Here is a 144,179-nt window from a genome sequence, read left to right as displayed (position 1 = left end):
CGCTGTCATCCCTGCACTCACTTTTTGCAGCAGCTGCACTACCACCTTTCAGCGTTGGCATCGCTCGCTTATTCTGTATCCCTGGCACAGACCATAAAGGCAGAGATTGCCACCGCCAAAGTAAAATGATGGTTCTGGAGGAACGCGGTGGCAGAGGGACCAGAGGTAATGCCCAGATGTGTACTGGCCATCCTACAGCATGCTAGCAAGAAAGGCTGCCCAGTGGGGGGTTTTCTGGGGAAAATAAATAGGGGAAGGGAGCACCCTCCGCCCACGAGCAGATTTAGCACACAGTCCGTATCCCATGGCCACAGTCTGTAGCACACGGCAGAGAGAGGATGCGCAGCCACAGTGTGTCTGGCTGAACTGTACTCTCATGTCCTCAGTTCACCGGAAAAAAGAAGCATTCAAAAGAATACAGTAGCATTTGAGCAGAAAACTTATGGAAAAATTAAGCACCCAGAAAAAGCCACGATTAAGTTTGACCCCAAAAGCATCCTCTTGCGTGCCATTGCATATAAATATGTGGTCGCACGCTCTTCTCCACCCAGCACATTTTTAAATATAGTCATCTAATTATAGACTATATCATAAAGCACTCACAAAGGGATAGAAATAAGGATGCCTGGGCAATCTTTACTCCTCCTTCCCTGAGCATCTGGTGGTTTTATTTGCAACCCACAGAACGCTTTTTCTATGTAGGATTGGTGTTGCTCAAATTACAAATAGGTGAAACAGAATATAACTTGCCGAGCTAACTTTCAGTCTGCTGTAAACTCGCTGGAGTCACTAGACTAGCACAAGTTGCAAACGTGGCTTGCATATAAACAAAGAATGTTTTTTTCTGGACTCATGTATATTCCAGTTGGGCACCGAGACAGACCAGCTCTGTGGAAGAAACTTAACTTACCTTCCTTTAAAAGTAAAGCGGTGAGGGTAACTATCTAGCTGCTTGATTAATGAAAACACTCTTGAGTGTGAAGCCAATGACTAACATGTTCAATAGGTTTCTCTTTATTGATAAATTACCATATATCTCCAAGCATGCTATAATTAGGTAATAGGGTAAAGCTGTAAACCTAATTCAATTTTTATTGATGCATCTCAGCTCTGCATCCCATCCTGTGGGACCGTTAGAAAACCAAAGGGTTGTTTTTATACCTTTCTAATTTCAGAGAAATACATCTGCCGCACTCATAGAAATCTTGCAGCTACAAGCTATTGCTGAGCGCATTAAACAGGGAACTCATTACTCTTGCACCATTTTTTGTTACTTCTTCACCTCTCTCTGTTTGTTCCTGCCTTCTGAGCTCACATGAAGAGAGACAAAATGGGAAGGTACTTTCTCACTGCTTAGATGTTGCTGCCTGAGCTTCTGTTTCCCATTTTATTTGCGCTTGGATTCAGCTCACCTATAAATTCATTGATATGTTGAATCTGCCTGAAACAGAGAGAGAAGTGCCTGTGGGAGAACGGGCCATCTCAACTTACCGGGTCTTAAACAAAAAGGCATCAACCTCCTTGTTCCAGCTGGAAGGACTGAGTCTCCTTTTTTGTTTTGGGTTATTCGCCCTTGGTTTATAAGAAGTGCTGCAGTTTGCTCATGTGCTCAGCAAAGTAACCTGAAAAGAATTAAAATTCACCACTGGGATCTAATTATCTCATCCTGCATGTCATTTTGCACAGTTCAGGAGGAGAAAAAAAATAAAATAAATAAAGATTATAAAAATTTGCACATTGGAATAGAAAAGTTACTGATCCAGATGCCCCTCAATTTAATTCACATGGAAGGAATAATGACCTGAATCATTTTAAAGGTGAAATTCAAAGATGAAGCAAACTTTTGACTAATCCTAGCTTTACATATTGCCCCAACCCATGAACTTAAGTGTGTTTCCCATTCAGGTTCCCCCTCCCAATGGCAGAGTTTCAACTAACAAACGTTTCCTTCGTTACCCTCCACGGTTCTTTTGCCTTTTTCTGTGCTTGCCTCTACCCACAGTCTAATCATCTCCCCAGGTTGCTCTGCAGCTAATTAGGGTCAGCAGACACTTAGGTAATGTAAAGCGATTTATTCTGCAGGCTTAGAAGAAGCCAAGCCAATACCACACACCTACCAGCTGAGAACCTGGGCACTCTGTACATCTCTTTTTCTTAAGCACTGGGCTCCCGTAGCACACCAGGATTCTTGGGTAACAAGTTCCAAGGGAAACATCAAAAAGGTACTTTGACTGAATTGGCTTCTCAAATGTTACGATACATTGATATTTCCTTACAAAGGCAGATTAAAAATTTAATTTGTGAATGTCTAAGTTCCCTCTGAGAATTGGATGGAAATTATTTTCATCTCTTGTAAGAGTGCAGAGAGGTGATTCTAGCAAAGTTTATAACACTAAATATTTAACTATTCCTTCGTATGACAATGAGCAAGCTAAAGACTCCTTGATAAAACTCTGGATTTCTTTAACAATCTATGGTTAGTCTGCTACTATTTCATTTCAAATTTTGATTTATTTTTCTGAGTTGTCTGTTGCTTTTCTGTTATTCCTTGCCCATTTCTCTTTGGCAGTCTTCAATATTTTTTCCACCAATCGGTTAAGTTTAAGGGCTGATTTACAGATAAGTCAGACTCTTCAAAAGCTGTGGCTGTTCGCCGTCAAACTGTCTTCCTCAGGGCCACAAAAACTGTGTGCCTTTCTGTTGCTACGTCTAACTCCTTGTGCACAGAAATATACGCTCCTTATTTTATGAGATGTCGAAAGGCATCAAAGAAAAGGATTATAGGTATTAATAAGAAGCTGCTGACAAGACGGCCATTGGCAGAAAAAAAAATCACCCTTTCATATAAGACATAGCGAGCTGGGATTTTACTTGCTGGATAGAAAGACGTACTATGGGTAGGAAATAATTTTTATTTGCCGTTTTATGATCTGGATTCTATTATTTCAAGACTTGCAAACTGATAAACAATAGCAATAAGACAGGACTGGGCATTTTGAATATTACTGTAGGGCTTATGTTATGGCTTTCTTACTTTGCAGGAACGTACACTATACTTTCATCATGAGGTAAATCTCAGCCTTTTCCTAATTTATGGAAATATAAAAACATCACTGGTTAGAACCAACAAGCTTTTTCAGAGGGAAACATGATAAATCCACCAAATCCCATACTTTTCAATTGACAATACTAGATCATTTGAAAAAAAAATAAATTGCTGTTTCCATCTGGTCAGCATCTGTTATGCTCCATGTCACTACAGAACGCGCAAGATTTTTTTTTCTCTAGCGTCTGCTAAATTTGACCCAATTTAATTTCAAAAATCAAGCAGATGCACATCTTAGAGAGATGAGAGAGACGATCTTCTGTATAGCTGCCCTCGGAGATACCTGTACTGATGATCTCTTGTATTAAATGCAGCTGAATTACTCAGCCCCTTCTACATGCTGATCCCAACTCTCTTTATTTCAGTTCTCGAGGACACTGTCCTTCCATGAAAACTGCTACGGAATAGAAGATATTTTATATCCTTTACTTACTATTAGCTGATTTCCTTGGCCAGTGACTGTGCAAAACACATTTCAATTTCTTTCGTCAAGGAGAGCTTCCTAAACTTATGAGGCAAACAATAGAGGACATGGGAGAATGGGCATGCCCAGGAACCCACGCTAGGTCAGGAGCAGCGCTGACTCAGCCTGTCCCAGCTCAGTCCTCTGTCCCATCGCCCAGGACCTCTGCTCGTGGTGAGGTACAAGCAAGTGGCCAGCTTAAAAGCTGCAGTTACTGATCTTATATCTCTCACAACAACCACAAAGCCTTTTTGTAATTTACTTGATTCTCCTCACATCAAAGCTAATCACAGCAGTGAACAATGCCAGTTTTACCCATTAGCATCATCTGATTTTCATATTTGTCAAACATCCAGCTTAATCTTTTGCCACTTTGAATATTGTAAAATTTCCCCTTTGATAAAATACAGGTGACAGAGATAGATGTGAGATATATGTCTGCTGTATTAGCAGACATCGCATATTTTTTGGCATCAGTGGGTTCCCAGCATGGCGAAGCAGTAAATCCTTTGTTTATACGAAATGTATTTTCATCCAAAATGCCTTATTATCCTGCTTATTGGGTCACTTTCACCTATTTTATACCATTGTTATTCCAGTTTCCCCAGGGAATCACTACTGATTTGAAGCAATATTAGATAAAGATGAGGCCATACCACACCTCAGAATGACTTTGTTCCCTTTATTTTGTGAAAGGTTGATTTAACATTAGATCAAGCATCTCTTGAGGTCTTTTCATAAAATTGAAGTTCTACTAAAATATCATGTTTTGAGATAAGCACATGCCTTAGAAGTCGTGGATTATGTGTATCATGTAAGATATTAAACCTGTCAAGATGTTGTTTTTAATACGTCTTTTAGTTAAGACCATATCTTGACATGAATTATTCCTAGCATAGTTTCTCACACACTGGTTCAGCAAGCAATCATCCACTACATCCATCATTTCTGTTGCTGTCTCACCATATGTCTCAGAGGGGGTAGAGGGGGGAAGTTTCCAGTTAATCATTTTTTTGCATTTGGTATGCAAATCACTTAAAATTGAATGATGTGGCAATTTCAAACAGCATTGTCCTAAGAAAGACTGAAGTTTTAGTTCTGAGTTAAGTTTGATAAGTTTACTGAGTGGGTTTTTTCCTTTGCTTGCATCTTAACAAAATTTTACAGCAAGAAAAAAATTCTTATGATAATCTCTAGCCTATTTCCTCCTCAAGAGATATGTTTGCGAAAATTGGTTTTATATTATCTTAGTGAGCGGCTTCTGCTTGTAATATTTCAAACCTTCATCTGTCCTTGGCTGCCATGATATTCATCCACCTAGCAAAATGGGGGGAAAAATGCCAGCCAAGGAGTGAATGCTCCTTTAAGTAAATTTGCTAGCCAGGCATAAAGGGTACTGTGCTCACTGAGGCTACGTTGGCAGCCGCATCCTCGAAGGTCTTGTGACTCCTAGAGGCAGTGAGTGACGCAGGGCAGCAGGACTCACGGCGGGACAGCCAAACAATAGAGCTTTTGCTTTGAAGAACAATCTGTTTCCATCAGCCATGAATTAATCCACAGAACAGTGGCACTGCGTAGGTTGCTCTTGGCTCTCTGAAGATGCACATAATGAGATAAACAATGGTTTGTTAAGTTTCGGATTCATTTTCCAACCTCATGAAAAGCTCTGCAGACTGTTTCTCAATATTGGGAATTGTCCAGCCGTAAATGCACATCAGTAAAACACAGAAGCCTCAAATTCAGGAAACAGAGCAGAGCCTGAATAAAATCTTTGCACAAAACCATAAAAGCACTGAGTCCTCAATTTCTTGTCTGCATAAGCCAGGATGTCTGTGCAGTCAGGCTTCAGCTGGACACAGAACGAGACAGAGATGGGGAGAAGGTACATCATGAATTTTTATCCTTCTGTATTTTTTCTGAGGTGTGTGTGCTGTGCATAGACTAGCAGGTAGTGTCTTGGGCTGCCTGCACTTTCTTTCTCTGTAGATAGTTGCAGGGATCCATGGAAGCTATCACCACCAACAGCAACTGGTTTTGATTTCATATTTTCTCTGCAATTAAGACATATTTTATAAGCAGCTCTTTGTTTTGCGGGATCATCAGGTCAGCTTGGGGCTTAGCTCATGAGACAGAGACAGCAGCTTACTGAGCATGTTTTCATCTTTCCATTCAGCAAGAAAAGCTTCATATTTCTGATAAGGGTTCCTCCTACGCAGAGCACTTACACGCAATCCAATTAAACAAAAAGTGGAAACAAAGAACATGGGGTCAGATAGGTTTCTTTTAATGTTAGCCAATGATTTTTCCATATAAAAGCACACAGATATGTGTAGGAGCAAGGCTGGTAGGCAGATTTCCTTCTGCCAGGTGACTGTAGAAACTGCTAGATGATACAGTCATATTTCCTCCTGGTCCCTCTTTGATCTACTGAATTTTGAAGTTTTTTTGCACGGTCAAACAGCTTCAGTCAGAGAGACAACAGATGCTCTCTGCCCCCTTATATCCCACTCCAGCTCCTGTACCAGCATCGTAGTGGTTAGGCCTCTCATATGGGGGAGAGGTGAGAGATTTGGGTTTGAACCACCTCCAGTGGGGCAGGAAACTGAGATGGAGCCTCCAAGGCTCTTCACAAGTGATACAGCTTTCACCGCAAAATTAAAAAAAAAAAACCCAAACACATAATATCAGGCAGCTGTGGAGTTTAGTTTCTTTCATATGAAAGTGAGAGCTGAGAAAACAACTCTAAAATTACAGTTTTCAGTATATGCACTTTAGTTTTGCCCATTTTAGGCACCTACATCATTTTTGCAGGAGATCCTTGTACTATGTCCTAGAGAGCAGTACCATTAATTCCCGAGCAGAAGAGCTACAAATGCTACATTCCCCACTATTGACAGAGAAGTGGTTGTTTCTCAAGCTGCCTGGATATTACCAGTGACCAAATTTCTCAGCTGAGAGTATTTCTGTTATTCAGAAACAGGAGGTCTTGTGGTTTAGTGCTTGTGAGGGCAATTTTGTCCAGCATAAAGTAGTTCTTTGGAGCCGAGCTGTGCCTCTGCGCCCGGTAATTATTAAGGCATTTCCCTTGCACACCGATACTTTGAAGCTGGGCCTGAATGCCCCTGAGTTAGCTTCGGTTTCACATGAAGAATATTTGGCTGTTGAGTGGGCAGTCGATTCCGCCCCCCCAGATACCTGCCCGGGTCCTCCCACCCGCAGTGACTGAGCCACTAACAGTCCCGTTAGTGAACCGCAGCTCAAAAACCACCGACCAAAACCCCTGCAGGTCATGCTGGTATTTGGGTCTCAATGTATTTTACCTCTCAGGTGTAGAGCAGGCAGGAGCAGACCAGCCTGGGGACAGAGGGTTCTTATCCTACAGCATCCCTGTGCTATATGCAGGAGGAAGATGTACCATCTTTGTCCTAGACCAGTTGGAAAATTACTATCTTGCTTCCCTAAAAAATACGGTTCTTTTTTGTTTTACTGTTAGAGTAGGGCTTGCAGATGTGACCCAAAACTTGATTCATCCCTTACAAAAGGAACAAAGAACCAGATGTGGATGGAAAAGGTAGAATGGTCTTTGGAAGGAACCTCAGCTGAGCAAAGCCTACGAAGGGCTTCATTTCACACCGCTCCTAAGGGGAAAGGACACTTCTTTAGCTGAAAAAATAATGACCAGTCTCTGAAAACCATATATTTTATTTTCCCTAGGTAACTCACAGACGTTTTACAATGGCAATAAAGTTTTAATTTAAAGCATCAATGATGCAATCTTTCAAGAGGTAATGCTTGGTTTAGTCTCTGGCAGCTCTTTGGTCCAAACCTCTTGGTCTTCACTTTTCATGGGCCATTAATGAAGAGATGTACTGCAGAAGAGAAACTTGATCCATTAAATCCTTGCCATTAGTTCGTTTGTCCTCTTTATCAATCGTATCCAGATCCAAGTAGTGACTGGAATTTTCCACAGATACCTATCCCTTGTTCCATTTTTCTTTCCTATTTGAGCAGTTGTTATTTTAGTCTAAGCATAACTTTTGCCTACAAGATATCTTGCACAGAGAAGAAACTTGCTGTGAATACTGATATTTTATTGACTCATTTTATTTCTCAAAAAAATGCTATGACTTTGCATAACTCTTGATCTGGAATGTATTGTTTTGTTGTCTAAAGAAACATTAATCATAAATTCAAGAAAGACAGGGGAACAGAAATAACAAAGACGAAACTGGAACAAGAAATGCATAAAACATTGGAAAGATGTAAATAAATTCGCCAAACATGCCTGTTAAATCCTAAGAATATCAATGATTTTATAGAAATAATTGGTTACATGCTAAAGCAAAATGTTTCTGATCGTGACTGTTGTAGTCTCTTTTGATAGCCCAAGATATTCCACTGTCTGAAGCATCTGAAGCATTGAAGTAATTTTCCTTTCAAAGTAAAAAGAAATATCAGATACGTAAATAGAACTAACAATAAAGGGTTTTTCCTACCAAAAAAGAAAAGGTAGAACAATTTTTAGTAACTTATTTTAAAGAAAGATAATGAAAACAGATTTTCTTTTATCCTGAAAAAAATGCTATGAACATTTTTAACATAAATAGATATTAACTTTAAAATCTCTTTACTTGACAAGCTGTTCTCTTTTAAATATGATCCCAGAAAATTCTCAACCATTTCAGTATCTGAGATCCTAAAAGGCAATAACTTTTGCTTGGTGGCAATTTCTCTGTGAGAGCCATTTTGCTATGTATAATACTGTGTGAGTTTCTTATGCTTGCTTATCACCTTAGAATTTGAAAGTTATTTAACAGTATTAAAAATAAGACAAAAATTGTCTTCTAAATACAATGGGGGACACTAAAACGGACAGACATGACCAAACCAAACCTTCAAAAACATCTACTCTATTTCGGAATTTCAGTTTGAATTCCTTCAAGCTAAGCACAGAAAAGACAGAGGATCTGAAATTAATAGGCCTGTGTTAATGACTTAATCAAGGACACTCTGAGGAAGAAACTGCAGAAATGTACATGAATTCACTCCATGCAATACTGTTCCCCACCCGAGGCTGCCGCCTCCTTCCCATCACAGTGTGGTGGGAAGGCCAGCCAAAACTGGCACTTGTCCTTCTTCACCGCCCTGACAGAGGGTAATTTACCCACATCAATGGCAGGAGGAATCAACAGCTGTTATAAGGGACCGGTAAAATGTCTCTGATCTTGTGAAAACTGGCCAGTCAAGGAATTTCTGTCTAACCACGTGGAGACATGATTTGTGTTGAAGTATCGCTCAGAGGTTGGAACCATGTTCCTTCTTGTGAGGCTCCTCTTCTTTCCCTTCTGGGGCAGGAGGTCCTGGGCATAGGGCTAGGAGAAGCAGGACAGATGACTTGTCATGTCTGACCACACTGGCATCCTGCTCTGTTGCCAGAGTCGCCAGCGGGGATGAGTGTGATGGAAGGAAGGAAGAGCAGGGGCCATTTGCTCTTCTGGTGCCTCTTCTGTATTTACACATGGACAGGAGTTCTGGCACCAGCTCCTTAAGTCCATCAGGTCTGTCACTTAACTCCAGGGGGTCTAGCACTGTTACCCAGCATGGAGGAGTTCAGAAAATGCACACCAGGAAAAAAAAAAAAAATGCTTTCAATGTTAAGAAAAAGAAAGAGAAAAGGATTACAAGAGGAGTGAAAATGCTCTACGAAGGATTTACCTATTCTCTGCCTGTGTCACTTGTGGAGGATTTGGATGGATTTTAGCTACAGGGAGTCAACTACTCTGACTTTGTATACAGTAAGGACTGCCCAAAGAGGTGTAGTCTCCATTCAGGTAATACAATCAACCTCTTATTTCCTTACATTACACAGCAGCCCCAGAGGCACACGGTGTCTCAGTTTCCCACACAGCCTTCCTGCTTCCATGCTTCATCCAACACTCTTCCTCTGTAGGAAATTGAGCCCACAATCATCTTCAGTATATGGATTTTCTCTCAGGGGCTGCTAACATTTCATCAGTTAAGTCAGGATACCAACCAAAAAGCAATACATTTTTTTCTGAAGCTAAAGGGAAAAAAAAAAAAAACACAGCAGCAATGAAACTTAAATTATGCATGTCATCCTGTTTATGAATTGCTAAATTTCATTGTAAAGAAGCTTTTACTGTTTATCACTGTTTCTCTGTCTTTTCTGTCTTTCCTACAAAGACATGCAAAACTCACATCCATCTAATGTGGCACTGACCTGTGAAAAACACCGTGAGCATGCTTAACAGAAAGGAGAGAAACACGAAATAAATGTATATTTATTTTGTTTGCCTCTCAGGATACATACACACACAAAGAGACACACACAGAGTTTTCAACGCTGTTTTACTAAAACAAATCTTCAGACCCCCAGCAACAAACAGCCAGTCACTTATTAGTAAGAATCCAAATGGATATTACAGAGCCTGGCTACTTGCGCTTTTGAGATGTAAATATCAAAATTGCTTTTTGAAGAAGTAAAATGTAAAAGCAGTTAAAGTTCAGGATTCAATTTTTTCCTCTTCTTTTGATAAATGCATTTACATTTTAATTTTCAGTGTTTTCAATTTTCATCAGTGAAAGGCTGTATTTCTGGATGAAAAGCACAATAATAAAATGTTCTCCAGTCCATAATTTTCTTGTAATTCACAGAAATGATCTGAGGGCATATAGCTCACGACAATATATATTACAGTGTTCAGTGCAGAGAACTCAATTGTTAGGGCTGCAATTTCAAACATATGTATATTAATGAACTGGCTGTGGCTTCATTAGGAATTCCTATAGAGTTTTTTGCTGACACAGTATCACCACTGCTGTAATCCTACAAATCTGAAAAGATTGTCAGAACCGAGCGCGCTATTTCATTTATTCAATCAATATAAGTGTCAATGCCAATTACACTGCAGAAATCCATATAATAGTCCTATTTTTTTAAGTCCATATGGCACCATAGATTATGAAAGGAACAGAACAATGCAACATGCCATGTCTTACATAATTTGGCAAAGCAGCGTGGCTTTATTTATAAGAAGAACACACTATAAATCCTTTTCTGCTTTTATTGCAATCAGTTCCCTTCCTGTGCTCGAAATGATAAAGCAGATTTTGCTAATGTAAAAAAAAAAAAAAAAAGAAGGTCCAAATAAACACTGGAAACACTATCTGTCTTTATCCATAGCACGGGATAGATTTTAGGTGCACACCTTAGTCACCCTGGCTACTAGAAACTGAAGAAAAAATTATTGTAACTTGCCAAACAGACAATGGCATCTACAGTTAACAACTGCTCAATGCGGTACCCGTTATAAAATGTAAGATTGGAGTGCAGAGCTATAAAAAAACATACAGGCTCTATTCTCAAAAAAACCAAAACCAACCTGGTACATCAATAAATAATGTAAGTCGAGAAACCAGATACGGCAAAATACGTAGGTCAACAAAAGTCTGGTAGATAAAGCTCAGAAGCGAGGCTGAAAACCAGCCCAGGATGGAGACTGCATTCAGCACACTGCCGAAGAATAGAGACAGGCTGGAAGCAATAACAGGCTTCCTCGGGGAGCCTGCGATTTCATCTCAGCACGGAGAGCTCGCCGCCGGGGGGTACGTGTCCCTCTGCCCGTGCGAGGGAAGGCCAGGGAGCCGTTTGACGGCTTTGCTCTTTGGGGAGGCTGCATTCTTCTTTATTGTGGATACTGCAATGGGAGGGTTTTTTTCTGCTTGCAGCAGGCACCTTGCCCTGCTCACATTCGTTTCTCTTTCCCTCTCTAAAGCTTCATTTCCCCCTTCCGAGGTTTATGAAAGCTCCTTGCGCCTAACTTAGGTCTTCTGACCAAGTTTCATTTATCAGGTTTGCTCAGCACTCTCCTCTCCACACAGCTGTCTGGTTTGTTACCCTCCTCCAGTGCAGAGAGATGGGACTAAGATGCATCCGTAGCCCTCCCTCTTTCAGCTCTGGTGCCGTTGAAGGCACTTCCCTAAGCATCCTCCTCCGCCTCCACATCATCCCATCTTCTCTGGGGAGAAGAAAGTCTCTTTCAGAAGAGGAGGTGAAAAAGCCTGACTTTAGCAAGGCAGTGACTGAGAGCTGGGTGCTTGCTGGAAATACATCTAAGGGTAAGAATCAGGAAGGTCTATTTAAGGTAGAAGTTAGAATTAATTGGTACTAACATCATGATTGTAAAGGAGGCATGAACCACATCATACTGGGAACAAACAAAAAAACACACACACAAAAAAGGTCATTCTAGGAGTCTAACTTCTTCTAAGAGAAAAGTCAATAAACATAAGAGTAAGATGATGTAACACAACGCCTGCTTGCTCGAATCTGGAGTGTCTCCAGCCCTGATACAACTGATACAATTTCAAACATGAATGTCATATGAACAGTAAAGTACTCCTCATTATATTTACATAACTATACCTATTATTCTAAACAAAATATACGTGTATTTATTGACAGATTGATGTTGTCAATGCTTTTTTCCTGAGAAAGTGTCTACTGAACCAATGCTGAAATCTGAGTATTTCAGTGGAATTGAATACGTTGCACTTGTTCTCTCCCAAGATCACGTCCTTCACATTTTTGGGAACTTAGTCAAGATTGTTGTGTTCACTCATCCTAAATTTATTTGACCTTAATCCATGCTTGATGATGCACTGAGAAAGCCAAAAGGGACATAGCAAACATAATAAGAGATGTGCCTTACAGCAGGGAGCAGTTTATTCTAACGATCATTTATAAACCACTTCAGTTCCCCAAGATGTGCTTTAGCCGTTGACTGTAGGTTTTTTTCAGCATCTTTGAAGCCGTTCTTAATAATATGGCCGATTTTTCTAGCTGTTGGAATTGTTTAAGTTTCTGATTAATTTTGTATCAGATGTGATACAAAGAGGAGATACTTGCCCCTACTCACAGCCCATACAGCCAAAAAATGGAATTTTGCTGCTGAAATTCCCTAGTACAAGCAGGTAGTCGGGAGGATCTCTAAGATAAAACTCCCTTTGATTTCTCTAGATACTTTTTTTTCTCCAAGTTAAGGCTGCAGGACTTGGCCGTGAGTTTGCAAGTGCCAAGGAGCTGAACTGAGTTTTACTACTCCATTACTCATGTGTCTCTATTTTTCCCCAAACTCTTTATATAGCTGCCACAGCTCCTCTGCACCTTGCAAGAGATGGATGAGCCAAGAAACACCTCTTTAGCAATACCTGTAGCACTTGCCAAGTGCCAGGTCATCTATTTTAGGTAGGATACGAGCAGTAGCTCTGCGTGCTAGACTGCAGGCCAACTGTCCTGTGAATAAATCCTGGTCTTTCCAAGCTGACCCTCTGCGCACATTTAAACACCTCATCCCGTGGGACTCGGGGCTGCACCGTGATGCACAGCAGACACAAGAAGGACTCTGCAGCCACAGATGGCCCTGCAGTAACCTACCGGGGACATCAGCAGAGATGGCTTCCCAGAAAAGTTAATTACCAAAGTCAGGATTAGAATTTGACCACTTCTGCCTCCAGCCAGGAGGTCGCTGCTCTCTCCCCCTGCCCCAGGTATGACTCTGGGATTACAGGAGCTGAGGTTTCCCTCGCTGTCCTTCCTGGCAGCTGCAACAGACAGTGAGTCTGTGGTGGGGTAGAGAGGACGAGGGAAATAAAGAGCAGGATAAGCCAAGGTTTGCTGTTACCTGTATATTGTATTCTCCACTACAGATGTTTGGCAGAGACGTTTGTTTCTTAGGAACCACTGAAGCTATTTGCATGCTGCTTGTACCGCAAAACGACTGACTGTTCCTATTCATAGGCAGGGCTAATTTACCTTTCTGCCAAAGCACTTTTCATGGAAAACAGAGTTTTAGACAAAAACTGAAAGAAATACCTTCTTTATAGAAAGACACAGCCAACAAGCAGTAACCTTCTTCACACCTGTCCGAAAATGTAGCTTTTATGCAGGAGTCTGAAAAAATCTATGATGGATGAGGAGACAGAAATCACTGCATCCTTTCAGGATTACTTTTTGCTCTTCTTGCACGTACTTCTCCAAGGGGCTGGATCCTGCAGGATGACAGCAATTGCTGTGGTCTCTGTGCATGCTGCGATGTCACCGCTGGCCCCACAAGGTGGGATAAACTACACTGTGGTCCCACACAAAGGCTGCGACCATTGCACGTGGACATGGGCAAGGGACACACGCACAAGGACACCGAGCATTCGACTTGCAAAATCCTGGGGGATTTTATAATGTTGCTTCGTTATTGGCCGTGCAGTGATTTTCTTCCAAGATCAGGTTCTCCCACACTTGGGCAAAGCTACGCCACAGCAAGGGGCAGGAATGGGCTTATAGCACGGAAATAGCTCCCACGGTCAAAGTACAGTCCTGCTCCCACTGCAGCCGACTGCAAAACTGCCTGACTTGAGCAGGATGGGGACATGTGGCAACGAATTCAGCCCCCTTCCTCTTCTGCAGCACAGTCACTTCCCCTGTATCCCCCCTTCCCGTTCTAGCGCAGGCACAGGAGCTTCTTGCTCAGCTAAGGACCATCTCCTCCACCCACCGCCTCTGCAGAACATCTCAGCACATCCCAGCTGTGAATGCCTGCCCTCCCTGCGACCTTCTGCAGCCCACAGTACCGTGTCCTGGCTTATCCCAGGTACAAAGTGGGGGGAAAAAAATTACTTAGAGTGGGCTTTGGTTTTCTTAGTCTGTAGCTGCTGGATTTGGTGGGCTTTTCTGCCTGCAGTTGAGCTGACTTTCACAGCAAATAGCATAGATTAAGTTCTGTGCTCTGAGCAGGGATTTCTCATTTCATACATCATTTATAACTTTCTGCAGTGATTCCACAAAGTCAGTATCTCTCCATAACACAAAGATGAGAAGGATGGAAAATATAGCTGAAAAAGTGACAAACCTGCAAATTGCATTTATGTAGAGTTCTGGTGCCACAAAGCTTCTACAGCAATTTTATGGAAACCTAGCAAATTCAGTATAAATAAATTTGCAGTTTAGGAAAGTTATGCATTTATGGATTTCAGCACAGTGCCATATTACAGCTTAGCAGAGATGCTAAATATCTCTCGCACAAAAATGGAAATTAAATCTGCTGTTCTATTTTGTCAGATCAGGTCTTTGCCTATGGTACACTGGGCATAGATTTCATTACTCTTCCCTCACAGAAGTTGCAGTAGCGGTGAAAAATCACACAAACAAAACCCACTTTTGCAAAGGTTGCAAACACTAAGTACATCAGATTGCTCTGTAACTGGCAAGTGGTGTCTTTTTTCATTTTCTGTTTCTCTGGGATGTCCCATCCATCACTCATCACCAGAGAGCGAACAGAGGTTACTACGGAAGAGCCCCAGTACATTTTGGTGACATCCTGATTCCAGTGAAGCAAGCAGCAAAAAATCCCACAGGTTTCATTAGAGCCACAAACTGTTCCTTTGTACTGAATCCTTGTTTTTATAGTGAGAGCCAGTTGCCAAAATGCTGGTCCTGATCCTGCTTTCGTAGCTGGATAATCAGGATTTACTATGACCTAAATTAGTGAAGTCAGAATGGTGTAAATGAGAGGAGAACTGAGGCCATCTGCTGTGAATTTCCAGACACCAAAAAGGAACAGAAGTGAGAGATTTTCTTACCAGACTTCAATTCCTAATGGGCAAAGGTTTAAAAAGAAAACTCCTGTCGTGCCTGTCACCCATATTTAACTATATCTTAAGTCAATAGGAAATAGCGTCAGTAGCATACACACACTCACAAACACACACATACGAAAACATAAAATTGAGTTCAGGTTGAAATGCTTTTCATTTCAGTACAGCATATTGCCATCAGATAAAGAAAAAAATATATATTATTCTCTGTCTAGCTCTTCCAAAGGAAATAATACCAAAGGTTTAAGAACATGCATTGGCTTCCTTCCTGATAGGATTTAAAATGTTCTTTTCCAATGTAAGTGCAAAACCAAACATTACGGTTGAAAATCAAGCACACTAGTCACGCACATTCAAAGCTGATGTGAAAAACCTGGACCCGCTGAAGCCAGTGGCACAACTCCCATTGACTTCCATGGGGCCAAGATTCCATCCAGTGTTCCTAGGAGAACATTAAATTGGTCACATTATGTCTCGTTTAATGGACTGCACTAACAGGCATGATTTGTTAAAATTTACATTCAACAAAGAAATCAACTGAATTGTGGAAAGTATTTAAATTAATGTTTCTGTAACAATAGGACCTCTAAATTAAGGTAACATTCAAAAGGGTTTGGTACTGCCTGACTTCTTGCTTTCCCAAGAAGCAGTAAGGAAATTTTGAACTTGATTTCCCACTTTCCCCACAATAGAATAGCAAAGGTATCACCTAACATAGCTTTTTTATCAAAAGCTTCCTTAAAAACCAAATGAAAAAACCTTCAAATCAGAATATATTAAGGCACAAAATGCACAGAGACATGAGTAAATGAGTTTGTTCTTATTTTTCTCAAACCAATTCCCTGCTTATTTTTAACCCGATTACGAGTCTACTGGCTGCCAGTAAAATTTAGATCCAAATTTTTCTGCTAACCAAGTGAAATTGTTTGGATAGTAAAGTCAGATTTTCTAACATCTTAGTCATGTTGCTTTCAGACTTTTTAATAACAAAAGTAATTGAGCACATTAAAACTGCAATTCTTTAAAGTCTAAGACAAACATCATAATAAAATATCCATTTCTTTAGGGAAAATTCTAGTATAAGAATGAAACCAATAGGATTCTATCGAAATTGCTTCAAAAACCTATAGCAGTTAACAGATTAATCTACTTTCTGTAAGTTTTGCTGCATTTTAGGTAGTTCTACAGGAGGACTGGAATTACATATTCTGTTACACAGCCACTGCACCTCTTAAAAGGTTATGAATTTCTTGTCACTTCACTGTGGCCAGAACAGAAAAATAGATCATTTCATTTGCTTTCCTGTATTGCAAAGCTGAAACTTTTTACTCATTTTGCTTTGTCCAGTACCTTCGTTTGGCCCCAGGCATCCCAGTTAGCGAGACACCAAGCCGTCCTGCCCCATCAGTCACCCCAGGCTGGCCAAGGGCGGGGTGCAAGGGCAAAGCATTGATGGGCAAAGGGTGGGCAGGTGATAACAGCACCCTTCGTCCTACAGACTGTGGGAGAAAACAGCTGAGACCACACCAACCCTACGGAACCCCAGCGGGGGCAGCCCCGGCAGGAGCCAGGGGCGATGCTTCGGGATGCAGCCAGGGGCTGGTGCCGGAGCGGATCAGCCCTCAGCGCCGAGGCACGGCGCAGGACACAGGGCACCACGGCACCCAGGTGGGGCAGGAACTCCTCTGGGACCCCAAAACCAGCCATCAGGCAGACCCCTGAGCACGTGGAAAGCACACACAATCTGACCGCTGAGAACAAGTTTAATTTCCCAGAGCAAATAATTGCCATCCCCGCCCAGCCCCAAACCAAGTATTTCCAGACAAATCTGTACTGAAAGGGAGTAAACTCTGACCACTGCAGGCAACTGTCAGAAACTCTAAATAATGAGATTTGGTTATAGGCATTTCTTAATGTGGAACAGCAGCAGCAATGAATATGCTGGGACAATGCAGGGTTTTTTATTCTCTTTCTGTGGAAGAAAATAAATGGGGAACTTCATATATTTACTGGCTCCAAAGCCAAGAAAAAATAATCACAGCCACCCAGCATAACCCATTGCACAAGCAAGTTGTATAACTTCTTCTGAGTGCTTGATTAAACACTCTTCTAAAAGATGTGCTTTACGTTTGCCATAAACACATCAAGAGATGCTGAATTTACCACAATCCTTGATAAATTATTCCTTTTCTCCCTGCTAAGAAACCACATCTTCTTTCAGGATTCATTTTATCTAACTTCAATTTGCAGCCATCTTGTTATGCCTCTCTCAGCAAGATTGAAAAACCCTCAGCAAGAGCCTTGCTGAGGAACCGTGCTGCATTTTTGTTATGCGCTAAAGCACCCTTCCTTCAAGCCATCTCTCAGCCTTCCCTTTGATAAGGAGTTCAATCTGTTCGCAGCTTCTCACGTCACAACACTTCACGTTCAGCCGCTGGATCTTGTTTGCAGCCCCTCTTTGCTTTATAGCCCTTGCTGTCCTGCCCTTTAAATAATATTCCTGTTTTGTCTTGCGTTAAGCTCTCTCATTTGTGCTGCCACCTTCGCAAACCAGGGGCCTCCCAGACACACTGTCAGTATCCTTTCTCCAGCAAAACTCTCACGGAAACCCAGATCTTAACCTCCGAAACGTGATCTTCTGCTGCATCTCCCCCTGCCCTCTGAAACGGCAGCATAACAATAAAGTTTTCCAGCAATTTCAGCGCTGGGACTATTTTAAAGAACATCGACTTGTTTCAAACCTCATCCTATGAACACACCCTGCCCTGGACCTCCCCTTGAAGCATCATGGGAAGTACAGACCATCGCCATAATTACTTAGATTGCCTTCTCCTTTCCTTCCTGTGGCTTTTCCCAGCCGTGACAGCTTCCCACCACCACGGTGCGAGGGGAGGTCTGTCCTCGGGGCTGGACAGGTACTGCCCTTCCTTCCTTGCCCACCTTCTCCCACCCCCCACAGCTTCACCTTGGCCACAAATATTTAATACCATGCCTCGCACCGTAATTTTTCTTCATCTGGGATTTATTTATTTATTTTCACAGTGGAAAGAGAATACAGTTTATTAGCTGGATCCTGTGGGTTTTTCTCAATATTACTAGAAGAAGCCAATATTTTACTGACTAAAGGAAATTTATAAACAGCCAATTTCTAAATGAAACAGATGGCTTATTAAAAATGAGCAGTCGCTTCTTTGGCACACAAAAACAGTTTTAATTCTTTTTGTATTATAATATTACTGGCTTTGTGTATGTTACAAGAAGAGTGACAGTTATCATAGACCCACCGTGTTAAGCAACAAATAAAAAAAAAATCAGTTTTGCATTTTTGTTACAAATTGCAAAGATCCTATTACCTTCACTTCTATGTATGTAACAGAACTAAGTAAAAAATCAAGCTAGTATTGAATTCGTGAACAACTGTGGCTTCAGTTATTGCCAAACATTTGCAAAACTGATCCAGACCTGTTGGACAGGAAAATCACCGCACTGGACTTCTGAAGTGACTGCTGATGGAATGATGCCCCTCCTTCAACTAACTCAGGGTTAGATCACTCGCCCAGGATCCGGGTGATCTAAGTTAGACATAGGGACATTTTTCTTCTTAGAAAGTGAACAAAAACCTCAATAATTCAGACAGCCCAAACATGTAGCCTAAACAATCGCATATGAGACAGTCTTAACTTCATAATTGCAAAAGAAAATAGAGATGCATTTTCTTGCAGCACTGAACAAAAATCTGGAGGACTTTCTTTCATGTTTCATCAAAACTCTCCAAGAAAAGCTTAATACAAGCTTCATACATATTCATATGGACATATATGTATTAGAAAGCCGTAGATGTGACATTAGAATACAGCTTTAATTTCTAAGTTGGGGAACTTGGTTTCTCTCCACTTATCACATCTTATCAGAAGACTGGAAACGGCACATTAGTCTGAGTCAAAACCTCACATGCCCAATATTTCCTAAGAGATGAAAACAAATTAAAAGAAGACAACCTTGCTTATTCCTCACGCAAGGACTGTGGCTGTTCCTCTGAACCAAAGCCCTGAGCTAAATGCCAAAACTTGTGAGTTTTCCTTTTCTTCATCAGTGTACTGTATGAAACAAGCAGCTTTGAATATATTTGTTTGAAACTGAAGAATATCACTCCTTCGGAATATTAATAAACCTAAAGAATATCAACACATCTATATCTAGGTAAGAATTATGATAATTCATCATCTGAAATCACTATTTGGAATTTCTTAACAGATACAGAACAAGCAAGCATTGGCCCCTAAATTATGTTCGGCAGAAAAAGGGAGGTCATTGCAAAACCTACACGCATGCCAGCAAGCTAGTATTTTTTATGGCCGAAACCAATTTGCATGTTTATTGATTACCTAGTGTGTGCAGCTTCCAAAACTTTAATCAAGAACTCACCGTGGCAGAGAAAAAAGTTATCACTTTAGCCACAAATGTATTTCCGTAACGGAAAGCTTCCCCCATCTTCCCAAGTTAGCCTGCACTGTACTTTTCTAGAGTGATGTTACTGACACTATCATGAGATATTGGTATATTTAAGCTAAGTCTGAGGATTTCAAAAGACTTTCAAAGAAAGAAACCTCATGACTTTCTACAACCAGGTCTCTGTCTTGATGCTATGAATAATGAATTTGCAGTAATTTCATTTAGAGAGAAGCAGAGGGAAAGGTCACTTCAAACATGGGAAATTAGGCGATGTGATTCTATCAGAAATCGTGTTGAAAGGATTCATTTCTTCAAAAATAAAATAAAAAAGCAGATAAAAATATTAATTTTGTTCCACAGACGTTTGATAGAAAAGAACTCAGGAAAGGAGCCCCCAGCCTGCAACAGATAGGCTGCCACATGCAGTCTCTGACTCGGTTAGACAAAGAAAACACATCTACGTAGGCTGGTTTTTTCTGCAGTTGTTGCCTCCCTTCGGTAGGATGGTCCGTGTTGGAAATGCTGCAGCTGCTCAGTGCCACCCCGAAGGAAAGAGCGTGGGCTCCCGCCGCTGCAGGATTTTGTCCAGAGGAGCTGGAGGCACTGTGGCGTTATCGTGCCACTTTTTCCAGGCATTAGCAGAATAGCAGAGGGAAACAGAGTACCAGAAGTCCTGACACATCACACATACGGTGATTTGATTTTTGAAATGCCTTGAGCCAGCAGGACAGCAACTGAGGGCATTTCTAATATCCATGTTTTATCAGATCATCCTCTTTAACCAGTGGTAGTTTTAGACCCTGATGTGTGTCTGCACGTCCTTTCGTAGCCGGCCTCTCCTGTGATAAAACATGGTATTTTCTATCTTGTGGTTTCTCTCTACCCTGAAAAGGTTGTCATTTCTGCATTGGCAATACTGGATAACATTTATCCAGAGTAACAGTGATTGATATTTTCAAGTCTTAAAATATTAGCAATGTGGCAAGCATCTAATTGCTGTACTTGGTCTAAAACCAGAAATAATATCCAGTCTGCGCTGAATTAAAAGCCAGACAGTGACAAAACCAAGAGGATTTGTGTGTGTGACAGTGCACTTGATTTATTGCCTCAGATTGCAAGCAGTAAAAGGCAGTGTCAGTACTCATTTTCAGGTGACAAAAGATATAAAGAGGTTATTATAAGGACTCCAACAAGTTTCTACAGGCCTGATCTGGGAGAAGATAGTAATGTTAGGTGTTACACGGGGACGGAGCAGAAACACAAGAGACTGAGAATAACTGGCCGTGGAGGAGCTTCCCAGAAAGCAGATGAGGGCTTCAACGCCCAAAATGCAGATTTTCAAAGCTTTTATCTAGTCCTGAGGCACTGTTAGCTGCTAACAAATAGTAAAGTCCCCAAGGCATGTAATATTTTGCTTCTAGGCAAAAAAAACCTACGCTCAGAGATGAAGAGCTCAGCACTGTGCTCATGCCGAATTCCCAGCAGGACTGGCGCAGTAAGGTCCCTCGTCTCTCTCCCTGGTGAAGCCCCACAAGGTCACGCACCCCAGCAATGTGCACCCCCAGCAGAGCAGACAGTGTACCCTCTGGATCATCCACGAGGGTGCCAAGGGAAACACGCTCAAATCCCTGGCGCTTACGCAACCCATTTCTCAGGGAAGGACGCCCAGGATCCAGCTCCAGGATACTCAGAGGTGAGCCACTGGCAATGAAAATCCATGGCAAAATCTCAGCAGAGTCACACGTTTCACACTTGTCTCTGTTGTGCTTTCCGTGAGCCACTGAAAAAACACAGTCAGGGTGGGTTTCACCTTGTCTGATTTCAGCTGCCTGAAAGCTCAGTGCCTGTTCAAGGGGACATAGTCAACACCAGGAGAGAGACACTTGCAGGGGGCGATTTATCCCACGCATCTCAGACACCAACCTTCGGATCAGACACCTCGCTCTCTGGAGGGGTCCCTCCCTTTTAGCGGTTTGGAGCATGTCTGTACTGCAGGACGGTCCAATCCATGGTGCGTCCTGTAGTCCTGGTCACTCTGCCATCAGCCTGGAGAAATCCTGGGGCTCCCCCCCTCCTAGCCCACGGGCTCAGATTTTCCTGCAGAAACAGCCAGGACATGCAAAGGGACAGCAGAAACTGCAGTTTCACCTTAAGATGCAGTTGGGTTGCAGCTGGACCAGACACCCGAGGATGAAGACCATGGAAGGTACTGCAGTGCTGTATACTGTAATATAAACACAGCCTGGGTTCATAGCTTAGGTGAAGACCCTTTTAGTCAGATAATTAGGGGAGATAAATCCAGAATTTAATGATGCATACCTCAAAGATACTTTTAATGGCACAAACAACACTAGAATAAACCTTGAACACGCTCTCACTATATTTCAGACTGAACTCATGTTAATGTCAAATAGATTTTAACGCTGATTGCATTTTTTTTTTTTAAATTTAACATATTACAGTAGATTCTATACAAGTACAGTGCTGGATTTGAAATAACTGTGTTGCAAAGAGAAAAATAGAGATATACTAGACATTTTCCAGCATCCAAAATACTTCTCAGATTTCAGCATATTTATTATGACACCATATTTTTTTATTTCAATTCAAGTTCCTAATTCATATTCATTGAAATTTCACTTAGAGGGAACTTTACACAAATAAGAAGAAAGCTGGTCATACTTGTTCTAACTTTTCCTTTTTTTCAACTAGAATTGGCCAAATCAGAGATGAAAAGAAGCTTTTTCCCCATTCTGCTTTACTCTCTCATAAAAATAAGGTCTGAGCTGCTGTTACTTTTCAGAACTATTATATGAAATTATGTCAAAACTAGAATAAGCACGTGCTGTCTTCAGATACATATCATTAAAATGGTAACGTTCAACGTTATAGTGTTGAAGTACCTTTAGTAGTGCTTTGTTTGCCATCATTAAGCCTTTAACACTATGCTATATTAACGTTTTCGGGATCCTACACAAAATGTATCGTATTTTGCATATTATATCCTTTACTGAGCATCACAAAGAGGTGGACTAGATGAAGACTGGTCTATTAACCAAGTACACTTATTCTCAGGTTGGTACAGGTTTCTTTTGAATTGTCTCAAGTTTCTGCAGGATTTATGAGCTTAGGCACGGATCTATCTGCACGACACAGGGTAGATGAAAGAGGAGACACGCACCATCAAAAAGCATTATTTTCACTTACAAGTGCTTGGTAAAGAAAATGCTTCAAAAGGCACTAGAATAGCTACTCTGTTGCAAACTAATATTAACTAATAAGCTTTGTTTTATAAGCATATAAAATAAAACTAATGGATGTCTGACATGCAACAAACAATAAAATATGGGCTGAAACCCAACTATTCTGAGCAAACAATAAACATTCTCCTGGAGCTGTCTTCTGTAATCCAAATTTATCTCAGCAAAGTGAGTTAGGACCTTTCTGGCCTCTTAGAGAACTGAAGTACTTGTGCAGCTCCCTCATCCAGCCCGTTTCACAGGTAGGGTGCTGTCACTGAGCTCTTGATCTCAGGTAACATCCACGTCTGTACCACCAACCCCCTATCCTAGCAGCCTGTTGCCCTACAGCCACAGGAGTTTCATACCAGGTTAGCCAAGAGAATGAGCGAGCTTGGAGATCTTCAGTTTTCAGTTACTACCAAAGTTTGCCATTTGAAGGAAGTTGGGCAGCACTGGGAGACTCCCACACTTCTGCCCTTTATTATTTGGGGGCTGTCCATTTGGTGATACTTTTGGACTTGATGGTCTCCTCCTCTCCAGAGATGCCTGGCCACCAATAAATAGGACTGCACCTAAACTTGACAAAAAAGAAAAAAAAAAAAAAAAAAAGAGTTTGACAAAGTACCTGGCAAATTCAGCCAGTACTGGTAATTGCAGCTATCTGGGAATCCTGGAAAAAAGCAAATTTCTGCTACATGGGGTGACTCTACTGTGCTAGCACAGAAAGCTTGACACTTTTTTGGCTTTGTTGCTCATTTCCACTGTCTTTGCTGCACTGGACGTTCTGCGCACATACCTGGTTACTGTTCTCAACATATGGACAGAAACAAAACCTTTTTCATTTGCAATAATCACTGCGTGCATGCTACATGGCACGTACACACACAGGCTTGCGCAGGAGAAAAACAGAAGCCCGGCTTCTACGGAGCTGAGCCCCTTAGAAAATACTGACTATGAAACAATCAGGTAGGCAGGCAACTGGTTCCAGGGCTTAAGGAAAGAAGCAAAACAGCTGCACGTGCTGCCATCACGGCTTTAAGAGAACATTTTCTCTTCTGGGGATGCAAAGAGTACGTACGGAGCCCTCCAGGCCTGCACCTGGACTGGCCCCGCTATCGGTTCATCTCTTTGAGCCTTTGTCTGGCAGATGCCGTATGAAAAAACAGAAAGAAAAAATAGGCTTGTACCATCTACCTACAGCCTGTGCCGTCGTGGGTTCACTAGAGCAGTTCTGATTTACCGTGTCTGGTCAGTGAACGGTACACTGAGCCGGGCAAGTCTTTGCAGCCAGGCGAGAAGCAGGACAGACAGGAACCTGGTGAGGCAGATCATTCTCAACAATAGTCCCTAATGCAGAATGAAGTGGCAGAAACAGTACATTATGGATATTATCATCATTATCTCTTGCTACCTCTAATAGGTTTTTATATCATTTTGCTCATTTTTATAGCTTGCTGGCTCAGAACAGACATTCTTCGTAATTCATTGGAAGAAATGCTTGATTTCAGCTCCCCTTGTTCTAACTATCCACAGAATGGATAAAATAGGGATGTGACCGCTGGGGTAGAACAACCCTTTCTTGCATGATTCAAACTAAGACATTTCTAAAACATGGTATTTTTTATACACAAAGGGATAAAGGAAGCTTCCTTTTACATTTCTTTTGGGCTAGAAATTTTTTTTTCGTTTCTTTTCGCTGATGAAAAAACTACAGAAAGGCACAAACTGGGTGAAGCACGGTCTTCCTCAGGCTGTAAGGAGGGATTCAGCATGGAAAAATCTCAGAAGACTATGTAAAATGGTTACACAACCCCCTGAACCAATATCTGTAGGATTTTCCCAGCAGAGAATTGATAGTCTGCCTCTTTCAAACTGCCTCAGGACGTGGAACAGAATGATACCTCATTATGGAAATATCATAAGTTGTTCCAGCATTTTTTATCATCTGAAAATGAAACCTCTTCTATGCTAAGGCTAACAACAGGTTTGCAATCCGTGTTATGCTAGAAACCCCACTGTAAATACAAAATAATTTAAAATCACCACTGTCCTGGGGCTGGGTCAAGAGCCCGCATCAGGGCAGCTCCGGGGAGCAGGTAATGTGGGCTACTTTCTACCTCTTCCTTCAACAGTTTATTGTTCTTCTCCTGTATTTGCTGATATAAGCAATGCCCTGGGTTTCTGCGGGCTCTGCAGGGACAGGCGCCCCCCAAGGAGGGGACACGGGGAGAGCAGGAGGGTTCCAGTTTAGGGAGGCAGAGGGAATGAGGGCCAAGAGGGTATTGTGGAGGATGGAGGGGGAAGCAGAAGCGCTGGGGCTGCAGAGTGAGAGCCAGACTGGGAGGAAGATGACAGCAGAGGGAGGCATGAGTGTGGGGTCCCGGGGGGAGGAAAGCCGAGCCTGGAAACACGGAGCTGTGCAAACATGGGAGTTCAGTGGGAAAAAGGGATTGTGCAGGAAGCATCTGAGAGGTAGGAGGTCTGGGATGAAAGAGAAGGAATCTGCCACGGGAACGGGAGAGAGCGGGGATGCAGCCTCCAGCAGCACACTGCAACACTAATGGACACCTGCAGCGTGGGGATTAGCTGCTTGCAAAATAAAATAAAATTTAGCTACCGAGTGTCATTACTGAAAGAGGCAGTTCCAGGTGTCACATCCACTGCTGTTTCACACTGGTAAGTCTCGATTAACCTGCCCACACATTTGCCTTGTATGCCCCGCTCACACTGTTATTTCTGAGTATTCTGCTGGCCCTGCTCTTATTACATTCCATAAGCATTTCTCAAAATGGTGGGTGTTTGGTCTGCTGTGGGAAAGGAACAAGAACTCACTGGGGAATGCAGGTGAGTTTTCTGCCTCACTTGCTCTGTATTCTTCTCTAGACCATGCATTATTCTCTTAATGTCTTTTCTTATTATTTTTTTTTAAGGTAAGTACAGTCAATTCCTACAGTCTCTCTTCTTTAGACATTTTTCTTATGCTGTTTATTGCTCACAGTGCTCTTTGCTAACCCCCTCTAGTCCTACCTCCAGCGGGGCTGGGCCAGTATTGCTTCAGCTGTTCTAGATAAGGTCCAACCAGAAGTGCCTGGGTGACATGAGAGACAAGCACAAAGACTTGCGCTTGAGGAGGAAGACAGTAGGTTTGGGATTATCCTCATCTCCTGTGGGTGTTTGGTCTAATCTTAGACAGGCTGTCAAGAAATTGCTATTCCAAACGCAGTCAAATGTAACCTTTATCTGTAGGAAGTTCTGTTGTGACGGAGACATAGAAACCTTGAGCATAGTCTTTATCACAAAGCTTTAGCTAACGCTATACATAAACTGAACCCCAGCCATCGGAGGTCTGAAGCACGAGGTCCAAAGCCTTTAATTTTCTTTGGGGCTCTGCAGCTTGGTTTGGGGAAGAGAAAAGATATAGGTTGTATGGGCTCACTTTGTCGTTTTCTGGAGTGCCAAGCCTTTCCACGCAGGTTTAGGGGATTGCCACTGCCTGCAGGAAAACTGAGTCACAGGAATGGGTTGAAGTGTCTGAGGCTGAGGTAGGGTCCTCAGGATAGTTGGAGATGGTAGGAAGCATTGTATACCGCTACACTGCTATGCAAGAGCTTGTTTGAAATCTCTTTGATTTGAATGTTTGGCTGGCACTTGGGTGCCTATTGTGTAACCTCTTGTCTACCGGTTACAAATGTAAGTTAAATAAGGCAGAAAAAAAGAATTAATCCTCCAGGAGCTCTACACGTGAAAGAGTGTAATAGGGTACACTGACAGGTCCCAGATATAGTCCTCAGGGCTTATGCTGTTAAATTTTCTACACAATACATGCTCACACGCTGCGTTTTTTTAAGGAGGACTGAAACTTATACAGTTTATTATCCCGTTTTGGCAATTGGTGTCACTATAATGCTTCCACCATATTTCTCAGCGATAACATCCTGCTACACAGTGCTGCATTTATTCTGGAGTGCCTGTATGTAAACGAAACCATCAGCACCACGGAATATATCAGCCAAATTGTGTTTTCTTCTTCAAGTTCTGGAAAATGTTGTATTTGATGAACAAATATTGATATGATTATTACTTTATTTCATTTGCGAGCTGCAAGCTTACATGAGAGTGTATTTAAGATCCTTTTTTGACTCTACTTTTTTTTCTGCATGCAACCATGTTTTGCCAAAAGAGACAACGAGTACCTCATCTTTTCCTTTAAGTTTTCCCTATTAAAGTGAATGTTGAAGGCTTGGTTTCATCTGTTGAAAATGCTATTGACACTACGTTAAGGCCACACACCACTGGTAGTGTTTTCATGAACACCACAAAAACAGGAGAAGCACATTTTTATGCTGGTGGCTTCTTACAACACTGGCTTTTGTCTTCTAAAACTGGGACTAAATTCTGATGAAAGGGATGTATATATGCAATTGCTAGACAAGAGCTCACACATGTACAAAGCAATGGACCTGTGCCCATAGATTTCTTCAATACCAGTAAATGCACCAGTATATGTGTATTTTTCTTAGAGTTGCTGCTATAGTATTTTTCATAAATGATAATACCTACGAAACCTGTCCGTAAATCAATCAGCTATAATTTTCAGCCTCAATAGTGGTATGGTGTGATAGATACAATATCTTGCCAATCCAATTTCTTGATCACAGTTGACTGTCTTGGACAATGCTGTGAGTAGTAAGAAAACAAAGCATTTCTATTTCATAGTAATGCCATGGTACTTGAATGACAGTGAAAATTGTTGCTGAGAATCCTGCTTATAAAACTGACTTCATACAGCTCCATCCTAGGATACGTTTTTCAAGTTATAATTATCTAATCATGCATTCATTCAACATGAACTTTGTCTTCACATGAAAAGATACAATATTATACGGTTTAAAATAAGAAGTGGAACTGCAACCATGTATTTCAGTTTTGCTTACAATGCTAGAGTACACACAGTCATGCTAGCTTTTGAGAGGAAGCATGAATTAAAAATGCATGTTATGAAATGCATTTCACGTGAATAAATGTGAAAATGGTACACAGTTTCACCCCTTGACTAAGCTAAGGAACTCATCCAATATATTAAAATGAAACTATATAGATTACAACAGAGAAAATATTAGCAGAGTATCAAATTCATATTATTATTACCTGTTATCCTACAGAGACTGTCTAAAAATGAAGGCTTCGATTTTCTTGTTTGTTTCTACTTCAACCCACCAGCCACCCTGTTCACTTTTAGAAACCACATAGTTTGAGAAAGCTCTGCTGGGGTGGCAGATATAGCCCGCACGTGCCTATGGGTGAGCTAGTAATGCAGGGTTGTTAAATCAAGCGAGCAGATCTTAGGAGCAACACTGCGCATTACAACCTCTGCATCGCACAGCCCCGCGCCGTGACTGCAGGGATGCTGCAGGCTGAGAGCATACCAAAGGTACAGCCCCGTTTACGAGCCCCTTCACAGTACTCGGCGAATAAAAATTACAGTTAGATGAAAAGGAAAAAGAAAATAGAGGTTACCCTGTGCCATATTAACAACATATCCAACAGCAGTGTGTTTTTTCAAGGCTAAGCAGAATCTGAAATGTGCTGTGCTTTTTAAAGACAAGGAGAAAGAGCTACGGCACCTGCACAAGTACAGCAGGTAGCTAATTTGGGAGCCCTTTTCCCTGCCTGTACCTGGGAAAGGCAAACATAAGGGCTCACAGTAGAATCCCCATTTTGGAAACTTTTTCCACCAGAAGGATGGGTGTCACAATGCTATCTGACGGACACTAAACGCATATATGAGATGTGAAGAAGCTAGAGAAAATAGTTCAGCGAGTTAGCAAAGCATACTGAGTTTAGCCGTTCCCTGCATGACCCTGAATCCTGTTCAGTCCATTAGGCAAGAGCACAAATAGTTAAACAATAGCACTTACTGAAGCCTCAGGTGCTCAGCTTGCTCGAGGGTGATGTGGGAGACACCATCTAGCCAAGGGCCATTTATGCCTTCCTCCTGATCTGCCACATACTGAAATGTTTTTCCCCACTGATAAAGGCAGTTAGGCATCATTTTCCACGCACCTGCTTTGGGGACTTGCACAGCTCTGTACCCAGTTCAGCTGCACAGGGGGAAGGATGTAAGAAACTTGGGTTTCCTTGTTTAAATTTTTAAAGCATTCATTAGGGTAGGTGGGATCACATCTCATCCTAAGAGAGAACGAGACCAAACAATGGTTGCTAAAAGATATGTGTGTTTAGCAATAATAGACTTCTTCCTTACAAAGACAGAAACTGCTTTCTGCTGGAAAAAAAACGCACCACATATGCAAAATTGGAAGATGCCTAAGGGAAAAGACAAAGTTGATATCAGTGTGAGTGGCATCTTGGGGAAAACCCCAGCTGACAGAAGGAGGCTGCATAGAGGGAAGAGTGCTGGGAACTACTAGACGACTGACTGGCACATATGTGGTTCCTGGTGATTAAAATAAGCCATTTAAAACCAGACCTGCTTGAAAAGCAAAAAAAAAGTAAATGACATTATACTGGATGGAACAGCTACCAGATGGTCCAGTTACCAGCAGCTACTAGATTTTGGTTGTGTTTTTTTTAATACGCACATGCACTCACACGAGCAAACGCTCATGGGCCAAACTGGACTGTAAAAAACCATCTGGCACTGCCTGTGTAAGTTTACTACACTGCAAAACCTCGTTCTCTCTGACATTATTTGTGGTTAGAGGACTCATTCCAGTTACAGCCAGGGAACTAGGCTGCAATCTGGAGCAGGAGAATCAGAGGGCATGGAAACAAAGCAGGCAGCCATAGGGTGGATTCTCAGCTGTGAAGACACAGCTTCCAAAAGGAAAATGAACTTTACTTTCTCTGTTCCTAACATGAGTAATGGGATAGTAAAAAGAAAATTCCCCTCATTCTTTGCTATAAATCAAGACCTGTAAAAGCCTCCCCCCACCCTTTACACACAGCAGAGCTCCACAATCCTTTTCCAACTAGGGTTTTTTTCCTACAGTCACTCACTGCTTTCTTCTGTCTCCTACAACTCCTGTCCATTAGGACATCACAGCATTTGAAGAGTTTCTATTCTCCATTCACTTGTCTAGTCCCAGTTCAATTCTACTTCCCTGTTCAGGCACGTGAAGGGGATTGTGATCATCTCCAGGTGTATCCTAAAAATGAAGGAGACAGTATCTGCCACCATGGACAAATGACATTTGATATGTCATCACAAAGCACTTATAAAATATACTCATAGTGCTCATCATATTAACATCTCCTGTACATCTTTCTCTTAACTTTTAAGGAAGACAGTTAATGTGGATTTCTGAAGGAGCTCATTCTGGTGGATACTGGGAATTATTTCTGTAAAACAATCAAGGCATTAAAAAAAAATTGGAAACCTATGTGTCATTGTACTAGAGAGAATGTCCTTGCCCTGTGGTCTAATCTGGCGAGTGACTCAATACAGTCAGTATTCAGTTCAGCTTCATTAAATACTCTCCTTGGCTGCAATGCAGAATTGTTTTTTTGATGTAAAGAAAAAAGAAACAAAAGCAAACAAAAAATTTCATATCTATAAATGTGCATCAACAGTCAGCACAGAACTAGTTTTCTAGCATATAAAAAGCTACCTCTGCATCATATAAGTTAGGTACCTATTCCCTGCCAGCTGAGGCCTGTATCTGAGGATGTTAGTGCTTCGATGCTGTTGCTGGACCAAAGTCCAGGGCCCAGACTGAGCTTAAAGACATGGTACAAACATAGCCCAAAGTAAGTGCTTGGACCATGTTTAGCCTACAGCCCTGAAATTCAACAGCAAAGCTTTGAATTGTGTGAACATAAATTAGCTCTGACTTACAGAGCATCCTGACAAAGCTTAAAGCACTGCAATCGATGCCCAGGCTACTAACATTGCCACGTAGCCCACCTGTGAGGGCAGAGAGCCTCAGGTTTATTGAATTTATCCATATAGACTTGCCCTTGCTGCACTTCGCCAAGAAAATTCAAGTCACTTAAATTGTGGCTGAGGGCAGTTACGCAGGGACTGGATATGGTTCAGTTTGTTTTCAATATTCCAAGATGGCAATTTAGAACCCTGAATTAGGAGGTTATAAAATTTACGAGTCTTCAATGTAACAAGAAAAACACTTGTGAGGGAGATAGTGGAAGCTGCAAGCTCCCCTCTGTAAGGCTGCTAACACTTTGTAACCCAATTCAACCCAAAATGCTCCTAGGAGAGTAGCAAGTCAGGGAAAACATTATAAAGGGACAATTATCGCTATGTAACCCATTCTAAAATTAATTCAAGTTACAGATAAAACGCAGAAATGCTCTGGGCACAGAAGATGACACCTGGAGTGCTTCTTAGCCATTTTTCCCACAGAAACACTCAGGAAGAGTAAACCAAACAAACTAATGTGAAAGCGAGGATGGCTCACTGGGATTTTCATAATCCCTTTTCCTCTCTTCCCCATCTTAAATGCGTTGTTTTCATGCTTGAAGACATCTGTTGAGGAGGCTGATCCACAGAGCTTCAGCCCAATTCTCTCCAGAGGTCAAGGACAACTGCTCAGCCGCACCTCTGATTACTGGCTATCTATTTTAGACTAACTTCTAAAAGCAGGTATCAGTATTTTGATAATAGTCATTTGAATGATTATAATCGGGCTGCCGGCTTTTCATTTTACAGTAGTGGAAGCACTAAGCTTTTATTATGATAATTCTGTGGAATTCACAGAGAAAGATCCCCAAGGACCTGTGTATCTCTCCACCAAACGTTAGAGCAGACCTCTGAACTCTACAGGACAATCTGAAACCCACAAAGCCTTCACACTAACTTACAATGCCCTTAACGGAATTTCACTGATGGAAGACAGCTCTTCAAAACTTGTTGTTGGGCTAGAGAATGACAAATGTATTTCTTCGCCTTAATTTCCAAGAAGCTGTATACAAAAATGTTCATGAGTCAGACTGGAAATTCTCAGCCCTTTCCCAATTCCATTGCAAAAAAGGCCGGAGGTCTCACTTCTTCAACTTGTAATAAACATTCTATTTTAAAACAGTGGCACTAAAAAAAAATACATTTTGTATCAAATCTGGTATAATTTAATGATTTCTGGTTCATTTGGACTCAGATGGAAAATGCAACTTTGCTGATGGTACTGTTGCATAAAGCTGGTCACACAAACAGACATGGATTTTTAAGTTTTGGACAAAACTAACCGTTGGGTGCATTACTAGACACATATCATTGGCAAACCCTACTGAAAGATGAGATCTGTGAGGCTCTTCCCAAGGAGGACATAATCAGATGTGCCACAGCACTGCATGCCCTGTTCCTCTGCTCCTGGAATCCCAGGTTACTCGATATGTCACCTCCTATTTACAACCAAATGTTCCCACTAAAAAGAAAATACACACATGCACAGTTATCCCCACCCTTCTGCAGGCACCCGCCTTGCCTTTTCTGTTGCAGTCACAGGGCATTTTCTAGAGGGGGAAGAAAGGGTTAAAAGAAAAACAGCCTAATCTCCATTCACACATTTGTCACCTTCCCTAAAATAGCTGCAGAATTTGAGCAGAGTATGCCATTTTCCTCCCTGACAGGTTAATCCGTTTATTATTCATCCATTTAATGAAAATACTGTGTCTCCATGCTAGAACAAAACAAAACCTCCAACAACACTGATTCTCCTTAAATCACATTCATAATCTTGCTCAATTTGATTTGTCTTTGAATTCAGCTTTATTTTTTAACTATAAGTTAGAAGCAGGAAACCTATTTCTTTGGATTTCGCATTGTTGCCTCTAGCCACATTTGTGGAATGTTTTCTGGGTTTTGCAAAATTATCAGCATTTCATTACCTGCTTCTGCAACAGCCATGTATCTCCTGTGAAAAGGTCACCCAAAAGTTAACGAACCTCATGCTTAGCCAAACTGCTCCTCTCCTGTGGGACGGAAATTTTCATGAAATTCTGCAAGGCTCATCTTGCAAAGTTTCCTGAACTTGCTCCAAAAAAAGAATAGTTAGCAAGTCATGGAGCAAATCTCTTCCCTTTTCACAGGCAACTGGCTCTAATAAGCTTTCTGCAAAAACACAGGGCTCGAGTTCTCAATGGCATCATTTCTAAAGGAAAACTACAGCAATGTTTTGAACCAGTCACAGAAGTATCGTGACCATGTAGCTATACAGAACAACCATATTCCCTTCCAGGCATTAATTCTTCTGCAGTATTTTCTATCTCCACTGGAAGCACTTCTTTTGATGCACCACATACCGTTTTTTTCACAGATTCATCATATTAGCAGACTGGATTCATCATCCATTCAGGTAGTATGCCTAGAACTTTCTGTTCCTCAGGCATTGCCTCATATTAACTACCTTGAGTACAGAAGAATTATATAATACTGCATTTTGAACTACTGAATTTCATCCCACTCCTCTTACTCCAGTCCTCATTTCCATCTTATATCCCAGCCTTTTCCTGTATGAGCAGTGTCTCCCAGCTCTGGGCAGCCAGCATGCTCCCCTATGTCTCAAGGAAAGTATTAGTGAAGGTATGAAATACAAAAAGCCCCATAAACAATGTTTGATTCTCCTTCTGATGCTTCCTTTCCCAGCACTGACGACTGTTGCCATGTTCTCTGCCTTCCAGTTCCCTCAGGTAGTCTCTACTCCAGCAGCTTCCACTTTGGAACCATACCAAATGTTTGGAGTGACGTCAGAAAAGTCCAGCAGAATCTATTCTTCGTGAGCCTGTTTTATTATATCTCACTTTGCCTTTGTTAGGTCTGAGTATCAGACCGGTGGCCATTTATTGCATATTTAGTTGGAGGTCACCACATCCTGAAACACCTCTGTGGAACCTGATGCTCTCTGGAAAGGGAAATGCTGCAGTTAGTTAGATTTTGAATCTGATCTAAACAAATGCATGAACAAATTGCAGGAAAAAGATGACTAGATGATTATTGTTATTTTATTTAATGTTCTTGCACCAAGGAGTATATTCAAAAGGAAAATATATATTAAAAAAAAAAAGTGTAAAAGACAAAGGCAGTTGGTCTGGGGTTGTTCTGCTTTGCATTACAGGCAAATCGCTCCAACAAAAAAAGGGATGTTTTGTCTTTTTACTCTTAGAGGAAATGATTACAGCATTAAATGTCTGTAGGCGAACTAGAAATAGAGCAAGACTTGCGTTTAAGAGACGTTAATTCAACTGAATGCAAAATCTGCTAGACTCTGTGGTGTCTGGATTCCATTCACTGATAACCAGAGTTGCTAGTTCAAGTGAACTGTGATTTCCACCTACATCAGTTCAGACAATGCCATTCCCAAAAGAGACTACGTTGCCTAGTGCTTTCAGCTCATGATTAGGAGCTGGTGTTTTCCAACTAGATGAGGTTATGGAATTTAATAAGAGACATGTTCTGATAAAAAGCCAGATTAACAAAAAGGGAAAATTTTAATAGGACTATATTGTATTGGGGGCAGAAACCCAAAGAAGCTGGTAGAAAATTCTGGTAACCACTAGAAAAAGACTAGGCAACCTCAGAATACTGAAAGGTCAAAAGATCTGTGGTATACGTCACTGGCCCGGAGATGTTAACCTCATGTCTTATATGTGCCGTAAGTGCCCTTCCCAGTTGATTATTTGTGACTCTGAAAAAAAAGAGTCTTTATCTTCCTTTGAGATGTCCTGGTTTCACCCTAGTACAAAACAGGAAAGGAATTTCGGGTAGGAAAACAGGTCCTTCTCCAGATGCATTACCAAATCCTGATCTCAGCCCTCATGGAGGCCTCCCTGGGGCTTCAGCCAGCATTGCCTTTCCACAGGATCATAGAATTGCCTTGATGGGCAGAGACCTTTCAGATCATCTGGTCCAGCCATCAACCTAACACTGTTTTCCATGTTTTCCCCAACAATAATATGAGATAACAGCTCACAGAACTACTGAAGTTTAACTGTTGTTTGAAGCACACCTTGGAAGCGAGTAATACTTGCAGAGGTGTAGCTTTTAGGCCCAGGACTTGTAGGGGAACAACAGGACTTGACCAAGTTCAAACCTCGGGGCAATGCAGCAGCCCATATGCATGATCACAACCACTCGGGCTGGAGGGGACCTCCACAGGGCTCTGGTCCAACCTCCTTATCAAAGCTGGGTCAGCTGTGAGATCAGACCAGGTTGCTCAGGGCTTTGTCTAGCTGGGTCTTGAAAACCTCTGGGGACAGAGACTGCACAACCTCTGCAGCCAAAACGTGTATTTTAAAACATCCATTGTTCAAGTGCTGCCTCAGACCAGCAGTTTTATCCCACTGGTTTAAACTCAGCAACCGTTCCTACTTATCCGTCTTGACAGAAGTCGTCACCATGGCATCTAAGCACCTGGAACAATTACCTAAGGGATAATATGGAAATTGCAAGGCAGTTCCCATCACAGCTCAGAGGAACTCAAGGGCAACACAATGCCTGGTGGTTCTGCAGGCTGCCAGGGGCTAACGCCACGCTCTTTTTTCACCCTAAACCTGGGTGACTCTGCTTTGGCATGAAACCTCCAGCTGCCCACCTGCGGTGAAAGAAGACGGCGCTTCCCAGGCTGCCAGCGGATGCTCGGGTATCATCACGAATGATGCAGAAATACACCCGGGCATAGGCAGGTTATAAAGAAAGCAGATGAGGTTCTTAAAAATAGCAACTCTCTTTGAGAGGTCACGCTTGAAAATGTAATGATCTGCACTTTTTCCTTTATCTGTTACTGTAACTACCCAAACTCCACAAAACCATCACTGTACTTCTTACACTGAACAAAAATAACATTTCTCTGCTTTCAACCAACAGACATAATGAATCTGTGCAGGTTCATTTGTTCTGGTGGACTGCATGCCCTTAGCATAATAGTTTAACTTAGCTGTAACTTAACTTAATTTCCTAATAATACTGATCAAATTTCCTCAAGCTGTCAGAATACAGACCGTATTTAAACAGCAGATTCTAGGTATTAATAGTCCAGAGCAAATGGCAGTTAGACAATTAAAAACTTGTTTTTTTTCTTACCACTGCCAATAGACAAGCAACCAACAAGGCATTTTAGCTTGCATGTGTCTCTCAGACACACGGCTAAAATCAAAATACCTGTTGTGAAAAGACTTACATATGTCTCGCTCGATTTCAAAGAGAAATTCAAATTTTCCACAAAGTTTAGGCAAACAAATCAGTATTCATTCCCTTTTGTATGAAACCATGCACTGCTGTACATTTTGGTATGCAAAAGAGGTCTCGGAACGGGGCAGAGAGAGAGGATGTCAATACTGGAATAGCCTTAGATAGAGCTGCTTTGCGAGACTGGCACTTACACAGCGGAGAGCTCAAGGACTTGCTGACCCTGGGTGTGTTATTGGCCAATTGTTCCACAAGGAAAGGACATTAGATTGCTTGGACTTAACAAGCGAGGCAAACAGTTAACAACAGGCATGGAAATACCTGCATTTTCTTCTCAAGCCATCATCTGTTTACCAGATTCATTTGAAATATTAATGTGACATTAAGTCTGGATGCTAGAACCTGCAAGTTTATGAGGTCTGAGTACTGGCATATTAATTAATGTCTATGGTTCACAGTAAAAGATATGATACATATCAATCCATTTATACGGCTCAGTTTTGAGTTGTGGGAGTTTCTGTCTGTAATTGAGAGCTGGGGATGGGAAAGGAACAACTATGACTTGTAAAGCAGCAGGCTTTCCAAGTTCTGCTTTTAAAAATACTTTGATGACTAAGTAAGCATTTAAACCTTCAGAGAGATTTGGAATGAGAGCTCGCCCAGCTCCCAGTCACAATACCCGATGCAAGGCAGAAACAGCTATTTGAATAAAAAGAAGAGTTTGTGTTGTGCACACAGAACTTTTCCGAAGTTCAGACGAAAAGTAGAGATTGCCACCTGCTGACGAAAGGGAGGGTAGCAACGGGGATGAGAAAAAGAAGCACTTGCAGTGAAATCCAGGCTCTGCGGAAATCAACGGGGATTTTCCTAGTGATTTCGGCAGAGTCCGGATCCCACCCTTAGACTTAATTTGCTTCGCCAGCCAAACCAAGACTCATAAAACCCCAAAGCTGACTACTTTCTCTGCAGATGAAAACAGCTGACAGAACAAGAAACATACCCAGCCAGCAGGTCTCTGGTTCTGTAGGCTTCAGCTGATGAGCTCGTATTATCATAGAGTTATAGAATGGTTTGGGGTGGAAAGGACCTTTAAAGATCATCAAGTTCCAACCCCCTGCCATGTGTGGGGACACCTCCCACTAGACCAGGTTGCTCAAAGCCCCATCCAACCTGACTTGAAACACTTCCAGGGATGGGGCTTCTACAACTTCTCTGAGCAACCTGTTCCAGTGTCTCACCACCCTCATAGTATAGAATTTTCTTCTATTTCTTCTATGTCCAATCTAAACCTACACTCATTCAGTTTAAAATCGTTGCCCTTTTCCTGTCACTACAGGCCTCAGTAAAAAGACTTTCTCCATCTTTCTTATAAGCCCCTTTTATGTATTGAAAAGCCACAGTAAGGTCTCCCTGGAGAACCGTCTCAAGGTTGAACAACCCCGACACTCTCAGCCTTTCTTCATAGGAGAGGTGCTCCAACCCTCTGACCATTTTCATGGCCTTTCTCCGGACCTCTCTGACAGGTTCATGTCTTTCTTGTGGTGGGGACTCCAGAGCTGGATACCGTACTCCAGGTGGGGTCTCATGAGAGCAGAGGTGGAGAATCACCTCCCTTGACCTGCTCACCTCCCTTGACCTGCTGGCCATGCTTCTTTCTATGCAGCCCTGGATACGTGGCCATCTGGGCTGAAAGCACACATTGCCAGCTCATGTCCAGTTTTTCATCCACCAATCGATCAAGTGAGAAGGAACACCTAATCAATGGGGTTCTGTAGAGGCGTGAGGGGCCCATATGAGGTGGCTGATAGAGACAGGAGGTAGTGCTGGACCGCAGCCAGGGACGCACCACTGCTCCATCTCAGGTGAGTGTGGAGACTCCTCACCACACCAGAGAAAGGACTGCAAACACATCCAGCGTGGCCATAGCCACCAGGAAATGCAAGGCCTGGACTGCACCATATTTCCCAATGAATAGGGGCAAGAGAGGGGAGAGGGGGACCACTTTGTGCTCTAAGAGAGGCTGCAGCTTGTCACCCCCTCATGAGCTACCAGAGGATCTACATAGAATGAGGAGCTCATAAATGCCTCAACCACAGAAGAAGGTTCAAACCAGAGCTCACATCTTCTTAAAAACCAAAGCTAATCATTTCTGGGTAAATCTATAGGAAAGTAGACTCTATCCAAGTAGTGCATGAGAAAAACTTCTTATTTTACCTGGGAGAGCAGGCATCGTTATGTTATACTGCTCATTCCTTTCCGTACTGACAAGAGAGAATAAATAATCAAGGAAATATTTGCTTTGTTTTCTTTCTGAAACACAGGTCTATTTCAACAGGACATGCATAGCATGCATTACTAGAGACATGTAAACATATAAACACTAAAGTATAAATTTCAGCATGCTCTTTTTTTCAGGTTTTGGAAACGTATTTTTCACTCAGGTTTGAATTGAAAGGAAAATGTCACAAGTTTCCACAAAACTGAAAATCCAGCCTGATGTACTCAGGAGTTACTGCAAGAGGCCACTGGAGACAGGAACGGAGCTATATGAGTTTGCCTGGCTCCTAGCGCACAGCCAAAGCCACACAAAGAAAGTTAGAGCACGTCTGGAGAGAGATTATTTTTGTATGGCCCCAAAAGACCTTGTGTGGGACTAGGACCATGTCATTAGCACCCACCCTCCGCATTAAACCATGCTGCAGGACCTATGTCAAACTCCTAACTCTCCTAAGAAGTCCCTCCCCGTCTCCCACCTCTCAGCCACAAGTTCCCACCCCTGTGCCTGCAGCACAATGCAGTTTTGCTGGTGCAGACCCATACTGTAAACTGAACCAAAAAAACTGATCCAGGCTTCTCTTCTGCAGAGAGAGGGGAGACTTTTTTCACCTGGCTCAGTTGAGTGATTTGGCCTGCACCAAAGACCCACTAACAGTTATGTGATGGCAGGTAAAACAGGGATGCAGATGTGAGAACAAGCAACCTGTGTTGGCAGGGACTCCTTAAATTTCTTAAGTCAGTGCCAAAGCCTTCAGTGCCTTAAGTCTTCAGTGCCAAAGTCAGAATATCATGGAACTGCAGGATCAACAAGTTGTGGCTGCTATCTGGTAGATTTGCCCCACACCTCAATCAGGAGCGCACTGAGGTAGAGGCCACTCACAAATTCTTTCAGCAAAATGGTTTTAGGCTGCATATAAAGTAAATTGGATCAAGTTCACATCAGTTCCATTAACATGTACACCTCAAATCCAAAGGGAAGTGAACTAGGCATTGCGATTCCATGAGCTTCACACGTTAAGCAAAAACAGGAGTTCCCAAATTGTCAGAAAACAATTAATTCTTGTAAAAAAACCATTGCTGCAATAATGCTTCAAGTGAAAAGAACTTTTCTGTGCTGCAGGCGCAAGCATAAGCCCTGAACCCACAGGTCTCCCACCGCCAACTTGTGTTCGTGACTTTTAAGCAAGTGATTTATTTTGGAGAGGTGTGTAGTACTCATTCATTCATCTACTCTCTTGCATCCTCCTGCCCCCTCCCCAGCCAACAGACTTATCACCCACTGAACAAGCTGTTGATGCTTGTCTCGGAATTGCCATTTTGGAGTCAGTGGCACAAAAATCCCAAATTGGCTATTCTGCATGGTTTTGAAACGGGCCTAGAAATTCTGCCCACTTCAGACAGTCTAGACGAAATGTGTAAGTCACACCACACCACTGCACAGAGAGCTTTGTCGGGGAGGTGAGTTCAGGGCTGAGGAAGGTTGGGTGAGCTCTGTGGATTACTGCCTGCCTCTTGTTACAGGGAATGTGGGAACACTTCCGTCAACAAACAATTTCAGGTTTCTGGCTCGAAATATTCCGGCTACAGAAGGGAATGTGCCCCTTATATAAATAGTGGAGGGCTTCTTCCTCTGCAGACCTAAGAAATTAGGTTCAAATATATGTAGCTATTGAGTTACACGAGCGTCCCCAAGGTAAAAATTTGACACAGCATCTTGGAGAAGACACAGGGAGAAAAAACATCAGGGAACTGTTATCCCGGAAAAAAACAGTGATGACCACTATTATGGACCAGAAGGAATGGAATTCTGTGGTCCTTGTTTGGAAAATTAAGATATAAGATTGAAAAAAAATATATATACATCAGATCTAAGCTTGTATGTTGGCAGAAGAAATAAAGAGACATAATAAATAGGCATGTAAATACTATTAGTATAGATTCTACTATATCTGAACTGTTTAAAGTTTGTTACTTTATGTCAAACTGAGGGAACTGTGAAAGTACAAGGAAACAAACAATTGCAAAGTTTTAATGAGTTCTGCAGTCCTTTAAAAAACATGAAAGACCACTGGAGATTTAACAACGAACAAAGGCAAGATAGAAAAGGAAATCAGGTGCATGTTAGCAGAGATAAGAGCAGCATGCAGCCAAATAGCACATACTTAACAAAAATTTTCACTTCATTACATTTAAACCTTGAAGAAAAACTTTGCTCTTTTACACTATCACAATATGAAGCCTAAAAGTAAAATTGTGCTTTGAGACTTTAAATAGATCATGTCTCCCTGGCAATTTTAATTAGCATGCTTCTGTTTATACAAATGTGTCTGTGGGGAGCTGGTTTGAAGAATGGAAGAATAAGCCTAGATGACTATATGGAATATATTTAGTATCCATAATTTAAGTTTCCTTTGTCTGCCCATGAGCAAAAGGATCCAAAAAAGCATAAAATTAATATTGTAAAATTATCCAAAATCCCTGTTCATTTAATGCACTATTTACATTTTCCTAGCTTGCTCATATGCTAGTGCAAATAGCCATCCCAAATAGCACCGAAATTACACAGAGCAGTGTTTCAATAAAATGTAATCGTGAGAAGCAAGTTCTAACTGCGGTTAAACTGGGGAGGGGGGGAGAGAGGAGAGAGAAAGGAAGGAAAGGAAGGAAGGAAGGAAGGAAGGAAGGAAGGAAGGAAGGAAGGAAGGAAGGAAGGATGGATCACTGAAATTCTTAGTCAGAAGACTCTTTGCTATTTTGTGACAGGAAGAGAATTTGAGAATAGCTCCATAGAGAAAACATATGTGGGAGGCCTCCCCCCCCATTTACTTTGAGTGTTTTAATATCAGAGGAGTAATCTATAATCTACTTCCCAGGAGAACCTAGAAATACTTTCACCTGCCCCAGAGGTTTGGATTACTTGTCTAATAAGTTATTTTAATCCGTCCCTCAGGCAAAGTGAGAAATTTGGCATATGGCAACTCTCTCCTTCCCTCCTCTGCTATATATAAGGTAAAATCCCACCTCGATTTACATGCAGTACTCTAGCACTGCAATTAATGAAACTGCGGCAGGAAAAGTCAAGACATAATCTAGTGCTATAGATGTTTTCCGGGAATAGTAGATTTCACAGACTCTCACTATTACCAGCCTTTATAGAGTTCTGAAAGTTCCTCTATCTCTCTCCTGACTCCCTTCCACTCTTGAGATATTTTATTGCAGGCTTGTAAAGAAAGTTCTGTTATGCTGCATAGGATTTTACTTTACGGGCAGTGTGTGTGCATCGTATTTGTGATAATCTTGTCTCTTCAGACTCTTTTCAACAAGCAGTAAATCACAAATTTGGCTGAAACAAGCAAGTACAGAAGGACATTTTAAATGACAAAAAAAAAAAGTTTCCAGATCTTGCCAGGGAAATTTTTGTATTAGTTTTTAAAGAAAGCTGATTTTAACAATCACTTAGTAATCAAAGCTGAAAAAAATACCTCCCAAGTTCATGCCAGGAGAGACACACAGACCAGGATACAGAGAGTTCTTCTGTTTGTATGAATACACAGATTGTGGGACAATTTAACAGACTGGCTTGGAGGCAGGACTTTGCAGCACCAGTCCTGAGAAGCTCCTTTCCCCTTTAGCACTCTCAACAGCTTCATGGTCTCTTTCCTTGTTACTTTAGAAAGCAAGAAAAAAGAGACTAAAATATCCTTGTCCAATGTGGGCAATTATTCATTCTGTCTCAGTGGAGGGAGAGTTGGAAGCTGATGTTTTTTTCATTAATGGACAGAAGTAGATACAATCAAAACTCTGAAAAACTTCAGACTCTGTTTTCTCACAAGAGAAATCAAACAGTCCTGGGAAAGGACTTCAGACTTATGGAGAGTCAAAGAAATAAATTTCCATCTATACCCGACATTCAGACTGAGAAAACCGTAACCACTTTAGATCATTTCTTTTGATGCCAGCAGCCTTGGCAGGACTGGAATATTTTGTCATCAGTAATAAACACTGCAAAACTTCCCACTGTGTGTATCACTTGAGGGCAGCAGTCTGAGGGCCAAGGAGAGTTGTCCTTGTTTCTCAGGCGCCCCAGCTACCAGCCTCTGAACCTGATACACGTGTTTTCAGCAGGCCAAAAGATACCTTGACCCCTGCCGCATGCAGAAGCACTTCCTTCCCTCTACAAAAACATCTACCGGCACTTCTGGGAACAGCAGTGTTACTGCAATGGTGAAAGACGGAGAGATGGAGAGCAGGTTCTTGCTCAAGAGTCCATAGGACAGAGGAGCAAGCAAAGCTTAGGCTGGGGAGGAGAGCAGAGGGTTACTGGCATACAGATGGTATTTTAATTCTCTATGCCTTTCATTGTCTTCCTAAACCTGCCTTTTTTGAAGTCTGAAGCGCTAAGACATTTCGGAGAACCCTGAGCAAGCAGGTACTTTGGATGGTCAGGTTTCCTTTCGTTGATCCACCATCACACAACATACAGGACAGAAGGGCATTGCCCAAAATTTGCCCAGCTCCATACTGATAAAAGTGAAGAATATGCCTTCTAAGTCAGTGTATAATGAGAAAGAAAATTAGAACTGCCTTTATGTAAAGCATACCATACAGCTGGTTAAAAGAGCCAGCGGCAAATGGAGATAGCTTTAAGACACTTCTAACTACAAAATAAATCCACTGAAGTGCAACGCTGCTCTCCTAAGAACTACTTTTACAAAATAAGCTGTATGACATTAACAAAGCCAGTCAGGTGATGATCATTAATACACAGAAACAAAGACCATGGGGGGAAATAAAAAAAAGGAGAGGTTTGTGATACCTGAAGCAATGTCTGGAGAAGAGGCTGCAGACAAAGCAGTCTTCCCCCACCCTGTGCTTGGATGGGGCTGCAGAAAAGCTGGCTGGGTCCAAGCAATGGGGTGACAGTGGCACTGTGCTCCAGCCATCCGTCCTCACTCCAGCCAGCGTGCTCTTAAAACAGGAGGAAAAGGCTATTGCAAAGTTGCTTTCCTCTTTTACAACCTTTTTACTGAGCACAAGACCACGTTCAATGGTTTTTTTACAAATCCCATTGCTGGAGCAAACATCACACCACATTTCAGGAAGGTTTCAAGCCTTGCTAGGAGCAAATAAACGCTGAAAATACCAATACATTCAGATTTCTTATTCTCGTACATGTTTTAAAACACTCACTTCCTACTGTAAGATCAAACTCAAGTTGCTTGAATGTTTGGGACTGGAATTGGTAATTCTGTTAATACTTTTCCCTGACTTTCCGTTTTCCTCCAGTTAAACAAATGAAATAGAAACCCTTGCATTTCTCACACTCCCCACCCCAAGTGAGCGGGTGCACTTGTCTGGGATTGTTTCCCCTTGTCTGACTCCTACATCAGGTCCTATTCAGAAAGCAACTGGTCTCTGAATATATTCAGAGCTGGTTATTTCCATATACAATCTATCCTAGCAGATTCTGGCTTCTATTCTTTTTTTTTTTTTTTTTTTTTCCCCCAGGAAACAATTATTTTGCTATTTGTCAGCCTTTCTCCAACCCCTGCCCCGTAACTTTTGAAACGGTTGGCCAATTTTAATGAAATCTGGAAGAAAAGCATGAATCTTAAAGACATTAAAATCCTATCATCTTTGTGCAAATCAATAGGTAAGGAGGAAAGACTTTGAACAAGCATTATTATTTCTGCTGTTTCACTGAAGATTTTTCTTCCCTGTGTCCCACCTTCTTCCAAACAAGTCCCGAGGGCTGCCCTTGGCCTTGAAGTGCAATAGTTTGCGGTACTCCTCTGGGTAGGCAGGAAATCTCCAGGCTCTCATTTAGGCATGCCACCTGAAAGAGGGGAAATTTAGATTAGATATTATGAAGAAATTCTTTACTGTGGGGGTGGTGAGGCACTAAAACAGGTTGCCCAGAGAACTTGTGGATGTCCCAGCCCTGGAAGTGTTCAAGACCAGGCTGGATGGGGCTTTGAGCAACCTGGTCTGGTGGGAGGTGTCCCTGCCCATGGCAGGGGGGTTGGAACTCGATGATCTTTAAGGTCCCTTCCAACCCAAACCATTCTATGATTCTATGATTTACAGTGGGACAGGCCTCAGGTGCGCAATACTCTCTCCCTGCTCGATGAAGAGCCGAGCAAGGATACCAGACACGCTGCTGGGGTATTCAGTGGGATCCGCAGTGGTCTGGGAAGGGGGGAACACCCTTGAGTGCACCCAACTCACAGCTTCAATTGACAGCCGGACCCAGCAGGGTGGTGTGTTCCACCTACGCCTCCTTCAAACCAGCCCTTTCTCTGCATGCTCCCGCCTTACCGATGACTTTGGACAGAGTTCTCTTAATTGCCCAGCGGTATGAGGAACCAAGAACAGAAAGTAGGTCAACAACAACAAAATGACCCATTGTGCTCCCTCCCTCCACCCCACCTCTCCTAAAAGAATGCTATTGGAAGGTGACTCAGCGTCCCTCTTCCTCTGAACGTGTGGCACCCTCAACGCAAAAGCACGTCAAAAGTCCAAATTTTTTTTTTCCTTTTTTTTTAATTTTATTTTCCTAAACAACATTTTCAAAATTTTCCATGAAAAATACTACTTTTGTACTAGGTACAATAACTCTAATTTTTACTTGAAGATTACAACCAAGGTTGCAAAAATGATGGCATGAGCAATTTCGAGCACCCTATTATTTAGCAGCAAAGTCCTGCTTTGATCCATCTCCCTGCTGACTTCAATGGAACTACACTAGGTATAAATTAAAGCAAAATTCAGTCCATCAGCTCTACTTTAGGCTTCATGCATCCCATTTAAGCAGTGCCTCCACCTTGACTTCACCTTGCTGCAGTCAGCAAACAATGCTGATATAAAAGGTGTTGTGCTTTTGTGTATCCACTCACTCTGCTTTCATGTTTAAGCTGTACCATTTTGCCTTACCATTAAAATTACATTTAGGCAAAAGTGAGAGAGTGTATAATCTCTTGTGCTCTCTCTGGAGAACAAGCCTCCATTAAGTTTTTCTCCGTCTGCCTGTACTCAAATAGCAAAAACATGTATTTTCCAGTCAAAAACAAACAGCACAGTAAAAAGCCTATTACAGGGAGCACAGTCACTCATTCTAACATTTTTCCTCTGAATGGAGAAATAAAGCGGTATTTCTCCAGCAGGCAGGAACCTATATTTCAAAAAAGAAAAAAAAAAAACAAAAAAAAAAGAAAAAAAAAGATATGCTGAGATCATCAATCACATTAGCGGGAATTACATGTCCAAACCCTTAGATGCCAATAACAATCCCAACCATCTTGCATCAATTAGTCATTGATTGCTTGTGAAGAGGTAAGAAAGCTGTAGTGCCTCTCTCCCTTCCCTCGTTACCGTGGAATCAGGACATGAGTGTAGGCCAAAGAGCCGTACCAGGAGCCGCAGCCATGGCCACACGGATGGGCTTTGCTCTCATGGGCAGGTCAAGGCTCCATCTGCCACTGAAGATTTCTTTCTGGTTACAGAAAAAAAAAAAACAAAAATCAAGCCAGTCTGTGGATTAAAGCTATTTTGTGACAGGAATCTTTTTTTTTGCTCTCAAATGTCCTCCGCTAAGCAGGCTCTACTTATCTTCCTGCAAAACTTGGGGATCCAGGAACTCATTCTTTGGCCTTGACAGAGATCTAAAGTGAGAAAAAAGGGGAAAGAGGCATAGCTGTACCTTCAAAATAATGTACTTTAAAAGCATCATCTGCAAATGGGGTATCACATGGAAGTTCTGAAACTGGAACAAATAATCCTAACCTTTCAGATAAAGGTACACTTGTAAGTGTAACTTTAAATCACTTTTACATGTAAAAGTTAGATAAATAAAGATGAGTTCATTTCTCTACATCAATGAAAAAGAATTAGAAAATGCAGTTTGTTAAAAAGCAACTTAGAAGACTTTGCAAACTTTAACCTGCCGATCTTCCCAGGAAATACAACCAAAAGTATCAGCTACCGAACACGAAAACCTTAGTATTTTTAAAGAGCACTTGTGTATCTATTTGACTAACCACCTCAAGGAGCTACCTACCACGTGCTGTCTCTGTTGAACTAAAGCATCACTGCAACCATCACCCTGCTCAGCTCTGGCGGGACAACCAGCATCCCACGGTACTTTTAGTTTTGCTCCAGGAATCTCTTTAGAAGGGACAGAAAAGTATTAGAGGTATCAGCACAAGGTCATGACAGGTCGGTTTAAAGAAAAGCTTCCCTTTCATCGCTTTAAAACGTGTTGTCCAGTCACTGTTTTCATTTCTGCCAAGCCTTTTGCTTGCCAAAGGCTCGCCTGTGGAAAACATGTAGGACAGGAAGCCACCTAGTGAATGAAAATACATTTGATGTTCCACTGGAAAACACACTGAAGCCATCAAGCATCATCTTTTACATAGGGCCTACTTGCCAGTGCCAAATGAAAAAAAAAAAAAGTGTATGTATATACATGCTTAAACAAATAAAAACACTAGTAACACCTGGGAAGAAACATGGTTGTAAAGCCAGAAAGAGCACTTCAAACATGCTTTATTAAACAAGAAAAAGTTTATCCAAATGTTCTTATTATTTAAAGATGATAAAATCATATCCTCCAGCCTTGGAAATCCAAGAGCATTTCACCCACTGCGCCTGTTGCCATGTAAGGACATGGACATGGCTCCAACCCCATCAGAGCTGAAGGGATAGTCCCTGTCCTGCAACTAGAGCACTTCATGCCCCAGCTCAGCTGAAGCCACATGTGCTGTTATCGATGAAGCAATAAAACCTCAGCGATGCTGGCACCATTTCTCTGCTGCTTCAAAACAGGGTGGACTACATTGTGGTTACTGATGTTGCTCTTAGGCATAATAATTTTGCTTTTCTTTGGAAAAAGTCCGGTATCAGCAATAATCAGAAAATCTGAGACTTTCTTAAACTAGAGACAATCACAAAATGCATGGGACATGCAAATGTGAAATACGCATTGGGAGATGCACGTTTATACAACAAACCAATTCCTCGCTGAGGGTTCTGGGTTTTATTGTACCACAATAAATAATACATAAGCTACACAACAGAAGAACATAAGCTTCGGATAACAGAGCAACCGTGGTAACACAGACAGAATCACAGAACCATAGAATCATAGAATTGTCTAGGTTGGAAGGGACCTTTAAGATCATCCAGTCCAACCATCAACCTAACTCTGATAACAACCATCACTAAACCATGTCACTAAGCACTATGTCAACCCATCTTTTAAGTATCTCCAGGGATGGTGCCACAACTGCTTCCCTGGGCAGCCCATTCCAATGCTTAATAACCCTTTCCGTGTAAAAATTTTTCTTAATATCCAATCTGAACCTCTCCTGGCACAACTTGAGGCCATTTCCTCTTGTCCTATCGCCTGTGACTTGGGAGAAGAGACCGACCCCCACCTCTCTACACCCTCCTTTCAGGGAGTTGTAGAGAGCGAGAAGGTCTCCCCTCAGCCTCCTTTTCTCCAGGCTGAACAACCCCAGCTCCCTCAGCCTCTCCTCATAAGACTTGTGCTCCAGGCCCCCGGGGCAGATCTCCAGCTGGTGTTGGGCAGCTTTAGAGCTTTTCCTGTCCAAAAATCAGTCGTTCCTGGTGAAAAGTCCTTATTTTTTCCTAGAAAACTCAAATTGCTTCTAAACGTTCCCCTTTCTTGTGTACCCTCGTTTGTACAGAGATTTAAGAGGAACGTTATCCTAGTAAGCTTTTCAGCCCTGTAACTCCACGCTGCCAGCAACACTTTGTCTTTAAAGAGCACAGACCTTTGCATTACGGAGGAGGAACGTCTCTTTTCAAACCCAAGCTTGTTCAGATCATAGGACTTCACTCCTATGCAAAATGAAGGATTTCTACCTTCTTACCTTCTTTTTACCTCCTAAATCCAGCACTCACCTGGATTTCTGATACTTCATAAATTTAGACTCATCATCAGCATACACTGAATAAACAAAGTTTTTAGGATAGAGGGGGAAAATGCAGAAAAAAAGTATTTTACTGGGGAAAAACAGAAAACATGAGCTAACCTGCCAAGTTCTGTTGCCACTTTTATCAGCTACAGTATGAACTGTCTTCAAGAAAGTTTAATTTTATTAACACCCATGGAATCAGTTGGGGGTGTTGGCCACTCTGAATTTGGTGCCTGTGGTAAGCATTCACAGAATCAGATTTCTGCCACACTGTCTGAAAAAGAGCGAGCCATTGCAGGTGCTTTATTTTGACTCACACTACTACCAGTAACAGCATTTCCAAATTCAACGTTATTATTTTATTTAGGAGCAGATTTTCTGCTTCAGAGGCGGCATAATTATTCCATTTATGTCCCCAATTACTCGACCACAACCTGAGACAACAAGCCGTTGACCTGAGATCCCAAGCTGCGTGTTGTTGCAGCAACAGCACTGGCCGCAATGGGTCTGCCCAGCCCTACAGCCCCATGTCTGATTCGGGGATCAAAAGCAAGCCCAGAGCTAGAAAGAAAATTAAACATTCTCCCAGCCCCAGCAGCACACAGTGCCAGAAGCATTGTCCCCAAATTCTGTGACTTGTCATACTTTCACACACTTGTCCAGTCTCCTCTTGCAGCCATATAAACTCTTTTTCCCCCCATAGCGCGCATCGCCTTTTTGTTTGTCTCTGATCTTACCATTTCTTCAGCAATTTAAACGCTGCCTGAACTTTAAGAACTGCAGCTGCAATTAAGAAATATCCCTCATCTACTTCATCAAGTAAGAAGATATTAAGAAACTTGCTGGGACTTTTCATATTAAATATCAAAAATATTTTAAAATAAGACTTTTTCCCCAAAAGAGAATGCAAAAGCAACTGCAGTCATTTCCAGTTTGTAAATACCCATAGCAAGGGTATCACACCCTGCAGGTTGCAGGATATGAAAAAAAATGAACAAATAACAATAATGGGATTTTTTTTAAAGCTAAGCCAACATTTCACTCAAAGTTCCAAATAAAGTAAAATATGCTACAGTCAGAACGCAGAGTATAAAATTAGGATTCTCATACTGTGATCAGGGATCACAGGCGATAACGCAAATACTCCAAATTACTTTAGAAAAAGTGTAATTCAATGTACAGAAAAATGTGCAACGCAAGCCAAACAGACACTATACGCAATTCAACTGTTTGCATAAGTGAAAATGCAAGGAATGAGGTGAATATGGAAAAAGCAAAAGTTAAAGAGAGGTACTCTTAGGACTGCCCAGAAAAACAACTGTTCCAAGCATAAGGGAAGATATGAAATATGTGCAAATTCAAGTGATAACAGAAATTTAGGTTAGGAAAATCATGTGGGAATATGAAGGTAAACAAGGAGATTACCCAACTCAGAATGATAAAATACTGAAAAAACGCCAAATCCTCTGTATTCACACCAAATTGTTTCTCTTAATTATCTGACAAGTCTTTTTCAATCTATTACCTCACAAATGGAAACATTTTACTAGCACTGGGTATCAGGCAACACTAAGTGACTACACCAAATGACAGTAATAATTACAATAAACTGCAAGGATAAATAGCGAGCATAGAATAAACAGCTAGAAGTACTGAATAATTCTAGAACTCAAACAATTACACTTATATATATAACTTCCTTTGTGAGCTCACTGAAAACAGCAAGATGGCTTAACATTTAGTCATACATTCATAATTCTTTGGATAGCTATATATTATTTTTGAGGTTGGACTAGATTATCTTTAAAGGTCAATTCCAACAAAAAACATTCTATGATTTTAGTGCAACCAACAAATAATGTATCTTTTTATTAGCACACAAGACTTCATGTAACCATACCTTGGCTAACATAAGACTGCAAAGCATCCTTAAAACAAAGAGACAACAAAGGGCTGATTTCAGTTTAATTCAAATTCATGTTTTGTTTATTTTCAGGAGGCTTCCAGTTTCCTTTAGAGCATCTCTCCATAGGACAATGTACAATTGGACCCAGGCAACAAAAAAGCCATTTTCTGTCAGTATTCAGGATAAAGATATTTTATTTGATAATAAGATAACCGACAAGCCTGCAACTCGCAGTAAGTTACATGAAACACAGGATGGTACGTAATTCAGAGAACAGAATACTTTCAGACCACTGGCCACTAACTGATCCCTGATAGCCCTTAAATTCCCAAATCTCATGAATGGATTCCTGCTCCCTAGTATGTTTCCTTCACAGCGCATTCATTGGCATAGTCTGAGATATATCTGAGATAAAGGCCACAGATATCCCGGCTTGTCTGTGACATCTTGTGTGAATGTTATACCATTCTGTGAGACAGGTATCTTGCTCGTGCTGTATAAAGAAGAATTTTTTTTCTTATTTTCTTCAACACCCTTGACTGAGACAGGAGGGGACCAAAATAAACAATCTAAAAAAACCTCTACAACACTGCAGTGCCTTTTTCTAACACAAAATTCTGAAAATGTTAACTTCCCAGTAACGTCTGAAATTTTTGTTCACTACCACAGTAAGTCACATAAAATTTCTAGAATTAGTAGATACTTTTACTGATACCCTTCGCTTCTGCCACTTCTTGCTTACTGCTACATGACCTTTCATCAGCTGTGAAGAAACTTTCCTGGATTGAAGAGATGTCACAGAGTCAGCAGACCACATATTTGGATATACAGGTAGGGGCTGTACCAGGCTCCAAGCTGCAGGTCCCCACCCCTCTTAAACTTCAGTGCTTTAATCTTTTTAGATACCTGTGTAGAACAGTATGAAACTACACAAATAGAGGCCAGATTTTTTAAATTACTCTGGTATCCAGAGATAAAAATCTCACAAAACTCTTAAATACGTGTGAGATTTGTTTCCTTCCATGGACTTATACATAGTCTAGAAGTACTTAGTTTACAGCAGGAAAACTAGGGGCAAGCTTTTACACTTCTAACCTGCTTTTAAGCCTGCAATAACAATCCTGATGCTCTCGCTGTTACGATCAAACTGATTTTTAATGATTACTGCAGAGGGCAATTTCTACCATTTGTAGCTGGACACGATCTCCGCTCATGATGCCAGAAAATTTGTGTAACCAAAACGCTATTACTGCCAAGTCCCTTTTCTTTCGCTGTAAGCCAGTCATTCTATTTTTAAGTACATTTTTATACTTTCTTTGATCCTTACCCATCCTGGTTAGGACAGGAGCTCAGCCACCTCAGCAAGAGACTGGAGGGCCAAACCATACCCAGTAAGACAGCACCGTCCCTCACTTACTGTCTCAAGTATAATGAATTTAATTTCTCTTTTTCCACTTTTTTCTTTTTTTTTTTTTTTTTGCTTACTGCCGCTGGGGTCCTGTTTCGGTTCTAAGAGGTCAGCCTGGGGACGACCAGCCAGCAGCCTGCACTGAATTCAACTTAAAATACTGTGGAAAGAGAAAACGCTCAGAGGAGTGACAAGAGCGGAGCTGCTGAGGAGACTTCAGGACGGCATATTAAATAGCCGCGACCGTAACACTGGGATAAATGAAAGAAGATGTCACCGAAGTGGCAAGCAAGGCACTGAAAACATTTGTATTAGAAAATCACCTCGGAACGCACTCAAATCTAAAGGAAACACGCTTAAAAGTCAAGTGTTTTCAGCGTCATCACCCCGCCGCCCCAACGCAGGCCTCTCACGGCCCCGCAGAGGATCCCACGCAAAGCCCTAGGCCTTCCGCCATCCCTGGGGTGACGGCAGGCGCCTCCCCCCAGGCAGAGGAGGGAGGGCCGGGGGGGGAAGTGTCCGTTAGCGGCCAGTAACAGCTACCGGGCGCCCTGAGGGAAGACACCCCTCCCGCTCCCCCACCGCCCGCCCCCCGCCCCGCCCCTCCTCTCCCCGCCCCTCCCGCCGCCTCGGGGAGGAAGCGCGCGGCGCTGCCCCCACCATGATGGCGGCCAGCGCAGGAAGGGGCGGGCCGGGGCGCGGGGCGGGGCGGCGGGGGCACCGCCGGGCAGTGCGGCGGCGGCGGCGGCAGCGCGGCGCCGGGCGGAGGGGGCGGACGGCGCGGCGGGGCACCCCCATACCGCCCTACCCGCACCACACCGCCGCCACCGACCAGCGCGGGGGGGTGGGGGCCACCGGCGAGGCGGGCGGGGGCTGAGGGCCGCCGCCGCCGCCCTCACCGCTCTCCCCCCCTCCCCCGACCCCCCGTCGCCGGCGCCGCCGGTTCGGGGCCCCGCAGGCACGGGCCGCGAGCGGCCCCGCCCCCCTCCGTCTCCTTAAAGGGCTCGCGGCGGCTGCGCGCGGCGCCGCCAGTGCTCGCCTCGCGCCGATGGCGCCGCTCGCGGCAGCGTCGTCGTCCCTGCTTCCCTTCCCCTCGCCCGCCGCTTCCTCCCTCCGTTCCCTTTCGCTTCCGGGGTCAGCGCTGCTGCCGCCGCCGCCGCTGCTCGGTAACCAGCCCCGTCGCGGGGTCCGGCCGGCAGAGCCGGCAGCCGCGCCCCGCGCAGGCCGCCCCGCGCCGCCCCCATGGCCAGCAACCCCCAGCCGCAGCCCCCGCCACCGCCGCCCCCGCCGCCGCCCCCTCAGCAGCCGCCGCCGCTGCCGGGGGCCGGGACGGCCGTGGGGGGCGGCGCGGCCGAGCCCGAGCTGGTCTCCATGATCGTCAACCACCTCAAGAGCCAGGGGCTCTTCGACCAGTTCCGCCGCGACTGCCTGGCCGACGTGGACACCAAGGTGGGGGCGGGCGGGCCCGGCGCCCCGGGAGTTAATGGGGGGGTCCCGGCGGCCCGCCGGCGGGTCCCCCCGGGGCTCCGGCAGGTCGGGGACAGGTTGGGCCTGGCCCAGAGCGGTGGGCCCCGGCCCGGGAGTGTCGGCGGAGTGCGCCCCGCGCTCCCGGGTTAGGGGGCGGCCGCCTGGGCCCGCGCGGGGCTCCAGCCGGGCCCGCGGAACCGGGGCTCCGCTCGGCGGCCCCGCGGGTGAAGCTGGAGGGCCTCTCTCCGGAGGGCAGCGTGGGCCGGCCGGCGGTGCAAACACGGCGGGTTTGGGGTAGTGCTCCCAGCGACACGGGCGTGTTGAACACGCTGCCGTTGCCGCCAGGGAGCGGGAGCGGCTGTGCCCTCCCCGGGCTGGATTTCCCTGCGTCCGACGGGGCTCCTGGTTCCTCCAGCCCGGCCTCTGGGAGGTTGGCGGCTTATCCGAACCCTCCTGTCCAAACTCTCTGTTATTGCTTTCTAGCCTGCCTACCAGAATTTGAGACAGCGCGTTGATAACTTTGTTTCCAATCATTTGGCAACTCATACCTGGAGTCCCCATCTCAACAAGAACCAGCTAAGAAATAACATCAGGCAGCAGGTTCTCAAGTAAGTGACAGCTCTGGGGTCTTTCTCATGTACCATGAGAGATGACAGAGGCTCTGGGTCAATTGTCAAGTATCTGCTTTCTTCAGAAAAATTTCTGAAGAGGCTTTTGTTTGGGAGGGGGGGGTTTAAAATGTGGTATTCTCTCAGATAGGAACTCGCCCTTGGAATTAGTCAGAATTAGACTGCAAATATTTCATCTGATCCGAGTTCATGCAGGGCTGAAAAGCTTGTTTCTGACTCAGGATGTAAAACCCTTGCTAAAGTCTGTTCAAGGTTTGAACTAAGGAAAATTAAAAGCATTTGACAAACTAAGATCTGTGGAGTGCAAAGCTAAAGTCACAAACCAAAAAGCTGGATGTAAATCTAGCTAGACACAGAAGAGGTTTTACAGACCTGCTGTTAAGTCAAAATGATGTCAAACACTTGCCTGATGTTACGTTGTTTCACGAGGGCTCCTCTAGTTTTTCTTCTCAAAACTTAGAGTCATAAGAAAACTTAGGAAATTTCTTCAAAGTAGCATGAGTTTGGTCACTGATCGGAGTCAAATGAGATTTGGGAACAAACTTACTCAGCTATACTGTAGTGATGTCATTGAGAACTGGTACGGAGGAGCTGTTTTGTTTGGGGGGGGGGTGTTGGTTCTTTTTAAAGAAGCAATGAGGACAAGAGGCAGTATATGTTACACAAAAGATTACAGGGGTCTAGAGAGAACCCACAGGTATGAAGCTCTCTATTGCCATTTTTTTTATTTTACTGAAGATTAAATGTGTTCTATAAAGCTGCAGAACTTTGAGGTGTCACACTGTATTGGGCATAACTTAGAGCAATGATGACTGGTCTAGTAGTCGTCCCTCATACCTTCTATAATTCATCTGGTTTATGCCACGGGAATTGATAACATTAGGTTTCTTCTTAGTTTTTTTCCACAGTTTTTTGTCGCTTTGACAGTTAGATTACATTTCTAGGCGTGACCAGTAATGACATAACAGGATGTTTGTTGTGTTAATTCCATGCAGTTGGATTGCTTTGTTTCTCTAGTGTTTTTTTCTGAGTTCATAAGGTGGAGAGTGAGCTGTTGAAATACGGGCAGCTGGCTAAATACATGGCTGAAGTGATGCTCAGAAAATGTTAATGCTTCCTTGAAGGTTCTTAAGAGTGTTTACGTCACATCTAAATGAGCATATTTCATTAAGATGTTCTTGAAAAGTCATTTTTCTTATTACGTATTCATGTAACTTTGTTTCAGGTCTGGAATGTTGGAATCTGGAATTGACAGAATTATTTCTCAGGTTGTGGACCCAAAGATCAACCACACATTCAGACCTCAGGTGGAAAAAGCTGTCCATGAATTTTTAGCCACATTGAACCACAAAGAGGAGGCAGGCCCCAGTACAGCTGCAAGTGAGGAGAAAACAGATGCTTCTGTTACAGTTCAAGGTATTCCACCATTTCTCTGAGCAGTCTATTAACAAAAGTTTGTTTATCAAGAGAGAGAAAATACTGAGTAGGTTTGCTGCCAGCACAGAATTGTTAGCATCAGTATTAACAAGCTGAGCTCCAGGAAGCATACCATAATACTTGTCTCTTACTCTATGTATAAAGGTAGAAGGCAAGAGAGATGTTGCCATGTACCACCATGTCACTTGGTCACTTCTGCTTGGGATCTTGAGATTACAAGGGATCAGTTTAGGGTAAAAAGTTGGTCTAAGAGTTTGGCCATCTACATGTTATAGGATCATATGAGACATAGCTGTAAGAGAAGAGTGATCCATGTTTTTTATGCATTGGTAGATGGGGAAAAAAGCTATTTGTGAGACAGCTGACTTTATGCAATTGCTGTGTGCTGTAAAAATTGAATGGCTAAAGTCCTCTCAGGAGCTTAAGTTCTGCTGTAACTCAGCTAGTCTTTAGTTTGTTTATAAACACAGCTTTTTTTCTTTACGATTTTCAATTATGTTGCCTGGTATTGACTCTAAACACTCCTGCAGGTAATTGTCCATTCTTTTCCTTCCTAAGAGACTCCACTGCAGTCCATCTATTTGTAACCAGACCCTTTATTTAAATCCTAGCCCTTTTCCTGTGAGGCCCACTTCCTTTAAAGTACATGGGTTAACAAGCCAGCTGCAGTTCTTAGTGCTAGTCCAGTTAACCCTTTCTCATCCATCTTCAGCATTGCTTATAAGAAGATGGGAAGGTGACAGGGTATTTTTGATAGTCCTATTGTTATAAAATCAATATGCTGAGTCTGTTTTCTGTGTCATTTATGGAGATACCAGAGGTACAAAATACAGACTTTCTGCTATAGTATTCTGTATTGTGCTTCCCCAGAGTCATCATCCCACTTGGGATGATGGTAAAGTTGATCAAGGATTGTGTTCAAGAACATCCTTCCCATAGACAACCCCTGGGTTTTTTTTAACTGATCTCAGGAACAGTGGTATGTCACAGAGTAAAATGAATCTCTGGTAACCAGATCATGATCACTGCAGGAATGCAACTTTTTTCTTTTTTTTTCTTTTTTTTTTAAACTGAAATATCTAGATGCAAAATTAGTCAAACCTTTTAGTTAGTTTTGCTTATTTTAAATAATTACTCGTTTTCACTTGCTTAAAATTCTGTCTGAATGGAATTACAGAAACTAAAGTGAACTAAAACTATTTTCTTTCTTACTATTCAAGGTGTCTCTGCTGCAGCTCCTATTGGCAATGTAGCTAATGATGCAATGTCCATTTTGGAAACAATAACTTCTCTTAATCAAGAAGCAAGTGCTGCCAGGGCTTCAACAGAGAACTCAAATCCCAAAAGCAATGACAGAGTTGCAAAAAGACTCTCATCTCAGCAGAGTGTGGATGGTAGCACTGAGCGAGAGAGAAACACGGAGGACTTGCCAGACAGAGAGAAAGCAGTTTGTGATCTTTCTGGAGAAGGGGCTGAAACCTTTGCAAAGTGTGAAGATTTAAATGAGCTTCCCTCCCAAAGTGAAGAAATAAAAAATTCAGCAAAGGATACAAATAATTTGACTTTTACAAGTAAAGAAATTCAACAGGAAAGTGAAGATCAAAAAAGTAAATTATTAGATAAATATGACAAGAAACAAGACAGCAGCGAAAAAGGTGAAAGAAGAAAAGAAAAGAAGGAAAAACTTGACAAGAAGTCTGACCATTCAAAGAAAAGCGATGATTCTACGAAGTCAAAAGAAGAAAAGCAAGCGAGAGAGTCGGAAACAGTGAAACAGTTGGTTCCAGAAAAAAATAGCAATAAACATAAAACAATTGAAAACACTAAAGAAGGTATGGTGTGGGCAATGCTCTTCCTTAAAATACAGATAGAGGTGGGTTTTTTTAACTGTATTAAGGAGGTGAATTAGAAGTATATTTGGAATGTAGGTTCTCTGCTAGTTGTGTCAAATTTGTGTAGCTAGCCACAGTTAGGTCTTGGTTCATCTCCCTTAACTGAGGTACCTACATTAGGAATGGGATGAGCTTTGATTCCTCAGGTGTGTGATTGATCATCTGCCTTACTCTTGCAAGTTCTCTCAATGATTCCAGTGTACATTTAAAGTTTCTAGTTGTACCTCAGGGTGAATTTTGTTTTTGAGTAAACCACAGTTAGCCTAAGAACATTTCATTAAGGTATTATGGTGTGGTGTTTTTTTTTTTCCTATTTCTTGTTCTTAAAATAATTTTGTTTTCAGTGGTAAAATCATTGTTTTGTTAAGACAAGTTTCTCAAATACAGCGTGCTGCATTACAGCCCTTTCTTTCTGTTTTTTCCTTTGCAAGAAAATGCGTCAGTAGATTCAGATATGGATGTACTCAGTGACATCACTGTCAGCTCTGTCCATACCAGTGACCTTTCTTCCTTTGAAGAGGAAAGTGAAGAGGAGGCTGTAATTTCTGACAGTACTGAAGAGGGGGAGATCACATCAGATGGTAAAATAATTAGATTGTTAAGTAGAAAGAAAGGTTATTCAATGCTTTTGAGTGCATCATATCATAAATTTGAGGTATTGCAGTATGTTCTGTTGTATTTATTTATTGAGAAGGAATTTGAATGTGGAATGGACAGTATTTGTACAATTACAAAAGACAAGCAGTGAACATACTTTGAATATTTTTTAATAGCTTGATACATTCTAAACATTCTAAATTTTATTTTTTCTACAGTATTTCATAGGCGACAAACCTTAATGGTGATGGATGTGTCACTTTCCTATGGTTTGTTTTTCCCTTCCCTTCTGTCACGAATTTGATATAATATTGGAGTGGTTTATTTATGACCCCAAGGTAATGGTTGTAGCTGACTTTGCAGATTTGGTCAGTTTCAGAGCTTCAGGATTGCAGGGATTTCCAAATTCTACCTAGTGACAGTAGAAAGAACAGGAATGGATGCAGCTTTAAGGGTTTGGAAACACCAAATCGTTTCACTGACTGGGTTACGTATTTGTGTTCTCCTTGTCTAGAGCAGACCTCAGGCTGCGATTTGTGCGGACATGTGGCTTTTGCAGTTAATAAGACTTTCCAACTCATAATACAGAGTACCTGAGTGTATTGTCTCTAGTATGCTGTGAGCTTATCTTTTCTGCTCTAAGAATATTATTTAGAAGCATTGAATCACTTGCTTCTTCTCTGGCTTTGGTATTACCTTTAAACATGACAGATTGCATTCAGTTCTGACTAAATATTTGTGAAGTGAAAACAAGCCCTAAGTATATTTCGGGGATACAAATAATTTGTACAGCATGGAGCACAAATATTTTCACACTATTTCTAATAATCCTGTTAAAACTGAAATAGGTTTATTTAATTTTACTTGAATAGTACTTACATGAGTATAAACAACAATGTGTTTTGTGTATATATTTCAGTAATCCTGTCTAGCTTTTACATTCTCAAATACTGTATAAACTTTTTTGGTCTAGGGAAGAAGCTTAATTTAATACATGGCAGAAATTATATTCTGACTTGTTATCTAGTGTTAACTACTAAATACTATATGTAAATAGGCAATATCATTACAGGCAAGAGGGTAAGCCCAGTTGTATCCCATTTTATTTTGGAGTTCGTATCTTGCAGGTTTTTGGCTGAATGATGTGCATAAACTCATAAATATGCCTTTCAGGTTTTCAAAATCTATTTTTTATTTTTAATTTTTAACTGTTTATGTTTTTAGAATAAATATTTGTTACTACATTTTGACTAGCTTTGCCTCCTCAAAAGTTACATTGAAAGCTTTGTCCTAATTTGTCAATATATCTCTACACTTCGCTAACCTTTCTTCAGATGAAGAGGAGAAAAACAGTCAAAGTAAGACAAAGCCTCATACTAATGAGCTGGGTGATGGGAAAACCAAGCCTGTTCGTCACGCTTATGTTCGCAAGCCTTTCTTGTACTCCAAATACTTCAGTGATTCTGATGATGAACGAACTGTAGAACAACGCCGCCAGTCCATTGTAAGTGTGGATTTTGTTACTGCTCGCATTCTAGTTCCTTAAACTTTTCAGCATGGAAATTCCACTTTTTGTTTGGTGATGGTTTCTGAGTGGGAGTCTTCTGTTGCTTCTTGCTTCATTTTTTTATTTTTATTTTTTCCCTTGTGTTACAACTGCCCCTCCTTCAGACTTCCACCAGTATTTCATGATCTGCTGTCCAGGCAAGTGCTCTGCAGGTTGTAGTTTGAAGGCTTCTGGTGATGAAAGCAGTGACACACTTTTCGATCTTTTTCCCCCGTTCTAAAATGAACAGTCGTCTGGTGTTGACAGGATTTACTAACTACATGCAGTGACTTTGCAGAGTCACAGTAATAGGTGGATTCTTTCTCAACTGAGTGATATGGAGAGTAAGAACTGCTACACATATGAGAAACCTGATCTTCAGTAGATTTAATGTATATAATGACAATTTGGGTGGAAAAATTAGCCTATGTCTACCTGCAGCCTACCTTCAGTGTGGTTTTGTGTAGTTTGGGCTTGTGTTGACTACTGCAGGCTACTTCAGTAGTTATCTCTTTACAAATGTGGTTAATTGCTGTCCATGATTGCCTCTGTACTCGGCACTGGTGAGGCCTCACCTCGAGTACTGTGTTCAGTTCTGGGCCCCTCACTACAGGAAAGACACTGAAGTGCTGGAGCGTGTCCAGAGGAGAGCCACCAAGCTGGTGAGGGGTCTAGAGAACAAGTCATATGAGGAGAGGCTGAGGGAACTGGGCATGTTTAGTTTGGAGAAGAGGAGGCTGAGGGGCGACCTCATTGGCCTCTACAGCTACCTGAAAGGAGGGTGTAGAGAGGTGGGTGTTGGCCTCTTCTCCCAAGTGAATAATGGCAGGACCAGAGGAAATGGTCTGAAGTTGTGGCAGGGGAGGTTTAGATTAGATATTAGGAAGAATTCCTTTACTGAGAGGGTGGTCAGGCACTGGAACAGCCTGCCCAGGGAGGTGGTGGAGTCGCCATCCCTGGAGGTATTTAAGAAACGTGTAGACGTGGCACTTCAGGGCATGCTCTAGTGCCCGAGATTGTTGGTGTGTGTCTGTTTGGGGGTGGGGTGTGGTTGTGGGCGTTTGGTTTGGTTTGGTGTTGGTGTTCTGGGATTTTTGGGGTGTGGTGGTTTTTGTTTTTGTTTTTTTTTTTGTTGGTTGGACTCGATGATGTCAAAGGTCCCATCCAACCAAAAATATTCTGTGATTCTGTGAAATCAGTAGTTTGTAACATGTCTTCAGCCATTGAGAATGGAAAGAGAGGTTTAAGCATGTTCACTGTGTTCTGTGGAAGAAGGATCAGCACACAACAGAGGGAATGGCAGTATATTTGGATACTTTTCCTTTGGCTAAATCTATTTTTTAATTATTTTCATGTATATTATTTATTTAATATGCATACATATTTTATATATATATATAAATAAAATAAAAAATAAGATATATTCTTTGAGAAGGTCTCACAGTCTCAGTCCACACCGTTAAGCAATGAAAACTCAGCTAGTTTCACTTCACGGAAGTATTAGAGGATTCCATTAACTTTCATATAATGATTTCTAAGGACTATTTATTTTTTGGTTTGCCTCAAGCTACAATGTCCTGTTTTCTGTGTGTTTTAGAATACATTTGTAGTCAAAGAATACTCTTTGACCTAATGATAAATCGTTTTCCTTGGTTTTGTATCTCCAGGCCAAAGAAAAAGAAGAGAGACTCCTAAGAAGACAAATTAACAGAGAGAGACTTGAAGAAAAACGTAAACAGAAAGCTGCAGAAAAAACAAAATCCCTAAAAACTGGAAATCAAAATGCTAAAGGTGTGAAAAGTTTAACGTTACTCTTCACCCCTCTTGCTCACTCTCTCTGGGGAAAAAAAAAAAACAACACATTCAGGATAAACTATTGGTAATAGTTCCCTAGTAATTTCCCTCAAAAATGCAACATTTCAACAGATGACGTGTAATGGTGTAACAGAAAAACTTGTAATGCCAATTATTAATGCAAATTTCTGTGTTCACTTTTTCATATATCCTTTCACGTATCATTACATTGCTGTAATACAATGAATACCTATATATAGTAGCATTCTCTGTAGTGCTTTCAGTCACGTTTATAGCTGACAGTAATATGATGATATGCTTATGTATTTCACCATTTGTGTATTATTTTAGGAAAAAGTGGCTTGAACTTAGAAGCACCTTCATCAAGAAGTCTTGAGTCAAAAGCTTCTGGTACCAGCATTAAGGATGTGCTTAAAGAACAGAAATTTTTAGAAAAAAAAGTGGCCTTGAGCAGAAAAAGAAAAAGAGATTCAAGGTATTCATGTATTTGCTTAAAAGGAATTAAGTTTTTGAACATACATTTTTGCAGATTGAAAAGGTTCTCTTCCCTTTGCAGTTAGGCTTACCCATTTTAACAATTTCCTTTTAAAATATTCCCATAACTTTATTATTAATAAGCGTGAAGTTCAGGCAGAAAATGAAATTATAGCTGCTTAAATATACTGCAGTAGCAGCCTTTATGGGGCTTTTCACACTCCGAATGGTAATAAGGGATAAGAACAGACAGCTTTTAGTTGTTTGTGCATCTAATATGTCAGGCAACTTGGCTTGGTCTTCAAATTGATGTTTTACATAGTATGTACATGTGTACCTATCTGTCTACATACAGGTATGGATGTTAAATGAGCCAAGTTTCTGAAAGGTAAAACCACTATTTTAAAGTTCTCTTCCCTTCAATAAGGGGAGAGTGGATTTTTCTCTGTAGCAAGGTGATCCCTTATACATTTTATAGGGACAACTGTAGTAAAGCACTGATGTCCAGAGGGTATCTATGAAGTTGGTGCACGTAATTTTCCAAGACAAAAAAGCTTGGACAAATTGGCTAGTCAAAAGTTGTGTGACCATGTTCTGTTTCAGTATTTTTGTTGTGTATCTCTCCTTCAGCTTTAAAAGCAGAAAGTTTACAAACTAATGTTGGGCTGATACTGATTTTCCTTTTCTTAACTGTCCAAATACCTGTTTCAGGCATGCTGAAGATGGATGTAAAAAGAAGTATGAGCCATCTGAAGAAGATTCTAAAGAAATGCAAAAGACAAATGAGGTATGTGTCTCTTAAATATAAACCTTATGATCTTCCTTTTTAATTGTAATAGTACTCATTCATATGTCCATACCAAACTGCATAATACCGCATTTGTTCTTATGAATTAGGTTTTTCCTGCTAGTTTGATTGGGTTAGTGATCTGACATGGCTGTAGTAATGTTTCTGAATTCTAGTAGCTGCTAGAATATATGGTCTGTGTATTCTGTGCTGCTGCATGTTGTAGTAGAACGTGATATAATTTAAGCCCTATTCTACGAAGCATGTTGAGTTTTAAAAAAGAGCAAAGTGTGTCTTATATACAGAGTTGAGAAACTTGATGTATTTAAGCTTCTCGCTGGGAAGTCAAATGAAAACTGAATGTAGTCCAAACAGTAAAGGAAAGAGAATTTTTATGGTTAGAGTTTGTATTAAGAACATTATTAACATAAAAAAAAAAAAAGATAGTTGGAAGTTCAAATGGAAGTCTAGATTTAGCTTTTGTGGATTTTGTTGTTTGGTTGTTTTCTTTTTAAAAAGACAGCATAATGGCTGTGTAAAATAAATTATGGAGTATTTTAAATTGTGATTGTCCATTCAAAAAATAAATTTAAATTATTTTAGAAAAATCATTTATAAAGAAAAGATGCTCAAGTTCAAATGGACTGCTTAAGGTTAACTTCTGTTTCTTTGGATTTTTCCACAATTACAGATAGTTGCAATGAAAATGGCAAGTTTCATTTTCTTACTGAGTATATTTTAGGTGAATATTTATTACAATGTTAATAGTTCTCTGGTGTATTGTTTTTATGGGAAGTTTGCCCTTAACAATTCTGTTTGGTCACGTAGTGAAGGAACTGTGTAACATTTGCTTATATATATAAAAAACTTTCTTTTATAGACCTGTGAAAAAAATTCTTCCAAAGAATTGAAGCATAATCATGGGAAAAGTGAAATCTCTAAACAGCTTAGAAGACTTTCAGAATTGGTGCATTCAACTGAGGAAAGCAAAACTGATTCTAAAGCAGAAAAAGAACATAAAAGAAGAACCTCCACCTCTCTTCAGGCTGAAGGATCCCAGCAGGACAGTGAAACAAGGGATCCAAAAAGGCAACTGGATAGAGCAGAAGTCAATACTGAAGAACTACAGAAGCAGAAATCCATACTTAAAAACGAAAAACACCCCAAAAAAGATAGTGACACAGAAATTCAACATGTGAGAAGTGCTGCCAAAAAAGAAGCCAAGTCTTACAGAGATAAAAGTGAAAAGGAAAGAACTACTTCAGAAGATAAACTTTCTTTAAAGCACAAATATAAAGGAGATGGTATTCACAAGTCAAATGAAGATGTTGAACTCCATTCATCTGAGAGAAGCTTGAAAGGAGAGGATGGTGCTCAGAAACATAATCAACAAATAAAGGTTTCCTCAGATGACAAATCTGAAAGAAAAAGTAAACACCGAAGTGAACGGAAAATATCAGTAACGGGAAAAGAGGGAAAAAGTATTTCTGAATCAACGTTAAAAGCTGAAGAATTGCTGCGTAAGGAAAATAAAAAAGACAGACATCTCTCAACAGAAAAGTCAAGAGCAGAATACAAGTCCAAAAGGTCCCTGAGTGATTCTAGGCCACAAAAGGATTCACTAAGTGCCTCAAAGCAACTTCCTTCTGCATCACACAGAAGGAGTGAAAGCTACTCGGAAGATAAACGTGAAATAGAATCAACTAACTCTGACTGTAATTTGAAACAAGAAGATGGTGTTCATAAAGACAGACGAAGATCTAAGAGCCTTGTGGAAGACAGGATTTTGTTAAAGTCTAAGTCAAAGAGTCACAGTAAACAACTCAAAGCATCTGAATCAGAATTACAGGAGAATTTAACAAAACAAGAGACTGGTCAGAAACTAGACAAAGATAAGAGTGTGGAAGAGAATGATTCCGATAAGCAACGCAAGTCCAAGAACGAAGACAAAGTTTTTGAGGAGAGTGGTGCTGAGTTTGAGCTTGTGAGTGGCACGCATTCAACTCAGGGATCACAAAAAGACTTCAGTCACAGAGCTAAGTTACATTCTGGAGAAAGAGGATCAGTAAAAGAGAAATATAGAGGTGATAAAGATTTAAGCAATTCCAAACTAGAAAGAAGATTCTCTACTGAAGGTCACAAAAGCAGAAACTTAAAGCACAGCAACAAGGAAATAAAGAAGAAGGAAGAGACCACCAAAGTAGAAGATAAAGATTTTAAAGAAATGGATAGTGGACATGAAAAGGTATCGAGCATCACAGTTGCAATGGATAAAAAACAAAGTAAGAAGATATCCTGTGAAAATAGAAAAGGCAGTATATCAAACCAGGATTTACTTGGAGTGGAAAAGCAATCAGGTAGCACAACAGAAAGCAGCCACGCTCCAGCTCCTCAAAAGTCAAGTATGAATAATAATGACTTGCGTTCTGGTCATGAGGAAGAGCTGATGGAACTTGATTTGGAACAAATAAAAGTACCAGAAGCATCTAACATCAAAGGAAAAAACCTGCAAAACTCACTCCAAGCCACAGATGCCGAGCATGCAGCAAAAGAAAAAGTATCTCTCTCTGTTACAAATAAGGAATTAAAGCACAGCTTGGCAGATCCTGAAGCTTGTGAATCGCAGCTTCTGCCTGCAGCTGAAAAAACTGTTGAACAAGAAGATATCCCTAATAAACAAGTTGGTGCCTTAGACGCTTTGTCCAAACAAGCTTCCATGGATCAAGAACCCGATAAACAAGGGACTTATAAAATGAGCGTTGTGTATGAAACAAGTGGTAGAATCTCACTGAATGTTCCCAGTAAGGATCAAGCTTCAGAAGATAGCAGAAGACCAAAGAATTTAAAAACTGTGATAAATTCTAATTCAGATGATGTTCCTTTAGGAATTAATTCTTCCAGAAAAGATGCTCCTGATGCAAAGTCCATGGATATGGATATCTCAGATTTTACAGATTCCTTGGGTAGTATGTCTAACAAATGCCGTAATTCGGAAGGGACTTCTTTATTTGAAGATTCTTTCATTTTGAGGAATGATGCAACACAGGTTGTATACATGGAACAAAGTAGTGCAGTGCTGAGTTCTGCCATGAAAGATGGTGGTGGCAACACCACTGTGACAAACAGTATAGAAAAAGATAATGAAGTGCCCCGGCCTAATGAACAGGCAATGGAAGACAGTACAGCTGGGTTACCTAGTCAAGGAGATAATGGTGAAGCAGCAAAGTCAGAAAGCACTCAGGGAAGTGAGTCGAAAATAAACAAGGAAAACTTGATGACTGACATAACTGAAGGTTGTGGAAATGTAACAACAAAAGAACTTCCCCTAAAAAGAAAAGAGAGAGAGTACTTGAAAACAGATCCTTCCACAAAGGGAGGAAGAAGCACAACGATGGATGATGTGGAAAAGCATGAAGCACATGATATTGATGATATGATACAGTCTTCCTCTGTGTTAGTGCCTGAAAGAGTTCCTGAGGAAACAGTCAAAGGCTCTGGTGTAGCCAGTGGGCAAGAAAGGAATAGTGTGATAGGCATGGAAGATAAAAATGAAAGCAATGCAGTAGGTACCAGTGCAGGAAGTAGTAGGCTTAGTTTGTACAGCAGCCTACAAAAAACTCCAGCTACTGTGATAGGAACTAGCACAGAAAAGATCATTGAGAGCACTGTCATGGCCACTAGTACAGGAGAAGAGCGAGCTGTGGGTGCGTCACATTCTGAAAAGGACAGCGATGCTACAACCACTTGCTCAGAAGAAGAAAGCGAGGTGACATTAATCTGCACAAGCATAGAAGCTGATGAAGGTTTCACAACGGGAATATGGGTAAAAAATAGTGAGGGCAGCAGTTTCATCACAGGAGCGGATATTGGTGAGTGTACTGTTGCAGCAGCTGAAGAAGGCGGTGGCAGTGTTGTCACTGAAGGATTAGCAGAAAGTGAAAGTTTTCTAACAAGTACGGAAGGAGAAGAAAATGGTGACTGTACCGTGGTTGATGCAGAAGAAAGTGGTAAGGATTCAGTCAATGCAAGTGAAGACAGTGTGAATAGTGCTGGGACAGAAGAAAAAGATGATGCTGTGACTAGTGCAGGCTCTGAAGAAAAGCGAAAAACCTCAACTTGTGTAGATACAGGCAAATTTGAAAGTTCTGTGTCCTGCTTAGGTGAAGTGGAGAGTGATGGCGCTGTAACTAGTGCGGGGACAGAAACAGGTGAAGGGTCGACCAGCAGTGACAGTTCCGGTGGATTTAGGGACAGTGTGAGAGCTGGCCAAGTAAAGGAACATGAAGGTACTGTGACTTGCACAGGTGCAGAAGAAAGAGGTCATAACTTCAACATCTGCTCAGTGACTGGTACAGATGCCCAAGGAGAAAGCACTGTAACTGGTGCATGTATTGCAGTGGTCGCAAACAACAGTGCCACAACCGGAACTAGTGGTGACAAATCTGAGGATATTGTAAATGGTGAAAGCGCAGTGACCAGCACAGGCATAACCCCAGAAGATGATGCTGAAGTTTCAGTGGTCTGCACAGGGCTAGAAGACAGCAATGAGGGGTTTGCAGTTTGTTTAGAGGCTGAAAAATGTGAAAGCCTAATGGACAGTACAAGGGCAAAAGAAGAAGCCAGTATCACTACGGTCAGTGTAGGTCCGTGTGATGATGAAGGTTTTGTGACTAGTACAGGCTCAAAAGAAGAGGATGAAGAAGGTGAAGGCATTGTGACCAGTACAGGAAGAGGAAACGAAGAAAATGAACATGCTTCTACTTGTACAGGAGCGGAAAGTGAAAATGCGCTAATTTGTATAGGTGCAGAAGAAGGTGAAAGTTCCATTATCTGCATAGTTGCTGAACAAATGGAAGCTGAGTCAGGAGTGGCTGGCACAAATATAAATAAGCTTACTGTTGACAGCATGATGAGTGCAGAGGAAGAAGCTAATTGTGGCACAAACCGCAAAAATTCTAAAGGAATTGTTGAAAGCAGTGTAACCAGCGCAAGTGCTGCAGATGAGGGTGCCTTGACTCTGCGTACAGGAAAGCATGAAGGTCCCTTGATTCCCTTAGATGCCGAGGAATGTGAGGGTCCCATGACGAGCGCTATGGCAGTGCAAGATAAGGGTCAGTCTGACACTGAAGACGAACATGAGAATGCCATGACTTCCTTTGGCAGCAGAGAACTTGATGCCTCTATAAGTAGTGCGATTCCAACAGAAGATGAGAATTCTCTTATTCCTGCTGACGGAGAAGAAAAAGTAAAAGGTGATATCATCTCTACCAGTACAGTGGAAGAAAGTGATGCTCCCTTACATTCAGCCACGGATGCTGAGGAAGGTCCACTTGCTGTTGCAAGAGCGAATGAAAGTGGGGGAAGCTCTATGATCTTAATAGACACTGAAGACACAGAGGTGCCTACGCCCAGTACAGCTACAGAGTTTAAAGATTGTGTGCATACTTTTAGCAGTAAGCAGGAGAAAGATGAGTGCACCATGATTTCCACCAGTATCATGGAAGAGTTTGAGGCTCCTATGTCAAGTGCAGCTGTTGATTATAATGGTCAGCTTCCCTCTGTGAAAACAGAAGAAATAAATGAGGATGCTATGGTTTCTATAGATATGGAAGTATATGAGGTTCCCGTGCCTTGTGAATCCAGTGCAGGAGGAGGAGACGACGATGATGATGAAAGTCACCCAACTGCTAGCGGTAAGGAAGAAAAAGATGAGTGTGCTATGATTTCCACAAGTGTCGTGGAAGAACAAGTAATTCTAATGTCAGGTGAAGTCACAGAAGAGGCGATTCAACATGTGTCAGACACAGAGTCAAAAAATGAAACGGTAATGATCTCTACAAGTACAGCAGAATGTTTTGAAGCTCCTATGTCAAGTGTAGCTGCGCAAGATGAAAACAAACTCACCGCTTCAGAAACAGAAGGAAGATACGAAGCTGCTATGATCACTACAAGTGTGACAGAAGAATGTGAGATAGTCCTGCTCAGCGCAGCACCAGAAGCTGAAAGTCAGCTCATTGTAGCAGAAGGAGATGAAGATGCCGTTCTCTCTCCAAATGCATCAGAGGAATGTAAGATTGTGGAGACCACTGGAGATGAACAGTTTGAACTAGCTGCTTTCGATGCAGATGCGAAAAACAAAGGTTCTGTGATTTTTGTGGGAGAATGTGGAGCTCCTGTGCTGAGGGTTGCCACCAACAGTGAAGATCAACATGCCGCTTCAAGTATAGGAGATAAGGAGGAGGGGGCGGTGATCGCGCTGAGCACAATGGAAGAATGCGATAGTCTCTTCACCTTTACAGTCATAGAAGAAAGTCAACTTGCTGCTGAGAGTACGGAAGTAAAAGACAAAAGCGAGGAAATTCTTAATACTGCTAACCAGATTGAATGTATCCTGTCGACTACAGACCCAGAAAAAAGCAGTAATTCTTTGCTTGTCATTGGTAGAGAGAACGAGACCCATGAGAGTGGTTTGAGAGGAGAATCAGCAGCATCTCAGACCACAGTAGACAGTGAAATCGCAGAAACAGATGAAAATTCAGTGAACCTCATGAGTGTAGATGAAGCCCTTTGCGTGGAGATTAGTACGGAGACTGCTGTGAGTCCAAGTCCTTCCTCAGAGGCAAGTGAGGACGATGAGCAAGCTGAAGATGTTTTGCATAAGGATGTTACATCAGAACTGTCTTGTGAGATTTCAGAAGCAGCGGTAGAGAGTGAAACTCTAAAGAATGTAAACTATAAATTTAACTCAAACTTGCTTTTAGAAAGTGACTTTTCTGAAATAAGGACTCCCCTGCCTAGAGCACAGGCTCTTTCCTTAGGGTCTGCAAATGAAGTGACTGTAAATACCAACCACAGTGAAGTAACAATAGAAGCAGAATTAGGGGGAAAAAGTGACTTCCCTGTGTTGCATGTAGAAGAGCTGTACGGCAGTGATGACAAAACAAACTTAGTCAAAATAGATGATACTGGAATTGAAGTTACTTTTCAAAAAAGTAATGCAACCTTCAATTCAGGTGAGGATTTCTTGTTTCTTTTTTTTTTTTTTAACTCTTCAGGTTATAAGCTGTCATAAATAGATGCATTTTACCATGATTGTAATTAGAAATAATTCACACTGTTCAAATATATCTTATTACTTTGTTGGTTGCAAAATAACTGTTAATAATATATTTAAGAATTGGTGACAAATGTTTAACTAAGCATGTGATTCTGGGAGTGTAGGAGTGACTGAACAGAGTTATCTGAGGTATGTTGGAAAAGAATGAAATGTTATTGGAGTGCAAAAAAGTTATTAAAATACGTTGACATAAAATTGTGAGCTAATATATGAAGTGGTTTGCAAGGGGTAATTACCGTGGAGCTACAGATGGGTTTTGTTATTAATGTGTTTTGAAATTCAAAAACGCTTTTATAGGAAAGAGCATGCGCTTCATTTAGACACGTTCATCAATTTAAGAAGGTAACTTCTTAGTAAATTTGAAGATTAAGAGTGGCCATCCTTAATCATAACTGCAGATTTTCCTCTGGATGGTTAGTTAACGGTTATATTCATATTCGCTCTCTTAGGCTGAATTTTGTGTTGTGAATACACTTGAAATGGCCTTTCTTCGTGTTACAAAGTAATCAGACTGTCATCTTAAATTTGAAGTGAGCAATGATGATAGGTGCCTATTTTAAATAGAAAATGTAAGTTATGATAGTATATAATATTAAGGATGTAATATTTTATTTCTGGATCCATTTTTCTGGAAACTAACATCTGAAATGAACTTGCATGGTTGCTGGTTCCTAAAATACCGTGTAATGAACATTCTGCTATTTTTCAGCCTTTCTCCTCTTTGATCTTCCAGAGTAGTTGAAGCACCAAGTTTATGAAAATTAATAAATTCTGTAGATGGCATAATGAAGTCAAGATTATGACTTCGTTATAAATTTTGAAGAAATTTAACTGTAGAAAAATAGTAATCTGTTTATCTATCTTTGTACCAAAGGAAGTGGAATGAATGATGCCGATCAAGTACTGCTTTTAAATTTTTTTCCTTCTCATGTCTCTCTTTGCTAATATTTGAAAAAAATACAGTAACATTTTATAATGTGGCTTCAGGTCCAGTTTCTCAAAGGTTGGCTTTATTCTCTAGTTTTATTGATATTTGGGGTGAGAAAGCTTACTCTGCAGGTTTGGGGATCTAGTTATATAAATGCTATATAAACTATATAACTATCTGGTTGTATAAATATTCAGTATTTATAAAACAGAGACAAACATGAGCCGTGAAAATGTAAACTGCCACACTTCGGTATTCCTGTCTTGGTGCTTTGCTCAATCCTTGTTGATTGAGCAAACAATTCTCATTGATGTTGGATCTCTAAGTACCAGTGGTGATGGTAGTCTTATTCTGTGGACCACAACCACAATTTAATCACTTCACGTGCATCATTGATGAATTATCATGTTATAACTATTTCTTTTTGTTTAGGGAAAGCTGTATAAACAGCCTTTTGAAGTAGATGCTCCAAAAGGCTGTAGAAGTCATGAAGATGCTTTCTGCGTGGCCTGTTTTACAGATGTTAAAGCATACAGCTGTTCCTGTGGGGAATGAAATGGGGGTGTGTGGGGGGGTTGAGATTTTCTGAAATAACATTGACACAACAGGAGCTACTGAGGTTTCAGTCTCTGTGAAAATTGGCTAATTTCAGTGGTTACAGTTTCAGAATTTACGGATTTAGATCCTATTGTCACTTAAAGAAAAATACTATCCTTAGAATTAACTATTCACTCTGCATTAATTAATACAGAGGTTTACTGTTTGGAACTTGGTCTGAAAATCTGTTGTTTTTTAAAGAAAAAGCAAGAAAAAAAGTCAAAGTCAGAATTTGTAAATAAGCTATGGTAAATCCTGGTAGCCCATATTTTCCAATCTTTTTGTACTTAAGGAAAGCATGGAATTACTTGTGTTCTTGCAGATGCCAAGCTATTTTTTTTTTTTTTTTTGATCTGGTTTGCTGCAGACAGACTTGCTATTGTTTCCGTTGCCTACAAGAAGGGATTAAATTCCTGTGCTGTGTGTGGGGTGGTACTGAGAAATAGCATCCTACTGTAGCGTAAGATAAATAATGTAATCTAATAATTGTAACTTATTTGTATTTCATTAGGCAATAATGCAGCTTTACCAAAGTTGGCAGAAGAACTAGAATTTGAAACTAACTTGAGAACTGAAGAGGTATTTATGTTATTTTGAAAAATTTGACTATTCTATTTCTTGTATAATTATATCTTGCTAGGTTTTCTTACTATACCTTTTGATTTTTGTGCAGCAAAATGGCATTTGAACTTCAAAACTTTCAAAGGGTCATTTTCAGATTATTCGGCTGTGCTTTTCGAAGCAGCTGGCATTTAAATTGTGGGCTGTGTTACTCTGTGGTAGAACCAATCCCTATCCCCTCTCCTCACCCAGCCATGCTCCTCCTGTGACCATAACATCCAAATCTGCATTTTTTTAGAATAGGTCATACTGTATGCACGTTGATTGCGATAGTACTTACATTGGCAATCGTCAGTTTACTGTGTTTTGAAATTGTGAACATATGCTGCTGTTCATTTTGTTCTATCACTTCCATGCCAGTCTTCAGACTCGCCCACTCTCTCTCTGTTTGAGGAACACTTGCTGCTGTCTGTACTGTGATAACTACAGCCCGTTATCTGCTGTAACAGAAGAGCAGGGCGTTCTGGATAATCCAGGGTATTGAGGCTCACAGTCACTTACAGCTTGTGTAAGACCAAAGTTGAGCCTGTCTGTGCTGTGGCCCATGCTATCTGGGATTCCAGATGGGTCAAGTCTTCATTCAGACACAGAACTGGATCCATGTATTCATATCTTGCCAAACTCTGATAATAAACATTTTGAGGGAGAACATGGTTCAGAGACTCCCAAACATCTCTGAAAGCATGGATCTGCACAGGGTTACTGGCTTCAGCTCCAGGGCAGACCAGTTGAGTATTTCTGAATCATGGTTCTGATGCCTGGGGTGCACTTCAGGAAAATCAAAGTCAACTTTGGTCTAGTGGTATTTATCGATTTGAGTTCTGGCTGCAAACAGCTGCACTGTTAGCCAGCATAAGTTGGTCCTAGGGCGGTATAGGCATGTTCACATGGTGGTGTATCTGAGTCTACGATGTTCAAATCTGACTTAATGCTCTATGGAGCTAAGTGTACTTATCTATGCATCGGTAACATATAGCTGATCTGCAAACTGAATTAGAAAACAAAAAAGAAACAACCTTCTGAGTTGAAAAGAGTTCACTATACCTTGTTATACATTGCAGAAACATATTTTTCTGTGTATATGACCATTTCTAGAATATTGCTTGTATTTGGAACTCCTCTTAGAATAGACAGTACACCTTGCTTTCATGAGATTTCTCTTGAGATCTACTTGTAAAACTGAATTCTGGTATCAGTGTTAACTGTAAGGCCAAGGTTATGGTGTTGTACTGTTCAACAGTAACGTGACTAAGCTCTGGCGGGGTTCCTTATTATTTGTATTGTTCTGTTAATAAGAAAACTTCGGTGATTTTTATAGGTCATGATAAGACAATGCTGGTCATGACATGAGGGAGGGGAGTGAGACACACTTGTTCTAGATGACTGCAATGTTTTTGTTTCCTTTGATTTTTGTGTTTAGCCACAGCAGCCTGAAAGTCCAAGAAGTGAAGAGGGATGTGTGGATCTTCATACTAAGGAGTTTCAAAAAGGTGACTTTTATACTGGTAGCAGTTTATTTTTCATACTGATGTGACTGTTATTTACAATGGGGGGGAGTTAGATTTGATCTGTGCAGAGAGGTTGAAGCAAAGCCTGCAGAAATCCTCTTGAAAATGTTTCTAGGAGCTCATGTGGCTTTGCATTTGTTGTGTGGGAAGCGGGGGGAGGATCAGTCTTTTCTTCCAATATGTTATGCTGAAAGAAAGGTGGAAACCATTTAGGATTTCAAAGTAGCAGACTGCTAACATTCTGCTTAAAATCAGTAAATACAGAAAAAAGTTTGCTTGGTAAAGACAGAGAAGCTTCACCAAAGAATGTCTTTCTTCCCTCTAAACTTGGAACATGTTTGTTTCAGGTGTTGTGACAGGCCCTTTGAGGATATGACAACAGTAAATAGTGTATGACTTGAAGTCACAGAGACTTTACAGAAAGATTTTTATTTTTTTTTTATTTATTTGCTCACCACTAAAATTTGAAGAGCACTTATAAGTAGGTAATCACCTAGCTAGAAATCTCAATTAGTGAACCTGAACCTGTGCTCAGTCATTCCCTTTCCATGTATTAAACTAATCTTAAACAGAAGGAGGGGGGGGGAATCTGTTTCCCAAAACCACATTATTTTAAAAAGTGTTGCAATTGTTTGGCTTTCCTATTAAAGCAGAAACAAACCCCTACTTTATTCTCATCCTGATGGATTTTGTGCTCCAGATGCGTTACAGAGATGTTTACAACGCTACCAGATGAGAGTTAATCCTCAATTAATGGAGTAACAAGCAAAGCTAAAATGAATTGCAAGAGGCACTGGTGATACTGTTGTATATAGAGTCCAAAGAGGTTAAAGATGCATTTCCTCTTATGGAAAGTTGCAGCTGAAAACCTGCAGCTGCAAAGATCACTTGCAAATTTCTAGACATGCATCCCAAAATAACTCTTTACCAAACAGAAGACAGAGCTAGGAGTAAGGTGAGATACTGGCATTGGTATAAAACTTTGGATTCCTTCTTACTCTTGGCCTAGGTCAAATTCACATACCTGATTTAATGATGGAATGTATTCATCTTAGTGATAAGAGACATGCTCTGCTCATGAGAGAGAAAATGTAAACGCTGAGAATGGGTTAGAAGAATGTGGTCTTCTGCAGGACAGCAGATCCAAAACTGTAACCAGTTTTTCTTTACTGTGAGGTTTCTTTGAAGTGCCTGAAAAACTGTGCCACTTCACATCACTCAGTCACCCAGACAGACACTACTTAAAATTTAAAATGTGCAGATTGAACTAGCTGTGATAATCTTGCTCTGTGTAAAATGTTTAACAAAAATCCATTTGTTGTGTAAATCATGTTGGATATGACACACACTGAAGAATAATGCTTTGTAGCTCTTGGTAGAGGGGTTTTTTTTCTCTTTCTCCCTCACCACACAATAATATCTTTCTCTATATATATACATGCGTATATACATATAGCTCAACGTACGTAAAAGGAAGTTGTTTAAAAGACAAATGTGTGTCCTGTCATGAGTATGAACAGCAGACACAGTAGTTTAGTAGTCCAAGATTCCTTGGAATGTAAACAAATCATTGCTGTTTGAGTGGGTAGGATCTAGCTCTTCATTTGACACTGCTTTAAAAATTGAAAGATGTGCAACTAAACATTGTGATTTTGGAAGAATTGGTGCTAAAACATTTATATTTAAGAAATGAGCTACAAATGGTGTAGAATTTTATGTAGAATAGAGTGGTTTTATTGGATCATAGGTTTGTGTTCTTATTGTAGCTGAAAGGAAAACTGGAATGTTTTAGCAGCTTTTTTTTTAATTAAAATATTAATTCAGTGCCTTTATGAATCAGACTAGGGTTTTGTAGAACACTCAATGGAGCAGCTTCTTTATGATTTTCTTTATGTATCTATATGAAATGGCTTTGAAAGTTATGGAATTTTTCTCAAAAGTGCAGAGCACTCGTCAGCTCCCATATTTCATAATTATTATTTTCCACTTTTTTGTGATATGGAATGCCAAGGCTCTAGTTTGTCAGAGCCAGAATTAAGAGTACAGTAGAGTCTAGCAACTGGGCAATTTCCATACATGCCCTGTGTCAGCTACAGGTCTCACTAATACAGTTATGCAAACTTTAGTTCTGTGGAAGCATAATGTTACAGCATAGTTTTCATCGCAGTTTACTTCATCCCATGATCCAGCATGAGAGTAAGTTCTTATAGTTTCAGGTACTCTGGAATCCTTTCAGAGAGGAAAGTAGAGGATACTATGATACTTTGCTGTTACTTAGCTTTTCTGATTAATTTTGTAATTATTTTTTAATAGATTCGCTGCAGAGGAATATTGCTTTAGAACGAGAAACTTTGCATGTAAGTTCTTGGTTTTTAAATTTACTCTCAAGTTTGTGCTGCTTTTTTTTTTTCTTACTCGCATTTACTTCTATTTACATTAAATATTCTCTAAAGGAAAAATATTGGTTTTGTATATGCAGAAGCTATGTATATTGAGACTGTGCAGCTGTGTAGGTTGTTGTCTAATTATACCTTCAAATTTGCCAGTAAATAAATCTTCGTGTATTGTTGTTCCACAGTCTATGACTGTTTCAAGACTGTTGCTAACTGGTGGAAGAGAGAAGCTTGGTTGTCCTCCTTGAGAATACAGGACAAAAATAGGGATTATTCTCAGGGCTTTTGATCAGGACTAGAAACCTGTTTTTTTAATGCAGTCTACTGTGATTTCACGAGTACTTGGAGCTTATAAGTATGAAAGCGATGACTGGGAAAGTTGCAAGTGTAAAGTGTTTCTTATGGAGCAGAAACAAGATGCTTAACACAGATAACAAGCTAAAAAATGCATTTGTGATTTCTTAAACTTGAGTAGTGAATTTATTTATTACTATGTTGTAATGCTGGTTGGCCACATTTCTGGTGCTAGTGAGATAGGAGAGTGTCCTTTTAAATACAAAAATATTTTGTGTGAATTACCATGATAAACTGCTTTTAAAGCACATGGTGGGGTGCTTTAAAACTGAAACCTTTTTCTCACTGAAAATAATATCGATTAGAGATTCTGAAAATATAACAGGTCAGAAGTTCTTTCACGGTGCTGTCCTATAGAAATAGCATTACTTGAGCTCTAGGAATACATTGCTTTTGTAATACTGCTACTTTCCATTTTAATGCATGTTGTGCTTGAAAGTAGCAGGTAGGAAAAACTTTCTCCCTTCTGTGTTTATAAACTTTTTGGAAAAAAGAAGGTAAGGAGTAACCTTTATTTGTGTTTTATGTGTAGGTGGAGAACGTGGATACCCAGGTAACTGAAGAACATAGATCTAGAGAAGTACAATGTAAATCTTCAGGAGCAGTGGATAAAGAAAAATGTAAGTGATACAGAACTACATGAATTTTGTAAAGCTTTTCTGCTGCAAAACTAAGCTCTACTGCGATTAGGCCGTAAAATGCTATTTTGGAGGAAAGAATGGAATATGAGGAATTCCGAACTCCAAAGCAATTGTTCTTCCCAAAACAACTTTTAATAGTACACTTAAAAACATGGGGCAACAAATTTAATACTGCATGGAAGAGTATTAGAGTAGGTTTTTTGATCATAAGTGAACAAACTTTTTTTGTTTGGTCTTCAAAATAATTACTAATTTTGTCATTTTTAAATAAAACACAGGGAAGGAATCCAAAGCTGAGGAAAGCTGATCGTCAGAGGAAAATCTAGCCATTCAATAGACTTTGTGATCTGGATGCTTCCTTCTGTTAGATTGGAAAGAACTAAGTTTTAGTGTAACCTTTTACCTGTTTAGAAGCAAAAAGTGACAAGGAATTCAGTCCATTGAATGGCAGAAACATTTCTAAGTTAAAGTTAGATAAAATTAACTTACAAATAAGTTAGACATTTTGTTGACATAATAATGATGAGACTGACTATGTAATATCTATTCAAGCTCTGCTCTCAACTGCTTTTGTCTGTTCAGCTCCAGAACAATTAAAAAACATTAGGATAATTAATAATGTCACTTTTTATATCAGTTTTTATTCTGCTTGTTAAAATTTTGATTTGATGAAGTGAGTAATTAGAAGCCATGCTATATTCATTATAGTGTCCCACACTTTAATTGCTTTCTCTGGGTGAGTTGAAGTTAAGATTGATGGTTTGTTTCTTGATGTGGTACCTCTCAAATGTCAATTTTACCATATTTTTAAAAACAAACAACAAACCCCACCTATAACATACAAGTAACATGGAATTCTTTTTTGTAATTGTTTTGTCTTCCCTGTTCGAAGAGGGGTTAGCATAATTTTCTGATCATATTTTTGTAAAGAAGATGCTGCTTTTCAGTCTTTTTAATCCCACTAATGATGAGCTGATATAAAAGTGGCATCAAAATCTGACAAATGCATAAGGCTGTTCTTTAACACTTGAACTGTTGTTTGTTTTTGCAGGCAGCCAGCTGATTGCTCAGGATGTGAGAAAAGATGATGATCAAAGTCCCAAAACGAAACCTGATAACATCGAGGTATTTTCAAGGACATTAAAAAGAATGTTCTGCAATTGTAATGTAAATAAGATAGAAGTCTTAAGTTTTTATTTCTGTAGCAGTTTATTTTGGGAGGTGTTTTCCTTATTAACTGTAAAGTACTTTTGCATTGTCTTGAATGCAAAATAACTGACTAAAGAATGATGGTCACATTTCAAAGGAACGACAATTAAAAAAAAAAAGAAAAAGGCAGGGATTTGCGTTGTTGTGCACAGCACCTGAATCCCTTTGAGGTGTGGTGGACCAATTTGCACACAAGTTAAGAGCTTGGGATTGCATGGAGTGTTGCTGGAGCCCAGCTGTCCAGCCCATTCAGCATCTTCATGCTCATACTGATCTGAGATCTGCAAGAGGGTATTGGACTTCACTTGAGTTCTGTGTTTGCACTGATCCTTCTAAGTCAAAACAGAAATTCAGGACAAAATAGATGTTCCTTTTAACAATACATGCAGAATATTTGCAATCTTTATGAACAGAATAATTACTTGTGTATTGGGGGGTGGGGTTTATGTTTGGTTTTTTTTTAATGTAAGTAACTGATAATGATCTCTAATTTGTACTAAGACACTCTTTTATTTGTTGTTTCTGAATAATTTAGGAAGTTATTTCAGGTGATACAGCAGAAGACTCCAAAGAAATTGATGTAAAGCATACACCTCCTAAAAGTAGTATGGAAGAAAAAGGTAATGAAATTGCCCATTCTGGGCAATTTTCTTAACCCATACTGAATGCTGATTTCTTTTCATATGAATGATTCTGAGAGAAATTGGAATTTGGAACTTAGAAATTGGGAAATTAGGAAGGTTCACCGTCAAAATCAGTCCTGTTTGTTTCAGTAGGAAAAATAAACCAGAAAGAGTAGGCGAGTTGCACTGTCGCGGTTGGCTTATTAATTGCACTAACACAAATAATAAAAGTTGTGTGCACAGTGTTAATACTGGCTTTGATGTAACTTCAGTCTGTCTTTGAGTGAACAGTGGGAGTATCTTTCCTAGTGTTAGTTTGACCTATTAACAGTTTTGTCTCTCCAGTGAGCATGTTGACAAGTTTGAAACTGTTCAGCAGTGAGCTCATATTCTCAGCTCTCTGTTTCATGGAACATGGGAGAAAATTGAATAGTGGCTTGTATTTATCTTGCTGTTTTACAGTGGGTCACGCTCTTGAGCTTTTGTTTTTTACCTTAAATTAGAAGACCTGTCTAGCTCATCTAGTGTTAGGGAAGCATTCTGGCAGACAGGTGTATTGTTGCTACAAGGCAAATAGTGTTAATTTCTGATGGATGTTTGTAGGGAATTTTGAGCTACAGAATGAAATAATGCTTTTAGTGCAGAGGTGGTGGCTTGTACCTTCTTTTTTTTTTGTCTAATAAAACAAAGGTGTGCAGTTTCTCTTTTCTTGGTTTTTTTTTGTATGTGTGAAGATGATTTTACCATCGAACAGGAAATGTCTGAAAAGGAAAAGCACGGCCTAGAATCAAATGAAAATTCTCCAGAGGTGAGTGGGCTTACTCGTGTTAACTAATTGTGATAATGCAGGTTCACATTGAAAGTAAGTACTAAAGCTTTGACTTCACCAACACAGGAATAGGTGTGAAAATTTGCTTGGTACTGTAAAGTACCAAAGACTCGTGTAGTTCTGTGTCACAGAGTATAAACTCGCAGACCGTAAGACATCAGTGGCTGATTATTGAATTAGAAATAACTCCTTTCCTACATTTAATAGTAGTAATAGTTTTTAATTGTACTGAAAGCAATTCTACAGAGTTGTATTGTATAGAAATCATGTTTTCTGAAAGCCTTGTAATTGAGATGTGGACAGTTAAGTCACTAGCAAATATGACTTGGCTTTACAGAAAATATTATCATTCAACAATTTTAAAACACTTTGTTATCTCTTAGGCATATACTTGTGATATTCTACAGTGGTGGTTGCAAAAAAATGTCTGAACCCTAGAGATTAAAATTGTTGCTGGTCCCTAGAAGTGGATATAGTTCTCATAAGGACGTTGGGTTTTGTTATTTGCTGGTTTTGCATCTAATTTGGAAGAAAATTTAAAGAATTTATTCTTTAATTTCTAAAGAATTTGTAAAGAATTAAATTCTTACCTTTGTTCACGCAAGGCTTGAGTCACTAAGATCCATTGCAGGGGGGAGATACTGCAAGACTTCAGTAAATGCTGAATGAGGCACCTCGTTTCCTTGTAAATAGGGGAGAGTCTATTATTAGGTATTTTGTGATCCAAGATGGGGGATCTCTGTGATCTGAACATCTATTCATTACTGAACATTATTCGTTACATCTGATCCTATTCATTACTTAAAGTTGTATTTCACAAACTTTAAAGTAAGGGACCTTTTTTACTAAAGGCCCTGTTTATATAAAAAGCGTCACCAATCTGTATATTGGGATAACTGGGATATTAACTGTCTGATAGCACTTGCTCAGCTGTTGTAAGATGCATCCTGAACCCTGGGAAAAAAGGTTCACAATGTACAAAGTTTGGGGTTCTCCTAAGACTGACAAGATGTGGAGTATATAGGGTAAGACAGCAACATTTGTGAGAGCAAGTGATAGAATTGTAGGAGGAAGGGGGCAGAAGGCACTGTTCTCCGGCATGCTTTATGCTTGAGGTCACCCATGGAGGATTTTGTATAACTGGGAGTTGTCTTGTTTCTTTTCAGCAGTATCAATGGATTTCATAACAGGCAGTGTCTCTTTCTGTGAAACCTGCCTCATCTCTGTCTTGAAAACTGACGAGCACTACTGCTACTATCATGTTGTGAAGTTAGCAGCAGTCTTTGTATTATACTGCTCAAAGGCTAAACGTCAATTACAGTAAATAAAATACATTTGTCCTTTACTCCGAATAGGAAAATCAACCTGTAATAGTGAAACGGAAAAGGGGAAGGCCTCGTAAATACCCTCTTGAAGCTGTACAGCCTGGTGGTAAGTAGTTCATAATAACCTGTGTGGAAAAACAAGGAAAATAGTGACATTCAAGTTCTGAATTCATATTTCTTCCCTCAGGTGGGGAGTCAAAAGCTGATATGAGCACTGGCAATGTAAGTGCCTTTATTTTGTTTGGGTGCATTTAAAAACAGTAATTCAAGAGCCATTTGTCTGTTTAACAACTAACGGTATTTCAGAAACATCTTATGGAAAACTTGATCATTGAGTTCAGTCTAAGCAAACCAAAATTATTAATAGTATCTCCTAATACAACTGGACTTTGTAAGCAAATTGTACTATGAAGTCTGAACGCTGCAAATAACCTAACAGAATCAAACTTAGTACAACATACTTAAATCTAAGCATTATTCTGGCTAGCAATATACTTGTACACAGGGTGAAATTCTGCTTGCGTGCACGTGTCTTTTTGATTTGTGCTGAGAGTCATTTTGGCTGGAAGATCGAGTGTGACTTTGCTTTGAAATCTTGAGATTTTTTTTTCCTCTACTGAACCTATCTTAATAATAGTTTATAGTAACTTAATATCTGTAAAATAAAATATTGTGCAATGCAGTTGTATTATCTGTATTACGATGTGTACTGTTCATTCAAAAGATAGACACGTGCTGGTTAGTAACTTAAGAGCTCATGAAACATACCTCTGTCTTTTAAACCTCAGCAATAGCTTAATTTCTTAACCCACATGGAAGTACATTCGCTGCTAAGAAAGTATTCTGCTGGGAGTGTTTTTGCAATCCAGTTGGATTACAGTACAGGATAGTAATGGATCAGCCATATTTGTGGAGTACAACTACTTGGATTTATTCTGGTGGAAGACTCCTTTCTTCAAAATTCCTGTATGTCAGAATCAAAGTTATTGCATAGAAAGGAGGTGATTTTAAGAACGAAATTGTATTGAAACTCATATTTTCTGTCTGCTTGCCTGGTGATGCGCCAGCTGGTATGTCAGAAATCTTGGGAATTTACCTAGGCTATCAATCGCAGGAGTTCTCCCTCCTTGTGCTGTCCCTGCAGCTTTTCAGGCAGCCCTTTGAGTCCTGTCCCATGTACAGATCTGCTGGAGTTTTGTTTCAGAATTCCTGATCTTTCCTAATCAATTTTTTCTTTCCCCAATATTAATTTAATAAAATCTAATTTGAACTGATGTGGGTTTTGGTGTTTGGTTTTCTTGGTTTGGTTTGGTTTTGGGGGTGTTGGTGGTGTTTTTTTGAAATAAGAATTTAAACTAATTTTAAAATCCCCCTCAAAATAGCTATACCTTGGCACCCTCAGTACTGGAACAGAACCATCTTCCATCTTGTTCTAGTTCGACTGTTTTAAAGGTCCTGTTCCTCTTAGTGGTGAGTGATTGGTGTGTCAGTCAGTTACAGGCTGGCTCCAGGAGGAGTGATATCTGCCCTCCATCTGAGATAGTGGTTCTGCAAGGTGAGATACTGTCTTCGTGTGACAGTTTGCCCAAGGCTGCTTTGAGGACATGTTGCTACTTCAAAGGAAGCGTAGACATCCTCGTGTAGTTATGCAGTGATGAAAGCAACTGGATTTTTTTGGACAGTCATCATAGGAGATTGTGTAGTTACACATGGCTCTTCCTGCATTCAGAGTAAATGGAAGATTCTGGTGATTTATAATTCTGCAAATCTGTATGTGTGGTTACATAAAGTGACTGGACTTAACTTTTTTTTTTGTAGTGTTGGTAATGAAGTTTTCAGAAATGTATTTGACTGAAACTGCTTTTAACTTTGTGTCCTTTATTGCAATGACTTTAGTATCAATGAAGTTACTGAAACTGCTGCGATTTCTAGATTTGCAGATAAGTTCTACTAGAAATGGGAGCAAGTTTCAGTGTTTATGTACTACAATCCTGGATTTTTCTGATTTTCTTTAAATAAAAAAAAACACTTCTTTTTTTATTTCAGCTGCAGTTTCCTATCTTTGCAAGTAGAGGAAAAATGCCTCAAACAGGTAAGCAAATGATACGTGCTTTAACAAATAAAAGATGGAAGACATCAAAGAAAGTTTTCAAGAAAATCGCATGGGTCATTAAACGTCATCTCTGGCAGTCAGTATTATCAATGTGTGAAAACATCGGAGTAGACAGAACAGTGAAGACTTGTCCCTAATTCCTACTGAGTTTTAATTTTAAAAAGAGTAGAACTTATTTCAAAGATGCAGCAGCACTGTGGAGTGCTGAATAATGCATTGCAGAACATACTGAATAATTTGTTTGTGTAGATAGGCACATGGCAGAGCTTCAGAGGCAGGTAGGTAGGTACCCCATCAAACTGGTTCTTAGTGACTGTTTCCATTTCTGCTTATTTTCTTTCATACAGGGACTATCAATCACGCCTATTACATTAACCGTTTTAAAATTTCAAATTTTGTTCAGTTAATTGAATTATCTTTGGATATGTATCTGAAGAGCTTAGGGGTAGCTTGAGGGGATATTTCTTTCCCCTTTCACAACTGCAGTAAGATATTTAGAAGATGATCACTTCAGTTTATTCAGAAACATACTTTTAGTGCTTCAAACTAAAGTCAAATCAAGTGAGATACATTTCTATCTCTCTTTCCTATTCAAACGTGTGATTTGTAAGAGGCTAAACCTTGGTGAATTTTAGATGACATAATTTTTTGCATGTGTGGAGTCTGAACTGCACTAGTTGTTTAAATGTGTCTTTTTAATTATGGGCATTCATAAAATAGAGTTAAAAATCCATTCAGGAAGCCGATGAACCTGAAAGGCAGGTTAAAAAATGGTTTGTAAACAAATACAAATATTCATGCAGCAAGTCTTGAGAAAACGAGTCTTTAAAAAAAATCTTCTGGAGTTTCCAAAAGTTTAGGTTTCTACAGAGATATTAATCTGGCTGCACTGCACATATGGACTATTTCCTATTTTCTCTGCATTTGTTAAAATGTCAGCTCTAATCCATATGCTTCAAAATTTGTCTCTGGAGGGTTAGCTGATTGCATGGTACTTGGTTTCTATCAACTGCAAAGAGAACAGACAAGAATGTGAGGAAGGTGTAAAAGTGCATTCTGGTTTGATTTTTATTCAAAAGGACAGACACCTGACTGTGTACTTAAAGCTTAATTTAGTCTGTGAAGTAACATTTTGTTTTCCAGGTAAAAGGCTGTTGATGTCACAGCCATATTAAGGAGAGTGTGTAAAGTGGATGAAACACACTGTTACACTTTTCATCATGTGTTAGCATTCATATGAGAAAAGGGGTTGAAAACCCCTGCAGTGAAAAGGAAACAACGTGGAATCCCTCTGTGCAGTTCACTTATTTTGGCAATTTCTGGGTGTTCCGCACAAAGCTTTGCGATAGGGACGGACTCACATGGAGGGTGGGGAGCAGAGAGTTTCTTTTCCGTCAGTACTCCTCACACAGTTAAGACACATCTGGTTTCCGAAGGCAGCGTCCTCCCCTAATACTGACACTGAGCTTGAAACTACAATTCTTTTGCACTAATCAGTGGCTGCTGCTAAGTTAGGAAGATTTATATATACTATAGCTTTTTGGTTTTATACCTATCTTGAGGCAGAAGTACTACATTTTCACATCCTGAAGAGAGGATTGTGTCTGTAAAGAAAGGCACATCTTACACAGAGTATTCTTCTATCAAAAAACATTTTTCTACAAGTTTACCAAAACGTACCAGAATTTTGACATCTGTCTTTTGAATGCAACAGAACTAGTAAATGTTGGTTATGTTAGACTTACTTTATGTAAAATACTTAATACAGTGGACGGTCCTATGTTTTATTGCATTTCTTTATTGAACACTTAAACATCTTTGCGTTTTATTTAATTTGCTTTTGTGTAAAAGGTTTTTCTGCATAAACTTAACCAAGGAACTCCAAAAAACTTGTGTGTAAATTTTATTATATGTTTCTGCTCTGTGAGGTCTGTTTTTGAGCCGTTGCACTGACATTCTTCTGTTTGTTCTATCAGTCTAATTAGTGATGGGTTTAGAGTTTGTCTCTTGTGTAGCTTTCAGAAAACAAAAATAGGCAACAATTTTATGGCCAGAAGAAAAAAGTATAAAAACTTGAATTTGTTTAGGTTGCTTTGCTGTTTCTGAGGATTTTTATCCTTGCAGATAATTCAATTTGAACAAGATCCTGAGCAGTGTGATCAGATTCATTAATTTAGCTGTGCTTCGAACAGGAGGTTGGACTAGATGACCTCCAGAGGCCTCTTATAAGCTAAATTTTTCTGTGATTTTGTAATTGGTTGATAGTAATTAAAAGGGGTAAGTAACTTTTGCATTAAAACAAAACAGCATATGCAACAAAGCAATAAATAACGTCGGTCATATAAAGCCTTAGTACTTCAAAAACCAAGTTAATCATTGTCCCAGTCTCTGTATATAACAAAATACAACAAAGCCATGTTCTAAATTAGATGGAGACTTTAAATGTTTTCTGAGCTTCTGTGATGTTTATGCAAAGTTGACAGTTTGGAAGAACTCCTTTTTCAACTGATTGGCAAAAGATTTGAAGTTCAGGATTAAGTTTTGTTCTTTTTTTTTAGGTACAGACATATCTAATAAGAAAGAAACAACAAATGTAAGTGCAACCATTTTAATTTGCAAGCTTATAAACAGTATGTAATGAAAAATGACTGTCTTCTATTTAAATTAAACTGTTCTTGCCTTACTTGCTTCCATTTTTTTTTGTCAGGAAGATGAAGCTGAGAAAGCAGAAATGATTGTGCGTAAAAGGGGAAGAAAGCCCAGGCGTTCTCTGGTTCAATCAGAGGAAACTGGTAAAAACATAAAACTATGTTATTCCTGACAGAATGAGAAGATACTACTGTGCCATTCTGTTTACTAATAGCAGCAAAATAAGCTTTATTCAATTTTCCTTTCTTGAGGAAAAATCATTGAGTTACAGCTAGTGTAAATATTATGTAAATATGTGTAAATTGCTGTAATCTCATGTCAGAATTGCTACATCCCAGATGCTTTTATAAAGCCTCATGAATTTTCTATGAATTCTGGCTATGAGCTGCATAAGTAAACGATGGTGAATGTGTTAGCAAGATTAAGTCAAACAAGTGCGAATTAAAAATGTTGAAGGATAAAGGAAATGGAAAATTACTTACTTAAAGTGGGATTTGTGAATAGAATACCTTTTCTAAACTAAGTGTCCATATCCTTTTGGAGGGCTTTTGGAAAATTATAGCACATGTGTAAAATTTTACATGGACAGAAACACTGGAGCCAGAAAGAAAACGTCGGAAATTAACGTCTTCTGAAGATGAACTGAAAGAGCAGGAGGAAGGTGAGGAAGAAGATGGTGAGGAAGATGATGAAGCACATTCCGGGGCCACAACTAGATCAGCCACAAGATTAGAGGCTCAAAGGTAACTGTGTATAGAGATACCAATAGCAGGAGGGGTTCTACATTTTTCTCAGTTGTTGTAGGGTTTGTTTGGGGCTTTTTGTTGCTTGTGAGGGGTTTTGATGTGTGTGGTTTTGTTGGTTTTATTTTATTTTTAAATCAATGAGAGTTTCCCAAAAATTTGGTTCTAAGTTTGGTTCTAATTCTAATACCACTCTTCTAGGGATAAAGAGACGAAAGGGGAGGCGGGGAAACTGTTAGGGTCTCAAAAGACATACTTGAGTATGTCAGAAGGTAAGAATTGCTCCTGTTGGCAGTCTTCATCCTGGTGATGTCTCAGGAGTTGGGTCTGAGGGCACTTAGTTCTGTCAGGTCCAAAGGGACCTCAGACTCGAGGTCTGAGTTTACCTCATGTAATGTGCAGTTTACCATTTGATATTTGGAGTTGGAACAGGGTGAAAGTGTAATTTTCCATGTCCTTTTCTTTTTCCAAATATTATCCAAGTTGAATACCTGAATCTGCAGGTGATCTGCAAGTTCAGAAAGCAGTCTGACCACAAAAGACTGCTGTGATAGCAGGAGGTCTGTTTTTTAAGAAACCGTTCTTCATCTCCCTCAGCCTAGGTCTGCCTTTTCTTAGGCAAACCGAATTACAGCAGAGTTCGTCCTCTTGACTTTGTTATGGAAACAAAGAAAGATAGCAGCTTTGGGAAGTTTTAATTTATGTTGCTGCCTTTCAGAACAGAATTGGAGCCTGGGCTTTGGTTTTTATGTTCGTGGTGAGATTTCTGTAATTTCACTGGATTTACTTCATTCCTAAGGATATAATATTACATGTTAGCCTTTGGGGCTTTTTGGAAACTCTGTTCACAGTATGGTCTTGAATTCCTCATTTCAGAGCTGAATCGGAAAGCAGTTATGTAGTTCTTATTTAAATAAAAACTGAAGGTTTCCCACTACATTGTAACGAACTTTTAGATACTAGTGCTTTCATTCTGATTGCTTGTGGAAACACCTGCTTTCTTATTTATGGATGTGTGTTTCGTGTCTCAGCTTTTCGGTGCTGTCTTTCTAGCTCTGGCTGTAACAAAGCAGCTCTATCTTAAGGTGCTGCAAACAGCCTGCATTTTATACTATCATTTGGAAATAATTCTGTGGAAGGGGCTGCTGCTTCATCTCCAGCATTGTTGGGTTATCAGTTTTTCTGACTTAGGTAACCTTCTTTTCCAAACTGTTAAGTTGATCACCAGTAACCAGTTTCTCATGTTGCCGAACTGGTGGATGCTGGAGCTAATACGAGTTCTTTATGCTGGATAAGCAAATTCTCTTTTCTTTTACAGCCTGTTTGCTTCTTTTTTTTCTTCTGCTATTACAAGCTATTTTTTAAACATGGACACTCATGTACCAGAATTATTGCAGATTTGGAACTAAGATTTTTATTTAGTTAAAGACTAAATGTAGTCAGTAAAGTAGCCTTTTGATTCTGCATTTGATACGAAAATACACAGCTTGGCCTTGCAGTTTGTGTCTCTAACCATGCAAATGGGGTTTTTTTTCACTGTTTCTTTTGGCAGCTTTGATTTACTTGTTGCAAATACTGTGCACTCTTGATTTTCTGCACTTGGAATGCAAGAAGAAAGTGACTTGGTGAAAGTATTTTGTTATATATACATTCATCATTCTTTTGTATTACAGAAAGCAGCCCAGCAAGCCAACCACACGTGCGACTTCCAAAGGCAGCAGTCCAAGTTCAGTTTCTCCTAGAAAACGACAGAACCTAGCAGCAAAAAAAAGATCGCCAAGCGATACAAAAGTTAATAAATCTCCTCCATTGACACAGTAAGTATTAAAGCTGAATCCACTTCTATTATTTGTTTTGGAAGCCACTACGTTGATCCTTTCCTTACACGTAATATACTGCCTCAGAATCTGCACAGCGGTCTAGCTTTGCGCTGTTCTGTTCTTTTGTGATATATGAAAGCTTTTAAAGGATTTTCTTCTGTTTACGTTTTTTCTTTTTCTTCATTTCTTTATCATTTTGAAGACTAGATTTTTTTTTTTCTTTCCATCCTCAGAAACCTCTTGGGAGAATCCGAAAAATGCTGTTATGCTGTATTTTAACTTGAGCTGTGACTCTTACCTGTATGAGGGGAAGAGCAGCTGTAGTTCATGTTAAAGCAGCATGATGACATGATTCTAATACTTCAAAGATTTTTCTAACATCAGCTGATAAAAGAGGAGAAACTCTGAGTCCTTATGTCGAGTTTTGAAAATATTTCCCTTTCCTTCCTTCCCTGCTACACATTTTAAAAGTTGAGATGACAGTGTAAAATCTCAAGGGAGTAATAAATGTGATGTACATTTGCTTATTCATCTCACACTTTACCTGTAAAATGGGTTCTGTGCCAAATGCATTTAATCGTCATCCACTCTGAAATGTGGCAGTGTCTTCAAACTGAACCCCGGGAACGTGTGTATCGTGTACTGATCAGCTGTCAGTTCACCTCATGTTAATTACTTCGCATGGCTATGAATGCCCAAGAGTTTAAGCCACACTTATAATTGGTTGCAGCTGAAACGTGGTGGGCTTATATATAGATGCTTAGAGGTAAGGGTACATGGTGTCTGCCCTTTACTCCCTCGTGTGTGTGTGTGTGAGACTATTGCTCCTCTTCTGTCTTTGTGAGGCAGAGTACAAAAGCATGTAGTTTGTTATATTCTGTTACAATCCACAAGTCTTTCCAAAAGAAAGAGGAGGAAGGAGGAGAGCTCTAGCCCCAAGTTCTACATCTGGAGCGCTCTCCAACACACGGGATTAGTACACAGTACTCTGCTGAGGTGTGATGGGAGAGTACAAGGTCTCCCTGTGCTCTGTGCTGGTATGTAATGCTTGAGTAGCAAGCTCTTTAAATAATACATCCTGGTATTTCATCAGAGACGGACAGTTCTATCCTCTAACATCCAGGATTGTGACTGACCACCCTTTTTGTTTTACAGCTCCTACCATTGTTAAAATAATTGTTAATAATGCTTTTCAGGTTAAAGGTGCAGTGTACCAAGCGCAAAAGGGAAGACAGCCCGACGACAGTGGTACGGAGGAAAGGCCAGCAGAAAACAGAGGAGACACCAGTAAAGAAAGCAAAACGATAATCTTTACCAGCTAGTACTGTTCATGGAAGAGTCAAAAGAAAAAAAAAAACAACATCTGTGCTTCTATTTTTTTTAATGCAAAGGGATTTGCACGTGCTTGTTTCAGAGGTCTAAGTTAATCAATGCAGTACTTTTAAGTTACATTTTAAACAGCTTTATAAACTATTGTTTATACAGAATATTATGTACATTTATTTCAGATGAAAAATAAGTTTACTTTGTATCTGAATGAAAAACAAAGTAGTTATATATTTTATCACTGACTTGGAAAGTTGGGGTTTCCCAATGTGACATGCTAATGCAGATGCTTCCGACCCATGAGGCACCCCTGGGCCTACTAATACACTTTGTATATAAACTTGTAAAAATAGGTTGTATTTTACTCTGTGTATGAATCTAATCGATGATGGACATTTTATTTATTATATGGAAAGCATTGGTCTGTAAACTTTAGTATATACCTTAGGTTTTTTTAATTATATATTTTACATTCTATGCAGATGTCAGTAGGAAACTTCCCCTCCGCTCCCCCAGGGCTGTCGAAAACCTGAAGTTCTCTAAAATGCGCTCAGACAGTTGGTAAAGTATTTTTCTCGCATGCGTTAAAGTAGTTTAGCGTAGTGAAAGGGACTTGGCTCCTTCCTGTTCACAGTTGTGACGAAGTATAAAATTTAAAATGTAATCTTACTAGATTATATTTTCACTTGTGAATTTACTACCAACCTCAAGAAATAAATAGTATTAGGTTAGATTTATTCACAGTCAGCCAACACTACCCTGAAATGGAACAGTTTTATTTTGCAACTAAACACCTGTTCTTTCAGTATTTGTCTTTTTCAACAAAGAGGGACCCATTGAAAGCAAATGTCACTTCTCCTAACTATAGAGCTTCAGCATTTTATGTTACATTTTATACACAGGTATTAAAAATAGAACCTGGTATTATTGCCAGAATCTTTTTTTAATGTATATTAACTCTGGTAAGAGCAAATGTTCAAGTGAAGTTGTATATAAAGTTAAACTTTTCTTATGATCAAATGTGTCTCTTGTTATGATGTGATGAGTTGCCAAACAATCTGAGATTATTTTAAGTGTTTTGTTGATATTCTGGTTTATAATTAAAAAGGATTGGGGGGGGGAGGGAATTTTACTTTAATTTTTTTTCTTTTTTTCTCTTTTTCTTTTGTGAGTTTTTTTTTGAACTTGTTGTAAGGCAGATGTTTCCGTCAGATATTCTGCTTGGTTTCTTACTGAGATTTTTATATAAAAACTATAAAATGTTTGCCAAAAATCTGAGTTGCAATATTTTTATTATCCATTAGTCGTATTGCTGTGGAACTTGTTTTTACAAATGTGTTCGGTTGGAGCCGTATCTAAAAGCTTTACCTGATGAGTGTCTTTAAATGTTTACAGGTGCTTATATTTTAGGTATATTAGCAGTAGGGGAAGGACCTGACCATTGACCAGGTTTACTGTACTGCAGAAGCAGGTGCAGGCATAATTTTTTTTCCTAAGCAAACTTGAGTCTAAAAAAAGAAAACCTCTTTGCTCTGAAAATTAATTCCTTTTGATTTCTCCCTTGACCCTGGTGCCATACTAATACCTACCTTGTTAACAAACTGCTGGTACATACTTGTATATTACCAACACTAGTGTTCATCCACTTCTTCATATGCAGTTGTAGGATAAGTTGAATCCTCCCCCCTTTCTCCCCGGCTTTTCTCCTTTGCCCCCTACAGATGCATAGACCAAGATTGTAGAATTCTTCTCAGCCTTTGCTCTGCTAAACAGAGCTCAACTGTTTTCAATTGGTGCTTCTAGACTCTTGATCACATTTGGAGCCCTTCCCTGCATCTGTTCTGGTTTTGTTTCCTTACACCTGAATTCCAGAGTGAGATTGCTCAGGAGGTCCCAAAGGAACATTATTATCATTTATCCTTCTCTCTCTCTCTCTGTTGGTGGTACCTCTCCTGCCACAGTACAGTTTATATTTGCATATTTCACATCGGATGGATTATAGCGACTGACAAAGCTCTTGCTTCTGTGTCAGATCTTCCTGACTTTCTGTTGTCTCGAGATCTCAGTAGAGAAATACAACCCTGAAGATCAGTCAGTCTCTGAGTTAACCTGCTTAGAAGGTCTTCTACTGCCCTTCCCCTTAGCAACGGATAACGTTTAAGAAATTCTTTTTGTCTAGGGAGTGTGTCTTTGATCATTTATTAAATTCTTCCATAATATGAAGGCATCAAAGGAAGTATCTTCTACCAAGAGAGCAACTTTTACTTAAGAGGAGGGGAGGGAGGAAATGCCAATTCCACAAAATACTTGAACTTGCTCACGCTTTGCTCACTGCAGTGGCAAGAAAGTTGCAGCATCTTGCTCCTTTTCAACAAAATAGACGTTTCTGTCGGGCCCCATCACTTTCAGTCCATCTTTGGAATTATTTTTTTTCCTTTGCTTAGTAGTTGCAGGTGCCCGTTATCTAAATTACTATTATGCTGGATTTCTTGTGGCGGTGTTTTTTCAAACCACCCAAAGGGTCATCAGTAAAAGTTCATTTGCAGTTCTCGTTTTTTGATGGGATCTGGCAAGCTTGTAGCTCTTGCAACTGGTGAAATTTCCTTCTAGAACCTGATCCAAAGTCAGTGGGTGCACTCGGCAGCCGGGGCAAAGTTTTTGCTGATGCTGGCAGGTCTCTGAATGCCACAATTTTCTATTCCAACAGCTTCTCTAGGAACATCTATTTCTCAGTTTGTTGGTTTTTTGGGTTAGGTTTTCGGTTTTTTGTTGTTGTTTTGTTGGTTTTTTTTTTTTTTTTTCTGGGATATCCATTCCAGAACACACGTCCACTGTTTCTTCTCTCTCAGCCCGTGTTCTGAGAGCATCGCGTGTGCAGAACAACCTCTGGCCCTCATCCCTCGGAGGCTGCGTGCTGTCCTGAGCTGCCTTCACCTATCCGGAAACTCAGTAAAAATTTGTCCCGTAAAACTTGGCAGCCAAGAGCAGCGCGTGGGGCTGGTCATAGTGACTGTCAACAGCTGTCTCTGATGCAAGTCCGGTGCAGGCTGAGGTGTCAACACTAAAAGTGGTCAAAGTCTGATACTTGTAACAAGTTCTGCTCTGGGAAAAGATCGTTTGCCACCACAGGCTCTTGTCGCTCCTTGCTTTGGGAAGATGCAGCAGGACCTCTGTGGTGCTGAGAGTCACTGGCCTGAAGGGAACTGCTGCCCTGAGGCTGGGAAACACTGAGTGATTTCTACGTGTCCTTCCAAAGCAGCATTTGATTTCCTTGGAGCTGGACCTGTTTACATTGTAAAGAGTGAATTCAACTGCTCGATTTTTGTTCTCTTCCCATTAAACTCATTCCACGTGAAATGTTTTCAGTTACAAAATTTAATGTGACCATCTTAAAAGAGGTGGCTGCACCTTCACACGGCGTTCACATACTCCAAGCTCTTGATAACTTGGGTATTCTCAACGTGGCCTGCTTGGTCATTTCACGTACCAGCTCAGAAGACTCTCACCTTCAGGACTCCACCAGCCTTCCATCTATTTCATTTGCTTGTAGCTTCAGTTCAGAGGAAATGGCCTGTGTCAGCCTTCTGTGGGTCTTGGCAACTTCTTAAAGATCCTGCGCTCGCTTCTTCCAGTGGATTCCGTGTCCCAGCTATGTGTGTCACACTCCATTACTTCCATCAGCTTCTCAAAAATCCTGAGCCTGTTTCAAGCAGGGTGGGTATTTTTTCTACTAAAACATGAAAGTTGAAACACCAAGGAAATTCTATCTACGTTCTAGTCTTTGTTTCCAGATTCTGATGTTTCACCAAAACTCCTTGAAAGGCTATTTCTGATTTAAGCTCCCTTCCTCTTTTCAAATCTCAGCTTCTTAGCTCTTATCCTTGTTAGCTTTGTGAATAAAGTCCAAAAGAAAAACATAATAAAAATAAATGCCTCTCTGGGAGTCCCTAGATAGCTGTATTTAAAGCTAGGAACATAACGCTCTTGCCAAACAACCGGGGAAGAAAAATAGGGTTTGAAATGGCCGTAACTTAATAGGGCAGGAATAGAATTTTGGCACTGACTGTGCAATTAATTAGCCCGGGGTGGGGTTTCATGGTCGGGCTGCAACTGCAGAGCACCTTCCACCTTCCCTCTTCTGCCCCTTGGCCAGACCCTTCCTCCGTGCCAGCGTTGAACTGGACAGTCACAGGCTGCTGGACCAGGAAGCCTGAAATTTCCTCTACAGAACAAAATTGCAGATTATTGATGATGAGAGGGCTGGAGCACCTCTGCCATGGGGACAGGCTGAAAGAGTTGGGGTTGTTCAGCCTGGAGAAGAGAAGGCTCTAGGGACACCTTATAGCCCCTTCCAGTACCTAAAGGGGCTACAGGAGAGATGGGGAGGGACTCTTTATCAGGGAGTAGAGTAGTAGGATGAGGGGTAATGGTTTTAAACTGAAAGAGGGGAGATTTAGATTAGATATTAGAAAGAAATTCTTTCCTGTGAGGGTGGTGAGACACTGGAACAGGTTGCCCAGAGAAGTTGTGGATGCCCCATCCCTGGAAGTATTCAAGGCCAGGCTGGATGGGGCTTTGAGCAACCTGCTCTAGTGGAGGTGTCCCTGCCCATGGCAGGGGGGTTGGAACTCGATGATCTTTAAGGTCCCTTCCAACCCAAACTATTCATGATTCTAACATTAGTTTTTAATGCGGTCAGTTTGCTGAACCTACTGTTGATGAGGCTGGGCAAATACTGCACAAAGAAGATGGCCACGTGGCAAAGAGGGGATGTGGAATCACCCTTCCATCGTACTGTGAATTTGGGTACGCTTCAGTTGGTCACCCTGGTGCACAATTAGGTCTCGCACACATTTATGGTACCTCTGCATCAAGTAATTGGTGTATCAATGGACAATGAGCTAATTTGTGGGTTTGACCTTTTCCTAGTGACAAAACAAAGAGGCTTCTTGCAAGAAGCACTGATTATCCAACCCGTCAGGGATCCTTGCTGTCTACCATGTACCAAGAACAGATCATGCTGGTTTTGAAAGCTGAAGCCAGACAAATTTAGGCTACCTGTAATGTGCTGTGTCACTTCTTGACAGCGCAGGTAGTTTAACAGTGAGAGCCCCAATCTCTAACGTCATCAAATACCTTGAAAATAAATGTGATTTCCACTGGGGAAATACAGACCTTTCTGTCAGTCGGGAGTTGAGTTTGGAGATTACGTACCTGCTACAGTCACGGCGAGCTCCATTTGGGGCTTTTCCTCACAGAAGGACAAAGTTTATTTGCAGCTCCAGCTGTGCCACACACAAAGTGCAGCTCTTCCCTGGCTTAATCATAGAATCATCTAGGTTGGAAAAGACCCTTGGGATCATCGAGTCCAACCATCTACCCTACTCTACAAAGTTTTTCCCTACACCATATCCCCCAACACCACATCTAAGCGACTCTTAAACTCATCCAAGGATGGTGACTGAACCACCTCCCTGGGCAGCCCGTTCCAGTGTCTGATCACTCTTACTGTGAAGAATTTCTTCCTAATGTCCAGTCTAAACCTACCCTGTTGCAGCTTGAAGCCATTCCCTCTTGTTCTATCGCTGTTTGCTTGTGAGAAGAGACCAGCACCAACCTCTCTACGATGTCCTTTCAAGTAGTCATAGAGAGTGATGAGGTCTCCCCTCAGTCTCCTCTTCCTCAAACTAAACAGTCCCAGCTCCCTCAATCGTTCTTCGTACGATTTATGCTCCAGGCCCTTCACCAGCTTCGTTGCCCTCCTCTGTACCCGCTCCAGCACCTCGATATCTCTCTTGTATTGAGGTGCCCAAAACTGGACACAATACTCCAGGTATGGACTCACCAGTGCTGAGTACAGGGGGACAATCACCTCCCTGCTTCTGCTGGTCACACTATTTCTAATACAAGCCAGGATGCCATTGGCTTTCTTGGCCACCTGGGCACACTGCTCTGGGCCACTGGGAAGAGCGTTAAAGTATAAAAAGCTCTACCACAAATTTTGGCGTAGTTTGGGCTCTCCCTCAGTAGCGAAACACATGAATGAACCAAAATTGTGCCATATTTTTAAACACGGTTCCTTTGCTGGTCACAGAGCCGGAGAGCACAGGCGGTGGTTGTGTCTCTGTGCCTGCACTGAGGATTTAATTGAGAATAACAGAGGAATATCAGAGCTATCAGTCTTATACTTAGCTGGATAATTTAACCCTCTAACGATGTCCCTTCCTTTTCTAGATTTTATTGTGACATGGCACACGTGCTATGCAATGATTTATATGCATATGATTTATATAAGCCAACAGATATTAAGACGGCTGAATAAAGAGGAATACATAAGAGAAAAATGCTCAGGGATCACATTCATGACACTCCAGCGCCAGTTCCAGTATATAAATTTAAAAATGTTAAACAGTCATTCCTGCTACAGTGCCCAAAGCAAGCAGAGATCTGGAATGCAACTTTCCTTTTAGACAACGATAGGTTTGCTCTGCTCTTTTTATATAAACAAGAGCTAAGAATTGCTCAGTAATACAGTGCTTATTTAACTCTATTCGGCCAGGATTTTTCAGGCTAAGTAAATAGGCAATACAAGGCCACTTTTAAAAAAAAAAATTAAACTGATGATAAAACTTCTTTCAACTAATTTTGAACTTAGAACTCTGTTCGGCCCTCAAGCACAGGAAACATCCTTTTGGGGAAGCTTTAATCAAGGTTAAATGGGACTCCCGCACTCCTGGACATGCTCCCAGTGAGATGCCAGCTCGTTTTCTGGATGAGAGGAGGGCTGGGTGACAAGAGACTGTGCAAGAAAGTGGAAGAGTGAAGCCTCCAGGGACACACATGAAGAGCTGCTGGGCCATGGGACAGCCAAAGAGGGGGCTGGAGGTCGTAATTAGTTCATTTCTCTATGAAGATGCGGCTCAGGCAGCTCTGGGAGTCAGCTGCCTGGCAGCCACTGCCTTGGGAGGAGGCAAAGACTGGCTGATCCAGCAGGCGGGATGCTCCAGATTATTCCAAATCTGTGATGTCTAAGCAGATCCTACAGATCTCCAGTGATGGCAACCCCCCATGTCACCTAACTCTTGTTGCTGATTAGATTTAAAACCTCTTTTTTTCTAACCTGAAATTCTCTGTTGCAATTTATACCTTTTATTTCCTGTATCTCTTTACAGCAGGGTGCTACCCCCTTGGAGATTCGCATTTTGCTAAACCTAGTTTTGTTACTTTTCTGTTTCCAAAAATCAAAACCGTTTTTGTTCTCAGCTTTCAATGTCTCATATATTTTCTCTCCCTCTTTCGAAAAAGGGAAGGGAAGGGAAGGGAAGGGAAGGGAAGGGAAGGGAAGGGAAGGGAAGGGAAGGGAAGGGAAGGGAAGGGAAGGGAAGGGAAGGGAAGGGAAGGGAAGGGAAGGGAAGGGAAGGGAAGGGAAGGGAAGGGAAGGGAAGGGAAGGGAAGGGAAGGGAAGGGAAGGGAAGGGAAGGGAAGGGAAGGGAGGGGAGGGGAGGGGAGGGGAGGGGAGGGGAGGGGAGGGGAGGGGAGGGGAGGGGAGGGGAGGGGAGGGGAGGGGAGGGGAGGGGAGGGGAGGGGAGGGGAGGGGAGAGGAGAGGAGAGGAGAGGAGAGGAGAGGAGAGGAGAGGAGAGGAGAGGAGAGGAGAGGAGAGGAGAGGAGAAGAGAAGAGAAGAGAAGAGAAGAGAAGAGAAGAGAAGAGAAGAGAAGAGAAGAGAAGAGAAGAGAAGAGAAGAGAAGAGAAGAGAAGAGAAGAGAAGAGAAGAGAAGAGAGAAGAGAAGAGAAGAGAAGAGAAGAGAAGAGAAGAGAGAAAAGGAAAGAAAAGGAGAGGAGAGGAGAGGAGAGGAGAGGAGAGGAGAGGAGAGGAGAGGAGAGGAGAGGAGAGGAGAGGAGAGGAGAGGAGAGGAGAGGAGAGGAGAGGAGAGGAGAGGAATTTAGAAGCATAAAGCAAAGTTTTCTTCTGTTTTGAAATAAACATAGAAAACAAGGAAAGTGTTCTGCATTAACAAAAAATATAGATTTTTTTTTCCACTGTTAAGACATCTATGATTTTTTTTTTTTTTTTTCCTGACTTTTTTTTTTTTCATACAAAGGCTTCAGATTTTTTGCCCTGCAGTCAGGCTTTGCAGATACACGTTACTTTGCCTCAGCCCGGAGCTGACAGCCCAAGGAGCCTCTTCAAGTGTGGCCAAGAAAGGAGAAAGGCAGCTGTGCCACATCACACGGTCACAAAGCTTTACTGTTACAGACATATCGCTCGCTTCGTTTTTCTTGCGTGAACAAAACACCGTCCAGTTACCGCTACAACTTTGTAATAGATGGTCATACAATTTTATTGTATTTTTCGAATCGGGGGAGTTTTGCTTCTGAAAACAGCACTAGGCTCCGGGTGTAAGTGCTAAGTACTTAACATACAGTTGGGTAATATTCGCTACTACGATTCTATACCAGGATGGCAATAATCCAAAATGCAATAATCCATCACAAGTGAACACAAAGACAAGCGAATGCTACCACGGTAGTGGACGTGGGGACGTGCCGTACCGAGGCACTCCGTGAGACAGAGGAGGAAAATTCTTCCATTCCTTCATAGCGGTCTCCTTTGTAAGAAAAATAATAAAACATTTGGGTTTTTTTTTTCATTTCACTTTTCTAAGTTCGTTCACCTAATTCTTCTCTTGGGATTTGTCAAGTCAGTTTCTCGAGATAATGGGATTGTTCAAAGACACCGGTGAATACAGGGCATCCTTCCCAGATCTCATTCCTTCGCTCCTCTCCCTCTTTTCACACTTTTCTCACATTTTCTCAGCTTTTGTCACCTCTTTTCTTCTGTAAAATAAGAAAGAATGGGAAGGTGACCAGCAGCTTTTAAAAATGGGAAATAAGTCAAATTATTTGTGTTTTCAGACTTGGCACGGTCCATCTCCACCAGCTTTTCCATTTTCATTGACCAGGGGAGAGAGAGAGTGTGGAGCCAAAAATGCAACACATCCATTGGACCAATATTTGCTCCACGCTTGCCCAACAGCTAGAATATCGTGTCATGGTCTGGTTGGGATCTGGCGAGGGTGAATATACTAAAATACGATGAGAAAAACTGTCAGCGTATTCCGATAAACTGTTAGGGGCCAGAATCATTGCCAGCGAGAGGTGAAGATCCTGGTGCTGCTGAACTCCTCGGAAGCGTTGCCGTTGTGCCAGTAAGGGAGGCAGCCTTTTCCCAGCAGGGCTGAGGTCTCACTGGACTGGTTTTGAGATTTTCCCAGTGTTACGGTTTGAGGCACCCACCACAATTTATTGTCGTTTAGACAATTATTCTGTCACCCGATGACCCCTCCCCAGGCAGGAAGGGGAACCGGGAAAAATCAAGGAAACCCGAGGGTTGAAATATAAACAGATTTAATGGAATAAGACCAAATAATCAACATTAATGATACGAAAGAACCGATATAAATAAAGAATCCTCCTATATAAAATATAGGAGGATTATACTCAGCCCATTCTATCAGCAGGAAGCTGTGCACTCCCAGCAGGGACAGCAAACGTGGGACATGTGAGCGCTGCGGCTTCAGGAAGAAGGAAAGGGCTCAGGGGTCCGGCACCAGTTCAAGAAGTTCCCAGGGTCACAGCCATGGAGGAAGAGGAGAAACTGCTCAGCAAACTTTCTAATCTATACTGAATGTGATGTTCATGGTATGAAATAATCCTGTTGGCCAGCCTAGGCCAAGTGCCCGGGTCTCGCTCCTCCTCATCCCTGCACCTGGCAAGCTCAAAAACACTGAGACCTTGAAACCCACACACCATAGCTGGCTATAAAGTAAATATTTTCGCAGATCCAGACAGCAGAGTCTTCTAAAAATGCAGTTTTCCCAAGCATTAGATGAGACCTTACCAAAAAGTAAAATTACTGGAAGAGAAATTAGTCCTGTGTCACTCAAACCAGGACACTCAGCCTTCTCCTCCTGCAAAAGCCACGCTTAGAAGGCAGGTGAGTAACTCACCTGGTTGCGAGGTGAGGCCAACTTCTGTGCAAGCCCCTTCTCCGTTAACGGACCCTTTTGTTTCCGTGTTTGTCGCTCAGGAGGCTTTGGAGGGGGTAACAGGACACGAGTAGTCCAAATCCTCTCCAGAAAAGCAATTGCTGGCTCGCGGGTTGGTTGGGAAAAAGAAAAAATAAAACGGTTTTTTCCCCGCACAGATAGTCCTAAAAATAGCCACTAGATGGCAACGGGAGCCTGCCAGGTCGCACGGAGCGCCCGGAGCCCGGGGGGTGGGGTTTGGATTTTGGAGGGGACCCGTAAGGGCAGGACAGAGGAGCCAGGAGGGGCTGGCATGGGAGAGTCCTGGGGGCCACCGCTGCCTGGACATCCTGACCTGCCCGTCCATCAGCTCCTCCCGAGCTGCTGCGCCACACGGCTCGGCACAGGCGGCGTGACACCAGTTTTGGCAGGAATAGCTATTTCCAACTCGCTATTCGTGAACAGACTGTACAGCATACCATGCATAGGCCTAAATCCATCCAGTTTTATGTTTATAGATACAATATATGCGTATTAAATTCCATATAACCTGGGTCTATGTTTATAGGCACATCAAACTTCTTGCAGATCAAGATTTGGAGGTGTATTAGAAGCTATCCATTCCAGTCACAGGTACCTCCCCATTTCTCTCATTTTCCAGCCCCCTGTTTCTAGCACTTTGCCGATCTGCTTCCCTCCATCCTCACTTCCCATCCGACCTGCCTTTTGCTGCTCTTTGCTGCTCAACGTCCATCTGTTCCCATCCTGTGCCCTCCGGTTCCCTCTCATGGTCCCTCCCAGCTCTCGGTTCTCCCTTCTTTTCCTCTCCCCCTTTGCTTTTCCTTTCCTTCATCAGTTTGTTGCACGCTTTTGGATCAGGCAGGCCCTGACCTCTCCCCCTTTGCCCCTGTTCTCCTTTTATTTCTTCAAAGTCTTTTCTTCAGCTCCATTTTCCCCTCCCCTCAATCTTGCCATGACCAAGAACTTCTGTGGATATCAAAAGTACATGGACGTGCTGGCATCCAAACAGGTTAGGGACAGGCTAACATTTACTCCTTCTAGCCACTGAGAGTAAAGATGATAAAAGAAGCTACAAAAATATCAATTAAAGCAACTATAATCCCCCTTTCATTAGCTTTCCTTATTCCTCATTTTTTTGCAGTTGACTCTGACGTGACTGGAATCACCTTTCATGTTCCCAGGACCCAGCAAGCAAAGACTGGGAGAGAGTCAACATCCAACACCAGCTGAGTCAGCAGGTGGGAAAATAAAGCCCCTTCTTGAAGAAAAAATCATCAAACGCTCTCTGCATCTCGGAGACAGCGCACAGGGGATTTCTGTGTGTCAGCTGGAGCCCAGATGCTGGGGCACACGATAAGGGATGTGTATCGAAGCGAGCTACAGCCAATAACATCCCGGTATCTTCATAGGCTGGTCTTACCACGAGGCTCAGAATCGACACTTTTTTAAAAGGAGTGTTTTAAACGCAGGAGTATGGCACTGAGCTGCTCATGAGAAACACCACGACCCCGTACCGTGTCCAAAGGGCCAGGGCTATTGCGAGGAAGCAACGCAGAGATTCCTGTCATGACGTTGATCTGTAAGGTGACAGGCTACTTTTCAGCTATGCAGCTGGTCGTCTTGTCTTCTCCTCACTGAAAGGATCTCACTATCTCATTATCCAGGTGTTCTGACATCTAATATGCTCGCCATAAAAGCAGCTGCTGCCTCAGACCAAAGCAGGTACATGACCTGCCCAGGCCTGCTTCTCTGAAGTCACCATTAGAAGGTAGCCCTGGGAGCTGTAGCAGTGCGCCTGGCCAAATGCAAACCAAGCAGCAAGGCATCTGTGGTTGGAAGGTGGAAGTTCTTCCATGCCAGGTACTGCCATAGCCCCCCCCCAGTAGACTGCGGGGATGTCAGCTCCTCTCTCCACGGGCGCTGCCGCTCTTCCAGCGTCTGCCAGCAGTTCTCAGGGCTTCAGGGTCAACACACCTTATGGCTGTGGAGATTTCCTACAGTTCACTCTTGAGGATCCGCTAAAATAGCTAAATTAAACCCTGCGAATGAAATGTAATTGTATGGGAAGGTCCTTTGCCTTCGGATAATTTCAGTCCACTCCATGGTAACTATGGGCAAAGCCAGAGGTCTGAGTATCAACAGGAGCACAACCGGTCGATGTCCATATGTACCATTGCTGTTTGGGATGGTCAGTCAGCCAGACAATCATCGTGACAGTAAAAGGAGATCAGACTACCAGGATTTCATTGCATATTTTGCAGAAGACTATACTGGAGACATCTTTTTGGAACTATGATGCATAAAACTTTGCTTTGTTAACAGTTGTATTTCCTGATGACAGAGCATATCGAATGCAAAATAGCACCTTCCCCTGCACAGCCCTTCCCCTTTGACACAGGGGTGTTACACAAAGTTACACATCAGAAAGTCCTCCAGAGCTACGGAAGGACAGTTGACAGCAGGGTTTTTGCCTGAAGATCGAGTTTTAATGCTTCTTACAGGCAACGGTCTACAGTGGTCCTATATGGAGGTGGCATGCTGAGTATATAGAGAAAAGCGTGGGGGTTTTAATCCACCCCCATAAAATACAGACAATACTATAAAGCACCAGAAGACCACACCACGCACTACCCTCTTTCCCAAGCAGGGAGAGCAGAAGCTGCCATTGCTCCTGCCAATAACAACCTCATCCATAGCGCAGGAAATCACAACTTGCCATCTTGAAAGTATTACACACCAAAAAAAACGTCCTTCCAGCCAGCACTCCACTCCTTTGCCTTCCCTGTTTCACTCGCAGGCAGGTTTCTGCATCCTTTTGTTGTAAAAAAAAAAACCTCCTGGAGAAATAAAAGGACTTTCTTGGTTTTCCAAGGGATTCGTAACTGACATTTTATCTACCCGCATGTCTGGTCCCTCTCACACCACAAGAGTTTTCCACTAAGTCACGGGAGTCCTTTAGTACTGGAGACTTCTTCAACCATCTCATTTACTCTCATCCATGCAATGAGCAGGGTGCAAACTGCCTTTGTCATGTTACACATTTTTGTTCTTGGTCATCCGCCTTAATATATTTTTTTTTCTGTTAGGTAAATCCCAAAATGTGTCTGGCTAATAAATTATAGAAATAGCTACTGAGAGATACACTGAGAATCCACTCAGGCTGTGCTCCCCTCAACACCATAAAAACGCTCAGGATGAGGCAACCTATAAATCAGAATTTCTAAATTTAGGCAAAGACAACACTAACGAAGATGGGAATTCTGAGAAGAGAGAATGAGTGTCATAAGGACAAGACGGGGTGCGTATTTGCAGTTGTCCATAACTGTCATGTTCAAAGTCTCTATTCTCTAAGACGCACACAGAAAATATGAACAATATCTGTATTGCCTGCACACAACTTGTGCCATGTATGCTAATTTTCAGGCAGCCAATTAAATTTGCACGTGAACTGAACAAAACAGGGTCACTAATTTATTTGTGAAGTTTATGTAAGTATTTGTATTCTCACTGAGCAAGCCAAAAGAATTAGTGATTTAATGTAAAAGCTGCGTTCAGATGAAATGTACAGTCACTGTACATACAAAATCATTGCCAGTGGAAACAACTCAGAGAGTGAACCTGCTAATTGCCCTAACTTCATAAACCCAATGCTGGATCCAAGGTCTCCATGCTCAAACAGCTTGGCTTGGCTGCTCCACCAGGGGTTATCGGGCATGGATTGCGGCGAGGCCAACACCATGGCTGTGTAAGGCAGCTGCAGGGGTGGACTCCCCTGTCACACAACAGGTAGAGCTGGGGGTTCATTTTCCACCAGAGTTGTCAAAAAGCTCTCAGAGAGGCTGGAGTCCCTTCAGAGAACGGAGCTACCATGGAAGGGGGTGCTTGGTCTAACCTGCCTGGCTTCATACTGCTCAATGGAGGGATGGGTACCCTCCCAGGGACCAGACCAACCACCCTGTGCGATTACCCAGTGAGCTCACACCTCTGGTTTCTCTTCAGACACATGAAATTAACGGCACAGGCATAGATCCAAAACAGGACAGACATGAACACCATTCTCATCTCTGCAACACGTCGCATCTGAGGCACCTGAGTCCAGTATTGGAGCTCCTGAGCAGGATCTGCTTCTCCGAGCAGGCACTCCAGCAGCCAGGGCTGCACGCAAGAGACCGCCCAAAAAATGCACAGAAAAGCCACGTTCCATCTCCACAGTTCAGGCTTCCTATCTGGTGCGAGGAGGATGCGGAACAAATGAGTCCTTAATCTCAAGTTCTGAAATTTTTGAGTAAGCGGTGATCTGTGTAAATTTATAACGGATAAGTCCCAAACACTCCCAGGTAGTTCCTTTGATGGATGTCTACTCCGGATACGAATAATAAATAGACAGAAAAATTAATACAAAATGACTGTTGACTTGCCATCAGTAAAGATGTGTCTCCACATCAGACAAAGATGTGAAATCGCTTTATAAATGTAAGCAGTTCCAGTATCCTGAGAGTATCCTTACCTGATTTACCTAAGTGTCAGAAGCCATAAAAATATTTAAATCTTACCCCAATGTAGCCATTGATTTAATTACCAAGTTAGTCCATCATACATGAAAAGCGAGCTCAATTATTTCAAACAAGAAGTAGGAAAGGTTATGACTTATTTATAGATTGAGAAACAATGGTGAAGGAAACCTGGACTTCATATGATGTTGGACAAAATAAGCACCAAATGATTAATCTGTGCTATGAGTGTTCTTAAAAGCCTAGAGACTTGCACACAGCTAATGCGTCTACTGTAACATGGTGAATATTCATTAAAATGTTCTGCTAAATAATAAGGAAAAATTCAGAACAAGTAGATAGACCAGATACTGTATGGATGCCACACATACATGACTTTGGCATAAATAATTCAATCTGTTTCTACTTCAATTTTTCTATCAGAGAGTGCAAATAAATAGACTACCTCCTCCTTTTTAAAATTGCTTGAAGCAGATAAAGAGCTAAATACAGGAGCTAAATATCACACTATTTCTTTCACGGAAAAATTAAAAAGCTTTAATTAATGAGTCTTAGATGCATCTGGTCATCTGGATATGCTGCTTTGCTTTTTATTAGTAAATCAAGTTACTTGTCCAGGTTGCATTTCTATCCTACAGATGAATACATATGTCAGAAGACGAGGAATATATAGCCATTTACGGGGCTAGTAGAAAGCCTAGCATAAAAATAAGGGAAGAGACAAAGAGAAGATTTATTTCAAAAGGCGGTCTCGCCTGAGCACGGTTGCAGGACGGGGCTCTCGGTGCGTCCACAGACAGTGGCCTCCTGGCACTAAGCGGAGGAAACGACCTTACATCCTCACTCTTTTCTCAGGAGCGTGATGACTTGACAGTCTGTGTGTCTTCTCCTTTCCCGTGTCTTGCAAGGAGCAATAATTCAGGAGAAAAACTGCCCTGCAGTGAAATGAAATGCTGGCGGTTTTGTTTTGGCGCTTGGTACCCTGCGTGCCAAGCCTTCACTTCTTACTGTAAAGATGAAGCAACGAGAGGGAGATTTGGGTTGGTTTTCCCAGAAACAGCAGCTCTGAGCAATAAAACTGGCCCAAATCGTGTCACCATGCATACGTAACCAGCAAGATTCAAGCGTTCCTTTCAGTTTGGTTGTAAAGTCCTATAGGAGTGTTTGTGTTTGAGTCTCCCAGCCTTAAAGGACACGGGCTTTTCCCCATATAAGGAAGGGATTTTCCCCATATAAGAGAAGGGGATTGCAAGCCAGCTATTAAAACCCATTGAGCTAATTTGCTAAGAAGTTGTCAAATTAGTAAGATTAAAGTTCTCATCATTAACATTATATTTGCACATCTTCCAAGTTTCATATTCAGTTGGATTCTAAAAAACATTCAGATTTTTCTCTTACTTGTAGGTGGTATAACCTTCTCCCGTGGAAGTCCAGAAGCATCTTACAGATCCAGCAACACAGGATCCTGACATCAGCTGCATAAAAGCAATTTGAAGGCTGGGTGTTGCAGCAGTTTGTGAGGTCCCTCACGAAATACGTGGAGAAACCCTGCTGGGAACTTGTTTTAGAGACGCACAACAGTCACCTACTGCGGAGCTACGGTTACATTTGCTTGGAAGTAAATTACTATTTAAGAAACAGAGTCAAAACCTGTTCAAAGGCAGATGACCTAAGACTTTCCCTCAAAACCAGCGAGTTGTCCAGGAAGCGTTTATATGCCTTTGCTGCACAGCCTGAGAGGAGCACAGTCGAGGCAAAAAACATGAACCAAATCTTCCCCATCACCAACAGAGTCATAGGGGATTGAAATTCCCTGCAGGAGGAAACACTGTACCATCACCATCTTCCACCTAAGCCCCTGGAAGACGTAGCAGGACACTCTGCAAGTATTTGCATCGCTCTCTGCGTATCAGGAGGCAAACCAGGAACAAGTCTGGGGAGACAGCTTCTGTCCAGGAAAAAAATATCAGCTGTAATGAGGTATGGCAAAGGTATCACCTACCACCATGCAGGCTTTGGGAAGTGTTGCCAAGAGGGCTAGAGAGTGGGGTGGCCCTGGGCTACGGAACCCTTTGGCCTGCCTCGGAGCTGAGAAGGGCTCAGGGAGGGGGCAGGTAGTTGGGACAGCAGTGGGACTGAGTTAGCCTGGCTCTGCCCCAAGAGCTGGCCCATGCAGGCTACATCACTAATTAATTTCCCATACTGAGAAAATCCTGCCCTGAAGGAAAGGTTATAATATTTCCTTTTCCCAGTGCAAGCTACTCCCACCCAGAGCACCATCTGGGTCTTTTTATACATTATATATTGTATTAAAAAGTTGGTTGTTTGGGTTTTTTTAAGGTTTTGCTGCCACCTTCGTGTACGTGCGCTCTGCCTTTCACATCTTTAAATGATGCTTTCATGCAGGACACATCCTTCCATCTTTCATCGCCCCATACGTGGTGCTTCTGTGAGCCAGTTTCCTCACACCTGGCAAGAAAAACCTCTGGGGTGACTGCAGGAAGCCACCTCAGGCTGCAGCCAGGCAGGTCCCGCTCCCCCTTCTCCAGCCCGCACTGCCGTTTGTCACCGGATACCGGGACAGGGCACTGGTGTCCCCATATGGGGGTGGCCTTGCCCTTGGTCCACCCCGGTCCCCGCTGTCCCCACGGACCGGCCGGGCGGCCGGGGCTGGGCAGTACAGCGGGGACGCCTCTAGGTGGGGCAGCCCGGCTACCGACCCCGCCGCCGGCCGCCGCTATCGGCGACGGGAGGGCGAGGGGCGGCCCGACGGCCCCCTCGGCGGGGTGTCGGATAAGGAGCTGGGGGGGGGGGGGGGTCTCCGGCGGGCGCAGGGAGAGGCATTTACGGGGCACGGCGGGGTTTGGGGTTTCCCCCGCCGCAATGTAATCCAGGACCGTAAAACGGCGGATCCGACGCAAAATACGGGGTTTTTGGCAGTTTCCAAACCGCGGGGAACGGTGGGGGCGGGGGGAGAATGCGGAGCTCTTAGCAGGGGTGGGGGCAAGGTGGAAATCGTGCCGACATCCCCGTTTCAGGCGCTGCCCTGCCCGCTCGGCTGCCCACCCTGCTGCCTCCCTTTCCCCCCTCTCCCCGCCCCCCCCCCCCCCTCCAAGCCTTTTCTTGCGGGGAGGGTTTGCTCCCAGTTTCCCGCACCCACGTTCGGAGGGAGCCCTCTGCCCGCCGAGCCCGGGGAGCCTTTGCCCCAAAGGTGCTGCCCCAGCCGCGGGCTACCGGGAGCCGGCTGCGACCCCTCCACCCCGGCGGCCAGTGCGGAGCGGTGCCGGGCCGCCGCTCTCCCCCCCATCCCTCCCTCTTTCCCTCCCTCCCGCTGCCCCTCTCCCCCGGCGGGGCTGGAAGGCGGGCGCGGCGGGACCACCCAGCTGGCCCCCGGTCGCCCCAGCCCCGGGACCCACCGGCCCGTCCCGGCCTCCCTCCGCCGCTCACCCCCGCTGCTGCTGCTCGCTCTCCTCCCGGCCGCCTCCCCAGGCATTTCCTCCCCCAAACAGTAGTTTTTTCTGGTGGGGAAGAGGGCGCAGAGATCGCCCCGGGAGGCGGGAGAGGGGGAGAGACGAAAACAAAAACAAAAACAAACAAACAAACAAAAAAAAAACCCTCCAAAACAACCAAAAAAAAAAAAAAAGAAAAAAAAAAAAAGGAGAAAGAAAAAAAGGAGGTGGCAGGGAAGGAGCTGGGTAAATTAGCAAAGAATTACAGCCATTGTAAACTAACCGCAGGTATTTCCAAGAGCTTGGACGCGAAACTTTGTAAATCAGGGGCTCCGCGGGCTGGAAACTGCCTGTGCCGGAGCTCGGAGGGAGGCTGCACCGAGGGGAGCGCCTCTTCTTCCTCCCCAGCCCCAAAGCAGCCTCCCGCTCTGCCTCCTGCCCGGCTCCCTGCCGCACCTGAGCAGAGCCCGATAAAAGAAGGGGATTCCGGAGGGCTGCCCCGGCCGGTCCTGCCCGCAGCTCCCCGTCTCCGCAGCCCCGCTCCGGCCGCCAACCCCCAGCCCTGCTCCCGCCACCCGCACCCCCAGCCTTTCCTCTTGGAAGCGCGGAGCCCTTCCTCTCTGCCCGCGTTTCCATCCCCTTATCTCCTCAGACCTCCCCCCACACCCCCCAAAATTTCACCTTTCGGCTGTTTAGCACCCCTCAAAATGCCCGCACAGGGCACCCTTCCGACACCTCCTGTACATCTCCTCCTAAGAGGATTTCTCGTAGCTTCCCCTGATGCCTCTTATTCCCCTCGAACTCTTAAAAAAAATAATAATTATAATAATTAAAAAATTTCCCCTTTGGATATTTCCTGAGTGTGTCATGGCACCGAAGCCTTGGGTGGCAGAAGCGATGGCTTTCCCGGGAAATACTTGGGTGGGAAAAAGGGATAATAAGTGAGCCCAGGCAAGATTATTAAAACGGGCTGAATTCGTTCAAAAGGATAAAGCCTGTTCTCGTTCAGTCGAGCAAAGGTGCTCTCCGGCTTCGTGCCGCGTATGAAAGAGGGATTGTTTATTTTATTAATTCATTTTCCGAGTAAGAACGATGATCGAAAACATTTAATTCGCGCCAGTGTCGTTGATAATCAATTATTGTGGCTTCGTGGTCTCCTGCGAAGAGACGCTCGTCTCTGCGGGATCAAGTAAGGGAAGGCTGGAGGTGGCCGCACGCCCGTGAGGAAGCGGGTTAACACCCTGGGAATTCGGTTTAGGAAGCAAAGCCGAGTTTGGGGTTAGCATTTTGATATCCTCTAGCTCCTTACGTTGCCGCCTCCCTCCAGCCCCCAAAAAATCAGGGTCGTGAAGCGCCGGCATTTCATTTCTCCTCTACCTGCCCGATGACCCTCGCCGGGATTTTTCTGTTAGCTCCGAGAACGCCAATAAACGCCTGAAATAAAGAGGAGCACGGTGCTGGGGGGCACGTTGGCAACGGGTGGCATTTACACAATTCACGTGCGTGCAACAGCCTCCAAAAGCTTCTCGCTCAGGGCCGTTTTCTTTCAGGGAAAGGACCGTTTCCAGGAAAGCGGTCTCCGATCGGTGAGAAGTTGGTCCTTAAAAGCCCCGTGGGCCGAAAGACCGTCCCTAATAGAAAACCGACCGCGTTTTTACACAAAGGGAGGGGTGAAAAGCCCGTTTTCCACAACCTGAGCAGGTTATTCGGCATTTTCGCCACCCACTCGAGGCTACCCCGTGTGTACACCCACGGCCGGCGGGGCCGGGCGCTCCCCCCGCCGCAGCCCACCATCCGCCGCCCCCGACAGACCCCTTTCCCGCGGGCTCTTCCCCGGAGCGGCACCGCAGCCGAGGCTTGCCCGGCCTGCGCCGTGGTCCCCCCGCATCCCCCGCCACGTTCCCCGCCGGTAGCCCTTCCCCGCCACCGGGCTGCGAAGAGGGGAAAACACGCTGGGACTGTTACCCTTCGCTCTCCGCCGGGGAGCCGCCGCTCTCCGAGGAGGAGAGGGACCTGGGGGGGGTGACACAGGGGGGTGACACGGTGGGAAGGGGGGCGCTGACACAGAAGGGGGACACCGGGGAGAGGGGGACGGGGGGGCAGCCCCGCGGCCCGCAAAGGGTTAAGGCGCGTCGCGCCCCGCGGAGGCGCATCGCCCCGCGGCGGAGGGGGGCGGCGGGGGGAGCCAATCGGCGGGCGGGCCGCGCGGGGGCCGCCCAATGGGAAGGCGCGGGGCCGGCGCTGTCAGAGGCGGCGGTGAGGGATGACAGGGCCGCCGGCAGAAAAGGGCGAGGGGCGGGCGGGGGCGGGACAGAGCGGGGCGGAGGCGCCGCAGGGAGGGACCGGCGGTGCCCGGCCGAGCGCGGCGCGGCGCAGCGCGGCGGCCCCGGCCCTATGGGCGGGCGGGCCGGCGGCGCAGAGAGGCTGCCCCCCGCTGGCGCCCGCCCTCCCGGCGGCAGAGAAGGGGCCGGCACCAGCGCGGCCGCGGCCGGCGATGCGGTCGCCCAGCTGAAAGGCGCGGCGCGGTACCGCTGCTCGCCCGCCGCCGCCGGCGGGACATGGCCGTCCGCGGCGGCAACGCCCTGACGCCTTTCTCCATCCAGGCCATCCTCAACAAGAAGGAGGAGCGCGCCCGCCACACGGCGGGGCGGCCGCCACCGGGGCCGGGCGGCGGCTGGCGGCTGTGCGGAGCCGCCGCCGAGGGCCCGCCGCTCCCCTCGCCCGCCGCCCGCGCCCCGGCCCCGCGGACGCCGGCGGGCTGGGACTCGGACTCGGCGCACAGCGAGGACCCCGAGGGCGAGCGGCGCTCCGAGGAGGAGGGAGCCGGTGGCAGCGCCCGCCCCGCCGAAACCACGGGCGGGGGGCGGCCGGCGGCAAAGGAGGAGGAGGCGCAGCCCCCGGAGGCGGCGGAGCGGGACGCCGCCGGCCTCAGTGACAGCGAGATGTCGGCCGCCGTCTCAGGTAGGGGCGGCCCCGGCGGCGGCCCCTCCGCGCCCGGGCGGGAGAGGGCGGGAGGGTCCCGGTGTGTGTGGAGGGGAGGGGGAGCTGAGAACGGGAGATGGTCGGGGCTCTCTCCGCCGGCCCCGCGGGGCTGAGCGACGGGCCGTTCCCGGGGAAGAACCCCCCGCAACGCGTCCCGCAAGGCGACGGGGGGGGGAGGGCGGAACGGGGAGAGCCCTTCGCCAGGCCGAACCCGCAGCCCGGGAGGGCGCCTTCCAGGAGAGGGAGGAAACCCGGCTGCCGTCGGCGGCCGTCCCGGCGGCGGGGCAGGCAGCGGCCCGGCGGGGCCTCCGCCCGCCCCGTCGCTGCAGGCGGTCGGCAGGGAGCGCGGCGGGGCGCGTGCGGGCCCTCGGAGGCGCGGGGGGAGGCGGGTATCCCGGTGCCTGCCGTCCCTGACCGCCGTGCTCTCGCCCTGCCCGCAGATCGCAGCCCCCCGGAGGAGGAAGACGGAGCGGGCAAGTGCGGGAAGCTGCTGCCGGGGGAAGAGGAGGCGGCGGCGGCGCCGAAGCCGCGGAAGAAGCGCTCCCGCGCAGCTTTTTCCCACGCGCAGGTCTTCGAGCTGGAGCGGCGCTTCAACCACCAGCGGTACCTATCGGGGCCCGAGCGGGCAGACCTGGCCGCCTCGCTGAAGCTGACCGAGACGCAGGTGAAGATCTGGTTCCAGAACCGGCGCTACAAGACCAAGAGGCGGCAGATGGCCGCCGACCTGCTGGCCGCCGCCCCCGCCGCCAAGAAGGTGGCCGTCAAGGTGCTGGTGCGCGACGACCAGAGACAGTACCACCCCGGCGAGGTGCTGCGGCCCCCCTCGCTGCTCTCCCTCCAGCCCTCCTACTACTACCCCTACTACTGCCTGCCCGGGTGGGCTCTCTCCACCTGCGCCGCAGCCGCTGGCACCCAGTGAGGGGCACACACACATCCCCCCCCCATCCCTTCCCCTGTCCCCCCACCACACACACTGGCAGCCAGGAAATCCATCTCCCCTCTGCCACCCCCCCCCCCCCCCCATCCATCCATTCATCCATCTTCTCAAATCCAGAGCCCCAACTGCAGCTCTCGGTGCCTCGGACAGTATTTATTATTATTTTATTGTTATTTTTATTATTAATATTATTTGGATGGTTCCTCACCCTCTCCTCTTCCAACGTAGGACTTCTCGGCCACCCCAGCCCCGACCCTCACCCTGTCCCCACCCCGCCAGCCGAGGACTCTCGCGATTCGGCACGACTAGTTCATGGTATCCATGTTGTCAGTGTATTTGGTGTAGACTTTTTGTTTGTTTGTTTTATTTCGCTTCGGATTGGTAGAGACCCGATCTTGTGTGGGAGAGAGAAAGAGAGAGGAAAAAAAAAAAAAAAAAAGGAGAGGGGAAAAAAAAAAAAAACCCAAAACAGCCAACCCTCAAAACCAAATGCAGCTCAAAAGAGGAGATCAAGGACTCCCTCGGTGGATTGTAAGGAAGATTATTTTTGACGTCTGTTTGAGTCCTTGGTCTTCCAACTCGTTGCAGACTGAATGTGCCTTGTATGGTGCTGAATGTAAGGAAGCCTCTTTCAGATCCCCCCCGCTTTTGTTGCCCATGTTATTCCTGTACTCCGTGATCCCTGGCAAAGGATAAATATGTCACAAAAGGGTGAGACTTATACTGAAACTTCAGACTTCTTCTTTCCCTTTTTTCCTGAGATCTTTCCGTGTTCGGGGAGGGAGGAGTTACGGATTTTTCGCACTTTCCAGTTGTATTAAAGTTGTTGTTGTTATTTTTATATTCAATGTGAATATTTCTAGTCGGGCTTTTTAAGAAATCGATGTAACGGGAAATTTTAATACCATCAGTGCCTTTCACAGTTCTTCTCCAGACCTCTCCTTCAGGGGCGGGGATTTCTGCTCTGCTCAGCAATGTAATTACAGCCTCTTTCTTTTTTTCTTTCAAGGTAACTCATTGCGTTTTTCCACCCCCCCCCCCCTTTTTTTTTTTCCTTCCCTCCCTTTCTCTTTTAATGGCACTGTGCACTCAACTAGATTATTTACTTCAAATCAATTGTGAATGTTTGTAAGCTACCCGCTGTACTTTTTTTTTTTTTTTTCTTAATTTATAAACTTTAGTTTAACACTTCGCTCTGCCGCTTGTGTCGTTCCTGAGAGCGGGCGCCGATTTCCCCCGGCGCCACCTTTTCCCTGCAGCAGACTTCAGGCTGTAGTTCAGATCAAGGTCTCTGGTTTTTCCCCACTCGCAGGAGGCTGGCAGCGGTTCTGGTGGGAGCTGGCAGCCCACGGGGATGGTAGGGCCTGCCCGGAGGACTCACCCTCCGCTCCCCGGGGGCTGCTCTGCCCGTGGGTTCCCTCCGTGGGAAGCGGAGGGAGGGTGAGGGGGGGAAAGGGGCTCGGGCTGGGCGCTTGAAGGAGGTGTTCGATAACGCGTGTCCAGGTCGGAGCGGTGCTCCCGGATGGCCGGTTCCGTGTGCGGCTGCCCGGGTGAGGATGCGGAGGAGCCGCGGGGACGTAAAGTCGGTTTTCCCGGGCGAGGGCGATCTGGCTGTGCGGGCCGGGCCGCCGGACCCGGCGGTTGCCCGCTTCCACGGGCCGTGTCAGTTTAAAACCTTGGCAGCTCCCGGGGAAAGTGCGTGGGTCGGCGGAGTGTTTTCTCTCCGCGGGAGGCTGGCGGGGAGGCCGGGGCCGCGGGCGGGCGGAGGCTCCGGCCGGGGCTGCGGGATGGGGGCTTTACCGTCCTCAGCGAAAGGGCTGAGGCCCGTCTGTGTCCCGACAGAGCCGCGATAGCCGCTTGGGGCAGCCTGCCGCCTCGCACCGAATCCCCTCCGAGCCTCCGCGGCGAGCCCGGGCCCTCGGCGCGGTGCTGGCAGCGCATCCCCGCCGCCGCCGCCTGCCGTTCTCCGGCCCTCCCCGCCGGGGCCAGCGCTGCCAGGCGGGGCGAGCAGCTCCACCCGGGGGGCCGGGGCCGGGTAACGGCGCTCAGAGGGACCGGCGGTGGCTGCGGTAGTTTCTCCACGCCGGTGGAGCCCTGCCCGGGCCCCTCTCGCAGGCGGCCGCCTTGCCTGGGCGCCGCCGGTTCTCCATCGCCGCCGGCTTCTTTCCTTCCCCGCTGGGTCGCAGGGGCTTCCCTCCGGCTCCCGGGCACGGAGTGGCTGGGAGGAAGCCCCTGCTGCCCCACCGCCCCCCTGCCGCCGCCCCGAGAGGCAGACAGGCTGTTTCCCCGTCAGTCCCCTCGCCCCGGTTGTTATTTCGCTCTCCCCAGGCCCGGGTGAGATGCACCCTCGGAGGAGGGGAGGGGGGCGGCGGCAGCTCCCTGGGGACTGTCCCGGCCCCAGCGCGGGCTCGGGGCGAGCTCTGGGCTCCTAGGGCCATCAGGGCATCGGGGGGCGTGTGTGTGTGTGCGCTTTGGATTTGGGTTTGTTTCGCCGGGCGGGTCGGCAACGCTGCCGGCGAAAGGAGCGCTCCAGAGGAAGCGGTCCTGGAGGGAAGGGTCCTCGGCAGAGCAGACCTTGGCGGATGCGGGAGAACCGACATTTATTAGGCCCGATCCTGTAACTCTCTTTCTTTTTTTTTTTTTTCTTTCTTTTTTCCTTTTATTCTTTTTTTTTTTTTTTTTTTAAACTATTTCCTTCCGCCTTTCCCACCGCTTTCCCTCCTGGGAAAAAGGAAGGTTTTGGATGGCAGGAGCAGGGCCCAGTGCACTTGGGAAGGTGAAAAGGAGCCCCTGCTGCCCCGCAGACAGCTCACCTTGCTTCTTCTCTTGCCCCTGTGGATGTTTCTCTGCCCGCAGCCCCGTGTGAGGCTTGCAACTCCATGCAGGACGTAGAGCTGCTGATTCCCATCCCGGCTTCCACGGGAAGCTTTACACCAGCGGGTGGTTTGGCCCCGCCGGGGATGGGGAGCCGAGGCGGCGGGGGTGGTTTTGGCGAAGCTGGTTAGAGTTCCTCTCGGGGTCTCTCTGGTGGAGAAAGAGGATTAATTTCGAAGCCTTTTCTTTTTCTTTTTTTTTTTTTTTTTTTTTTTCCCCGTAGGACACCGTGTTTTATTATTTTGCTTCGTGCTCGCTGATGGATGTAGCGCTGTAGGGAACCGCCTTGATATGAAAAGAAAGCGTCGGTCACTAGAGCTTCCCCGGGGTTCCCCGGGTTGTCACACTGGATAACATACGCGGGACAGAAGCCTCAAACTCATTTTCTTTGAATCCGGTAAAACTAAGATGCATTTTTACTCGGGACAGAAATTGCTGAGAAAGATGATCCGAGGGAAGTTACTTGTAATTTTAGGATTGGGTTTTAATATCGAGTATTTACGCATCGAGGGTGTCTTCGTTTGACTTTGACAAAATACGATATTTGAGAACCGTCAGTATTTTGCATCGGGAAAATTTAATCGATAATTTCATGGAATTTTACGGCGTTTCTATCCCTGTTCTTACTGGTAATTTTACGGTTTGAAATATAAAGCGAACGCTTTGAGTCTTTTTGTCTTTTCTTAATGACAAGATCCGTAGCAAACCCCGCGTAACTGTACCAAGGCCAAAGGAATTAGTCTGGATTTTCGGAGTTTTAAGTTATCAGCGTAAACCTAGGCTCTAACACGCTCTCTCCATCCCTCCCAAACACACATTCATTCACCTCATCAGCACATCCACGGCTGCAACATGAAAATAATCTCCCTAACGATATGTCCCAACTTCGGCCTGTCTCCCAAACCCCGAATCCACACAGGAGCCGTGGGAATCATTTTCCATCCGGCCATGGGTGGACAAGCTCCGGTCTTAAAGAAGAGAAAACGGTCGCAATAGAAAGAGGGAGAGAGAAAGAGAAACCACCGCAGCCACAAGACGTTCGATTGTTGAAACGTAATGTAAATTGTGTATATCTTCGCATATGTCTCCATAGGCGCTTGTGTTTGTGTATTAAACACTTGCACAAGCGCAGAGACCAGCCCTGCGACGGGGAGGCTGCCTATATTTAGATACCTCCCGCTCGCTCGCAGGGTAATAAAACAGGAAACCACGTCGATTTCCAACATACATCCACACACACACACACTTCGTCTGGTTGAAATCAGCGACGCTTTTCCCGGGAGGAGGAGAAGAGGCAGAAGATGCCGGAGCACCGGCAGGTCCTACCCGGCAGCGCAGCACCTGCCCGGCCTCCCAGGGGCTCCCGGGAGCAGGGGGCAAAGGTGGCCCGGGGGTTAAGGGCCTCTCCCCGGCAGGCTTTGGCAGGCACTTTTCCGCTCCGCTTCTCCTGTCGGGGGTGGGGTGGGGGGAGTGGAAGGCGACGCGCTCCGAGGGCGGCCCCCAGGCCGGGGGACGGGGAAGCCCCGCTGCCCTCCTCCTGGCGGCTCCCCCGGGGATGCAGCACCGAGCCCCCGGAGCACCCAGCTCCGCTCGGAGCCCAAGGCGGGGATGCTCCTGTCGCTGCGGGCCGGGAGCCCTGGAAGCCCTGCCGAGACCGAGGGCTGAGCCAGGCGGCCGAAAAGCCGGACCCCCGCGGCCAAGGGAGCCCTGCGGCGTGTGGCCGTGGCGGCTCCAGCGAGGAGCCTGTTTTTTCCCCAGGCGATGGGAAAAAAAAAAAAAAAAAAAAAAAGAAGAGCAGGTCTTTCTGCCCTGGCCACATCCTCGGGGATGCTACCGCTCCTCGCATGCCCGAAAGCCTCCCAAAAGCGGGGTGTCCCTTCGCGGTGTTCGCTGACGCTGCGGAAAAACGCGATGAAGCGGGGAGCGAAGGAAACATTTCCCACGGCGGTCAGCGCCGGGACCCCGCACCGCTCCCGCCCGGGGCAGCGCTCCCTCCTGCGGGGCCAGCAGAGACGCCGGTGGGCGAGGAGGTTCTGCCCGGAGACCCTGACCCGTCTGAGCCCGCCGCCCGCGGGTCCCCCCGCACCTTCCCTGACCCCGGGAAGCCGCCGTCCCCCCGCACCTCGGTAGCCCCGCACGGCGGCTGGCCGGTGCCTTGCCGAGGGACGGCGGGAGCGGGCGGGCTCTCACCCGCAGGTGGGACTTGTCTTTTTTTTTAGCATGGTTTGTATTTGGATTTTATTATTATTATTATTAAAGGGAAGGAGAAAACTTCAGCAATCCGCACTCAAACCCTCGCTTTCTCCGGAGACATGGAGCGGAGTGGGAGGGCGAGTTCACGCCCGGGGGGGGGGGGAATGTCGCCGTGCCCGGCGAGGGCCGGCACTAGCCCGGGGCCGGCCAGGGCCGAGGGCTGCCCCCCTCCCGCCGCTACCGCAGACACCGCCCGGCCCAGCCGGGTCCCACGGGCTCGAAGGGAAAGCCCTGGCCAGAGGATGAGGGTTTTGTCTCCTTGGAGTGGCTGAAGAACCATCCCCGCCTCTTTCCCCGGCTGTTTCCCAGGCTCTGTACAGGAGCCGGGAGAGGTGTTAGCCACAAGGCTGGTCCCAAGCGATGCTGGCGAAAAGTGCAATTGTCGGGGCGCTCCTTGAAAAAATAACAGCAGGGACCGGTGCCTTCAGAGCCGCAAGTTACGCCATTTTGGGGCTCTCAGGTGCGCCTGTGGCTTTTTGCCTAAAATCTGAGTCGGTAGTAAAGAGGCCGGCGCTTGTGCTCCCGAAAGACACCGCTGGCAGCCAGCAACAAATCCTCCGCTGAAACAGAACCGTATCTCAGCCAGGGAAGCCTCTCCTTTCCCGCGGCAGTAGCTCGGCTCTGGGAGAGGCAGGCAAGGGGCTGCTGGCCACCGGCGGATGGCGACCTGCGGGGACTACCTGCTCTCTCCAAAGGGGTACAAGTTGCCACCAGGACCGGTGACTGATGTCCTTCCCACCAGACTAGGGACACTTTATTAATAAAAATCTAGATCTAGTTAACAGTGTTTGTAGGTATTTCAAATATATTTTTGTTTCTTTCTTAAAAAAAAAAAAAAAAAAAAAAAAAAGAGCCTGGGAGCTGGAAAGGCTACACGCAGCCTTTCCATGCACGGCCGATTGACAACCAAAACATCTCTTCGACATCGAGCAAGAATGGCCAGAAAGCCATAAAACGGGTGGAAAGGCAAACAGGGGGCTGAATGTCAGCTTCCCGGGGCTGGACCGCATCAGGCTGCGAGCGGGGGAACCCGCGGGCCGGGGCAGAGGGGCGGCGGGAGGCCGGGGCGGGTGGCCGCCGGGCCGGGGCCGGGGCCGGGGCCGGGGCCGGGGTGAGCGCTCACGGGGCAGGAGCCGGCTGCTCGGTGGGGAGGGAAGGGGGGACCGCGGGTTATCGCTTTGTTTCCTAAATTGCTCTGAGGGGAAAGCAAATCCCGCAAGCGGTGATGGCTCCGAAAGGCACTGTCCCCCCTGCCCGCTGCTTCAGAGCCCGACCCTGCCTTTCGGCTCCGGCGGTTTGAGGACCTTGCTCGGCACCGGTGATCTGCTCCCCGTTAAAGCTCCCCCGACGGCGAGACACCCCCCATCCTCCACCCCCACCCCCGGCTTTTCTCCCGTGTTCGGGGTAAAACACTTCACCCGTGGCTCCGCGCTGCGTTGCGCTTAAAACCGGCCGGGGAAACTCTTTGTGTCGCAAAGGACTGGAGCGATAATTAGGGATGAAATGCGCGTGGAGAGGACTAATATTATTTTTGGCTGGGGTGGGAATAATACAGAGATTTGCAAACCGTACGAATAAAGCCGGGGCAGGCTGGGAGGGGAAGGAGGGGGGGCAGCTCTGCTGGCTGCCGGCAGCACTTGGGCTTTGACGGCGAGGTTTGTGCCGGGCTCTTCTTCCCGGAGCACCGAAAACGAGGGGACGGGTTATGTCCGGGATTCGCCTTTTTGGCACTCGCCGGCAGTACCGGGCGGAGGCGGCGGGGTGTCCGGGGGCGATGCCGGGCGGCGGCAGGGCGGGTGGAGGGTGCGCAGCCCGACAAGACACCCCCGGGGAGCCATCCGTGGGGGATGTCGTGAGCGAATTTACCGGGGTGGCGGCGTCGCCGCTCTGTCCTGCACGGTGAGACAGTACTTCTAAACGCAGGTAATTTTCACTTGGCTGATTAAAAAAAAAAAAAAAAAAAGAAGACGATTCGAGGCTCCCTTTATTCGGTTAAGAACAAAAAGTAATCGCAAACGGGGAACTTCTACCGACATACTACATTTTCCCACCGATCGCAACAAGAAAAGAATATATGTGCTCATTCGCTGGTTATAAACACTACTCTGCGGGGGTGCAGACTGTCATTTTGTCAAGTGACTCTGAAGGCTCCTTTAATTTGTTTGAAATTTTACTAATTTATCGGATTTTTTAAAAAATAAATAAATTAAAAAAAAAATGCCCGGAAGAAACGGATGATTTTCCTCCTAACTTTTGAGTTTTGCTGTAAAACGTGCGCCGTGGATTCCCGGCCCCTGGGAGGTTGTACTTAGATGTCCGCTATGGCCCGGGGGGATCACAATGGAATAATTTTACCAAAAATACCTCCAAAAAATGCGGAAATTTCCGTTTTTTCTTTTTTCTCTTTTTTTTTTGTGTTCTTTTTTTTTTTTTCCCGAACAAATGATTTCGCTGAAGAAAAACCAGAAACGAAAGGATAGGGTGCAGAAAAAAAAATAATGTATCGCAAGCCCTCGCCGTAAAGGGCGAATTCTAAAAGGAAAATAACGACATTTTATTTTAGAAAAAATATATGCAGACTTTGCAACGTGGAAATTACTTGTAAACCGATCTCGCCTCGGGAAGAGTCTCGTTTCCAGAGCGGTGGCAAAGCCCTTCTGCCAGGCAGGCGCGGCGGGGCGGGGGGGGGAGCGGGGGGCTGGCGGCGGGGCCGGGGCGCCCTGTCCCCCACGAAAGAGAGGGGAAACTGGTCCCCAAGCGTCCTCTCCTGCCGAGGATTGGTGTAACTACGGGAGATGCAGAAGTGTTCCTTGCAGAGGACACCTTCCAGATCCTCCCCCCCCCCCCATCTTTTCTCTCCTGCCCTCTCCCCTCCGGGAGGTGCCTGGTGGTTGCTCGGGACAACTGCCCATCGCCGCCCAGCTCCCTGCCCATCGCTTCCCTCTCCCTTCTCTGAACGACCGAGCGCCTCTCCCCTGTCCCCCCACCCTGTGCAGGGCCACGCAGGCTCGGGGCAGAGCCCTCGCCCCGGGCCACCGCGGGCGGCGGGGCGGGATCGCCCGGCGGCCCGGCCCCGGTAGCGCGGTCGCCCCGGCGCCTCTCCCGGGCCCTGCCAGCGCCCCGCCGGGCTGCTCCCGGCCTCCCCGCGGCCCGGCGGGGAGGGTCTCCTCAATGCCAGGCCTGTGTATTTGTAGTTTGATTTCGCACGTCAAGGATAATTTCTTCATACAACTTAATGGACGCGGCTTGACATCCATAATGATCGCTAATCATTCAAATTATTTTTGCTAGCGCCCAGACATGTTCCAGTTGTTGTGATAGATCGCGTTTCACCCATAATGACGGACAATTACCATTTCTAATTCGCCGGCTTTTGACACCTAAATCCACCCACCATATGTGGCTGAAACGCGCCGGGCTGGGCGGCGAGGCCCTGATGACATTTGCAGCAAGCCCCTCTCGGAGGAGAGGGGCACCTGGGATGCCACCCCCCACCACCACTCCCCAGCTCCCCCCCCCCCTCCCCTCCGGCACCCTCGGCCTTTCCCCAGGCCGCTGGAGCTCGGCCCTTTGCCATCGCAAGCCCCCGGACGGCAGCTTGCGGGGGCGTGCGTGGGGCGAGCCGGCGGGGACAGAAGCGAGCCCCGTGCGCGGCTGCTAGCCCCGCCGCTCGCCGCCCCGCAGCCCGCCCGGGGCTGGGCTCGGTCCCGCGGCGGGGGGGGGGGCTACACACCTGGGATAAAGCCCCGGTTGGGGAAGCGGCTGGATCCGGGAATGTGAAGCGTCTCTGCGGGCTGTTCCCTCCCCGCTGCCCTCATCGCCAAGGCGGCCAGGGAAAGCCCTGCCTGTATTTCGTGCTCCCAGCGCAAGCGACAAGCCCTGATCCTCCTCGACGTGGGGGACATACGGCCTTGAACCGTCCTCTACGGGACAGTCAGGAAAGGGTGGCGGGGAGCTGTAAAAACGGCGCGGAGCGCTTTCCATCACATCCATCGGCTTTCCCGGGGCATTCACCTCCACGGCTCCCCTGGAAACCCGATGCACCCGATGGAAGGTCTCCCTGCGGGACCCGATGGAAGCAGGACAGGCAGCCCCGCTGTCCGGGCCGTCGGGGTCCCCTCCCGCTGCCCCCGATCCCTCCGCTCCGGGACGCGTTTTGCCAAAAGCATCCGGGTGAGGATTTACCCCGGGTGATTCCTTTTTTTTTTTTTTTTTTTTTAAAAAAAAAAAAAGAAATAAAAAATAAAAATTGAACGAATGAAGCCGTGGCGTTTGGTTTTAACCCCCGCACGACGGAAACACGCCGCAAGGGCCACGACACAACACCCACGGCGCAAGGTCCGCGCTGAGCGCTGCAAGGCGAGAAACTCCGCGTTCCTATAGATCGGCAGGCACCGCTTGCTTTTTTTTTTTTTAAGCCCCAAATATTTCTGCCGCGCTAACGTTTAAAGAGCCGCGTGGGACATTTCCTTCGGCGGGGAATAACTGACTGTGGATATTCCCGTCACCGCTGCGAGGAAGCGAACACGGTCACATCCTTGCGCTGCTCTGCCCCGCGGTGCGATGCTCACCCGCGCAGCCCAAGGCCTAGCTAGAGGGACGGAGAAGCACAGGGAGGGCCACGCGTGTTTCCAGTGGGTCAGCTGGATCTGTCCGAAGTCTGGCAACCACCGGTGGGAGGGTCACACTCCCGAGCATGCCGCGGGGCTTCTCAGTGCCCTCATCTCCTTCTTGAGTCCCCTGAGCGTCTCTACAAAACCCACTCGTGAACTCAATCCTCCCCCGCACACAGCCCTTCTCCGCTGCCTTGGACATCGCTTCCCTTCATCGCAAAAGCTTAAAACCCACCCAAACCCGACTGCTCCGGTTTAACACCATTTTAAATATATATATATATATATATATTATTTTTTTTTTTTCCCCGCTGTTTCTTCGCTGGGCACCCGCGACAAAGCTGTTGCCGGGGGTGGCAGGGCGAGCGGAGAGCCGTGCCCTCCCGAGGGGAAGCTGCCCGGGGGGATGCTGCCCGGGGGGATGGATGCAGGCGGGGGGGGCTGCCGGGCCAGCCCGTGGCCGCCGGACCCCCCCTCCCCTCCACCCCCGTCTCGGGGGGCGGCGAGAGGGAACTGTCATCGGCGGGAAAGTGCTGAATTTATCCCCCCCGGCTCCTCCGTGGGAGGGATAAAGCCCTCACTCCCCCCCACCCCCCCCCCCCCCACCCCTCGGCAGTGACCGCAGCCAAAGGGCCCCACAACGAGCGAACACATGGAACCCTGCCTTGGACTGCTGGGGGTGAGGAAATGGGGTTCGCATAGACTTTTTTTTTTTTTTTTTTTTAACGGAGAAAGTGGAAGGATTTCTCCCTCAACACGCTGTAAAATAAGGACTAGAGGGATTGCCTGTCTGAGGTTTCTCGGTTCCCGGCGAGGTATTTTGATTAGGAGGTTTATTTCGAATTAAACTTCCACGGCACGTCTGAGATGTCACTGCAGTTTCCCCAAGAACGAAATAAAATGCTTTCTCAGCCCCCGATTTCGAGGTAAAGACGACGGAAAAAAAAAAAAACCTCACCAACCCCACCACACGTTAAAAATTAGGGCTCTGCGAGGCAGCTGGTGCCGAGTGACTACCGGGAAGCGAGGGCTTCTCGCCTGGGAAAGATGGTTTGAAACGCCCCGGTCCTCAGGAGGACCCAAACACACCGCAGGGGAAGGTGACGGGGCTGACGGGGGGTGTGGGAGCAGGTCCCTCCTCTATGTCCTCGTCCTCCCCCGGGGATGCGGGACTCCAGCCCCGTGTCTTTGCCACCCCACCGGTCCTTATGTCTGCAGGACCCCGAGTACCGCTGTGTCTGCACCACCCGGATCCTCAAACACCCTTTCATCATTCCTTCCCTCGCCCCCAAGGATCTGCCCGGTTTTCGGTCAACGGGAGAAGTGCTCGACTTGAGTCTCCTTGCTCAAGTAACGACACCCGGTGAAAGTTTCCCAAGGGCTTGGTTGCCCCTGGGAGGCTGAGGGGTCCATCATGCAAAGGAACAGACCCGTATCCCTCACTGGGAGCAGGACTGGGGCTTGGTAGTGCTGGGAAAGTCATCAAGGACACCCCAGTAAAGAATCCCCCAAACTCAGCAGAACAATAATTGCTAATGACCTTCACCGGGTTTGGACATACTGGTGTGATTAAAGACTCTTTAAAGTTTATTCCCCCACCGAGACTCTGCCGGGTGTCTGGACTCCAGATAGCTCCATTCCTGCCGGGTTTGGTCTGAGGCTTTTGCCGCGTTTTAGATCACATTCGCACCTTCTCCACTCTGACCTTCACGTGCTCACCCCCATTGAGCTTCCTAAAACAAGCAACAAGACAAAAACATGGCATTCTCCCGTATGTCTTTCGCAAAGATTAGCCTCTTACTGTATGTGTCGCTCTCGCCAGCTACAGACACCGGTGATACATGAATTTGGAAAAGAACCAAATCAAATTAACTCCGTTCTCTGTTAGGAGAACCCCAGGAAAAGAAAAGCAATGTTCCAGAGACAGATCCATTTTCCTTGATAACCTTGCAAGATACATATTTTTTACATCTTAACACCTGGAGACCTCAGAGATCTGGGTGGGAGCAAGACCTGTTGCTCCGCAGAGAGTACTGTTTTTTTTTATTCCTTCTGCAGGATATTTTCTAGGTATTCTGGGAACACAAAAGTCTCTCGGCTTCCTAACAACATTTCCACAGGAGCATCAAGGAGAGCACGAAGACCTCGGTGCTGCTCGCTTCCGTCCCCCCCCTCCCGAGAGATCCAGCTGAACCAGTCCGTAGCCCCCTTGCTGCTTTGGTACCTGGTGTCTGACACTGCCATCTTGTGTTCTAGAGTTTCACCTATTATTTACAAATCCAGAGTTTCTGTCAGGGTTTCAATGAACAGGTGTAATTTGCAAAGAAAAAAGGTGCAGCTGAGTCTGCAGGCAGTTTAGCACACGCTCTCCAAGGGAGGTGCCAAGTGCCCGTTTTACTTAAAACGCTAATTTTCAACATTTTAGCTTCTAGCTAAAGAGCAAAGTTTAAGCATAACTGAGCCTGCTGGATCTTCTCGAAGGATGAGCGGGCTTTTCCCTGTCTATCATGGTACAACTCAGGCTTTGCTGATCTATCAGGTCTCTCCAGTGGCGCTTTTCTTCTAGTCCTATTTACCGTTCTCTAGGAAGAAACTAGCAGAGTTTATTTATCCTTTGTAGACACAAACATGACGGTCATGTCAATAGTTTCCCACCTATTTTCTACCTTTGTTACCACCACTGTAACCTCAGACAAATCCCTTCAGATTGACCAGGCAGTTTCGGTGAATGGCTTCAACAGGGACAACTGCATGAAAGAGAAAGGCTAAGGAAAATGATTCAAACGAGGCAAGACAAGGAAATTTTACCCCAGCTTAATCATGTGAACTGACTGGCACCAGCATCCGGACAGTGAGGACAGATGGAAGTGAACTGAGGGTGATATACCTGTTTTATACCCTCTAATAAATATAAAAACATTTTAGGGAGCTAGAAAGGGAAGGGGAAAACGGGGACAACAGATACATCTCTGGAAATGCAGAAGGGCTGTCGAACTGTGTCTTTAATTTTAAATTATCTATTTTTTTTTTCTTACAGAGAAGGCCTAGTGGCATGTTAAAGATAATGACCCAAAGTTTATTTAATGTTTCCTGACTTTTTTTTTTTATGACCTAGATTACTGAAACACGGTTTTCTTTTTTAATTAAAATAAGTATATATTGCAATTCACTGTATCCTTTTAAAAGTATTAAAGTCATACAAGAATGGTGTAATTAGAGTAAGTGATGAAAACTTTCTGGTCAGGACTTCAAAACACATCAAATTAATAACGAACAACTTGAGCAAGGTGTTGCAAATAATGTTAATTAAAAATGTCCATATGCAGTCCCTTTGAGGGCATGTGAATAAATATCTAACAGTTTCTATCAGGGTCTCAGTTTATACTGAAAATGAGGAAGTCTTTATAATTCATAACTATTACAGAGTCTTTATGAATGGTCTTTCTCATATTTCCCACTGGAAACCATTAGATAATCTGTTTTTATTATACAGAGCCAAACATTTGGCTTAATATTTTTGTTTTAGAACAGACCACAGAATCGTGGGGATATTAGCCATCTCATAATTTTTAGGGGTGCCTTAAAACCATGTACATTTATTCCTGTCTTGAGAGTTTCTTAAAGTTACAATCTTTGATCCTTGTTCTCCTAAAAATGTTACCCAAGATACATATAAAACAGGCATTAAAGGAGTTTCCTACTCTATGTTTCTTCATTAACCATCTACCTTACCACCCACCAATGCTGTGGATTTAAGAGTCTACATAATTGAGTCCGTAAATTAACAAAAAAGTCCAGACAGCTGGAGCAACCAAGCAGTAGATGGCACATTGGCCTTAATGTTCTCATATTAGCACATTAAACAAGGAGAAAGGGAGCTTTTAATTATGCCTGCTTTTTTTTTTTTTTTTTTTTTTTTTATGGCAACAAGATACATGTCTTTCCCTGACCTTCCTGCAAAGTCAATATGTTTTTGGGGCCAAAGCTGAATTAAGAGAGATAACAAAAGTGCGCAGATCGAAGGATTATTCTGAGTATCCAAGAAAGATTTTAAGTAGGAAGCAATGAACTTCAAGCGCAATCCAAGCTGGTGTTCAGTGTCCTAAACTATGAGTTATTCAGCATTTCAAACTGACAGCTTGTAAACGTAAATTTTATTAAATGCAGAGCAATAAAATTTTGTAAGTTTCTGTCATTTGAATTTTAGTGGCTCAGATTGAAGCCTCCAGCCTTTTAAATCACAACTTGTACGAGCACAGCTCTAAAGCATTCACCATTCTTACACGTGTGCTTTTCAAAACCTCATTATTGCCTTCACTCAGAAAATATCCTTGTCAGGCTCCAGGTATGCGTGTCTCACATCAATGATAGGCTGACAGGCTCATGCCCTCATTTGTGTTTACATTGTGTATCGTATAAAGCTTTCTTCTCTTGATTCTCACGAGGCAGAAAATAAAAACAGGGTTAGCAGTGATATCACCCTTCAGACCAGCCAGATTTTCTCCTTTGATCTCCAAAAAATTTCTTTGCATGCACATGGCAAGAGCCTGGCTCAAGGATCCTCGTTTTGCACTTAAGACAGACATTGAATGATTCAGGGCAAATGAAAACATACTAACACCTATCAGTTCAAGCTGACGTGTAGCAGGGAATATTTTGGAAAAGTTCTTGCATGACAAAGTGAGATCAGTGGAGATCTCTGGTAACATTTTAATGGATAACAGAGCTTGAGGAGAAGGCGGGTTTGTGTAGGCAGGATCGCAGGAACTTGGCCAAACAGCCCAGACATTTATAAGGCCATTTTTTTTTTTCCAGAAGATTACAGCTGCCACTGAAGCACCAAAGTGAAGTGGCAGAATTGCACAGCATCCAACAGGTTTGTGTTTGCCAGTAGGGATCTAAAATTCAGCCACTTCACTTGATGTGCTACAGCAGTCACAGATACATGTCAGTGTGTGTGGCTGTGGGTCTAAGTGTACATTTGTCTGTTTAAAAGGAACACTATCACCTCAAATATCATATTTTATTCTAAAAATGTGCACTCTAATTACAAGTAACCATAGAAAATCACTCCAAACATTTGAAATTGTGTTGCATGGTGAGAAAGACTAAAGAGCCAGCACATCTAATTGTAAGTCTAAATCTCAGTTCTCACAGTACTCTAGTTGTGTATTTTTCGTAGCATTTCATCAGGTCCCTGCAATAAGCTGTGCAAGCTCTTAATTAATTTCTTACCTTGCCAAACTGAACATGAATTTTAGTTTGTTATTAACCAGCAAGAACTTTGCCTGAGTAAAGTAAAGTAAAACCAGCAGGGTCTGATCCATTATTAGACGCTAACAGGATATGTGGTGGAATCCTAAAGACACTCAAAATAATACTTAATCTCTCATTAGGAATAGTTGCGTATTCTCAAAGCCTTAATTGTAAGGTTTCATATTGGTCGACTTGAGTATAGAATTAGATATGCAAGTTCTGTCATTTTAAATGCTTTTAAGTTTTCCTGGTGTGCTTCTCCTAACTCTCCCTTCCTTACTATTTTCCATATTTACCGGGTTGCTAACACATCCCTATAGTTTGGCTAAACATAGATCTGAGATAATCATGCCATAAAGCTATTCCAGCTTCATCAAGAACGCCTATAGTTTTGGCAGTGGTAAATGAACTGCCCTCAAAGATGTAAAATTTCCTGGGAGGAAATTAGTTTGGGAGCACATAGGCTAGCGTTGAGCAAAAGCATTCTGGGTGAGTCATAACTTTTGATATACATACCAAAAGAAGAAAATCAATACAAAGTAAGGTTTTGAAAATCAGTTATCCCACATATGTAATTCTGCTCGTCATTCTCACTTATGGATTACTGGCAGTTAGTTCTGATTTTAGTTAATCATGTGCAATAAGAAAGCTGGGCAGGAAAAGTATTTGAAATTTTAGCCCTTTATCGTTCCAGCTGAGACACATTACCAGTGAGCTGTGAGCTTTACTCTGTTAAATACTATCAATAATATCCAAGAGAGTATGTTTATTAGCGCTATGACAGGCCAGCTGCTGAATGGGACTGTGATTCCCAGCTGCCCAGTCAGGACATCAGCTCTCCAGTTTGCTGGATCTCACAGTAGCTGGAGTGGCAAGCAGGGATTTGCACCCGGCCTCACTGCTTGTGTTGTGGCTTAAGTCACTGATGAAGATGAGTTCACGCGAAGGCATGAGGCTGTGGTGTGGATGAGGTGTGGGCGCATGTTCATTTCTGCCAAATGTCTTGCTGTGGTCGTAATCGCGGGCAGAGGTGTGAGAGCAAGTAACAGAAGGGATGATAACATCACAAACTGCTGCAGCTCTTGCTCTCAGAGCCCTCTGCCACACGGGGTAGCAACACGAATGCCTGTCGGGCACAATAGATATTTCAAAGCTGATTAAGACGTTACATATAGTTATTCAAATGGGGATACTTTTCTGGCAAAGCACACTGAGGTACTCAGTGCTTCAGGCATCTCTGCCTTCATTCACCGACATGTTGAGCTGAAATGGCACAGCTGATGGATGGCTGGATGGTTTGTGGAAGTAACGCTAGGCTTCATCTTCTCTTACTCTGTATCTTATATAGTCTCTGACAGCAGTACATAGCTGAGTAGGATGCTATTAAATGACACTTTATAGACGTTTCAAATTCATTTTGGACTGGAATAGTTGCCTACTCAAGAAAATCCAGCTCGGGTGTCTGCAGTCTGCACACCTACCTTTCCCATCAAAGTTTCACAGGAAAGTGTGCATCCAGCTGAGTAATTCCAGACTGAGGTGTACACCTGACTGTATTCATCATATATTCACAGCAGCTAAAATCTGTAGTCAGGCACAAAGATCTCAATTCACTAGGTGATGTACGCGGGTATGGCCAATAGATAGATTTGTTCCTTAAAAATTGCTAGTTGCAATCTAGGGATACAGAAAGAAACAGAAACTTGCCACAGTCATGGGGGAGCACCAAGAAACAGTAAGACAATTTTATTCAATATGACAGACAACTGTACTGGATCATCAGTACCTTCCAGCTGCCAAAATACTTTAGACAGGGAGGTTGAGCAGTGAAGGAGCGAAGGAGTAGGCTCTCGTCTCTTCACATCTGAATCCTTGTATAATCGGACTGGTAATGCTTTTTCCCATACGGTATGGGAGTTTCTGGAAGAACTATGCAGATGCACAACCAAAATAATTCGAAGTCTAGAGAGATCTCTTTCTGGAAAAAAGCTCCTAGAACAGGGATTCAAGTTTTGCCAGGTGGATCACAACCCAGAATATTTTCCTATGCTACACAGAGACTAGTAAAATAAAGCCTAGGAGTCTGGGGAACTAATTAGGTTTGAGCACTCTGAAAACATGTTTGGTATGTGCTGCAGTGAACACAGAATTGCATGTTTAGGTATAACAGTCATGACTGTAATATCTGCAATTTAGCGCTGGAGATAAACGTACTTTTGGAAAATACAAAAGAAAAACCTGAGCTCTAATCTTGCCTTTAAGGCTGACATCATATATGACTTTGAGCAGGTCAGTTAGACTTGGCAGGAGTGGGGGGGATTGCAGAGGGTTTCCCAAGATTCATTCCACTCATGTCTGTGCAGTTCCTTGGATGGAGATCAATAGCGAATGATTATTGTTGGAGAGGCTGATTATATGAGTGCTTTAGGGGATATATTCACTATCCTGGAAGTCTTAAAAATAATTTGCAATTAATAATTTATTCAGAAAATTGAGTTTGTCTTCTTGTGACTTGTTCTTATGTAGATCATATCTTCACAGATTGATAGATTATATAAAGGCATTTACTGATGTACTTCCAAGGGATTTCTCCTGGCATAAATTTCAGTGTGAAAAAGAATAATTAATAAGGACCTCCAGGCAAGTGAAAAATAGGATACATTGCAAAACACATTTACTTCATGTGTCAGATTAACACGATAATTTTCTTTGCTGAAAGATTTTTTAGACAAGGGCAATATCGTAGATATCATCTATGTGGACTTTGATAGAGAGCAGGTACTCATTAAGCCAGAAAGGTGGAAATCAGTAGATAAAGTGAAGATGGGAGAACCAGCTAGACAAAATGATGATGGATGTTACTGACAGAAGTATCAGGTTGCAGGGGATGGGCTACCTCAGCGATAACCTTCAGGTGCAATCTTGTGTAATGCATTTCTTAATAAGCTGCCCATTAAAAGCAGGATTGGGCTGGTTAACTGGTAAGAGGATGTTGGGAAGCTATAGAGGAAGCTCAAGATATTGGTCCAAAAGAACAGGGTAACTCCGTGGTCTGAAACACTTGATGTGGGGTAAGATTTATCAAGGTCATACACTTGGAAACTGGTAACTAAGTCTTTGGGAGAAGATAAGACATTACAGCTAACGCTTTAAGAGCAGAATGAGATGGCTACTAGATCTATTGGAAATGTGATTTAATTGTGAAAAAAAAACAAATGCAATTGTAGTGCTCAGTAATAAAAGCTGGGGGAAAGGAGGAGGAAGGGGCATATTTGAGGTTATGGCATTTGTCTTCCCAAGTAATGGTTACACATGCTGAGGCTCTGCCTTCCAGGAAGTGTCTAAACATCTACTTGCTGATGGGAAGTAGTGAATGAATTCCCTTTTTTGCTTTGCTTGTGTGCATAGCTTCGTTTCACTTGTTAAACTGTCATTATCTCAACCTTCATTTCATGTTTTTGCCCTTCTGATTCTCTCCCCTGTCCTGCCGAGGGAGAGTAAGCAAGTGACTGGGTGGAAGCTTATCTGCCAGGTGGGGTCAAACCCAGCACATGGAGTCTAGAACAAGCTTCCAGCAAGAGCAGTGGGGGAAAATTCCTTTCCTGCTCTTGTGACAGAACTTGACGGTTTCCTTCAAGGAATTCAACCAGTGATTCAAATGGGTCTTTCCAAACATGCAGTCCTAGATGCTAGAAAATAATCCTAGAATTATTTTCCACGTTGGGAAGAAAAAGTTAATGGCTTTTTATTGGACTGGTTACAGGTCAAGACTGTGAAAAAGACAGCTTTCTCCATTATTCTAACAAGCACTGTGGTTTGGAGACAAGGAACAGGAATGATCCTCTGTGTTCAGGTGGGAAACTTCAAATTTGCACGACCCTGTCAGAAGTTGGATGTACTTCGTGTGAGTTTCAGTTGCCTCTTCTACAAATTAGTTCTTGTTCTGAAGGTCTTTTTGACCCTTTCTGTAACTGTTGTTATTTAGCCTGGCTATTGCTGGATTTTCTACTCTGAGTTGGCTACTGTGCTTTCCTTCAATGGTGCAAAAAAGTGTTTACCACACTGAAAAGGCGGTGTGGTTTTACTAGCAAATTCGGCTAGTGGAAAGACCAGAGAACTTGTTTGTGCATTCACACAACTGGAGAGCAAGTTTCCAATGTGGGTTTCTCATGTTAGCTGTGGCCAGAATTACTGTTCATGTCTTAAATACTAGCCAGGTGTCAGTTAGCTATTTCCTTTTGCACAATGCAGGGAAAATTTACCACCTTACACAAAGTAAAAAAGCTACTACTCACTTTACTCCTCTCTCCCCAGGACAGACAGTGTAGAAGGTGATTATTGTCTGGGACCACATGCCTTGGTCACTTTTGCGGGAGGGAGGATGCGGTCAGCCTTCTCTTAAACATTTAGCTTGGCCTCCATAGTCTGGTGCTTGGTGAACCTCACTGGTCCTGTTTTACTGGGTAGTTTGTGGGAAACAGCTGGCTAGCGGTTCTTCCCTGTTTTATTAGGCAATGTAGTTCATAAAAGTTGCGGCCTTCAGTTTAACCATATTCCTGTGTGGAAAGTCTTGTTCACTGCAGCGTCTGGGCCAGAGACGTTTACATCACTGTAATCAACAAGTACTTAAAGCAGTTATTCCTTAAATGACCTTAGGTTAGCAGGAAGCAAGATGGAAGAATGCCCTTCCAAAAGCAAGGATTTCCAACTTGAGTAGGAACTGTTTTTTACATGTATAAAAACAAGTGATTGTTTACCATTTCCACCCAGTTGTCAGTCTAGTCAGCCGCATTAATCACCACGTCTGACTCAAGGCACAGCAATCAAGCAGAAGTGCAGAAGAAAAGACTATCTGGAAAAGACATTAGAGATTATACTGATGAAGAAGAAACAGTTTGGTTTTTATTTACAAATCTCTAGTGCAATTAGAAGTTAACAGCTGCTTTCTACCCTGCTCCAGAGCTGAGTGGCAAAATAAACACAGTAACACAAGAAATATATCATAATTCTTTTTTAATGAACATTTAACTTTTTTTTTTTTGGCAACAATTTTGCTTTTCTTTTCAAGAAGGACACTTTCCTGGCTCAAACAGATGTAATGGCAATTTCCACCTTGAAGAAGAGGAGGGTCTATGAATGTCAGCTACAGAGACTTGAAAAATTGATATGAATGAAACACAAAAAGAAATACATGTGTTTGTATAAGCACAGAAAGAAACAGCAGAACAAAATTTAAAAGAATAGCTTGTATTTGAAACAGAGGACGGTCGGTCGGTCACTTTGAGAAATGTGTTGTTTCCATCAAGGGCTGAAGAGGACAGCACAGATGACTTGCTAGCTAACGACCCTGCATTCCTGACCAACCTGAAAAGGTTGCAGGCTCTCACACATGCCATTCCTTTCTCAGTCAGCCCAGAATTCCACCTCATTCCGCTTGATTCGCACCCTTCCCCACAGCCTGGGAGAAGCATACGGCTATTTCCTACGTAGGCAGTGATTTTTGGCTCTTTTGTATATACTTGCATGTAGGAAATGTAACCTTATACTATATTCTAAAAAATTCACACGTTCACAAAGGTTTAGTTTGCGTTTGTACAATTTGCTTTTGCAAACATAGTAGACTGTATGTGCCATGATTATTTAGGCAGGGTAACTTAAGAACAAGGGAGTAAAGGAACCAAAACTGGAACTGTGCTATTTCTTCTTCAAACTGAAATGGATTACCAACTATTGTTTTCTAATTAAACTGGAACAAATACTGGAGGAAAAAAAAAAGAATATTTCTGACTGCCAGCTCAGAACAACAGCAGAAATGAAAGGCAAGGGCTTGCACTGAAACATGTGACGAGGAGGGTGCAGGGGAAGACATGAAGGAGAGAACTGGTGGCCTCCAAGAGAGGCACAGAAATAAGCAGGTGCCAGGAAGGAGAGTTCCTTTTGACCCAGATGAGGTGAGCTGGGTAGGTGTCCCTGTCTCCCATGAGGAAGGAAGATGTTGCACAGGTAGAGTGAACTATGGAGAGTGAATGAGAAGAGATTCCCACACTTGTCACTGACCCTCAGAAATTCCCATAGATTTTTCCCAGCACCTGCTGCTTACAACACCCACTCAACCCTTCCAGTCCCCCTTCCCTACCCGCCTCTTGATTCCTGCACTGCTGCCGGTCTCCTCTCCTAAACCTCTCTGGCCCCTCCTGTCACTCTCCATTACCTCTGTCCACCCAAACTTACTCAGCAGTTGTGGTGATCCCACTGAGGGGGAGCTGCCAAGCCTTCACGTACTCCAGCCTTTTCTGCTAAAACTGAACTGGAACAACTTCAGTGACAACCTGAAGAATCAAACCAAATGAAAACATTTATTAAACTCACTGCCCAGCTGATAAAGGTGGAAGATTTAGTCGTGGCATACAGGGATCTTACAGACTTACAGATCTTACAGGCGTACAAGGTCTTACAGAATCTTAAAGTCCTCAACTGAAAGTGAAAATTTACATAGGCTAAATCTAAGCCTTCTGGGTTTGCTTTTCTCAGCAATCTTCCATGGACTCCTGCAAGGTGCTTTCAACACCCGAGGCTCCACTGGTCAATAACTACTGGTTTAGGGAATTAAAATAAAGTCATATAGCTCTTCCCTCCCTTTTTCTGAAATACAGAGATAGGAAACTGTCTATACCACTAGGTTTCACCTACTAAAAAAGTTGATTAATTCAGTAGAAAATGCTCAAGCCAAGTAATAGGCTGAAACTTGACAGAGAATAGGGGTACAACTACCTTCTTACTTAGAGCTTAAATGAAATATGGGGATTTTTATATTGTTGCCATCTCAGTTATCATTGATAATATTCTACGTATTACCACTGAAATTTCTTCATGGAGAAATAATATAGAGCATGTAGAAAACAAAAGAGAAAATATCAAAATACTGATTGAATGTCCCCTAAACAATATATACTTATTTCCTGTGTCATTGGGTGACCCAGGTATTTTAAAATGAAAGCTCTATTCAATGGCCCTGTTTGAGGATTTTTTCTTATTATTCTAAAAATGCAGAAGAGTTTCAAATTATTGACATACTGCCATCAATACAAAAATTAAATTGACTGCAGTGTGTTCAGTCTGTTAATTCCAGTGCTTTTCAACATGCTTCATACATTTCCTTTACCTTTAAAGTATGAAGCACTCCAAGACTAATTTCCTTTCATCTATAAAAAAGTCGTTCATATTTAGCAAATAACAAACTAGTTACGACTGCAGTGACTAATACATTTCAATTTGAAAACCTCCCTAGAGGGGATATGCTGGTACCAACAATCTGTACCACTCCACACAAAATAACCACATCACACCGCTAATGTGTTTGCTGAACGTTGACAGAAGATTTGTAGCCCGATAGTTTGCTCCGTTATGCTAGTATAAAGTGAAATAATGGTAAACAACGCTCCTTTGTATTTTTATATTTAATTAAAGTTTTAACTCCAATGGGCAGCTTTAATCTTTTACACCGATTTTTCCTATGGTCAAAAAGGATTTCAGTACACCCCTACAACCCATACATTTAACAACTGCAAGAAGATGCCTGGGGGTTGAGTTGTCCAGTTACGCTACTATGCTGTCTCCTGGGGTAGTTTCCATTCAGCCTTCTTGGCAGTCGACAGCAAACATTCATGTTTACCCATATCAAGTAGTCTTTATATTTCTGAAATTATGCCTTAATATAGAAGTACTTAATTAAATAGATCAGATATACAGCCTCAAGACAATTTTATGCCCATGAATGCCATACTGAAGACAAAAGATTCTTTCTATATTTTTCACTCATTTAGATGATGATGATGATGCTAACTTTTAATAAGCTCAGGTGATTTGTGATGGAATATTATCTAAGAAGAAAATTAAGTTCGGGGATGTGTATTATAACACACATGTTTCTTTGTCATATTTCAAATGAGAATACATGTAGCCTGGAGACCTGGAGCATCTTCCTGTTGGATCATCCTGCTTTTGCATACACAACATGAACCCCAGTAGTTCTCTTTCTTGGTGGGTTGAAGAGAACCTTGCTTCTCCTCAGAAGCACTGGGAAGCTTTGAACATCTTTTACCTTCTTTCTTAAGGTGACTATGGCAGAAATATGAACAGTTCCATAGATATTTCCAGTGGTTTATCGATTGCTTGTCTGCCCTGATGGGAGACATGAAGCTTTTAAGTGTCTAATGCCAATTCTACAACCATTCAGTATGTCAGAAATCTTAAAGGAAAATTCCATGTTTGTACTTGTTGCTCTTCCTTCCTAAAAATGCTGTTCAGCTGGGCCCTGATTCTGATCTTGCTGAAGTTCCTAGTTACGACAACTTGCAGTATAATTAGGCTAAAATATGATTTAAAGGGAAAATAGTTGATGAGTAACTTGTTTAATTTGTTTTGAAGTATGAAGAAAGTGACAAAGATGTGTGTCTGGTTTTCCATTAGAAATTAAGGTCTTGTCTGCTTTTTTTTTCCCTTTAATTTTTTTTTTCAGAATGTCACTGGGAAAGCATTTGGCTTCAGTACTGCAAACACTTGAATACATGAGTAATAAGGAATCTTCTTGATCCTGCTGAGGATTGAGTAAAACAGTGTACTTGCAATATTGGAAATTTCTGACACACATTTCAAAAAGAAAACCTGAGAACGACTGAAACAGGAATGATTTCTTCATTACACGAAGTTGTTCTAAAAATTCTTAGCTTGATATTGAATCCGTTACAGTACATCTACACTTTAAGCAGCTTTAGCTGTCTCTTTTGTTCAAATTGTTGTGTAAACTATGCCCAAAGTGCTGTCATCACCCGTCATATCGGAAGGATATTTCAATTAGAGCCCTGCAGAGATCTGGTACTATTGGATATCTTTATGGATAGGAATACGATTCTTAAAGTTGCAGATATAATCAAGTTGGAAGGGATAGCATGCATTTTGGAGGACAAGATTATAAATAAAATTCTATTGACAAATTGTGCAAGTAGCCTGAAATATAGGATGAAATTCAAGGGGGACATGAAGAATGCACTACAGTGAAACAGAAAGAAAAACTCAAAGTGTATGAAATTCTGATAACAGGAGGGGATTCAGACGTTTTTTAGTAAATCAGAAACAGCACAAGTCAGCAATGTCATACCGTGAAGAAAGCAAATATCATACTGGGATATATAAACAGGAGTCTCGTATGTAAGACACATGAAGTAATACTTCCACTCTACTCGGTACTCGTTAAGGCCTCAACCAAAGTACTGTATGCAGTTTTTGGCACACCGCTTCGAGAAAGTGGAGAGAGGCCAAAGGAAAGCAACAAGAATAATCAAAAGTCTAGAAAAGACAACCCAGGAAAAGACTGAACGAAGAGGTGTTGTTTAGTCTACGGAAAAGAAGACAGACTGAAGACACACTAAGAGTTTTCAAGTTTGGGAAAGGCTGCTGCAAAGGAGGAGGTTATAAACTGTACTCCATGGTCATTACGCGTAATAAAATAATGGTTTACAACTCAGGTCTACGTAGGTAAGTTTTCTTACCAGTTGCCTAGATGGATAGAAAAGTTCTGAGTAGATCACTTAAGAAAACAGTGGCATCCCTATCTGGTGGGCTTAGGAGATAAGGCAAAGAGCTGTCAAGAACGGCTGAGTAGCAATGTGGGAAAGGGATGCTGGACTCGGTGCAGTGCTTGCCATCTTATTTGCTTTCTGTGCTAGCAGATTTCTTTAAAAATAACAAATATATCTTGTTACTGCGTGGAAGCCCAGCCAAGAATGGGACTTGGCCATATAGGTGCATGTCATTAGAATGAAAACGCGGCCCCTCGGCTGAAGCAGATCACCTGCTGCCAGGAAGCACCACAGACCACCAGTTTTATTCCCTCAAAGTAAATCCCTCAGGAAATTCCCCAGATTTTATTTTCCCCGAAGTCCTCAAGCCGCCTACCGGCACGGCCTTCCCCGTTACCTGCAGCCAACACCCTCAGGAGAGCCCCGCGAGCCGGCCTGCCTCCCGGCCAGGCAGCCCCACAGCGCGGGACGGCGGCGCGGCCGTTGGGGCCGTTAGCCCCGCCCCGCGCCCCGCCCCCCCGCCACCTCTGACCTCCGCGTTCCTTAGTTACCGCGCGGGGCGTCACTTCGGGGCCAAACTGCCGCTGCGCGTAGCGGCGAGTCGGGCCGAACCATTCGCCCGGCAGCTGGGGGTGTGTGTGTGCGTGTGGAAGTGAGGGAGTGGCGGGGGCCCCCTGCTCGCGCCCGCTGGACTTGTTGCTGTCGCTCCCGCTCGCCGGCTCCCCTCTCCCCCTTCCCTCCCCTCCCTCGTTGGTTTCGTCCCGTTCGGGCCATAGCGACGGCGGGCGCGCTGAGGGAAAATGGCGGCTCCGGCCTCTGCGGCGCTGCCGGCTCCGTGAGAGCGGCGCTCGCTCCTCTCCCCCTTCCCCTCCTCGCTCCTGCACCCCGTCCCTCCCGGCTGCCCTCCGTCTCTTCTCCTTCCCTGCCGCGGGCCTAGGGACCATGTCGGACTCGGAGGAGGAGGAGAGTCCGGACCGCCAGCTCAAGCTAGTGGTGCTGGGGGACGGCACCACTGGCAAGGTCAGTGCCGGTCCCCGCCGGCAGCGCCCCGCTCCTCTCCGTCGCCGCGGTGCCCCAAGCCCCCTTCCTGGCCTTCCCCCTCAGCGCTTTCCCCTCCTTCCTCCCCCCTCCCGCTGAGGAGGCAGCAGCCCGCGACGGCTTCCAGTCTGTCGCGCCGCCGTTGTCGCGATACCCGGCGGCGTGGAGCCGGCTGACTGCTTCCCCCTTCACCCCCGGCCCGGCATTTCTCCCTCTCCGTTGTCTCCTTCGCTTGTGTGGGGCGGGGGCGTAGCGGGGAGCCGGGACGAGCCCCCGCCGCTTCCCCTCCGGCCGAGGCGGGCTCTTCGCTCGGTGTCCGCTCCCCGCTCGGCGGCGGAACCCTCTAACGGGGCTGCCGTACCCTCGGCGGTACCCGAAGAGGCGTATGCGACTTTAATCCAATTTTCTCGAGCCTTAATAAAAGGAGCGGCTGACAACGTAATTGCCGTGGTGCTGCCTGGGATGGCGTTTCCTGCCGCCCCCCGTGGGCGGCAGAACGGGCGCTGGTGACGGGTGGTTGCTCGGCTGGAGCTGCTGGGATGCCCCGAAGGTGTTCTCATCGAGAGGTGCCGGGGTCGGGGCTGAGCACCTCAATTCTCGGTTTCCCCCCGAAAAGACGGGCGGGGAAGGCTGCTTAGCTGGCTTAGAGGTTAGGTCCCCAGCCTCTCTTCATTTCGGCTTCAGAGCTGATGACCTCCCGAGGTGGATAGAACACTTTGCGTTTCTTTGAGTTACTGTTTCAGAGTTTGGAAAGACGCTTCTGGGTCAATTTAGTTTTTGTTTGTGACTTTTACTTTATTTTCCTATCTGTAACAATTTAAGTTCTATTTATAAGTACTTTGTTTATAAACAAGTTATAATTGTCTTTTTAAAAAAGGCATTTTGACAAATAGAGACCAAAGAAGGCAAAAGATGCTTTTTAATATGTGGAAAGAGTCACTGATCTTTACTTACGCCTGTAAACATGTCTATTGCAGCGTGTAGCCTGAATCTTTTTGCGACATACACGCTAAAATAGTAATTTTAGTGTGTATTTGAGGAATACAGTTTTTCCTCTATCATAAACTTGAAAACACGGGGAGGCAGGAGGTCTGCCTGCCTCACAGTTCAGATGAAAAGTAGAAATATTCTTAGAGGTGGTCTAAATGAACTGCCTGTCATTAATATAAAAAAGCTGTTAGTGAAGGTACGTGCATGGTTTTGCTCACTTATGCAGAGCTCTATGAAGAAACAAAACATTTTTTGTCTCCAGCGATTCTGAACCCAGTCTGAAGTGGTATTGTATTCACCTGAGTCAGTAGATGGGCAATTCCAAATTCTTCGATGTGATGAGAGCGTAATAAATGCACAGAATTGACAACTGAAGTGCTGTTTCACTGGTAGCTTTCCCCAGGAGTTTTCCATTCAAACTGAGGAATCCTTTCACTACTGCTGCTCAGCACCTTGTGGCATGACCTCTTGCCAAACATGGATTTTTCAAGCGTTCTTGAGTTTTGATGTATATTCCTGCTGGTTCCTCCCTCTCACACGGGAGCTGCCACTCACTGAATCTCCTGCTGACTCTAGGAATCCTGTGCTTCGAGTGCAGTTTATTTTGCATGAGCAGTAGTTATGCTGTGGTGGGCTGCTTTTCCTCCTGTCCCCCCTAGATGATGCTGTAATAGAGGCTTCTTCCAGCCATCCTGATGGCCTAGCAGCAAACACTTGCAATAATAGCTTTATTGTAAGATCTTGTAAAAATAAAGAAGTGATTGGGTCATGGAATGGAAAGATAAAATGTACCTAGTGCTATTTCAAGCATCTCCGAAGACTAAATTGTTGAGGTTCCTCTCCTTTGTTGGCTACTCGTTCTGCTTACTTGTTGAAACATGCACATGTCTATATGTTTTCAACTGTAAATTGCCTGCCTCTCACATCTGGTTCACAGCTGGTCTTTACACACATGCATACTTAGCTTCTCATTTACTGTGCAAGACATTGGTTTTTCTCTTTCTCTGTCGCTGGGATCATTGGATGGGAGGAGTGTAGGAAATAATGGAATGTATCTTTGAAATATTACATCTCGTGTTTAGTGTGAGATGCTCACATTTGACTTCTTTCCATTGCTTCCCCACCAAAACAAAAACAAACAAAAGAAGATTTTATTCCCTCCCTCTTGGCCATCTGGGGCTCTCTGGTCTTCAGTTCTCCAGGAAAAAAAAATCTCTGTGTTTTTGAGTCTGCTGGCTGAAGGGGAAAACTTAATTTCTTTTTCCTCACCCGTTGTTTAGAAGCAACGTGCTTCAGGTTCTGTGCAAGGGTTGGTAGCAGTTTAAAAACAAATCAGTGTCAGTTTAAGCTAAGGGTAATGTTTGTGTTTCCATTAGCTAGGGATTGCTCTATCCATGAGGCAAGGGAGGGATGTTGTGCTTCTGTTCGTTTGTTTTGTGGTGGTTGAATGAATAATTGGATACTTAGAATTTTAAGGGTAGGAATAAGCACTGCTGGAGGAAACTCTAAGGAGAGAGGGGTAAAAAGGGAAGAAGGAATGAAAGGAGTGAGAGAGTGAGACAAAGTAGAATCTGAAAAAGTATTAGGGTAAAATAGAGATGGTAAGGAAATGGTAAATTGTTGAAAAGAAGATCAAAGAGGGCAAGATTGGTTAGTAAGAAGATAATAATAGAGAATGATTTTAATGAACTAGACAAACTAGGGAAACTGAAAAGAAATCGGAAGTGGGGACAATGTGAGATGAAAATAAACAGTGATTATTAATAGCAGTTGGCTCTTTGATTTGGATTACAGTAGGGAACATAGATACACACAGCAGCCTTATGCGTCTAGGTTTTAAATCAACCTACTCTTCCTGAACCAAAATGATTTTACATTAAAATAAATCAGCAGTACTAGTATGGATTGGAAAAAAAAATGACATTGTGATCCAGATATTTCTACTCTTGCTATGCACAGATTGGCTTAATGTTGAAGTATGTAATGATGCTGATTTGAGCTAGAACTGCTCCGATTTCCTACTGTTGAAAAAGGTTTTGGGCCTCTGGAAGCAAATCTTGGAGCTATTCATGGGAAGGGAGGTCCTGAAAAATAGGTGTGTGGGAGGAGCAAAGCAGACGAGGTTCTGCCTTTCTGCCATCCATTGCAACTGGGGCTAAAGTATGGTAGCAGAAACATCCTACCTTTTCCTTCTCCTCTTACCAACGAGTGATGAAAATGAAAGAGCAAATGCTTGACCTGGTGAGAGAATTTGCAGGAGCTGAAATGTAGGCTGGGATAGAGGGGTGTCCTGCTTGCTCTGGGGTTTTTTTAGGGTGCCAGATTTTTAAGGATTGTGCCAATTCTGGATCTCTTTGTTTCACGTGGGCTCAAAAACTTCATCAGTGTTGACAAAAACATGGTTGTCACTGTGCAGTCTTGCAAATGGAAAATTGCATCAAGTGTCCTGTGCAGATTGGCCTAGCTTCATAGATGCATTTCTAATGTCAAAAAGTGTGGATAATTTTCTCTTTTTTCAGTGAACAAAGTTTCATCAGTAGTTAGGAGTGGGGTGGAAAGACACCACCTTCAGATGACAGAACTACTTCCTTTGTTTATAAAATACTACCTCCCTCCCTCGCTCTCAAAGCTAGACTGTTCTCAGTGACAAATTCTCTGTTGGACAGTTACATGGTTTTATGCTAGTTAAAGTATTTCGTTATTTAGCCTGTTGTTTCTTTTCATTTCGTTTATCTTAAAGTCTTTGCCACTAGGGATAGGACATGACTGAGAGGTGAATGTTACTGTGCTCAGAGAGCGGCATTGATGTTCTAGATGGGAGTGAGGGAAAGGATAGATATGTGTCGCTTTTTGGAAAGCGGCTTCTCAACTGGGTGGTAAAGTTGGTATGTGAATGGAAATTCGTGGCTTCAGAACTATATGCTTGCATCCCATTGAATTTTCATTTTAGTTTTTCTTTCTTACAACGACTATACTACATTTTAGCATCACTTTCTGAAAGCTTTCCTCTATAGGATTTTACTCAAAGAATTGCCATTGGCAGGGTTCTCTACGAGTTCCCCTGTTGTCCTGGTGAGTAGTCATGTCAGAGCTGGCTATCATTGCTTGTTCTGTTTGACTTGTCTGCTACTATTTCATAAATGTTGTAGGTATTTAGGAACAACTTGTCAGCAGTTTACACTGTGAGTTGTTGACATTGAAAAATAGAAGCAAGAAATTGTCTTGCCTCACCTGTGAGGTTTAATTGCATCTTCATTTGCTTCCAAAAAACCTTCCCAAAATATCCCACTGTATTTTGCACTTAGAATACTGTAAATTTTTTATGTTATTTTTTACTGCTGTCTTGACTGCTGTATGTTAGAACCCAAAACTCTCTTTCCTTCTGTCTGAAAGGAGGGAGTTTGTAACACCAACCTTTGCTAGTGTACTGCTATTCAGAACAGCATATAAACATTTGCTTCGAAGTATTTAAGACAGATGTGTGAACCTGCCAAACTGGGTCTAATGGAAGGTCTGCTGTGAAAGTTGGTGGCCTGGCTGTCTTAGTACAGATATGGAGGCTTTCTTGATATCGTACTATCCTCTGATCTCTTAGATTAATGGCTGGAATTTTATGAATGGAGCATAATCTTATTTTAAAAATGGGCACTAACCATTTATATTTACAACTGCAGTTCTACTAAGCTGTTGTTTAACTTTAGTTACTTTTTACATAGATTGCACTCAATATATCCTTACAGGCAGAACTGTCATGCAGAATCTTTTATGGCAGGCATGGCAGAGCACAATTTTAGGACTGAAGGGAGTATTTGCATTGTAGAGGTACTTGAATACGCATTGATATAACTTCTCTGTTTACTGTTGTAGAGAAGCTTGAACTGTTGCTCTTAGTGTTTTGTGGAAAATGCTTGTTCTGTGAATAGAAGGCTCTAGTCTGGTAATCCAACACCTTCCTTGAGCTTTAACATTTATTAGAAAAAAAATTTAAAAAGGAGTTAGTCAATGATTTTCTGCTATAAATTCCTTTGCATTCAAGAGCACAGCAGAAGAAAACAGTTTAAGAGAACTTTACCATGCTGTTGATTACTTGCTGCTCTTATTGGTTGGCTGTTAATTGAATGTATGTTGTTTATTTTTACTAACACCTTTAGAAGCCCTCAGGGAATATTGAGTGTCACAGAGTGATAAAGCTAATATTTACTGAGCCCTTAAAACAAGAAGGGAGTGGTTGCTTATTTAATGGGGATCTAAATTAGTGTGTTAGAGAATATAGAATAATATGATACAGTCAGATGATGTTTTAATCTGTACTCTGGGTACTGGTTACTTTTCTGAAGAGGAAAATTTCAAGGAGAAGACTGTATGGTGTATTCCTGCAATGGTCTTATTCTTATCTACGTATTTAAGGTCGTGACAGATTAAAAATAATGTCTTTGTAATCTTGATGTGCTAACTATTGTCAATAAAAGAATGAGTTCTAGTGATTTTTTTTTTTTTAGCACTACAGTCTAAATCTGTATTGAATTTTATTTTGTACGTGTTGTTAGTGTTACTGTCACATAGCTGTAGGCAGAAGAATCTTCTCACGATTCATCCTCTGTGGTCTTTACCCTTTCCACAGTGATATAAATATATAAGCATACTCATGCTATTTCTAGTTTACTTGCTTTTTTTTCCCCAATGTATTTATTTATTTTTGATCCTCTCGGGGGTTGAGTTCAATGAAGTACATGAAAATGTTGGCGAAGTCTTTAGTTGATTTTTTTTTGATTACTTCCTAAACGTATCTTCTGATATCAAAACTTCATTTATTATCTATATATACATATGTAATAGCGATAGGAATATAAATGTGATTATAGAAACAAGAAAACAGTAAATCTTGTGTTATTTACTTCATAGATAATTTAATAGTTGAATAAATGTTTTCCTATTCATACTAGAGCTTTAATGCTGGAGCTCTGGTGTTCGTGTTTTCATGCAAAAAAGAGCAAATTACCTTTTCTTTCTGCATACATTTGACAGTATGAGCATAATTTAGATATTTATTATAACTGTTCTATTAGTAGAACTTGCCTATTCTCATTTTTCAGTACTATTGGCATTATTTTGCTATTGCATTTTTAACTAAATATGCTCTAACAGCCATTTCTAGTAACAATTGAATTATGACTCATCTCTTCAGGTCGTAATGAATGGAAAGCTGGCAAAAAAATTCCTTCTTGTCCATTTTGAGTTTTCTCAGTGGAAGAGTTTTGTGAGGCTGTTAGGCTTTTTTTTCCCCCAGATATGTTAATGCATATTTAGATATTTTTTTTCCTGCAATTGTTTTTATATTTTCAGATATTATGTCAACAAGAGATTTGTAAGTGTGTGCCACTAATTTGATCTAGGATGTATTTTATCTATGTGACATTCATTTTTAATATAGTATTTAATTTTTTTCCACAATACAAACTTATGTATTGATAATTGCTCTTCTCTTCTCTTCTCTTCCCCCCCCCCCCCTTTCCTTTTCTTAAATCATAGATTTTGGGGCACTTTTTCCCCTCTCTTTCCTTTTCCTTTCTTTTTTTTTTTTTTTCTTTTTTTTTTTTTTTGCCTTGCATGGAGAACTTAAATTGCTAGTGAAAGAATATAAATGCCTTGCTTCATTACTTTATGTAGATTAGTTGTATCCTTTTAGCAGTATGTAGTAAAAGCTGATTCTTTATTAGGTCAACAGTGTATTGGTCTACTTCCATAAATCCACAAAGCATAAATTGAAGAGATAAGTTTCCAAAGTTCTGCTGAAAGGAATGATTCTGCAAATGTGCATTCTTAACATGAGTTTAGTTTTTAATGTGTACAAGAAAGTACTTTTCCTATCTTAGATTTTATGTTATCCTGAAACTTTGATGTACACTGGCAGGAATCCTGCCTCACTTTGGAGCCCCTGTGGGACTGTGCAGATCTCTGTTCACGCCCAGAAAGTTGGTCTTGGATCATGCTGTTCTGTACTAGGGAAGGACCCTTGTTTTGGAAATGAACACTTTTTAAAAATAATAGGCTCTTCAGGTATGGATAGTGTCACTTAGATTTCTGTCAATTTGAGCGTACGAATGATACCTTATCCAAATCTGTGTAGTAATTTGTAATACGAATATCACAGTATCTTAGAAATGCAAAGGAAATATATGCCTTGATGCTTTTTGCATAATTTAGTAGCCTTTGCCACCTACTCTTATTATGTTGAAGCTGGCTGGAATGCTTGTCAGTCCAAATCCATGAGCACTGTCAGCATGCATTGATTTAAAAAGTGCTAAATGGTATTTCATACTTCTGTTTTAATATCAGGTTTTTTTGCCCTTTAAAATGACAATTTGATATTGTTCTGTTTTAGACATCCTTAGCCACACGTTTTGCGCAAGAAACGTTTGGAAAGCAGTACAAACAAACCATAGGACTGGACTTCTTCTTGAAAAGGATAGTATTGCCAGGTAAGAGAATAAAAACTAACGCTGAAAGGTTGGGCAGCAGAAAGATTTACAGAAACGGATTCTTCAAAGTAACGTGTACTAAATAAGCTTAGTGCAGTGCTTTTTATGGCAAA

At 43.4% G+C, this 144,179-nt stretch overlaps 3 protein-coding genes across 6 annotated transcripts in view; all 3 read left to right on the top strand.

Moving 5' to 3' along the window:
* Window positions 1-52,860: 52,860 nt before the first annotated feature.
* On the top strand, window positions 52,861-90,326 carry BOD1L1 (biorientation of chromosomes in cell division 1 like 1). The gene is made up of 25 exons (XM_074147063.1): window positions 52,861-53,067; window positions 53,569-53,693; window positions 54,940-55,130; window positions 56,372-56,983; window positions 57,475-57,624; window positions 58,975-59,144; window positions 60,854-60,977; window positions 61,332-61,476; window positions 62,187-62,262; window positions 63,143-69,275; window positions 71,416-71,483; window positions 72,946-73,015; window positions 75,347-75,390; window positions 76,313-76,400; window positions 77,473-77,546; window positions 78,166-78,250; window positions 78,988-79,061; window positions 80,438-80,513; window positions 80,595-80,629; window positions 82,454-82,499; window positions 85,079-85,113; window positions 85,228-85,312; window positions 85,759-85,912; window positions 87,586-87,729; window positions 88,929-90,326. The coding sequence occupies exons 1-25, from the start codon at window positions 52,861-52,863 to the stop codon at window positions 89,038-89,040; spliced, it is 9,123 nt and encodes a 3,040-aa protein (XP_074003164.1). The 3' UTR covers window positions 89,041-90,326.
* Window positions 90,327-109,624: 19,298 nt separating this feature from the next.
* NKX3-2 (NK3 homeobox 2) lies at window positions 109,625-110,967 on the top strand. Its single transcript, XM_074148152.1, has 2 exons — window positions 109,625-110,027; window positions 110,489-110,967. The coding sequence occupies exons 1-2, from the start codon at window positions 109,625-109,627 to the stop codon at window positions 110,965-110,967; spliced, it is 882 nt and encodes a 293-aa protein (XP_074004253.1).
* A 25,196-nt stretch (window positions 110,968-136,163) lies between these two features.
* Window positions 136,164-144,179, top strand: part of RAB28 (RAB28, member RAS oncogene family) — a 71,179-nt gene continuing 63,163 nt past the window's right edge. Inside the window, exons 1-2 of one of the 4 annotated variants that reach the window (XM_074147663.1) lie at window positions 136,164-136,579; window positions 143,970-144,066. In XM_074147663.1, the coding sequence (XP_074003764.1) occupies window positions 136,502-136,579; window positions 143,970-144,066 (175 nt within the window). In that variant the 5' untranslated portion in view covers window positions 136,164-136,501. The remainder of the gene's footprint in view (window positions 136,580-143,969; window positions 144,067-144,179) is intronic. The other 3 variants (XM_074147664.1, XM_074147662.1, XM_074147665.1) reach the window with 3 other exon arrangements.

This window comes from Numenius arquata, chromosome 5 (genome assembly GCF_964106895.1).
Source record: "Numenius arquata chromosome 5, bNumArq3.hap1.1, whole genome shotgun sequence".
NCBI lineage: Eukaryota > Metazoa > Chordata > Aves > Charadriiformes > Scolopacidae > Numenius > Numenius arquata.
The sequence above is the reverse complement of the archived record's forward strand: the minus strand, read 5'-3'. Positions and strand labels throughout refer to the sequence as shown.

Bases quoted from the DNA above. Each gene is read 5' to 3' on its own strand.
- NKX3-2 (XM_074148152.1), top strand. From the start codon at position 109,625: ATGGCCGTCCGCGGCGGCAACGCCCTGACGCCTTTCTCCATCCAGGCC. The intron at 110,028-110,488 runs GTAGGGGCGGCC...CCCTGCCCGCAG, and splicing joins GATGTCGGCCGCCGTCTCAG to ATCGCAGCCCCCCGGAGGAG.
- BOD1L1 (XM_074147063.1), top strand. From the start codon at position 52,861: ATGGCCAGCAACCCCCAGCCGCAGCCCCCGCCACCGCCGCCCCCGCCG. The intron at 71,484-72,945 runs GTATTTATGTTA...TTTTGTGTTTAG, and splicing joins CTAACTTGAGAACTGAAGAG to CCACAGCAGCCTGAAAGTCC. The intron at 79,062-80,437 runs GTGAGTGGGCTT...TACTCCGAATAG, and splicing joins CAAATGAAAATTCTCCAGAG to GAAAATCAACCTGTAATAGT.